Source organism: Phyllobates terribilis, unplaced genomic scaffold, assembly GCF_046119375.1.
Source record: "Phyllobates terribilis strain yellow unplaced genomic scaffold, ASM4611937v1 Scaffold_9__5_contigs__length_417890890, whole genome shotgun sequence".
NCBI lineage: Eukaryota > Metazoa > Chordata > Amphibia > Anura > Dendrobatidae > Phyllobates > Phyllobates terribilis.
In genome coordinates this window covers 302,449,117-302,593,295 of record NW_027362769.1, presented here as the reverse complement: position 1 = coordinate 302,593,295, position 144,179 = coordinate 302,449,117, and the positions used below count along the sequence as shown (strand labels likewise).

At 43.6% G+C, this 144,179-nt stretch overlaps 1 protein-coding gene across 1 annotated transcript; it reads right to left on the bottom strand.

The window, feature by feature from the left end:
• Positions 1-43,561: 43,561 nt before the first annotated feature.
• Positions 43,562-124,756, bottom strand: FOXK1 (forkhead box K1). The gene is made up of 10 exons (XM_073647912.1): positions 124,233-124,756; positions 105,848-106,036; positions 102,627-102,780; positions 64,837-64,983; positions 62,430-62,623; positions 55,757-55,902; positions 55,229-55,507; positions 52,400-52,618; positions 46,489-46,714; positions 43,562-46,099 (listed from the first exon to the last, which is right to left on the bottom strand). The coding sequence occupies exons 1-9, from the start codon at positions 124,739-124,741 to the stop codon at positions 46,524-46,526; spliced, it is 2,028 nt and encodes a 675-aa protein (XP_073504013.1). The 5' UTR covers positions 124,742-124,756; the 3' UTR covers positions 43,562-46,099; positions 46,489-46,523.
• Between the last annotated feature and the right edge of the window lie 19,423 nt (positions 124,757-144,179).

The following is a 144,179-nucleotide window of genomic DNA, read 5'->3' as shown; positions in this document are numbered from 1 at the left end:
ATTGAAAATGCTGTGCTGGGAGACAGTCTCTGTGCGGCAATGCAGCGCTGCTGTCGGCGGCTCCTCCTGGACCAGGTCGGGATCGTCAAGGGGTCGGACTCTGTGGTGCCTGCGGGCCACATCTGCAGGAAGGCCGCCGAGGGAACGGAGGACAGGTGAGAATCATCTTTTTTTTTCTATTTTATGTGTGTGAAGAACAGCACAGGGGGCACATAGCCACAAGAGGGGACCTGGATGGGGCACATAGCCACAAGAGGGGACCTGGATGGGGCACATAGCCACAAGAGGGGACCTGGATGGGGCACATAGCCACAAGACGGTACCTGGATGGGGCACATAGCCACAAGAGGGGACCTGGATGGGGCACATAGCCACAAGAGGGTACCTGGATGGGGCACATAGCCACAAGAGGGGACCTGGATGGGGCACATAGCCACAAGAGGGGACCTGGATGGGGCACATAGCCACAAGAGGGGACCTGGATGGGGCACATAGCCACAAGATGGGGACCTGGATGGGGCACATAGCCTCAAGATGTGGACCTGGATGGGGCACATAGCCTCAAGATGTGGACCTGGATGGGGCACATAGCCACAAGATGGGGACCTGGATGGGGCACATAGCCACAAGATGGGGACCTGGATGGGGCACATAGCCACAAGATGGGGACCTGGATGGGGCACATAGCCACAAGATGGGGACCTGGATGGGGCACATAGCCACAAGATGGGGACCTGGATGGGGCACATAGCCACAAGATGGGGACCTGGATGGGGCACATAGCCTCAAGATGGGGACCTGGATGGGGCACATAGCCTCAAGATGTGGACCTGGATGGGGCACATAGCCACAAGATGGGGACCTGGATGGGGCACAGAGCCACAAGATGGGGACCAGAGCCACAACATGGGGACCTGGATGGGGCACATAGCCACAAGATGGGGACCTGGATGGGGAACATTGCCACAGGATGGGGACCTGGATGGGGCACATAGCCACAAGATGGGGATCTGGATGGGGCAAATAGCCACAGGATGGGGACCTGGATGGGGTACATAGCCACAGGATGGGGACCTGGATGGGGTACATAGCCACAAGATGGGGATCTGGATGGGACACATAGCCACAGGATGGGGACCTGGATGGGGCACATAGCCACAGGATGGGGACCTGGATGGGGTACATAACCACAAGATGGAGACCTGGATGGGGCACATAGCCACAAGATGGGGACCTGGATGGGGCACATAGCCACAGGATGGGGACCTGGATGGGGCACATAGCCACAGGATGGGGACCTGGATGGGGCACATTAGTACAAGATGGGGACTTGGATGGGGAACATTACTACAAGATGTTTTCCATTATTACTATATGATGCTAATTGTAAGACAATATTACTGTATGTGGCCAATTGGGGGAAATAAAATTGTAAAAAAAATAAAAAATAAAATAAAGCATGAAAAAATATTGGGCACTAAAAATGCTGTTTTATATGTAAACTAAAGTAAACACAAAAAAGTGCACGTTTATTATCGCCACATCCATAACGACCCAAGCCATAAAAAAATAAACACGGCAAAAATGTTCAAAAGGTGTATACAAAAAAAATGGTATCACTAAAAATGTCACATTGAACAAAGAATGCGGCCCCCCAAATTCAAATTTTTTCCATGTGCGGCCCATATACCCAGCCGAGTTTGAGACCCCTGCTCTAGAAGGTCACCCAATAAGCCTTGATACTCTTATGGCTTCCTTCAACCCAAAGTAAACAAGTTATAAATCTTAGAATGTTCCATTCACTTAAATTTTGGCACTCTGTAAAATAGTCCTCTGCCCTCATCTCTCCCATTTTACCATTAGTACCCAATTTCCTCCAGGTGCAGAATCACCCTTAGCGTTTCACAAGTGGATCACAACAAGCATCACTAGGCTTCATCGCTTATTTAATGTAGATGGAGTTATCCTTTTTCCTACTCTCCAGGAAAAATGTAATCTTCCCTCTAAAGAAGTGTTTAGATACCTACAACTCAAACAATTTCTCTAGTGAGAAATACAATACACTATATTCTTTTACCCCATTTGAACAGAGATGCCATCCAAACCTACATGCTCCAGGTAGTCGCACTCATCAATACCCATGTAAACGATACCACTTAAAAATAAAAGAAAATTGATAAAACACCTGTAGGAGAAAAATGCTAAATACACCCCTACATGAATTGCATTATGGGTATAGTTTCCAATTCAGTGTCACATTGGGGTTTTTCTACTGTTCGCCTCAGAGGCTCTACAAATGGTGCCGACAAACTATTACTGTCAAATTTGTGCTCCAAAACCAAATAGTGATTCCTCATTTTCGAGCCTAATAGAATTCACAAAAAATAGTTTCTGAACACATATTGGGTATTGCCGCATTCAGGAGAAACAGAAACTGCTGGGCTACATATCATCTCATTATCCCTTGTAAATATGAAAAACATGGGGCTAAAACATATTAGTGGAAAAAAAGTTGTTTTTTTTTTTCGTTTCCATGACCCAGCATTATACAATTATGGGAAGCACCTGTGAGTTCAAAATGCTCACCATACCCCTAAATGAAGTTGTGGAGGAGTGCAGTTTAATAAAATGGGGTCACTTTTGAGGGTTTCTTCTGATTTGTCAATTTGAGGACTCCATAAATGCAACACGTTGTTCACATTCAATTCCAGCCCAAATTGGGCTTCAAAAGTAAAATGGTGCTCCTTCCTTTCCAAGCCCTGCCGCGCGTCCAAACAGTAGTCTCCGATCACATATGGGGTATCAGCCTACCCTTGAGAAAAGCAAAAATGTTTGGATAAAACAATATTTTTGTGGAAAACACATAATTTTTAATTTTTTAGTCTCAATGTGAAGCACACGTAGGTCCAAAAAGGTCACTACTAGTGTTGAGCGAGTATGTTCTGTACCGAGTATGCTCGGGCCGAGCTCCGAGTATTTACAGCTGCTCGGTGATATGGTTGAATCGCTCCCGTGTGCATGATTTGAAAGTGTTTGACAGCTTTACTACACTCCCTGACAGAAGTTATGTCGCTTATCCATGTTATGTAAATAAAAGCTTATAACCGGACATTAAATTCATCCATTAGTTTTATAAATTACTCTTTTGAAAGCAGAAACCCTCCCAAATTTGGTTTAGGTAAAGAAAATAAATTGGCATCAATGCTGAAATATTGATCATTTAATGAACGCAGAATAGTCAGATTTTGCCAAGACAAAAGTTTTGTCACCTGGTCATATAATGCAACCAATCCTAGTTTACATCCTCACCAATGCTCAGTAAATGTTTGGTTAATTAGTGGGTGTGTATAAAAAGAAACCCAGCACCCCAGACCTTCACTTGAACTGCAACTTGAGCTCTGACAACATGTTAAACAACCACCCTGCGACCAAAGCCTTCATTATCAAGAGGCTGAAGACCAGATCCACTGCAGAGGTGGCTGGCACCTTTAATGTGTCTCAGCGTCAAGAACAAAGAATTAAAAAAAGATTTGAAGAGAGTGGAGATGTGTTTGATAAGCCCAGGTCCGGCAGACCCCGCAAGACATCTGCTCAGGAGGAACGTTTGTTGGTTAGAAAATCCAAAGCAAGCCCCTCTTCCACTGCAGCAGAGCTCCAACAGACCTGGTCACCTCAAGTCCCTGTGTCAACTAGAACAGTTTGTAGGATTCTGTCTCGAAATGGCCTCCATGGTCGAATCAGTGCCCAGAAGCCAGCACTAAACAAAAGGCAAATAAAAAAACTGTGTGGCATTTGCAAAGTCCCACAGCCTGTTAAAAAGATGGACGCTGGAAAAGTGGCAGAAGGTGGATTTCTCTGAATCTTCAGTAGAATTACACCACAGCCGCCGCAAATACAGCAGGAGACCTACTGGAGCCCGTATGGATCCAAAATACACCCAGAAAAGAGTTACATTTGGTTGTGGAAAGATCATGGTCTGGGGTTACATTCAGTATGGGGTGTGCGAAACATTTGCAAGGTGAAAGGCAATATCAATAGCCTAAAATAACAAGAAGTATTAGCTACCTCTTACATTCCAAACCATAAAAGGGGTCAAATTCTGCAGCAGGATGGTGCTCCATCTCATACATCCATCTCTACAACAAAGTTCCTCCAGGCAAAAAAAATCAAGGTGCTCAAAGACTGGCCAGCCCAGTCACCAGACATGAACATCATTGAGCATGTTTGGGGTAGGATGAAAGAGGAAGCGTGGAAGACAAAACAAAAGAATCTAGATGAACTCTGGGAGGCATGTAAGACTGCATTCTTTGCTATTCCTGATGACTTCATTAATAAATTGTATGAATCATTGTTGAACCGCATGGATGCAGTCCTTCAAGCTCATGGAAGTCGCAAAAAATATTAAATATGATTTTAATAGCACCACAACTCCATTCACCAATGTTATGCCACATATATTTGTATTTTAAGATAATTATTTGTTTGAATATCACATTACTTTCTGTGGGTGACAAAACTTTTGTCTTGCCAAAATCGGACCATTCTGTGTTCATTAAATGATCAATATTTCAGCATTGATGGCAATTTATTTTCTTAACCTAAACCAAATTTGGGAGGGTTTCAGCTTTCAAAAGAGTAATTTATAAAAACAATGGATGAATTTAACGTCCGGTTATAAGCTTTCATTTACATAACATGGATAAGCGACATAACTTCTGTCAGGGAGTGTACATGTGAGGAATGTGTAAGAAATAGACATTCCTCACATGTAATAAAACTGTCAAACAGTTTCAAATCATGCACACGGGAGTGATTCAACCATATCACCGAGCAGCTGTAAATACTCGGAGCTCGCCTGAGCATACTCGGCGAAAGGGTTAATAGAACATACTCGCTCAACACTTGTCACTACACCACTTGATTAATTCCTAGAGGATTGTAGGATCCTAAATGTGGTAATTTTTGGGCTGGAATTTGGCACCTGCGGGCTCTGCAAATGTAACATTGTGTCTGTAATCAATTTCAGCCAAAATTGTGCTCCAAATGTCAATTAGCTCATCTTCTCTTCTTGTCGTGTGCCCAAAAAGTAGATTCCGAACACAAAAAGGGTATCCATGCGTTCAGTAGAAGTTGCTTACATTTTTTGTTTATTTTCTTTAATTATATCTTGAGAAAATGAAAAACTTGGGGCTAAAGCTACATTTTAGTTGAAAAGACGTAGTTACTTACCGGTAACGGGATTTCTCAGAGCCCATGACGGCACCACGGAGAGAGGGGATCCGCCCTTCAAGGACAGGAAACCTACAGATAAAAAGGGCGGTGCCTCTCTCCCGCATCAGTTGTTTACAGAGCATGAGAGGACCACCAGGTTAGTAACAAAAATGTTTACAATTTAAGACCTCATCAGACACACCACGTGGCTACAATAATTAACTAATAAGTGTGTGCACCCACACGTGAAGGGAGGGAATGTACGGGTGCCGTCATGGGCTCTGAGAAATCCCGTTACCGGTAAGTAACTACGTCTTTCTCCTTCCCCCATGATGGCACCACGGAGAGAATTACAGAGAAGTGACTCATTAGGGGGGGCCACAGCTTCCAGAACCCTTCTCCCGAAAGTAAGGTCCGAAAAAGAGGTTAAGACTAGCCGGCAGAGGTTAAAGAAGGTAGAGGGGGAAGACCAGGTTGCCGCTCTACATATCTGCTCTATCGTACCCCCGGCCTTCTCCACCCAGGAGGTTTCTTATTGTTCTGCCATGGATTCCCTGGATTAGCACAGAAAGTAGGGTGCATAATTTCCTGACTTCTATGGAAATTGGAAGCCATCTTCAGAAGATCAGGTAGCTCCGGAACCGACCCATCTTCTAGGATCTGTATAAACAAAGGATTAACCAAAAAAGCTTGAATGTCATAACTTACCATGCTGAAGTCAGGGCCACCGGGATAATAGTCTTTATTGTGAAGACCCTGAATCTATGGGTTCAAGCAAAGGCTTGTTACAGCCGTAAGCACTGGATTCACATCCCAGGGTGCCATCTTTGGACTGAAAATGGGCCTAGATCCAAACTCACTTTCACATTCCTTGCTTATTCAATGAAGGTTGGACACTGTTCCAGTAGTTCACGGCTAAAAAGGTCCACTTGCAATTCTCTTTCTCTTTATATGAGGTGCTGTTAAAGAAAAAAGGTGAGACTTCGCCATCTGAACTGATTAGACATAAGTGTCATTAGGGATCTTGGCAGAGTTCCTCCATAATGGTTTATGTAAGATAAAGCTACTCTATTGTATGACAAGACCTTTACATGGTGACCATGTCCTACTGGAATATAAGAGATTACTTATTAACAGCAATATTGCCTTGTTCACAGTTGTGGCCAGACTGCTTTTAATTTTTACATATGGCAGGACTCCTTATTCTACCTTGGGAGACTACGGCTCTTACTCACTGCCCAGTGAGTTTTGCAGCACTCAATGGGTCTGCCGATCATCTTGAAATAGTTGAGGTAAACTATTGTCAATGCCTCTTCCTTCGATATGAGAGTTGTCCTAACTACTATAATCCTCCATAAAGCCTTAAGGCTCATTAACATCTGAATGGAAGGACACAAACTGAAAGCCTAAATCTTCATTTATACCAAGAACTATTATCAGGAATTTGATGTTTCATGTGAATTGGAACCTGATTGTATACCTCCTTAAATGCGTATACTACTATATTGCAATCTGGAACTGCAGATTCACTAGCAGTTCTTCTAGAGTCCATTTCCAATGGTCTGACTCTCAGGAATCTCAGTAGCCCCTTCGGGTTGAAGCAAACCCAGGTAGGACTGGGTTAAATAATAGCTTTACCAGTCTTGATTAGGGCCCCTGGAGAGCTAAGCACCAGAGCAGGCTAAGCATTCACCTTAGTCAGACTGCTGGAGAGCAGAGCAGATGGTATGTGTCTTGGAGCTAATCAGAGACACAGGCCAGACTCCACAAGTATCAGTGGTTACCTTGGATAAATATTGTTTTGTTTGATCAAGCTGGGTTAGCTGAGCAGTATATGAGTAGTCAGGGTCTGTCCTATTTAGTCAGTACTTGGACAAGACCAGAAATATTAAAGTTTACGACTTCTGTGCAACATGTAAAAAGCAAGAAAACTGCACTTGATTGGACCAAACCCACAATGGCTGTATGAGCACTACATGATGCCTCTTACCTTTAAGGGTGAAAACGTACAAGGTTTATTATTAGCTTGCAAAACTAAGGAAGCGCTCTTGTTACCTGCCTCCAATCGGCATTTCACCGAGCCAGCTGAGCACCAGCCAGGAATACTGCTACCCTCAGTCTCAAAACAGAGGCTAGGATATTTTTTTACAGTCGCTGACCTGGTTTTGTTAGACATAAACTTAGTTGTGGAACCAGTACCCTTGCGAAGAGGGACTATGAGGCACAGACACCCTATAAAAGCACTACAAGGCACAGGGGCGCCCTGAAGCACTGAGAGACACTATGAGGTCCCATTAGGTACTAAAAAGGCACTGACAAGAGGCACCGCACCATAATGTGCCAAGAGGCACCGCGCCATAATGTGCCAAGAGGCACCGCGCCATAATGTGCCAAAAAGCATCGCGCCATAATGTGCCCGCGCCATGATGTGCCGAGAGGCACCGCGCCATGATGTGCCATGAGGCACCGCGCCATGATGTGCCATGAGGCACCACGCCATGATGTGCCAAGAGGCACCGCGCCATGATGTGCCATGAGGCACCACGCCATGATGTGCCATGAGGCACCACGCCATGATGTGCCAAGAGGCACCACGCTATGATGTGCCAAGAGGCACCACGCTATGATGTGCCAAGAGGCACCACGCTATGATGTGCCATGAGGCACCACGCTATGATGTGATATAAAGAGCTATGATGTGCTCTTTGTGAGCGCAAAGAGGCTTATAAGGCACTGTGAGGCACTGCGCTCAGATAAAGGTTTAAAAAAAAAAAAAAAAAAAAAAGAAATCCATCTGAATGAAGGATAAACCTTTCCTTTGGGTGGTAAATCTCAATTGTCAGACTAGCCCCACCCGAAGGAGCCAACTGATGAGACGCAGCTGGACAGCAGACCTTCACAGAGACCATGTGCTGTATTAACACCATGTGCCGTCCTATGGATGGATTAAACAGACTGGAGGACAACAGTAAAAAAAAAACCCTCAGTGTTAGTTTAACATTTACTGAGCAGATTGAGGCTTTATTTTTTTGGTAAATTCTGAAGGCTAATCATGAGGCTCCGTGCGACCCAGACATGCGGCCAACTTTAGCCTAGAGGTCTAAGGTCCAGCCGATTTTTAAAGCCCTTAGCCCAGATGGGGTCTTACAAAGCGCACCCACACCCAATTTTGAGTTTTGCGCTAACATCCTTCAGCCTTCCCTAGTCCAAACAAGGAAAGGGCCCCATAACAAGGTAAACATTCACGACGATCACTCACCACCAGCTGTACGGATTCGGGGGCTGGAACGAGTCACAGGCCTGTTCCTCCCTCCGTCCATGCCTGAGCAATACTGCTCCCACTGATGTGCAGAGCTGGAGCTGCGCAGTTCCACAGCAGCTTCTCCACTGATGCACGGAGCTGGAGCTGCCGACCCCAGACAGGGGCGTAGGTCCACAGCTGCTCTCTCACGGACGTGCAGAGCTCCACAGAAGCTTATCCACTGATGCACGGAGCTGGAGCTGCCGACCCCAGACAGGGGCGCTGGTCCACAGCTGCTCTCTCACGGACGTGCAGAGCTGGAGCCACCCACGGCAGCCTCTCCCACCAGAAAACGTGCATCAGGAGAGTTCATAGCTCTAAGGTGAGGTCATGATCCACTCCTCGTCTGGACCTCCCTTCGCACACCCTAAAGGCCCACTGACCATAGCGGTGGCGCCTCAGGACACCGCACCAGCCGAGGCAGGGGGACTCCCGCTGCCTGTATCGGACTGGCCGGGCCTGGCATCCCACGACGTCCACTTCTGTCTTCTGGCACCCCGCAGGTATGTCGGACTGTAGGATCCCATCAAGGACAGGAAACCAACTGATGCGGGAGAGAGGCACCGCCCTTTTTATCTGTAGGTTTCCTGTCCTTGAAGGGCGGATCCCCTCTCTCCGTGGTGCCGTCATGGGGGAAGGAGAAAAATATATTTCTTCATTCCACTTTTCAATAATTCCTGTGATGCACAACTCCAGCATTTTTTTTTATTTCAGCCCTGGAGTGGTGCTACTAATCTAAGTTCCCTGACCCTAGTAATATACTTAGCTGCTGCCATCTTCAGCTATTCCTGGTGCAGCGCTGGTTTGTGCCGCCATCTTGTTACCGCAACTTCTGACTGACCAGAAGTTAGGGTTAATGTTCCCAAGCTCTCAATGCAAGTCTACGAGAGGCTCGTTTGGGCTCCAATAGACTTATATTTAGTTGTGACCTCCGAATCACCCAGCAAACATTGGAGCGATCTGGCAGGTCACAAACTTCTGGAGACTGACCGGAGCCAATATAAGATGAAGACGGTGGCTAGTAAGTATGAGACTAGGTGCAGGGAACTTAGATTAAAATAAACCGCTGTAGCGGTGCTTTAAAGATTAACAAACTTCCTGAATGCAGTTTTGAATACTCAGAGATGCAGTATTTAAAATGGCATCACTATTGGGATGTTTTCTGACATATAAGCAATTTCAAAATTGAATAGGTCTAAAAAAAATAGATTTTGTAAATGTTGAATATGCAAATTGCCTCTTTAGAGAAAAAGAGGACTTGTACTCTATAGCGCCACCTATTGGAAGTATCAATCCTACAAGTCACAATCAACCCTTTAACGAGTCGTGCAGTATGAATTAGGATAAAAGCCAAATCAGAATCTCAATTTGCAGACATGGTGTTTCGGGCTGTTGGCCCACGTCAGTGCAAAGTATGAGAACTGATTTGGGTAGGTGAGAGGCTCTGGACTGAGGTCTAAGGGGTAGCGTTTGTTGAAAAAATTTAAATTGGTAGTAAACTTTTAAACTATAATTTTAACCTTTCCAACATCCTAACAAAAAACAGTTTTTCAAAAATGATGCTGATTTAAAGAAGACAAATGGGAAATATATTTTTTCAACTATCTTGTATGGTATGATTATCTGCTATAAGGGCATAAAAATTATAAGGTTGAAAATTGGAAATTTAGAAAAAAATTCAAATTTCCAATATTTACACAAGTACATGTAAATTTTATCAACTTAATTTTACCACTATCGTAAAGTACAATATATTTTGTAAAAAACAAACAAACAATCTCAGAATCACTGGGATTGGAAATAGCATTTCAAAGTTTTTATCACAAAGTGACTCATGTCAAATTTGAAAAATGGGGCTCTGTCAGGAAGGCGAAAACAGGCTTTGCCGTTTGGCTGATGAGAGTGATCATAAAATCATAATTTAAAGGAGTTGTCCGAAATTTCATCATACTGTATGTACTTTATTTAATTCAATAAACTAACAAATTTAGTAATGTACTGTAATTAGAAATTCCCAACCATTCCATCTTTTTCGATCTGCGTTTTTTTCTTTTTCTTCCGATTAGTTTGTGTGGTGGCATGAGATAAGCTGCATTCACTTGTCTTTCATTGCTACTGAAACAGAATTTCATCAAGGGATGGCAGTGATGAAAGTTGTGGTAAGTGACCACATTGCTGCACCCTTATGACGCTTTGTTTCAGTGCACAAAAGAAAGCAGTGGGAGTGACAGCAGCCCCAGTCCCTTGATGATGATCCGTTTGCTAATTCCCAGCATAGAACAAGTGAATTTCCTAATTCTTTCAGAAAGAGTCTTTGTTATGCAGTTTATTGGCATTCCGTTCCATAAAACAAAGGCATGGTAGGTAGATACATCAAGAATGGTTGTGCGTATGCTAGTACGTAGCTATTAGCTGATCTAGAGTATCAACTGCCCCTTTGGTGGAATTATCTAATATCATCTGCGGCCTTTTATCATCTCGACTAACTGCATTGTCTTGGTGCATTGTGCTCCTCAGAACGACCTGTTTGTTTTTTTGTGGAAAAATCACCGATCTAGAGTATCAACTGCCCCTTTGGTGGAGTTATAATCTAATATCATCTGCAGCGTTTTATCATCTTGACTACTAACTGCATTGTCATGGTTCATTGGGCTCATCAGAGTGACCTGTTTTTTTGGGGGGGAATGTAAGAAACCACAGTCTTATCTCCAGTAAAGTAAAACGTTGAGCTATGAACATCTTTTACCAAGGCTACATTGCGGCAGTTCAGGCTTGCTTTTTCTTACTGTGCCCAGCATTATAAATTTTCATTTTAGCAACAGCTGCCCCAGTTAGTGCAATGTAAAAAAGTTGTCATTTTGTCCTCTTAGTCCATACGTCAAATCTGAAATGACTCGTATATCCTGATTCTTTTCAGGTGTTTCTCCAGGGTTTTTTCCTGTATATACCTGAGCGATTAGAGTGTATCAACTGCTGCTGTAACAGGTGTCCATATCTTGATGCCGTACTTTGCTGGCTTACTCGGTATGTATTGTTTGAACGTGCACCTACTGTACCTCAGAAAGCCACAATTTGTTCACTTACAGTGACATTCTCACCAGTATTGTATAATTTTGGAAGAATCTCCATTCATTTATCCCAAATTTCTCTAATAGCGGCGAGTTATTAGAGAATTATCTGCTGTTAGTAGAAGACAATTTTCCGCCTGGGCAGAAGGCTGCAAGCTCCAAATTACTTTTTTGTTTTTAGACTGAATTGCTTGCATCGGACTACTTGTCTGGGTATCGTGCGTCATCAGATACAACTTCAGAATCAGAATTCTAATAATCACTTTTCCCGACACTTATGTGGTCCTCATCTTCGGACACTTTCTCCAGTTGCATACCTTCTTCAGAATCTGACGCGTTGGCAAGCTTTTACAATTCAGCTTCACTCAATGGATGTCTTCACCACATTTTTATCCAACTTTCCAAATAATGGACACGCAGTACTTTCATGGGGTATAATCAGCGTTGTAGAATAAAATAGCACTACATAAATTAACAATAGTAATAATAATAAAATCGCAACAAATATTAACCAGTTTAGCAACAATAAGAGCTTATATACTACAGCGAAACAGACCTGTACTCAAAGCCCATCCATCGGCAGTAACGTGCAAATGTATCGAGCGCACGGACGGTCAGGAACTTGAGAAATCGATAAACAATAGTAGATGCAATAAATAATCTACAATGATACTATAAATCATTTATGTGACTGAAAATATGGCGGAAGATCTGTATAAAACACTTTCGGGTCTTATTGACCCGAACAGTACATATGTAACAATCATTATTTCATACAGAAAGAGTTAAAAATAAAAAAACAACACCACTCATAATAACAACACCTATCCATAAACAAACTTGCCTAACCACGATTTGTAGATCCTCATAATAATCTGCAGCTTCACAATTTTTTTTTCTGGTCAAATAGACCAGAACAGCAACCCCTTTACGTCTAGTGTAGCTAATGGCGGTGGCATTGAGTCTAATAGATCAGATGAAGACATAAGACTGGATGTGATTTCTGGACACAATATCTGTGTGGTGTCTGTAAATTCGAACCCTGTCAAAGTGCAAGGCACAGAGGTGTTTCTAGATGAGCAAATTGGTAGAGCTGAGGTGCCTGGGGCATGTAGAGTAGATGGAGCAGCAACATCCTGATTCATCCATTATAGGTTAAGTAAAGCCAACATGCTATAAAAGGTGCTTAAAAATGTTCTCTGGGAATAGAAAAAAAATAGGTAATTAAAAGGAAATATTTTAAATTGCTAAATACTTTAATTTAAAGAGGACCTTTCACCAAATTTTTCATGTTGAACTGGACACAGGAAGTAATACTGCATAGAAAGTGGAATAAAACTCTTTGCTGCTGTAACCAGGAGATACAGTGTCTTGCAAAAGTATTCATCTCCTTGGCTTTTTACATATTTTATTACATTACTGTGTTTAAATATGTTTGTAATCCAATTTCTGTGTGATGCATCAGCACTAAATAGTCTAAGTTGGTGAATTGGAGTGAGAAAAATATAGGCATAAATTCAATTTATGGTGTTAAATAATTAAAAATTGGCATATGCATAAAAATTTCTGGTGCAAGCAATTACCTTCATAAATCACATGCTTAGTGATAGGAAGTCCACCTGTGTGCAATCTAAGTGTCACATGGTCTGTCAGTATATACACAACTTTTCAGAAAGGCCAAAGAGACTGCAACACCATTAAGCAAGAGGCACCACTAACCAAACACCACCATAAAAACCAAGGAGATCGCCAAACAAAGGTAACACCGAAGGAGCTGCAAAGTTCCCAAGCATAGACTGGAGTATCTTTCTACACGACCACAATAAGCCGTACACTCCATAGAGGTGTCCTTTATGGAAGAGAAGGCAGAAAAAAGCCTTTATTTACACACAAGAATTGTAAGGCTCATTTTAAGTTTGTCAGAGACTCTCCAAATGTACAGTGGGTATGGAAAGTATTCAGATCTCTTTACATTTTTCACTCTTTGTTTCATTGCAGTCATTTGATAAACACCAATAAATCATTTGGGCCAAATATACAATCAGAAACACCGAGATACCTAAGGCAAAAAACAACTGCATAGCCCAAGTTGAAAGTTGCCAAAACTTTAATGAGAACATATAAAACATAAGTACACAAAACAATTGTTAAAAAGGCACACCACAGATGAAAAAGGTGAAGTGCCTGGATCCCAATGATATATAAGATAACAAGTGTATCATTCATATAGCTCCCACAGGTAAGTATAAAATAGCCAGTGTATGGTATGATAGAACTTTACACATTAAATTCATAAAGCAGCAAGAGGGATTACATGGACGGCAAATTACATATATCAAAATAAAATCCACATATACAAAAAGATAAATAAGTATAAATACATAAGTGCATAGAGTAATTCCACCTGAATATAAATATATAAATGTTTATAATTTCCTTTAAGTTCTTTTTTTTATTGTATGTATATGTATATATTTTATGTGTCGGGTGGTTATCCTATTGGGTCTCTGTTTTTTTGATACCTGCGTTTGTATATCTTGGCGATGGTTTCTTCACCTGCGGTCTATTTTAGTCAGAGCTATGGCTATCGCGCACGAGCTGAATGCTGTAAACACTAATCACGTGATTTAGTCCCGATCATGTGACCACTTGGGGTCACATGACGGGAAGTACTTTTTTCAATTGTTCCGGAAAATGGCGGCCTGCATGCTCGTAGCGTTTTACTGCGGTGGCAAGATATTATACAGGTACCCATGGTAACGCTGATTGAAGGTCAGGTTTTGCGCTAAGGTAACAGCGCGGCTGTATGCGATAATTAATTAGAGCGTCATTGGCCAGGATCCTTTTAAATAAGTATTCCTTCCAGCATTCCATCACCCCTGGACGAAGCATTTCCTGTGCGAAATGCGCGTCGGGTGTGTGGTGGGTGCCTGGACCATTGATCTACGCTCTCTGGTAATTATGGTTACTTTTTCTGGTTATGTTTGGTAGTCTTTATGGGTATTGCTTATCTATATATGCAGCTATATTGGGATATTGTACTTATTAAAGTTATTTATTCATATATTTATATTCAGGTGGAATTACTCTATGCACTTATGTATTTATACTTATTTATCTTTTTGTATATGTGGATTTTATTTTTATATATGTAATTTGCCGTCCATGTAATCCCTCTTGCTGCTTTATGAATTTAATGTGTAAAGTTCTATCATACCATACACTGGCTATTTTATACTTACCTGTGGGAGCTATATGAATGATACACTTGTTATCTTATATATCATTGGGATCCAGGCACTTCACCTTTTTCATCCGTGGTGTGCCTTTTTAACAATTGTTTTGTGTACTTATGTTTTATATGTTCTCATTAAAGTTTTGGCAACTTTCAACTTGGTCTATGTAGTTGTTTTTTGACTTAGGTATTGCAGTCATTTGGTAAATTCTAAGAAGTTAATTTTTTTTTCTCATTAATGTACACTCTGCACCCCACCTTGACTGAAAAAAAACAGAAATGTAGAAATTTTTGCAAATTTATTAAAATATTGAAATATCACATGGTCATAAGTATTCAGACCCTTTGCTCAGACACTCATATTTAAGTCACATGCTGTCCATTTCCTTGTGATCCTCCTTGAGATGGTTCTACTCCTTCATTGGAGTCCAGCTGTGTTTAATTAAACTGATAGGACTTGATTTGGAACGGCACACACCTGTCTATATAAGACCTCACAGCTCACAGTGCATGTCAGATCAAATGAGAATCATGAGCTCAAAGGAACTGCCCAAGGAGCTCAGAGACAGAATTGTGGCAAGGCACAGATCTGGACAAGGTTATAAAAGAATTTCTGCATTACTCAAGGTTCCTAAGAGCACAGTGGCCTCCATAATCCTTAAATGGAAGAAGTTTGGGACCACCAGAAGTCTTCCTAGACCTGACTGTCCAGCCAAACTGAGCAATCATGGGAGAAGAGCCATGGTGAGAGAGGTAAAGAAGAACCCCAAGATCACTGTGGCTGAGCTCCAGAGATGCAGTAGGGAGATGGGAGAAAGTTCCACAAAGTCAACTATCACTGCAGCCCTCCACTAATCGGGCGTTTATGGCAGAGTGGCCCAATGGAAGCCTCTCCTGAGTGCAAGACATATGAAAGTCCGCATAGAGTTTGCTCAAAAACACATGGAGGACTCCCAGACTATGAGAAATAAGATTATCTGGTCTGATGAGACGAAAATAGAACTTTTTGGTGATAATTCTAAGCGGTATGTGTGGAGAAAACCAGGCACTGCTTATCACCTGCCCAATACAATCCCAACAGTGAAACATGGTGGTGGCAGCATTATGCTATGGGGGTGTTTTTCAGCTGCAGGGACAGAACGACTGGTTGCAATTGAAGAAAACATGAATGCGGCCAAGTACAGAGATATCCTGGATGAAAACCTCTTCCAGAGTGCTCTGGACCTCAGACTTGGCCAAAGGTTCACCTTCCAACAAGACAATGACCCTAAGCACACAGCTAAAATAACAAAGGAGTGGCTTCAGAACAACTCTGTGACCATTCTTGACTGGCCCAGCCAGAGCCCTGACCTAAAACCAATTGAGTATCTCTGGAGAGACCTGAAAATGGCTGTCCACCAACGTTCACCATCTAACCTGACAGAACTGGAGAGGATCTGCAAGGAAAAATGGCAAAGGATCCCCAAATTCAGGTGTGAAAAACTTGTTGCATCATTCCCAAGAAGACTCATGGCTATACTAGCTCAAAAGGGTGCTTCTACTCAATACTGAGCAAAGGGTCTGAATACTTATGACTATGTGATATCAGTTTTTCTTTTTTAATAAATTTGCAAAAATTTCTACATTTCTACTTTTTTTCAGTCAAGATGGGGTGCAGAGTGTACATTAATGAGAAAAAAAATGTACTTTTTAGAATTTACCAAATGGCTGCAATGAGACAAGGAGTGAAAAATTTAAAGGGGTCTGAATACTTTTCCGTACGCACTGTATGGAGGAAGGTGCTGTGGTCAGATCAGACCAAAATTGAACTTTTTGGCCACCAAGGTAATCGCTATGTCTGGTGCCATCCCCACAGTGAAACATAGTGGTGGCAGTAGGGACAGGGAAAATGGTCTGAGTTGAGGGGAATATGAATGGTGAGAAATATAGGGATATTCTTGAGCAAAACCTGCTTCAGCCTGTCAGTAATTTGAGACTGGGACGGAGGTTCACCTTCCAACAATACAAAGATCAAAAGCATACCGCTAAAGCAACACTCAAGTGGTTTAAGTGGGAAAAGTGTAAATGTTTTGGAGTGGCCTAGTCAAAGGCCAGACCTTAATACAATTGAGAATCTGTGGTCAGACCTGAAGATTGCCATTCACCAGAGGAAACCATCTAACTTGGAGCTGGAACAGTTTTGCCTTGAGGAATGGGCAAAAATCCCAGTGGCAAAATGTGGAAAGGTCATAGAGACTTATTCAAAGCGATTTTCAGCAGTAATTGCCACAAAAGGAGACTTTACAAAGTACTGACTTTAGGGGGGTGAATAGTTATGCACATTGAAGTTTTCAGTTATTTTGTCTTATTCGTTGTTTGCTTCAAAATAAAAGGAAAACCAAATGTTCACAGTTGTAGGCATGTTCTTTACTGATGCAAACCCTAAAAAAAAAAAACAGCAACATTCCAGGTTGTGAGGTGGCAAAACATGAAAAATGCCAAGGGGGTGAATACTTTTGCAAGTCACTGTACTTATACCATGCATTGTCATTCAGAAAAACATTGTGGACAGCAGTGTGAGTAGCCACCTCTTCCTTTAGCATCTCTGGTTTCTCAAGTATTAGATCAGATAGATAGGGTGAACAGCAGTGTGAGCAGCCTCTTCTAACTTCAGCACCCCTGGTATCTCCAGTATTCGATCAGAAAGACAGTGTGGACTGTAGTGTTAGCAAACCCTTATCTAACCTCTAAGTGGTCATTTTAATACTATAGTGATTGCTTTCATAGATAAAATGATTTGAATTTGCTAATAAATGCCATTTAGGAATTTATGACATTTAATTCGCAATTTTTTTTTCTACTCTCGGACAACCCCTTCAATGCATTAAAAGTGCAGCCTCAACAAGAATCGGGTCAGCTGCATTTCACAATGGAGCAGGAGAAACAGCAGCACTAGGTTTTCTTGCAATCAGCTGGGTTATGGAGGGATCAGGAACTTGAAATTCACCTGAAGTAGCTGGGGACAATGCGTTTTGGGCAGATGAAGAATAGCACTACTGCCCCATGACATGTGCCACTGCACTACACATCTCCCTGAAGTCAAAAGCAACCAAAGTAAAGATTGAAGCTCGGGATTGAAGCTCGAAGAGGACAATTTGCATATTCCAGGTGCCTTCTGGGAAAAGCGAAGAGTCTCCCTCAGCTAGAAGATCGTTGGGTACAGCCGGGACCAGCTGCTTGGAAAGCATCGCCAAACCAGGGATTGAAGCTCGAAGAGGACAATTTGCATATTCCAGGTGCCTTCTGGGAAAAGCGAAGAGTTTCCCTCAGCTAGAAGATCGTTGGGTACAGCCGGGACCAGCTGCTTGGAAAGCATCGCCAAACCGCGCGCCTGATGGCGCGCAAATTTGTTTGTCCTAGGGTATCACAAGAAAGAAGACAGACATCAAGTCAGCAGGGACAAGGAGCAGCATGGCAGATGTGACAACCTACATGGTGAGCTGCAACATGTGCTACATGTTCACAGATCGACCAGAAGATGAAACCAACTTCACCTGCCAGAAGTGTAGACTACTGGCTCTTTTAGAAGAAAAGGTGCGGGGACTGGAAGAAAGAATTGCGACATTAAAACTCATCAAGGAAAATGAAGACTTCCTGGACAGAACAGAAGCGTCACTACTGGTCACGGAAAGTGAAGGAAGCGTCAGAGAACCTCCAGAGGCAGACAAGTGGAGGCAAGTGACTAAAAGAAGCAAGAAGACCATGGAGACACCACCAACCACACAACTGAGAAACAGATTCCAAGGACTTGTGGAGGACGAAGATGGCACACCTAAGGATAAGGCACTACCAGCAAGCAAAGAAGAAAAGAGCACCCAGAAACACCCAGAAGCGACAAGAAAAAGGACAGCCAAGAAAGGAAGAAGAGTGGTGGTGGTGGGAGACTCACTACTGAGAGGAACAGAAGCAGCTATCTGCAGACTGGACATAACTGCAAGAGAAGTATGCTGCCTCCCAGGTGCGAAGATCAAGGATGTTACCGATAGGATGCCGAAGCACATCAGATCCAAGGATGTCCACCCATTTCTTCTGATACATGTTGGCACCAATGACACGGCAAAGAAGGACCTACCGACAATCTGCAAGGACTTTGAAGCATTGGGGAAGAAAGTAAAAGAACTGGATGCGCAGGTAGTTTTTTCTTCTATCCTTCCAGTAGACGGGCATGGCGTCAGGAGATGGAACAGGATCCTTGATGTGAACAACTGGCTGAGACGATGGTGCAGACAACAAGGATTTGGATTCCTGGACCATGGTGTGAATTACCTCTATGACGGACTCCTTGCCAGAGACGGACTACACCTCAACAAACCCGGGAAACACACATTCGCCAGGAGACTCGCAACACTCATCAGGAGGGCGTTAAACTAGAAGAAGAGGGGATGGGAAGAAAAACGCCGGACACGAACATGCAACCAGAGAACATACTAATGAAAGATATGAAGTGCAACAAAGAAGGTCCAAGACAAGATACTTGGAAGGGAGGTAAGAAAATTTCTAATACAATCCACAGGGAGAAGATTGGAACAAAACAAAATCGTGTAAACTGCGTGCTAGCAAATGCCAGGAGCCTGACAAACAAGATGGATGAACTGGAAGCAGAAATATCTACAGGTAACTATGACATAGTAGGAATAACCGAGACATGGTTAGATGAAAGCTATGACTGGGCAGTTAACTTACAGGGTTACAGTCTGTTTAGAAGGGATCGAAGAAATCGGAAAGGGGGTGGAGTCTGTCTATATGTAAAGACGTGTCTAAAGCCTACAATACGGGAGGATGTATGGGAGGGAAATGAGGAGGTCGAGTCCTTATGGGTGGAGATACATGGGGCAAAAAACAATAATAAAATTATCATAGGAGTCTGTTATAAACCACCAAATATAGCAGAAGCCGCGGAAAGTCTATTAATGAGACAAATAGATGAAGTAGCAAAAAATAACGAGGTGATTATTATGGGGGACTTCAACTACCCTGATATAGACTGGGAAACCGAAAGCTGTAGATCTCAGAAAGGAAACAGGTTTCTGTCAATTATCAAAGACAATTATTTGTCACAACTTGTGCAGGAACCAACTAGAGGGACAGCCCTTTTAGACTTAATATTAACTAACAGGCCAGACAGAATAACTGAGGTGCAGGTCGGGGTGCACCTGGGAAATAGTGACCACAACATTATACAATTCCACGTGTGCTTCAGTAGGGTGCCCAGCAAGGGAGTCACAAAAACACTGAACTTCAGCAGGGCAAAGTTTGATCAGCTAAGATATGCTCTTCATCTTATAGACTGTGATAGTATCTTCAGTAATAGGAGCACGGATAGAAAATGGGAAATTTTCAAAACAGTCCTACATAGTCACTGTAGAAGGTACATACCTTATGTGAATAAAAGGGCTAGGAATAGGAGGAAGCCAATGTGGCTAAATAAGGAAGTCAAGAGGGCAATGAAAAACAAAAAAAGGGCTTTCGGTAAACTTAAACAAGAAGGCAGCGAGGAAGCGCTAATATCTTAAAGGGAAAAAAAAAAAATCTGTAAGAAACAAATAAGAATAGCAAAAGAGGAGACAGAGAGACTAATTGCCAAGGAAAGTAAAACGAATCCCAAACTGTTCTTTAACTATATAAACAGTAAAAGGATTAAAACTGATGGAGTTGGCCCATTGAAAAATAACCAGGGTAAAATCATAGAGGGCGATGAGGGTAAAGCAAACCTACTCAATAGCTTCTTCTCCACTGTTTTCACAAAAGAAAACAATTTATCGGAGGAAATGCAGAGTGATAAAGTAAACCCTCCGCTAAATATCACCCACCTAACCCAGGAGGAAGTTCAGAAACGCCTAAATAATATCAAAATAGACAAGTCACCAGGCCCAGATGGCATACACCCCCGGGTACTAAAAGAATTAAGTAATGTGATAGACAGACCACTGTATCTTATATTCAAGTACTCTTTATGGACAGGGACTGTCCCACTAGACTGGCGCCAAGCAAATGTGGTACCAATATTCAAAAAGGGGTCTAAAAGTGACCCTGGGAACTATAGACCAGTAAGCTTAACGTCTGTTGTGGGCAAATTGTTTGAAGGATTTCTTAGAGATGCTATTGTAGAATATCTTAATGATAATAACTGTCTAACTCCATATCAATATGGATTCATGAGGGATCGCTCCTGACAAACAAACCTGATCGCCTTCTACGAGGAGGTGAGCTCACAGCTGGACCGGGGAGAGTCAGTGGATGTTGTATACCTTGACTTCTCCAAAGCGTTTGATACCGTGCCACACAAAAGGTTGGTATATAAAATGAGAATGCTTGGTCTGGGGGATAATGTGTGCAAGTGGGTAAATAGCTGGCTGAGTGATAGAAAGCAGAGGGTGGTTATCAATGGAGTAAGCTCAGGGCGTGTCAGGGTTACTAGCCAGGTGCCTCAAGGGTCTGTCTTGGGCCCTATATTATTTAATATATTTATTAATGATCTAGTGGAAGGGTTGCATAGTAAAATAGCAATATTTGCAGATGATACTAAACTTTGTAAAGTAGTTAATACAGATGAGGATAGGGCACAGCTACAGGAGGATTTAGATAAATTGGGGAGTTGGGCTAAAAAATGGCAAATGGGGTTCAATGCCGATAAATGTAAGGTCATGCACATGGGAAAGAAAAACAGCAGTCACCCATACATATTAAATGGGAAACCGTTGGGGAAATCTGACATGGAGAAGGACCTGGGCGTCTTGGTTAACAGCAAATTAAATTGGAGTGCCCAGTGTCAGGCAGCAGCTGCGAAGGCCAATAGAGTCATGGCATGCATCAGAAGAGGAATAGGGGCATATGATGAGAACATTGTTCTTCCTCTGTATAAAGCACTGGTAAGGCCGCACTTAGAATATTGTGCACAGTTCTGGGCTCCGGTGCTCAGGAAACACATATTGGAGCTAGAGAGGGTACAAAGGAGGGCGACTAAGGAAATAAAGGGAATGGAGGGACTAGAATATCCAGAGAGGTTGTCAAAATTAGGCCTATTTACGTTGGAAAAGAGAAGGCTTAGGGGAGACCTCATAAACATGTATAAATACATCAGGGGGCAGTACAGAGATCTCTCCCATGACCTGTTTATACCAAGGATGGTGACAAAGACGAGGGGGCACACTATGCGTCTGGAGGAAAGGAGGTTCCTGCACCAGCATAGAAGGGGATTCTTTACGGTCAGAGCCGTGAGACTCTGGAACTCTCTGGGAGAGGAAGTGGTGATGTCCAACTCACTTAATGAGTTCAAGAGAGGCCTGGACGCCTTTCTTGAGAACAATAAAATTACATATTATGCTTAGTGATAGTTAATTAATCCAGGGATTTAATCTGACTGCCAGATTGGAGTCGGGAAGTGAATTTTTCCTCAATGATGTAAATTGGCCTATACCGCATGGGTTTTTTTTTGCCTTCCCCTGGATCAACGCTGCGGAATAGCTGCAGTGCACAAGAAATAGGCTGAACTGGATGGACGCTTGTCTTTTTTCGGCCTTATAAACTATGTAATGGAAGTAAGGACTGTGGCACCATTAAGTGTTTATTTTTTTTCTCATCTGCGCTTCTGGGATAGCTAATGCTAAGTTAGCACAAGCATCCTAGAACATTGATTATAGGAGGCAACCCCTGATTGAGCTTCTTTAATTCCTGACTAATGATGAGCGAGCACTAAAATGCTCGGGTCGAGCAAATTGGAATGCTAGAGTGCGCGGTCCGAGTAATGAGCCCAATGTAAGTCTATGGGAAACTCATGCATTCTTCCGGCGCCCCCCTTCCCCGGCGGTCTGCAGAGGGCCTAAAAATTGTCCAAATTGATGGGAACAGTGCTTAAATGACATGGGAACAGCATGGGGAAGACCCTTGGAAGCATCTCTGACTCCCAGGTCACTGCTGTCAACAATGTTGTCTGAGGTATTACGCCACTTTTACGGACTCACAATAAAACATACAAAAACGAAACCAAAATGGATTTTCCTGGGAAAAATGTTAAGGAACGTCCTTTCCAGGGTAATGACTTGTATATAACGCAAAATAAATAACCAAAAACAAAAATGCTCCTCCGCACCTTGGGCTATGTTCACACGCAGAGTTTTTGCATTGCTTTCAACTGTGAAAAATGCATTCACCAGGACATGTCATTTTAACATTTTACTACCTTATCTGGCCATGTGGTTTGTGAGACATCATCAGACACATCCTGTTTCATTTATGAAAGAGGGACTCTGAAAGTCACAAACACTATTTTTACAGGGCCATATACTATTCTTAAAGGGCCAGCAGTCTGCTATGCTTTTTTGCTCCTATTATTAAAGAGTGGGTCTCCTATACTGTTATTGCGCATGCAGTGACTGCAAGGGCTGCCAAAAATTTGGACGCACCCCAATACCCCTTTGAAGAGACATAAAGGAGGGTTGCAGTAAAAAAAAATATTCCCATTATAAAGGAGTGGGTCTCCTATAGTTGTAATGCCCATGCAGTGACTGCAAGGGCTGCCAAAACTTGGGAAAAACCTTAATAAATTTAAAGACACATAGAACTGGGCCACAGTAACAACATGTTCCCGTTAGAAAAGAGCGGGTCTGCTATACAATTATAGGGTATGCAGTGAGTCCAATGGCTGCCAAAATTTAAGAAATACCCCAATAACAATTTAAAGACACATAGAGCTGGGCCACAGTAATGACATGTTTCCATTAGAAAGGAGTGGGTCTCCCATACTGTTTGCCTATAAAGTGTTGCAACAGCTGCCAAAAATTTGGAGGAACTCCAATGTCCCTTGCAAGAGATGTAGAGGTCGGAGGGCCTCCTGAAAATAATGTTCCCACTTTTAGGAAGTGGGTCTCCCATACTGTTTGCCTATGCAGTGAATGCAACGGCTGCCAAAAATTTGGAGGAACTCCAATGCCCTTTGCAAGAGACGTAGATATGGTGATATGGTAGATATTGTGGTGATATGGTGGTGGAGGATGAGGAGAAGGAGGAGGACAAGAGCAAATAGACAAAATCAGAAAGCTTATACCCATGTCTGGGTGTGAAGACAGAGGTGTATGCGAATAGAGTTAGACCTCCAAAAAAAAGACACCGCATTTGAGTTTATGATGCGCTGCTATCATTCGGTAGTGTTAAGAAGTCTGGCCTAATCCAGCCCTTGTTCATTTTTATAAAAGTCAGCCTGTCAGCATTTTCAGTTGACAGTTGGATGCGCCTATCAGTTATAATTCCACCAGCGGCACTAAAAACCCGCTCTGACAAAACGCAGGCCAGGACCTCCAAGGCGTAGAGAGCCAGTTCATGCCACGTGTCCAGCTTGGATACTCAATAATTATAAGGCACAGAGGAATCAAGGAGGATGTTGTTACGGTTGGCAAGGTACTCCCTCACCATCTTCTGAAACTTTTCCCTCCTTGTGAAAGTACCCCGCGCCTCAGGGCCTGTGCGATGGGAGGGTCTGAGAAAACTGTCCCAGAACTTTGACAGTGTTCCCCTGCCTCTGCTGGATTGCATTTCTGTCTCTCTCGTCTGTACTCCTTGGTTGTCCAAAAAACTGATCTCTGCCGCCAGCATTTTCAGATGGGATTTTTTTTAATAATTCCGCAACAAGGGCCTTCTCATACTGCCCCATTTTATTAGGCCTGTCCCGCATGGGAATAAGAGACAGAAAGTTCTCCTTGTAGCGTGGGTCTAGAAGTGTCACCAACCAGTAATAACTGTCACCCAAAATTTGTACAACGCAAGGGTCACAGGAAAGGCAGCGTAACAAACTCAACCATGTGTGCCAGACTGCAAAGAGGCAAAACTTCCATGTCCTCACCAAAAGGATGACTGACCACACTCTCCTCCTCATCCTCCCTGCCCTCAGGCCATCCACGCTGAACAGACGGTATGACAGTTGTACAGGTAGTACCGTCTATAGCGCAGGAAACTAGCCACTGTTCTTCCTCCTCCTCGTTGTCACCCAATCCACGTTGGGATGAGATGAGGCTGGGCTGTGTGGAATCATACTGTATGGTTCCTTGCTACATCTCATCGTGTTCCGCCTGCAGTGCATCCTCTTTAATTGTGAGCAGAGAGCGTTTCAGAAGACAGAAGCGGGATGGTGATTGCCGCTCACCATCTTGGTGGACTCAGAGTTTTGGAGTATGGTACAGATGTCTGACATCCATGTCCACTCCTGAGGTCTTGTGTGGAATCTGCCCTGAATACCGATGGCAGTGTTGATGTTGGTAGTCAACAACTGCCCTCTTCTGCTCACAAATCCTTCCCAACATCTGCAGTGTAGAGTTCCAACACGTGGGGACATCGCATACAAGTAGGTGAGCTGGAAGCTGCAAACACTGCTGAAGCATTACAAGGGCAGCAGAAGCTGTAGCTGACTTTCTAAAATGGGCACACATGCGGCGTACTTTGACAAACAGATGCGAAAGATCTGGGTAGGTTTTGAGAAATCGCTGAACCATGAGGTTGACCACATGGGCCAGGCATAGCACATGTGAGCTCGCCTCAGAGCCAACAGGTTCCGGCCATTGTCACACACGACCATGCCTGGCTGTAGGTTCAGCGGTGTCAGCCACAGATCTGCTTGCTCTTTCAGAGCTGTCCATAACTCTTCAGCGGTGTGCGGTTTGTCGCCTAAGCATATTAGCTTCAGCACAGCCTGTTGCCGCTTGGCCGAGGCAGTGCTTCCAGCTTCTGACTGATGTGGTCATTTCGGAGATGGAGGTTGAAGAGGAGGAGGTGCAGCAGCTGTAGACTGTGGGGGCAACCCTGTTTGACCCAGGGCCGGCAATCCTCGGCATCAGGAGAACGTGTTCCGTCCCAAGGTCCGACTGGGTCCCGGCTTCCTCTATATTAACCCAGTGTGCCTTCAGCAAGATGTACCGTCCCTGCCCACAAGCACTTGTCCACGTGTCCGTGGTTAGGTGGACTTTCCCAGTAATTGCGTTGTTGAGGGCACAGCTAATGTTGTGGGACACGTGCTCGTGTAATGTGGAGATGGCACACCGGGAGAAATAGTGGTGGATGGGGACAGAGTACCAAGGGATGGCCGCTGCCATCAGGTTGCGGAAAGCTTCAGTCTCCACGAGCCTACAAGGCAACATTTCGAGCGCAAGCAGTAGTGTGGCCTGTGGGGCGTTGACTGCGTATTTGCGCTTGCGTTCCAAGGACTGGGATATGGACAATTGAACGCTGCAGTGGGACGTTGACGTTGATGCTGCTTCTTGAGAAACTGGGACAAGGACGTGCCAGCTGATGGTGCTAGTTGAGAGTGTGCAACGACACATGCAGGGCGGGAGGCATCTTCGCATGCGCCATGGACAGGGGATTGGCGTACACACACAACAGTAGAAGAACCAGTGGTGTCACCCACAGACACTGTTTCTGGACCCTGGGGTTCGGCCCACTTAGTAGGGTGCTTTGCCATCACGTGCCTGATCATGCTGGTGGTGGTCAGGCTGCTAGTTTTGCTACCCCAGCTGATGCTGGCCTGGCAGGTGGTGCAAATTACCTTTTTGGGGCTATCTGCAGAGTCGTTAAAAAACAACCAGACTAGGGAAGAACTAACAGTTGTACTGGAAACTTCCGTCGTGCTGATGTTACGGGGAATGCTTTCCCGCCTTGTGTCTGTGGCCACCACATTACTTCTTCCTGCCTGTTGTGATGCTATGCCTCTCTCCCCCTGTGTGCTGCTGTCCTCGCTCTGCATGTGCCCCTTCCAGGTTGGGTCAGTTTCTGTATCATCCACTACCTCGTATTCCACTTCCGCTCCCTGGTCCTCCTCCTGACTTTCTGGCAATTGTGTCTCATCATCATCATCCACCTCTTGCGACAGTAATTGCACTTTCCCACCGTTGCCTTCATGAGACTGTGGCTGCTCAAATATTTGGGCATCGGTACACGCGTTCTCCTCTTGACTCACTTGAAGTTGGCCAGGCAAGAGGCCCGAATCTACAAATGGAAAAGTGAACAGCTCTTCTGAGTGTCCAAGTGTGGGATCAGTTGTCTCCGGGCAGTTGGCATGGTGGGAGGAAGGAGGATCAGGTTGAGGAATATGCGTTCCAGACTCACGGCTACTGAAACTTGACCACGTGGAAGACAGGGTGGTAGTGGTGTTGCCAAAGTGACTGGAAGCATTATCTGCTATCCAATCAACAACCTTTTGACATTGCTCTGGGTTCAATAGTGGTGTGCTGCGGTCCCCTAGCAATTGGGACAGGAAGGTCGGGTGACAAGATGTGGGTGTGTGTTGTGGCACAATTTCAGCTTGCCCACGGCCTTGATCTTTGCATGCACCATCACGTCCACTTCCCCGTCCCTTGCCCATTTTAAATGGAGGACAATGTTTTCCACGTTCACTAGAAATGGCTGATTTTAGAACGCAGTTATGTGACACGTCTGACAGAGAGCCACAGTTTTAAATAGCAGGCCTGTAATTCACTAATACTATTCTTCACAGAGACCTAGTGTGAATAGCTTGACCGACACACTGCAACAAAATGAAAATTTAAGCCAATATTTTCCACGTTTAATTCAAATTTCTGGATTTTTTTCGCTGGAATATGGAAAAGATCTGGCTGTATTCTGCAGTGCTTATAAGCAAATGGAGCAGAAAAAAAATGTGTACTCTGGCTTGCTTTTTAAGCAAATAATTAAGATTTAGAAAAAATAGGCCCTGGCCCCGGATATATGGGGCTCTGTCTACAGATATCTGTAAGAACAGAGGCAGCAGCAGCAGGAACGTGCTATGGACCCTCTTGCAGTATATGCACTGCAGTCTGCCACATACACTGCCTGCCTCCTGCTATCACCTCCACCACTGAAAATATGCACCTGGATTAGTCCTCAGAAGGACTGTTAGTTCTGGATATATAGACAGATGTTGTGGAATACCTATACTAACTCTAAACAAGAAAATCTCTCCGACTCAGCATCAGCTCTCCCTAATTCCGGGGTAGACTGTGGAGAGCATAGCGGCACCAGGTCTTGTGTAGACCTGATGACGCTGTGCAGCCAGCCAATCACTGTAATACCCACAACCAACATGGTTAAGGCATAACAGTGCGTGACAAGCAATCCCTGCATGTTCATTTGCTCTCTAAAGAGCGCCAAACATGCAGGGTGGGAACCCGAGTTCCTGCCCAAGCAACCCGGAAATACTCGCCGAGCTTGTTGAGGCGAGTACCGAGCACGTTCGCTCATCACTATTCCTGACCTTTCACCAAGTTGCAATAATAGCAAAAATATTAGCACTAGCACATATAGTTATATTCTGTTCTATTGGCATTGTACATTAGAAAATTATAATTTTTCTCATCCATTTTAAATTAAAAATAGTATTACTAATTTTAAAAAAGGTTTCTTTCTAATGAATCTAGAATGGTTATATGTACAGTACAGACCAAAAGTTTGGACACACCTTCTCATTTAAAGATTTTTCTGTATTTTCATGACTTTGAAAATTGTACGTTCACACTGAAGGCATCAAAACTATGAATTAACACATGTGGAATTATATTCTTAACAAAAAAGTGTGAAACAACTGAAAATATGTCTTATATTCTAGGTTCTTCAAAGTAGCCACCTTTTGCTTTGATGACTGCTTTGCACACTCTTGGCAATCTCTTGATGAGCTTGAACAGGTAGTCACCAGAAATGGTCTTCCAACAATCTTGAAAGAGTTCACAGAGATGCTTAGCACTTGTTGGCCCTTTTGCCTTCACTCTGCGGTCCAGCTCACCCCAAACCATCTTGATTGGGTTCAGGTCTGGTGACTGTGGAGGCCAGGTCATCTGGCGTAGCACCCCATCACTCTCCTTCTTGGTCAAATAGCCCTTACACAGCCTGGAGTTTGGGGTCAATGTCCTGTTGAAAATTAAATGATGGTCCAACTAAACGCAAACTGGATGGAATAGCATGCCGCTGCAAGATGCTGTGGTAGCCATGCTGGTTCAGTATGTCTTCAATTTTGAATAAATCCCCAACAGTGTCACCAACAAAGCACCCCCACACCATCACACCTCCTCCTCCATGATTCATGGTGGGAACCAGGCATGTAGAGTCCATTCGTTCACCTTTTCTGCATCGCACAAAGTCACGGTGGTTGGAACTCAAATTTGGACTCATCAGACCAAAGCACAGATTTCCACTGGTCTAATGTCCATTCCTTGTGTTCTTTAGCCCAAACAAGTCTCTTCTGCTTGTTGCCTGTCCTTAGCAGTGGTTTCCTAGCAGTTATTTTACCATGAAGGCCTGCTGCACAAAGTCTCCTCTTAACAGTTGTTGTAGAGATGTGTCTGCTGCTAGAACTCTGTGTGGCATTGACCTGGTCTCTAATCTGAGCTGCTGTTAACCTGCGATTTCTGAGGCTGGTGACTCGGATAAACTTATCCTCAGAAGCAGAGGTGACTCTTGGTCTTCCTTTCCTGGGGCGGTCCTCATGTGAGCCAGTTTCTTTGTAGTGCTTGATGGTTTTTGCAACTGCACTTGGGGATACATTCAAAGTTTTCCCAATTTTTCGGACTAGATGACCTTCATTTCTTAAAGTAATGATGGCCACTCGTTTTTCTTTACTTAGAATTTGTATTATGGCAAGAAAAAATCAGCTAACAGTCTATTCAGTAGGACTATCAGCTGTGTATCCACCTGACTTCTGCACAACACAACTGATGGTCCCAACCCCATTTATAAGGCAAGAAATCCCACTTATTAAACCTGACAGGGCACAACTGTGAAGTGAAAACCATTTCCGGTGACTACCTCTTGAAGCTCATCAAGAGAATGCCAAGAGTGTGCAAAGCAGTCATCAAAGCAAAAGGTGGCTACTTTGAAGAACATGGAATATAAGACATATTTTCAGTTGTTTCACACTTTTTTGTTAAGTACATAATTCCACGTGTTAATTCATAGTTTTGATGCCTTCAGTGTGAATGTACAAATTTTCATAGTCATGAAAATACAGAAAAATCTTTAAATGAGGTGTGTCCAAACTTTTGGTCTGTACTGTATGTAAATTTTAGTTTTGAGAGGTTATATAGTAAAAAGTTTGGGTAATTTTTTTTATATATACTATATATAGTAAAATCTTATTTATAAAATATTTTATTCTATAATAAAAGGTTTGACATTGATGTTGTAATTCTTATTTTCATATAAACACATGTTCTCAATACAGCCAAAAAGTTGTTCTTAGGCAGTGTTCATATTGTGTTTCTGCTCTTCTTTAAATGTAAACAGCAGGAATTTCTCATGACTCTGACCCTGTTTTTTTTTTCATCCTCTTCGTCCAAGAGACATAACTATTTTCTTTTTATTGCCAAACATAAAATAACTTATTTTCTGGAGGCCTAATTACAGACTTGAATGGCACTATTTATTTTAACATACAATGCACTGGAAAATGGGAGAAAAATTCCAAGTGCGGTGAAATGAAAAATAAAACAAAAACATAATTGGTTTTATGGCTTTCATTTTGTGGTAAAAAACACAATTACATAAGAAAACAAACTTGTAAAGTTTTTTTTTTAATGTTAATAGACAAAACATTTTCAGAATTGTGAAGAAAAAAATTGTTTTTTTTTGCAGCCATTTCCTGAGACCTGTAACATTTTCATTTTTCTGTCAATAGAGCTTACTTTTAGCATGGCAAGGTGCCATTTTTATTGGCACCATTTTAGAGTACATAGGACACTTTACTCACTTACCGTATTTTTCCGACTATAAGACACACTTTTTTCCTCCAAAATTTTGGAGGAAAGTGAGTGGTGCGTCTTATAGTCCGGATGTACCGTATGGTTGTGGCTGTGGGGGAGCAGCAGCAGTGGAGGAGCGGGTCACAGAAGGCAAGAGAATATTCACTGCTCCCCACGCTCACAGTCCCGCCCACCTCTATGCACTGAAGCCACCGCCTAGAGGTGGGTGGTATTATGAGCATGGAGAGCAGTGAATATTAATTTTCCTTAATAGTGGGCACAGTGTTATCTGCAGCCGCTGGCTCCTGCAGCTGCTCGGCAATCGTGCGTGCTCGTTATTAAAGAGAATGAATATTCACTGCTCTCCACTCCCATGGGTGAAGTGAATATTCATTTTCTTTAACATTTTCCTGGCTCCATCTTCTTTCCTTTTTTGAAGATAGGGATATTTGCCCTTCTCCAATCTTTTGGGACTTCTCCTGTTCTCAATGAATTTTCAAGGATTCTGGCTAGAGGTTCAGCAATTTCCTCTGCTATCTCTTTCAGTACCCTAAGGTGTAATTCATCTGGACCAGGAAATTAAAATACATTTAAATTTGCTAAGTGTTCCCCCACCATCTCTCTGTTTATAGTTGGATTCTTTTATTCCTTCAATAGGACAGAAGATCAGGTGATGTTACATTTGCTTTCGTAGTTATTGCTGAGCAGCCGCAAGAGCCGTCGGCTGCGAGTAACAGTGTGCCGGCTATTAGAGAATGAATATTCACTGCTCCCCACACCTATAGGAGTGGGGAGCAGTGAATGTTCCGCCAGGTGATCTCGGCATGCTGGAGCGCATGGCAGGGACGTCATGCACTGCTTACACGCTGAGATCAGCTGCTGACAGCAGAACAGGACGCAGAGGGAAGGAAGGTGAGTAGAATAGTTTATTATTTTTATGTGTACAGCGTGATGGAAGCCATGCATACCAGGATGGGATGAGGGGGCCATGCATACCAAGATGGGGATGGAGGCCATGTATACCAGGATGGGGATAAGGGTGCCATGCATACCAGGATGGGATGAACCATGTATACCTGGATGGGATGAAGGCCATGTATACCAGTATGGGGATGAGGAGGCCATGCATACCAGGATGGGAATGGGGCCATCTATTCCGGGATGGGGATGAGGGGGCTATGTATACCAGGATGAGGGGGAAGGTATACCAAGAAGAGGAGCCTGAGTCCACTGATACCCCCATATGTGGGAGAAAACTATTGTTTGGGGGCATGACAGGGCTCGGAAGGGAAGGAGTTACATTTTGGAATGCAGACTTTGATGGAATGGTCTGCGGGCATCATATCGCGCTTGGAGAGCCCCTGGTGTGCCTGAACAGTAGAAACCCCACTAGTGACCCTATATTGGAATTAATATAGTGTTTTCCTGGTATGTGAATTTTATAATGTGTTGGCATAAGTAAATTGTGTAAAGTGCATCAGGTTGGCATACGTGAGTTGTGTAGTGCACATTAGGTTGGCATACGTGAGTTGTGTAGTGCACATCAGGTTGGTATATGTGAGTTGTGTAGTGTAAGTCAGGTTGGCATACACGAGTGGTGTAGAGTACATCAGGTTGGCATACGTGAGTTGTGTAGAGTGCATCAGGTTGGCATACGTGAGTTGTGCAAGTCAGAAATGAATTTAGTAATCCATGAATGTGTGGTACAGTTGGAAGCATCCTTTTATACACAGGCCAGGTTTGTCGGGGCAGGTGTCGCATTGTCAAATGGTGTCCTTGCGTATCCCCCTTCTGTAGCACACTCGACACCTCTTTTGCGACATTCCTTTCTTTGAGGTTTGAGGGACCTCACCAGGGAAATTTTGGCCAGGTACGATACGAGGACCTTCAGTTTCGGAAGTAGTTGGGCCAGCTCCTTCCTGACGGCCAAAAATTAGGGTCTTAAATCACTACCTCCTGGAACTGAAGGTACGACGTACCAGTCTGGCATGCGCATCGTTATATCATGAAAGCGCTGTACATTGCCATCTATATGATGTGCACAGCCATCTTCCTGTACCACACCTTAGCTTATCTCATGGCACTGTACGGCTGGAGGACTTGATTAGAGAGATAAACTCCCCCTATGATCTTGTTGTATTCCAGTAGTGTGATTTGTGGACCTGTGTAGAGGTGCCTCCTACAGTGGTGGGGGGTGCTGCCATCACCATATATGGTGGTCAAGAAAAGGACATCCTTCTTGTCCTTGACCACCAGCATGTTGTTGCTACATGGTGGTCTGCTCTCACTCTTTCTGATTTTTGCGGACTTCAAAAGTAGGATACTGCTATAAAAGTTATCTACGTAAAGGTGATAAACTTGATCCAGCAGTGGGTGTACCAAATCCCACACAATTTTCCCACTCACTTTCAGGACAGGGGTGCATTCAGGGGGTTGAATCTGGGAGTTCTTCCCTACATAAACTCTAAACCTGCGGGTGTACCCTGAGGTATTCTCACACAACTTGTGTAGACTTTAATTCCGTACCTGGCCCTCTTACTGGCACTTATTGTTGGAATTTGAGCCTACCCTTTAAATGTATTAGGGACTCATCCACGCAGATGTCCCTTTGGGGAACGTACACCTCAGCAAACTTGTTGCTGAAGTGCTCAATGACTGGTCGAACTGTGAAAAAACTGTTAAAGTTGGGGTCATCTCAGAGAGAACACCATGCATTATTGTTGTAGTGCAAAAATTTGTGGATGGCCTCAAAACGGTTACTGGACAGAGCCATGCAGAACAGTGGAGTGTTGTGTAAAATATCCAACACTCCAATATTGCCGAAGTTCTGGCTTCTTCACTGACCCCATGTGAAGGACAAGGCCCCAAAACGTCAATTCTTCTGCGTCCAGTTAGAAAATGAAGTAGTGGTGTTTTGGGCCAAAAATTTGCCACTATGAGGTTTAAAAAATCCTTAGAGAAAAAGTGAGGCCGGTGGTGTCAAATTGGATTCCTGATTGCGCCACAAAGTCAGGAATCTGTGGTTTACAATCTTCAGGGGGTTTGGTCCATATGGGGTAACGGTGGGAGCTGGTTCATTTTCTGTCCTGGGGCATCTGCATGGCTATTCTGTATCACTTGCGGAAGAGTAGGATGAAAAATAGCACTGGAGTACTTTGATGGAGCATTGTCCTGCATAAAAATCATGGTTTCCTGTGTCACTGCTTGAAGAAAGTGTTTTATAAAAACTGGCAGTGTTTGGGAGTAAATTTTGAGTGCATCTTCAACCTGAAAAGGTCCAACTAGCTTATCTTTAATAATACCAGCACATAGCAGTTCCCCACCCTGTTACTGAACCAACCACAGGTCTATCCATCTGGTCCACCAAGAGTCACTCATCTTATCAGTCCTTAAAACCTTTGAAAAATCTGTGGATATTTCTTGGCCCAGTCTTGACATCTCACAGTCTGAGTTTTGTTCAGTAATGATCAGGTTCAGCCTTTCTTACCTTGTCTCTGAGCACTGAACACCTTGTACTTCTGGGCACTTCAGGGAGGTTGCAGTTCTGAAATATGACACCACTGGAGGATAATGGGTTTCTGGTTGCTTCACGTTTGATTCTTCTCAATTCTTTGGCAGTTAATGAGTAGTGTTGAGCCACCCCCGTAGTGTTCGGGTTCGGTTCGGTTCGTCGAACACCGGGATGTTCGAGGAACTGTTCGTCGAACACCTTAGAACACCGTCGAACACCGTTAAAACCAATGGCAGGCAAACAAAAACACATAGGAACACATAGAAAACACCTTCAAAGGTGTCCAAAAGCTGACAAACTGCTCAGAAGACGCTTTCTTTAAAAAAGCCGGCCGGCAATTCAGCAGCGGCATACACCGGTACCCGACAATTTAGACATGAAGGAATAGAGCATCACACATAGATTAGATAGATAGAAACATGTCAGTCACATATATATGAAGTACAGTGACAGTGTTGCTTACTATACTTGTCATTTAGTGTAAAGGATTTATTAAAAAATATAATAGTGTTTTCGTGCACCGTCTCTTTAAAAAAGCCGGCCGGCAATTCAGCAGCGGTACCCGACAATTTATAACAGACAGAATAGAGCTTCACACATAGATTAGATAGATAGAAACATGTCAGTCAAATATATATGAAGTACAGTGACAGTGTTGCTTACTGTACTTGTCATTTACTGCAAAGGATTTATTAAAAAAAATAATAGTGTTTTCATGCACCGTCTCTTTAAAAAAGCCGGCCGGCAATTCAGCATCTGTACCCGACAATTTAGAATAGAAGGAATAGAGAATCACACATAGATTAGATAGATAGAAACATGTCAGTCACATATATATGAAGTACAGTGACAGTGTTGCTTACTGTACTTGTCATTTAGTATTAAAATAAAGGATTTATTATTAAAAAAAATTGGCGTGGGATTCCCCGTAATTTTAGTCTCTAGCGGAGGTTAAGCAGACGGCTGGGGCAGATGTTTGAAGCCTGGGAAGGGGGTAATACCCACGGAGCTTCCCAGGCTACTAATATCAGCCCCCAGCTGAATACCTAGCCTTTACTAGCTATTAAAATGGAGGACCCCCCCCAAAAAATGACGTGGGGTCCCCCCTAATTTAATAGCTAGCAAAGGCTAGGCAGACAGCTGGGGGCTGATATTAATAGCCCAGGAAGGGAGCCATGAATATTGGCCCCCTCCCAGGCTAGAAACACCAGCCGTCAGCCGCCCCAGAAATGGCGCATCCATAGGATGCGCCAATTCTGGCACTTAGCCTCGCTCTTCCACGCTGCCCTGGTGCGGTGGCAGGGGGTAATAGTATTGGGGTTGATGTCAGCTTATAATGCCAGCTGACATCAAGCCCAGGTTAGTAATGGAGAGGCGTCTATAAGACACCCCCATTACTAACCCCATAGTCAAAGTTAAAAAAAAAACACAAACACCCAGAATAAAGTCCTTTAATTGAAATAAAGACACAATTCTTTATTGTTCTAAATTAAACCATACTTACCATCAAGCCCATTCCAGCTGAAGCCAACGATCTCCTGCAATAAAAGAAAAATAATAAAGCAACCTCATCCTTACCTTTCCATGGTTCCCAGGACAGCTCCAGCTCTGCTACATCGAGATGACAGGCTGGACCGCAGCAGAACGCTGCCATCCAGCCTGTCATCCCGCGGACACTGAGAAGCGCAGGCATGCTTGCGCTCCTCAGTGTCTGACTGTGACGGCATCCAGATGAGCCGACAATGAACTCGGCTCACCTCATGTACGTCACTGACAGCGTGGGAAAATTCTCCTGCACTCAGCGCTTCAGCGTGAGAATTTTCCCACGCTGTCAGTGACGTGCATGAGGTGAGCCGAGTTCATTGGACATGACCTCGGCTCATCTGGATGCCGTCACAGCCAGACACTGAGTAGCGCAAGCAAGCCTGCGCTTCTCAGTGTCTGCGGGATGACAGGCTGGATGGCAGCGTTCTGCTGCGGTCCAGCCTGTCATCTCGATGTAGCAGAGCTGAAGCTGTCGTGGGAGCCATGGAAAGGTAAGGATGATGTTGCTTTATTATTTTTCTTTTATTGCAGGAGATCGTTGGCTTCAGCTGGAATGGGCGTGATGGTAAGTATGGTTTAATTTAGAACAATAAAGAATTGTGTGTTTATTTCAATTAAAGGACTTTTTTCTGGGTGTTGTGTTTTTTTAAAATACTTTACTAGAAATTCATGGTGGTCATGTCTAATATTGGCGTGACCCCATGAATTTCGGGCTTAGGGCCAGCTGATAATGCCAAGCTGGCCTTAACCCCTTTATTACCCAGTGAGCCACCGCACCAGGGCCCTGGATGAGTTGGGTACAGCGCCAGAAGATGGCGCTTCTATGAACGCGCCATTTTCCGGGGCGGCTGCGGACTGCAATTTGCAGCGGGTGGGGCCCAGAAAGCTTGGGCCTCCCTGCGCTGCAGATTCCAGCCCCCAGCTGCCTAGTTGTACCTGGCTGGACACAAAAATAGGGCGTAGCTCCACGCATTTTTTTTTTAGATTCATGAAATTCATGGAATAATTAAGAAAAAAAGGGCTTCCCTATATTGTTGTGTCCGGCTAGGTACAAATAGGCAGCTGGTGGTTGGGAGCAGCCCGTTCCTGCCTGCTGTACCTGACTGGACACAAATATAGGGCGAAGCCCCACATCAATTTTTTTTTCATTATTTCATGAATTTCCTGAAATAATTTAAAAAAAATTGACGTGGGGCTTCGCCCTATATTTGTGTCCAGTCAGGTACAGCAGGCAGGAACGGGCTGCCCCCAACCACCAGCTGCCTATTTCTACCTGGCCAGACACAACAATATAGGGAAGCCCTTTTTTAAAAAAATTATTTCATGAAATAATTAAAAAAAAATTGACGTGGGGCTTCGCACTATATTTGTGTCCAGCCAGGTACAGCAGGCAGGGACGGGCTGCCCCCAACCACCAGCTGCCTATTTGTACCTGGTTGGACACAACAATATAGGGAAGCCCTTTTTTTCTTAATTATTCCATGAATTTCATGAAATAATTAAAAAAAAAAATGCGTGGGGCTTCGCCCTATTTTTGTGCCCAGCCAGGTACAACTAGGCAGCTGGGAGCTGGAATCCGCAGCGCAGGGAGGCCCAAGCTTTCTGGGCCCCACCCGCTGCAAATTGCAGTCCGCAGCCGCCCCAGAAAATGGCGCGTTCATAGAAGCGCCATCTTCTGGCGCTGTACCCAACTCATCCAGGGCCCTAGTGCGGTGGCTCACTGGGTAATAAAGGGGTTAAGGCCAGCTTGGCATTATCAGCTGGCCCTTATCCCGAAATTGATGGGGTCACGCCAATATTAGACATGACCACCATGAATTTCTAGTAAAGTATTTAAAAAAACACAAACACCCAGAATAAAGTCCTTTAATTGAAATAAACACACAATTCTTTATTGTTCTAAATTAAACCATACTTACCATCACGCCCATTCCAGCTGAAGCCAATGTCTTCTGCAATAAAAGTAAAATAATAAACCAACATCATCCTTACCTTTCCATGGTTCCCAGGACAGCTTCAGCTCTGCTACATCGAGATGACAGGCTGGACCGCAGCAGAAAGCTGCCATCCAGCCTGTCATCCCGCGGACACTGAGAAGCGCAGGCTTGCTTGCGCTCTGCAGTGTCTGGCTGTGACAGCATAAAGATGAGACAAGTTCATGTCCAATGAACTCGGCTCACCTCATGCACGTCACTGACAGCGTGGGAGAATTCTCCTGCACTCAGCACTTCAGCGTGAGAATTCTCCCACGCTGTCAGTGACGTACATGAGGTCAGCTGAGTTCATTGGACATGAATGAGCTCACCTCATGCACGTCACTGACAGCGTGGGAAAATTCTCACGCTGAAGCGCTGAGTGCAGGAGAATTTTCCCACGCTGTCAGTGACGTGCATGAGGTGAGCTCATTCATGTCCAATGATCTCAGCTCACCTCATGCACGTCACTGACAGCGTGGGAAAATTCTCCTGCACTCAGCGCTACAGCGTGAGAATTCTCCCACGCTGTCAGTGACGTGCATGAGGTGAGCTCATTCATGTCCAATGAACTCAGCTGACCTCATGTACGTCACTGACAGCGTGGGAGAATTCTCACGCTGAAGTGCTGAGTGCAGGAGAATTCTCCAAAGCTGTCAGTGACGTGCATGAGGTGCGCCGAGTTCATTGGACATGACCTCGGCTCATCTGGATGCCGTCACAGCCAGACACTGCAGAGCGCAAGAATGCCTGCGCTTCTCAGTGTCTGCGGGATGACAGGCTGGATGGCAGCGTTCTGCTGCGGTCCAGCCTGTTATCTCGATGTAGCAGAGCTGAAGCTGTCGTGGGAACCATGGAAAGGTAAGGATGAGGTTGCTTTATTATTTTTCTTTTATTGCAGGAGATCGTTGGCTTCAGCTGGAATGGGCGTGATGGTAAGTATGGTTTAATTTAGAACAATAAAGGAATGTGTCTTTATTTCAATTAAAGGACTTTATTCTGGGTGTTTGTGTTTTCTTTTAACTTTGACTATGGGGTTAGTAATGGGGGTGTCTTATAGACGCCTCTCCATTACTAACCTGGGCTTGATGTCAGCTGGCATTATAAGCTGACATCAACCCCAACCCTATTACCCCACTGCCACCGCTACAGGGCAGTGGGAAGAGCGAGGCTAAGTGTCAGAATTGGCTCATTCTAAGGATGCGCCATTTCTGGGGCGGCTGACGGCTGGTGTTTCTAGCCTGGGAGGGGGCCAATATTCATGGCACCCTTCCTGGGCTATTAATATCAGCCCCCAGCTGTCTGCCTAGCCTTTGCTAGCTATTAAAATAGGGGGGACCCCACGTCATTTTTTTGGGGGGTCCCCCATTTTAATAGCTAGTAAAGGCTAGGTATTCCGCTGGGGGCTGATATTAGTAGCCTGGGAAGCTCCGTGGGTATTACCCCCTTCCCAGGCTTCAAACATCTGCCCCAGCAGTCTGCTTAACCTCCGCTAGAGACTAAAATTAAGGGGAACCCCACGCCAATTTTTTTTTAAATAAATCCTTTATTTTAACACTAAATGACAAGTACAGTAATCAACACTGTCACTGTACTTCATATATATGTGACTGACATGTTTCTATCTATCTAATCTGTGTGTGATTCTCTATTCCTTCTATTCTAAATTGTCGGGTACAGATGCTGAATTGCCGGCCGGCTTTTTTAAAGAGACGGTGCATGAAAACACTATTATTTTTTTTTAATAAATCCTTTACACTAAATGACAAGTACAGTAAGCAACACTATCACTGTACTTCTTATATATGTGACTGATATGTTTCTATCTATCTAATCTATGTGTGATTCTCGATTTCTTCTATTCTAAATTGTTGGGTACAGATGCTGAATTGCCGGCCGGCTTTTTTAAAGAGACGGTGCATGAAAACACTATTATTTTTTTTAATAAATCCTTTACACTAAATGACAAGTACAGTAATCAACACTGTCACTGTACTTCATATATATGTGACTGACATGTTTCTATCTATCTAATCTATGTGTGAAGCTCTATTCTGTCTGTTATAAATTGTCGGGTACCGCTGCTGAATTGCCGGCCGGCTTTTTTAAAGAGACGGTGCATGAAAACACTATTATTTTTTTTGATAAATCCTTTACACTAAATGACAAGTACAGTAAGCAACACTGTCACTGTACTTCATATATATGTGACTGACATGTTTCTATCTATCTAATCTATGTGTGAAGCTCTATTCTTTCTGTTCTAAATTGTCGGGTACCGGTGTATGCCGCTGATGAATTGCCGGCTTTTCATGTTTCACTGTGAGCACTGTTCCCATCGATTTGGGCAATCACTGTAATGCCACAACCACCATGGCTGTGGCATTACAGTGAGTGGCAGACAATCCCTGCATGATTGGTGCTCTAAATAGCGCCAGACATGCAGGACACGCTTTTGGTGCACGAACAGTTATCGAACATAACCTCGAACAGCCGAATTTTTTGCAAATCGTTCGGGTTCGTCGAACAACTCGAACACCGCCCAAAACAGCTCGAATTTGAGATTGGCGAACAGTTCTAGTCGAACACCGCTCATCTCTATTAATGAGTGTCTTTTTTTTTCTCAACATGCTATTTGCAATAAAACTTGATGGTTCTGTGATCACACCCCAATATCTTAGCAATTTCAAGAGTGCTGCATCCCTCTGTAAGATCTTAATAATTTTTGACTTTTCAGTCAGTTAAATCTCTTTTTTGGCTAATTTTGACAGAGGAAAACAAGCTACCTAATAATTCTGCACACCTTGATAAAAGGTGTTGATATCCTTAGGCCAGAACCTCCCTCGTTACACAAATACACATCACCTGATCTGCTTCTTCCAATAAGAATTCAAATTTATACAGGTTGGAGGTGTAAAATCTGCACAAAAATGATGATATGGTCGAAATATTCACTTCTCTAATAATTGTGCACACAGTGTATTGTAGAGAGTGGAGAAGGATTATGCCTTCCATTGAGAATCTTTATGTTGCTTTAATTCCTGAAGACAAAAACTATATCACGAAATGGTTTTGTAAAACTTAACAATGGTTCTTGTGGATTTGTTAGTTTGAGGTCCCCTTCATTTGCTTGCAAGTTTATAACAGTTAGTGCATAAGACATGAAAAAGGAACACATTTGCACCTAATCCACTTAAAACAGTAAGGGCTGTCAGGATTGAAGCCATGACAGTAAAAATGTATTTAATCTGCAATTTAGGAGAAGAAACAAAAATAATCCCTGTTACATCATGCACCAGAACACAAACCTTCATCTTTCAAGAAGCGCTTTTCCATTTTTGTTTTACCTTGGCTCTTCAGAGAAAGGGTTATCTTAATGATCAAATAAACCAGACAACCATTGTTTGAATTTAGAAGCCAAATGTACAAGCTAAAGTGGTTTAAAAATATAATAAACAAAAAAAATAACATAGGACTCGTAACTATGTCAGCAGATTTATTTCAATAAAAAATACTGTTTATTTTTTATGTCCAATGTTACGTTCTTCACATTTAGTACATGGTTGTTGCAGCAGAGATGTCTACCATTTTGGATGCTTCCCAATCAGGATTCCAGAACTTTCTACAGAAAATTGGATTTCAGCAATTTGTTAGGCAACATATTATTTATACTACCCTAGGGCTACTTGGCAACCCTGGTCGCCTGACACAAATTCCATGAAGTCTTAGTTCAACATTGCAGCTAATGATTTACAATGGGTTCAGATTTTGACCTACAACTGTTACTAAAAAATTAAGGTAAGTCATAATGACACTTGTTTGAGGTTTTGTAGTTTATATCTTATGTAGTTTTTGGTTGCCTGACTTATCTGAAACCTGTTGTCGGCATATAGCCCCTTATCTTAAACACATTAATTTTTGCCCATAATGTGTGTCAATACTTCTATATACCACCCATTAGGCCATGCAGGTTTAACTGGTCACTACTCTGCACAACCCCTTCCATGCACATCATGAAAAGTGTGCAAGTCTTCTCAACATGGAAGTAAGCCACCGCCAGACACATCCAATAGCAGCTCTTCTTGCTAAAAAAAACAACAAAAGAATCGGCATGCTGAAATCCAAAACTTCTTTTCACTGACATCTGCCATGGGGAAAGAGTAGGGACACCATCATACAGATTGGCTGATGGGAGGCGCAGTCAAAAAGCTAGCTCGGACAATATTTATCTATGTATTGCCACCTTTAAAAACTCATATCATCTTTACTCAGTGTGTTTCTTTAAGTTCGTCAGGCAAATTAGGGCTATTTTTTTTCCCTGTGCAATTATTTTGTTTTCTCTCAGAACAAGACAATTATTTAGCTGACAGGTATCCCATTATCCATGTGCCCGATGTGGGCTGAAATCACACATGCCAGTTATTTGAGCCAGACCCAGTAGTGGATGCAACTTGATAGAAAAACCTTCTTTATATCCAATCTTCCTTTTGAGCCCATACTTGGCTTAAAAAACAGCATGTGCAACCCCAGCCATAGTCTTTCTAAACACACACACCCACCCCTTTCTGTGCAGCATTTAAAGAGAATCTGACAGCTAAAAGATGCTGCCCAATCTATGGTCAGCATGCATCAGACACTGGCTGTATTGATCAGCCAGGTACGTTTGACTCGGACACGCTGCCTCATTTCTGAGAAAAACATACTTTTAAAGCTGCCGGGGACTGAGCCACGCTGTAGACTGGTCGGACAGGCAGGTCCCCGGCAGCTTCTCCCTGCCCGCTGCCCTGGATTGACAGGTACCTGCGTGCGCGTATAGACAGCTCTGTCAATCCAGGGCAGAGGGCGGAGAGAAGCCGTCGGTGACCTGCCTGTCCGATTAGTCTACATCGCTTCTCGATTGTTCTCTGAAACGCCGCAGCATTTCAGAGTCAAACATATCTGGATGAGTTCATACAGCCAGTGCCTGATACATGCTGCCTGTGGATTGGGCAGCATGTTTCAGCTGTCAGGTTCACTTTAAAAACAAGCAAACAAAAAAAAACCAATGTTTGAATTATACACATTTGTGGTAGCAATTTTTTTTTTAAAGAACTGCTTCTGGTGTTTTCTTTATTTTTATTTTGTAACATCTTGTGTACGAGTTTTTCTTGGCATATTTAAGTCCTTTAAAAAAAAGTGTCTATGGAAAAAAACAAGGAAAAAAAATTCATACCCAGAGCATGCTGCATTTAGAATGAAAAAACACCACAAACAAAACTGCATTGAATGTAGTGTATTTTATATCTTAAAATAAGCCTTAATGTAAAACCCCACAAAAACAAAAAGTGTTGTTTTTCTGAAAAATGCTGTGTGTGACGCCAGCCTTAAATCTCCTACGTTACGCCTTTCCCATTTTAGCCAAGGAGTCTTAATCTAGCCTGTTTGCCCGTTTTAGGCTACGTTCCCACAATGAGATTTTTGGCGAGTTTTTGATGTTGCAGATTTCCTGTACTATTTTTGCACCCATTAAGTAAAATAGGTTACCTGCATTTTTTAAAAAATATGCAGCATAAAAAAAGTCATCAAAAGGTCATCGTGGCAACGTAGCCTTCTATACACTGAAATGCAGGAAAGCAAAAGCTCTTCTTGTGCTAGCAGCCATCGGAGATGCCCTGTATATGTCAGGACCATCCAAAAAGTTAAAACAGAAATGTCAAAAAATAAAACTTCAGCTAAAAAAATATATAATACTTTGCAATCAATATGGTCTAACATCTAGAGTATAGGCATGGCGTTCCTTTGAAAAACAGGAGTATATCTAAATTCATGGAGAACGAAAAAATGACTCCAGAAAGTCAAAAGCCAGTCATTTTGTGCACCCTGGCTTCCTGCAATGTATTTAATTACAATACCAGCCTCCCTTTATTGACCCCTATAAGAAAGAAAGCAGTTCAGGACAGAAATTCTTACAAGTAACCAAATCATGAGATTTCTGAAAAAGTCACATGTATTTTAGGTTCAACTTTTCATTAAAAAAAAAAACAAAAAACAACAAAACCCATAAACATAAAGCATCAGTAATGCATGTCAGTGGCAGGATTCCTTTAAAACGAAGGTCCTTTCATTCCTGGCCGTCCTATCATAGACCTAACACCCAGCAATGCAAGTACAATCATTTTAATCTACTGAAAAAAGAAATAAAATCAATGTTATGCTTCTTTCTCATTAAAGAACTCTACTCAACAATTAAATTAAATATATTTTACTTTCTTATATTAAAATGTAATCTAGAATCAAAATTGTGTGTCCACAAAAAGCACAAAATGATGACATGTTTTCTAGCGACCTGACCTAGTTCTGCTGCTGAGAACTTTTCTGGATGTGTACTCAGGCCACAGTTTGGTGAACAATTTCAACAGGATAGCTTCAGACCTCTAGGGCAATTTAAGTTCTGCTAACTAAATGCATGAAGGCAGATGACAACTTGGAGTGTGATGCGATAGCCTTACTGACAATGATCTGACTTGTGCAAAATTAATCTAAAAGATCAATGGTTTCCATGTGCGATACTAATTAAAAAGATTGAACTGTAATTTGCTTTAGAGTGCAGGAGGTTTAGCTGTTAAGGAAAGTTATTCCTAGAGTACTTGATCACATTAAAAGAGTTGTCCGGTCTTGTGGTGAAAGTCTGCAGTCACTCCATTTGTCTACAGACTTTTGAATCATTACAGCGTGCACACCGCACGCTGTCAGGATTCTCAGGTATCGCTGTTGAGACCAGTCAGTCACATGAAAAAAAGCATGCGATTTGCATACTTCAAGCCACGCTTCGACAAGATGTGTGTGGTCTCACTCAATTTGCTTGTCTGAGCGAAGCAGAGCAAGTCTAGTTGCCACGTGACCAAGTGAATGCAAATCGCACGTGGCCACCTGGTCTCTCCAGTCAAGCTGGAGAATCCTGATAGAATGCCGTGCGCATGCTGTTAGGATTCAGAAGTCTGCAGTCACATGGAGTGACCACAGACTTTCACCACAAGACCGGACGGACAAAAGGAGTTGTCCAGGTTTGACGCTAAAGACTGCAGTCACACTATGTGACTGCAGACTTGTGAATCCTCACATCGCGAACTGCCAGGATTCTTCAGTGATGATCGAAAGACTGGGAGGTAATGTGACAGCAATTAAGAGATATGCATGAGTATGCTCTTTGCCTGTTCCCGGCACCGGAGAATCCTGACAATGCGTGTAGTGGAGTGACAGTAGACTTTCGTCCCAAACCTGGACAGCCCCCTTAAGGGCAAGTCCAAATGCGTGGAATATGCTGTGGATTATCTGAACATAAAATAAGCAGTGTACTACAGCACTAGTATTGTGGATGAGATATTACAAGATCTCACCCACGTTGTGGTGAAAATCTTAAATCCACAGCTTTTCCAATGACGCTGGCAACTTTCACCGCAGATATTACTCTTTGTGATGCATTTCCAGAACCATGTCCACATGACTCGGTTCTTTGAATTTCCACCGTGGCATATCCGACCCATGTTGACTTACTCTAAAAATGAGAAGATATAAAAATAAAATTTAGCTGGACATAGACTGTTCGGGCTCCGTCAAGACAAACCGGTTAACGGGGCTGTCTATGTTCACGGTCATGAACAAAAATGGGGTTTTACAAGCAAGTCATTAAAGAATTGTATTAAGAATGAAGGATTCATTGGCACATACTAAGTGCATATAAGTGCTATAGTGACAGAGAACCCAAGAAAGCATCAGCTATACGAGTGCATTCAGATCCAGCAGTCATAGTCAGATCTTTCATCTCTGTCTTACATACAATGCAGTTTTCTGTGAATTTCTACATTACAAATGAAAAGTGGTCAGCCGAGGGAGAGGAAAACTCTTCAATGTAAGTTTGTATAGTTATTAAAATGTATCCAAGGCTAATGGAGCAATAAAAGGGCTTTATAAAATAGTTCTAAGAAGTGATGGAAAGGAACACTCATTGAATGAGTAATAACCATTAGTTATGATGCTGGAAGTGGAGTGACCGGCAGTGTTTTTTTTTCTTTTACAGCAACTAGTCAAATAAGCTTACCAGCAATGACTGATTTTTCCCTTTACTCGCTTACAATCCACTAAGAATTTTGCACACAATGGCCATATTAGACCAGGTTATTCTGCACAAAATTGCCTGCAATCTTGTACACTGCACTCCAGGGCCATGCTGCATACACGGATATTCCAGGACCAAGTTTACCCTATACACTACACTCACAATCGCGTGATCCCACAAACAGAGTACTTAAGAACTCTGGATCCTGCACACTAATCTAGATGCCAAATTATCTTGGACTGTGTAAAGGAGTCTTACAAAAGCTGCACCATTTTGTATATAGCTTATTTGAAAACATGCAGCACTTTGGCTACAGATCAGCTTTATGTTGTGGCTGGTGATGCATTGTCTATATATCCATCTGGGGAAAGGCACTTGATTACTGAGAATTCACCTCCAGTGCACCAAGACCTGCAAGATGACAATACAGCAATTAATGTCACATAAGGCAAATAAAACTATGTTTTGCTGCTATAAGGATATTAGAAGTCTAAGTGTACATTATGCTTGTCCATAGGATAGACGATAACTTGCCGATTGCTGGGGGTCCAACAGCTGGAACCCCCATGAATCTTGTGAATGGAGCGAACGCAGAGTACAGCGCTAGTCTATATACAGCAGTCCCATTGGCAATGAATAAAGCGGAGGCTGAGCATACGAATCTCTGTTCCATACAAGACGGGCTCTGGAGACCTACTCTCTGAACCTCATTGATCAGCAAGTTATTACCTATCTTATGAGAAAGGGATAAAATGCAAATTATTGCTACATTCTAACTGGTAAAGTATTATCAGAATTACCTGAACATTCATCTTTGCAAACATTTTATCTTGCCTCATTCTCCTGTCCCTTCTACTTGTGCTGACACAGATGTGATCACTTCAGCTTGGGGGACACAGCCCTCATCCAGACGAGCTCTTTTTGCCTCTGGCTCTTTTTGGGTCTCTTGACCAATAGCACTGGATACACACACAGGTAGAGAGGTGCTGGCCTGAGCAGCGAGGAGCTGAAGTGGGTTTGTAAGAGCTGCCAGAAAGCAAGATTGACAACAAGGTTACCATATATTCAGCAGTAGTAATAAGCTTATCACTTTAGTAATACACGATATTTAGGTGGCACTCGGATTCCCTTTTTCAGCTAATTCAGGAGCATACACCTATACAAGCAAAATACTATTTACTGTGGTGACACATCCAAAATAGATAAAATTACTTAACCACATATTGATGAACATCGAACAGAAAGATGAACATGTATTCATATTTTATTATGATTAATATAAAAACACAATAAAGGCAGAGACGTACTAGTAAAGAAAAAAAAAACAAACAGCTAGACAATGGACAGAGAGCAAGATATTATATTGTGCAAAACACCATTAATATGTGCTAGTGCGTAGAAAATGTATGTTATCTCCTGTAAAAATTTCTCCCCAATTGGTTCTCCTTTTTCTGGAAGCAGATGACCTCCCTAGAAAAATTAGACAAGGTTCTTTACATATTTTTTCTGTTATAAAAACTTGTATTGCGTCAAAATGGAAATCGATGGATATTCCCTCTATTTCCAACATAACTGATATTATGCTCTCCCATAACGCCTTTGAAATCTCCTTAGCTTTAAGGAATAACTCTCTACCTAAATATAATTCCAAATGGTCCTCTTGGAACGCAGTTTTTCCTCCAAGCAAGAGAAGCCTCTTTATATGATGCTTCATTACTTGCCAGAATTCTTTTATTCTATACTTCATTCTATGTTGTTTTTGCACTTGGTATGTTAACGTTGTGGTGCAATTATGTTGAGATGATCTTCTTCATTTCCTTTTTTTTTTTTCTCTCTCTCTCTTCTTCTCTATTCTTCCTCCCTAAACCATTTTCTCTTTTCCTTTATTTGGATGCCTTTCCTTTCCCTTCATCCCTTTACTGACCCCTTGTTCCCTATAGTGTAAAAATCTCCTAATAAAAAGAATTTTAAAGAAAATGTGAACCATTACTACATATATATATATAATATTGTGCAAAACTCCACTAGTAAGTGCTAGCGTGTATGAAATGCATGAGAACATATACATATAGTGGCAAATAAAAGTTTAGGCACCCCTGGTCAAAATTACTGTTATTGTGAACAATTAAGCAAGTTGAAGATGAAATGATCTCTAAAAGGCCTAAAGTTAAAGATGACATATTGCCTTTGTATTTTAGGCAAAAATATACATAGTGATTTTTTACATTTTGAAAATTACAAAAAGGAAAATGGGCCAATGCAAAGGTTTGGGCACACTGCATAGTTAGTACCTAGTAGCACCCCCTTTTGCAAGTATCACAGCTTGCAAATGCTTTTTGTAGCCAGACAAGAGTCTTTCAATTCTTGTTTGAGGGATTTTCATCCATTCTTCCTTGAAAAATTCTTCCAGTTCTGCGAGATTCCTGCATCAACTTGCATGCGCTGATATTTGGAGGGCTGGCCACAGATTTACAATGCTGTTCAGATCACGGGACTGTGAGGGCCATTGTAAAACCTACAGCTTGCGCCTTTTGAGGTAGTCTATTGTGGATTTTGACATGTGTTTAGGATCATTATCCATTTGTAGAAGTAATACTCTTTTCAACTTCAGATTTTTTACAGATGGTGTTATGTTTGCATCAAGAATTTGTTGAAATTTAATTGAATCCATTCTTCCCTCTACCCGTGAAATGTTCATGTTCCCTGTGCCATTGGCTGCAACACAACCCCAAAGCATGATTGATCAACCCCCATGCTTAATGGTTGGCGAGGTGTTCTTTTCCTGAAATTCTGTGCACTTTTCTCTCCACACATACCTTTGATTATTGTGGTCAAAAATTTCTATTTTAACCTCAACGGTCCACAGGATGTGTTTCCACAATGCATCGGGCTTGTTTAGATGTCTTTTGTATACTTCTGACGCTGAATATTATAGATAGGACGCAGGAGAGGTTTTCTTCTGATGACTCTTCCATGAAGGTCATATTTGTGCAGGTGTCTCTGAACAGTAGAACAATGTACCACAACTCCAGAGTCTGCTAAATCTTTCTATAGGTCTTTTGCAGTCAAGCGGGGGTTCTGATTTGCCTCACTAACAATCCTACGAACAGCTCTCACTGAAATTTTTGCTAGGTCCTCCAGACCTTATCTTGACCTACACTGTTCCTGTTAACTGCCATTTCTTAATTACATTTCAAACTGAAGAAAGGGTAACTTGAAAACGCTTTGCTATCTTCTTGTAGCCTTCTCCTGCTTTGTGGCCCTGCTTTTATGTTATCTAACATAACCGGGGACGTGTGTTTGTCTGAAGCCTCGATAGATTGCGCATGCGCGACGAGTAGTCTGGCTCCAGACAGAATCACGCATCCAGCCGTTACAGGTAAGAGGAGTGTGCATTGCACCAGAGATCGCGGTATGCGTAGGCACTGAACGCATACCGCGATCGCCGGTGCCATACTTACATACTTACCTGACCGGGAGGAGCGTTGCCGCAGCGCCTCTCTTCGCTGGAGACCGGGGCAGGAGTAAGGAGTCGGATCGGCGCATGCGCATAGCGCTATCCGGCGCCATTTTACTGAAGACACATTTACAGTGTGTCTTCAGCAAAATGGCGCCGGACAGCGCGGTGCTCCAGAGGGTGAGGGGACCATGCATACAAGGATTGGGGGGTGAGGGGTACAACACATACCAGGATTGGGGGGGGTGAGGGGACCATGCATACCAGAATGGGGGGTACCACACATGCCATTATTGGGGGATGAGGGGCCCATGCATACCAGGATTGGGGGTTGAGGGGCCCATGCATACCAGGATTGGGGGTTGAGGGGACCATGCATACCAGGATGAGGGGTACCATACATACCAGAATAGGGATGAGGGGTACCATGTATGCCAGGATTGGGGATGAGGGGCCCATGCATACCAGGATAGGGGATGAGGGGTGCCATGCATACCAGGATGAGGGGTACCATACATACCAGAATAGGGATGAGGGGTACCATGTATGCCAGGATTGGGGATGAGGGGCCCATGCATACCAGGATAGGGGATGAGGGGTGCCATGCATACCAGGATTGGGGATGAGGGGTGCCATGCATACCAGGATTGGGGATGTGGGATGCCATGCATACCAGGATGAGGGGTACCATGTATGCCAGGATTGGGGATGAGGGGTGCCATGCATACCGGGATGAGGGGTACCATACATACCAGAATAGGGATGAGGGGTACCATGTATGCCAGGATTGGGGATGAGGGGCCCATGCATACCAGGATAGGGGATGAGGGGTGCCATGCATACCAGGATTGGGGATGAGGGGTGCCATGCATACCAGGATTGGGGATGTGGGATGCCATGCATACCAGGATGAGGGGTACCATGTATGCCAGGATTGGGGATGAGGGGTGCCATGCATACCGGGATGAGGGGTACCATACATACCAGAATAGGGATGAGGGGTACCATGTATGCCAGGATTGGGGATGAGGGGTACCATACATACCAGAATAGGGATGAGGGGTACCATGTATGCCAGGATTGGGGATGAGGGGCCCATGCATACCAGGATAGGGGATGAGGGGTGCCATGCATACCAGGATAGGGGATGAGGGGTGCCATGCATACCAGGATGAGGGGTACCATGTATGCCAGGATTGGGGATGAGGGGTGCCATGCATACCGGGATGAGGGGTACCATACATACCAGAATAGGGATGAGGGGTACCATGTATGCCAGGATTGGGGATGAGGGGCCCATGCATACCAGGATAGGGGATGAGGGGTGCCATGCATACCAGGATAGGGGATTAGGGGTGCCATGCATACCAGGATTGGGGATTAGGGGTGCCATGCATACCAGGATTGGGGATTAGGGGTGCCATGCATACCAGGATTGGGGATGAGGGGTGCCATGCATACCAGGATTGGGGATGAGGGGTGCCATGCATACCAGGATTGGGGATGAGGGGTGCCATGCATACCAGGATTGGGGATGAGGGGTGCCATGCATACCAGGATTGGGGATGAGGGGTGCCATGCATACCGGGATTGGGGATGAGGGGTGCCATGCATACCGGGATTGGGGATGAGGGGTGCCATGCATGCCGGGATTGGAGATGGGGGGGGACCATGCATACCGGGATTGGGGATGAGGGGTGCCATGCATATCAGGATTCGGATGATGGGCCTTGCATACCAGGATAGGGATGAGGGATGGGGTACCATGCATACAAGGATAGGGATAAGGAGTACCACACATACCAGGACTGGGGATGAGGGGTGCCATGCATACCAGGATTGGGGATGAGGGGTGCCATGCATACCAGGATTGGGGGTGAGGGGTGTCACGCATACCAGGATTGGGGGTGAGGGGTGCCATGCATACCAGGATAGGATGGGGGGACAGGATGGGGGCAGCACAAATACCAGGAGGGGGGGCAGCACATACCAGCATGGGGGACCATATACCAATAAAAATGCTCGCCACCAGGACGTGGAATGGGTTCAATAGCTAATATATATATATAATGGTTAGCATATATTTTCTACACACTAGCACTTATTAATGGCATTTTGCACAGTATAACATGTGGGATTATACAATGGCACATTCTTACATATAGTAGATTCTGTTCTACCTTTATGTTTTGCGCACTGCACCAAGCACTTTGTGACAACCCAGTGTTTCACACACTAAAAGGGGTTATCTGGGACTTTGCTTTTTCTTTGGGGGTTGAAGGGCTAAGAACATACCGGCAGGTAGTTGCTAACTACCTGTCTGTTTTGCCCTGTGACAATCTCTTCCTGTTTAGAACAGTCACAAACAGCTCCTGCCAGTGATTCTCCTGCTTCCAGTGACATCACGTCGACAGAGCAGCTTCTTCTGTTTGCTTTGCTCTGTTGACAGGGAGTCACTGCTGATGTGATACTGACTGAAAGCTGGCTCCACGCTGCCTAATTAAGGGGAGCAGCTTGTCAATCAGCATATCGTCAGCAGTGACACGCCATCAACAGAGCAGACGGAAATGAAAGAGCTGCTCTGTTGACGCGAGATCAAATGAACCCTTAGAATTGCAGCCTAAGCCGGAACAGATCACAGCAGGACAGAATAGGCAGATAGTTATCATCTACTTGCCTTTAAGTCCTTAGTCTCATAAATAAAAGACCTAAAAGTCCCGGATAACCCCTTTAAGTTATTGTATTATACCAGATGACCTTGTATAGAAGTCTTATTTAGTATCATGTCTTTGTACATGTCTATAGCAATAGATGTTGTATAATCCCTTATATATGTAGCAACGGTCCTCATCCATTTTTTATGCACTAGCACTTATTGATGGAGTTTTGCCCAATATAATATCTTCTTCCCGATCCACTGTGTAGCTGTTTATTTCTTATTTGCTAGTATTTGACTGTTTTTATATTAACCATGTCACAGTAAAGTATGAATATATTTCAGCTTACTGTTGTTGGGTGACCATGAATTGTGTCTAGGTAATTTAAATAATTTAGGAGTTATCAATGTAAATTTTGCCAAGTAGCAATATTAACAAAAAATCTCCTGTAGATGTACATTAAGGCCGAGTTTGCATGTTGCTGATGCAGGACGATAGTATGCAGTTTAAAGTGCATTGTAGAAGCAGGTAAGGGTGAAGCACATAAAAACACTACAGTGTTTTGTACAAAATCTGTGATGTATGTGGTCTACGTACCATACATATTTGCAGGAAGGCTGGCAGTTGTCATAACCTCTTTTGTCACCACCGGAGAGTGCTGGGCTATACTGACTGGGGCAGCAGGCTGTAGAAGTGTAACTTTCTGTCCCTGAACAGTTTGGGGTAATGCACTTGCTACAGTCTGGATAACTCTGCTTGTGGTTGGCAGAGTAGGAATTGTAGCAAACGTGATTGTGCTCAGCTCATCTTTCATGCCTGCAAAATGATAAATGTCACATATAAGACACAATTACTAAAGAACTTTCAATTTACAAAGCCAACAAGGAATTAAAAAGCCATAAATGATTCAGCATTCATGCACTTATCAGTGCAAAGCATATGCAAACACATTCACTTATACATGTTGTCTATTGCTTTGTAATGATGAAAGTCATAAGTTGCACTTGGTCACCATTTCTCATGAAATGCCAGATGATAACAGAGGCAGGTCATGAGCAACCCCCATTGATTTCAATAAGAGTGTTTCTTAAATTGCTTAAAATGTAACTTCAGTGGTTCACATAAGTCACATATGAATCAAGCTGCAAATAAAGTACAATGATCTCGTCTACATCCATTTCCAGCCATAGCGTCTGCAGCTTATTAGTCCTGCTGTAGATTCCAGTACACTCAGACACTGCGGGAAAGATTTGTCATCTGACATAAGGTGCGAAAACGTTTCCTCCACTCAAAACAGTGTATTTAACAGCCACGACTCTTTATCCATGATATTTTTTAAACTGTTGAAGTAAGCTTTAGGTGCTGGGCTTCTTGAACTTTTTCTTCTGTGGTCTCTCCATCTCTAGTGGACGTCCATGCCAAAATTAGAAGTATATCCCAATTTACCTTGTAAAGCTGTGCAGCTTACAACTACTTTTGTGACTATGGCCTCCAAATCTTCACCTCACCAAAAACTACAGGGCACCTCAAAATTCTCTAAATCATACAATAAAATTGGTTCACATCATGTGTTTCTCTTTGACATCATTTTAAGAGAATTTTGGCATACTTTGCCACAATTTTCCCTAGTGGGTTTGCGAATATGGTTGGTAACACCACTCTAAAACACAGAGGGAACAAATAACACTACATAAAGACAAAAGGCCCGATTCATCAAAGCTTTTACGGCAGACTTCTGGGATAAAAAGCTTTTAAAAGTCGCAAAATGTTCTCGCAACTTGAGGCTGCACTAAAATGTTGAGACTTTTGAAGGATTCATTTTCGCCCAGCTCTGACTGCTGGGGTGGGGGCATGGTGATCGTCTTGACGAGCGGTGAAGTTTGCTAAGCTACAAAACAATCCAGCAGGGAATGGAGTAACATTTTTGGCAAGGCGCATGCCATTTCGCACCTGTTCCAACTCATTAATGACACAGGAGGTTCGCTCTCAACCCTTGTGAAACTGGGGCTATTGTGTAGCTGTCATTTTGGCCAATTTCTAATATTCCATAGACACGTCAGTCAAAGGTAACGGTGCATTCACACATCCGTCCATCGTGGTCCGTAATGCATGCACAAGCCTCGGGTATCCCAACATCAGCCCAACAGCCTCATAGGCATACATGAGGCTGACAATTTCAGGTCAGGAGACCAAGGCCTGCCCGTGCATTTAAGTACATACTCAGATCTGACAGCTGATTCATGCTGCTCGAATCACAAGCAGTATGAATCAGACACTGGCCACGGTACTGCAGACGTGTATGATTTACTCTGAAATGCATGGCTTGAAAGATTAGCCGTGGACCATGCATCTTCCTGCCCCACTCTCCTGGACTGACAGCGCTCTCCCTCGGTGTGTGTATAAGGAGAGATCTATTAGTCCGGGAAAGTGGGGTCGGGAGAAGCGGACAAGGACTTGCCTCAGATTAGTCATCCGAGAAGCATGGTCCTAGGCTGGCTTTTCAAAGTATGTTTTCTCAGAAATGCTGCATCATTTCATAGTAAAACATACACGGCTGCAATAACTGTCTGATTCATAATGTCAGAATGTCGGAATTGCGCCTTATTCACAATTTCACAGCACGAGGAATTTTTTTTCCTGCTTTCCAGTACATCACCTGATAAAATGAATGGTGTCATTCAAAAGTACTCATGCCGCAAAAAATAAGCCCTCACATGTAGATGGAAAAATAAAGAAGAAGGGTGAAGAGGTAAAAACAAAAATGCAAACACACAAGATAGCCGTGTCAGGAAGAGTGCCTATTTATATTTAATTTAATATCGAGCCGCTCTAAACATATGCAGCAAATTAGCCACGGTCTGTGGCCCTAACTCTCAACTGATAGCACACAGCAGTGTATGGGCTCAATAGAAAGTCGACGGAGCTGAACTTCACTCAGTCTACAGGCTCATCCACTTTCTATCCAGCCCATACACCGCTTTCTGTTTGCTCTCATGCAGGAGATTAGCACTTCTTGCTGAACAGCAAGCTACAGAGTGTTTTTTGAGCCATCAGTGGGGGTCTGTAGATCTGCAGCACTTTAAAAAGGAATATATATTAAATAAAACATAAAATAAGTACTCTTTAGACTGACATCTGTCATTTTTGACAGTCATTTTTCCAGGGACATAATGCCCAAAAATCAGTCTGATCAACTGGATCAAAGCAAAGCAGCACACGATTAGCAATAAGTCAAAGATCACGCAGGTCTTCAGCTCAAAGAAAGATGTTCTAAAAATAGAAGAGGACAGAAGACTTGATGGCAAACCTTAATCTTGCTGCTGAATTACAATATATACTATAGGTAAAGTCAAGGGTGATTGTATATAGAAATTATGTTTGGGACAGAGCAAACAGCATCTCTTAAAACAAGCAACATATTCTGACCTCTGACAGATGAGACACCATCCAGAACTGTTCCACGGATTTCATCTCTGGTGCAAGGTGGCCTCTGGTTTGCAAATATGTATCCATTTGCTGAATTGGTAGGTGTGCTCAGTACCTGCACCATGGTGACAGTGGGAGCCTGCTGCACCACGTGGATGGCATGACTGGTCGGCTGTGACGTCATGATGGAAGTAGGCATGTATGTCAAAGGTTTCGCCACAAAATTTGTTTGGGGTACAGGCTTGGCCATAATAACTGGCTGAGCACTCACCGGAGAACCTAACACAAAATAATAGAAATAAATACAGAAAGACTGAATAAATGCATTACTAAATAGATATTGGGTATAAAGAATGAATACATTAACTTAATACACGCAGAAAATCTGTGGGAAAACAATTAGTATTGTACTAAAATCAGCCAACATTTATCTCATGGCTGACTCCAGCTTTAATTCCATTATGTAACCAACATACTTATTTCCTAATTCTAGTTAGGTTTAGGATTTCGAGAATTCGCTCTAACTACCTGGTGCACTCTGGGAGTATCGATACTCTGGAACAGAGGCCATCTTAAAACCAAAATCATGTGGAACAGGGGATCCTTCTCGGGACATGCTGTCAGGGGTCTGCAAGCCACACGAATCCGGATACGTTGGGGAAGCAGGTGCACTCCTAGGAGAGAAATTATTATTTTAAGTGTCCTAGAATTGTTATCTCCAGATATAGAGACTAATATTGTACTTAAAACTACTGGAACCCTCCAACGTAAAACTATAAATACATGCTACCTGGATTACGTGACATGTTCCATTTAATGTTTCAAATAAGAAACAGTTTTGTGCCGCAGTAATTCACAAGTTTTAAAATGTTAACCCCTTTACCCCCAAGGGTGGTTTGCACGTTAATGACCAGGCTGATTTTTACAATTCTGACCACTGTCACTTTATGAGGTAATTACTCTGGAACGCTTCAACGGATCCCCCTGATTCTGAGATTGTTTTTTCGTGACATATTGTACTTCATGATTGTGGTAAAATTTCTTCGATACCACTTGCGTTTATTTGTGAAAAAAACGGAAATTTGGCGAAAATTTTGAAAATTTTGCAATTTTCAAAATTTGAATTTTTATGCCCTTAAATCAGAGATATGTCACACAAAATAGTTAATAAATAACATTTCCCACATGTCTACTTTACATCAGCGCAATTTTGGAACCAACATTTTTTTTTGTTATGGAGCTATAAGGGTTAAAAGTTCACCAGCGATTTCTCATTTTCCCAACAAAATTTACAAAACCATTTTTTTAGGGACCACATCACATTTGAAGTCACTTTGAGGGATCTTTATGACAGAAAATACCCAAAAGTGACACCATTCTAAAAACTGCACCCCTCAAGGTGCTCAAAACCACATTCAAGAACTTTATTAACCCTTCAGGTGTTTCACAGGAATTTTTGGAATGTGGAAGAAAAAAATGAACATTTAACTTTTTTCACAAAAATGTTACTTTAGACCCAATTTTTTTTTATTTTCGCAGGGGTAACAGGAAAAAATGGACCCCAAAATTTGTTGTGCAATTTCCCCTGGGCACGCAGATACCCCATATGTGGAGAAAAATCACTGATTGGGTGCACGGCAGGGCTCGGAAGGGAAGGAGCGCCATTTGAATTTTCGATTGTAAAATTTGCTTGAATAATTAGCGGACGCCATGTTGCAGTGATCGCTCGTGCATGGCAGGCAATCCCCGCAAAGTTTTTTGGCCGCGGAGCATATGGGGCGGAGACTCGAGCATGTCATTCAAATACCCACGATACTCAATGCATACCAGAGCACCCGATGCAAACTCAAGTAGCGAGCACTTGCGCTCAACACTAGTCGCCATATCATCATCTTTTTTTCTTACTTTTGAAAAAAAATCCCAACCCCAACCCTAACCCCAACCCCAGCCCTAACCCTAGCACAACCCTAACCCTAGCACAACCCTAACCCGAGAGTTTATTTTTTACGCCGTTCCTCGTGCGGTATAAGTGATTAGACGACTTTATTCTTCGGGTCGGTGCGATTACAGTGATACCAGAATCATATGGGGTTTTTATGATTGACAGCTGTCACACACTAAAAGACGCATTTTTTGTAAAATCTAGTTTTTGCATCGCCATATTTTGAGAGCTATAATTTTTCCATATTTTGGCAGACAGAGTCATGTGACGGCTTGTTTTTTGCGGGATGAGTTGACGTTTTTATTGGTGTCATTTTCAGGCACGTGACATTTTTTGATTGCTTTCTATTCCGATTTTTGGGAGGCAGAATAAACAAAAACCAACAATTCAGGAATTGTTTTTTTTGTTTTTTTTTTATTCTGTTCCGCGTGTGGTAAAATTGATAAGGTAGCTTTATTCTTCGGGTCAGTACGTTTACAACGGTACCACATTTATATTGTTTTTCTATGTTTTGCACTTTTACACAAAAGCAATTTTATAGAAAAAAATATTTTTTGCATTGCTTTATTCTGAGAGCTATAACTTTTTGATTTTTCGGATGATGTAGCTGTATGGCGGCTTGTTTTTTGCAGGACAAGATGACATTTTCAGCGGTGCCATTTTTTATTTATATTCGTCTTTTTGATCGTGTGTTATTCCATTTTTTGTTTGGCGGTATGATGATAAAGCATTGTTTTTTGCTTTGTTTTTTATTTTTATTTTTTACCGTGTTCACTGAAGGGGTTAACTAGTGGGACAGTTTTATAGGTCTGGTCATTCCGGACGCGGCGATACCAAATATGTGTACTTTTATTGTTTGTTTGCTTTTTTTTCATAATAATATTTATTGATGGGTACATTATATTTTTATTTTTGGTGGATTATTTTTTTTATTATTTTTTTTATATTTTTACAATTTTTTTTATTTTTTTTTTCACTTTCTGGGAGTTTTTACACTTTTTTACTTTGTCCCACTTTGGGACTTTAACCTTTTTTATTCTGATCGCCTGTTCAGCATAGGGATGGAGCACCATCCCTGTGCTATGCAGGCAGTCAGCGCTGCACAGTGAGAACATTGTGTGGTCGTGCACTGCGCATGACCAAAAAATGTTCCTGCTGCCTGGTGACCCGGATGTTGTCATCACGACATCGGGTCGTCATGGCAACACCCGGGAAGCCGCGTCAGACAGCGCTGGAGGCCGGAAGAGGAGGTGAGTATACCGATCACCTCCCCTTGCCACCGCAATGCTGCGATCGACTTCGATCGCAGCATTGCGGGCTTTAATGTGCCGGGAGCGGTGCGGGACCGCTCCCTGCACATGGTACCGGGTGTCAGCTGTGACAATCAGCTGACACCCGGCGGCGATCGCGCCCGCACAGCCTGTGTGCGCGCGCGATGACGTACTAATATGGGTCAGGCTCTTAAAGCCCAGGGCACTGACGCATATTAATACGTCATGGGCTGTAAAGGGGTTAATATTTTAATGATTTGCTCTCCTTAACTATTACTTATTCCCTGCAGTAGCAGTGCTGCCTCTCCACTACTCCCTGATGGTCTTTATTGATAAGACGCTGCAGTCAATTACAGGGCTGATTGATTTTGCACAAGCCACCTAGGCATCACCGCTGACCCGAGTGACTGCCTGCAGCAGTCATGCACTATGGTCATGAGGTCATCGCTGCAGTCGTGTGAATAAAGACTGTCAGGGAGGAGCAGAGAACCACTGCTGGAGGGGCACAAGGTGAGTAATAACATTTTTATTATTTTTTAAGGGGAGTAAGCCTATAAAGTATGAAAATATAAAATCAGCACCCCCTTCAAAGGGAACCTCTCATCAGATTTCTTGTTATTAAAGTACTGCCAGCACATTATGTCCCTACTAATTAGGATCCTAACACTTCGTTCCAAGCAACCGTCATCCCAGCATACAGCTAAAAATGATTTTTATTCACTGCTCTCCTGCTTGATACTCAGTGCTGTGCGATCCGATGGATGTGTACGAAGCCAACCACAGCACCTGCTGTGAGCTCCCAAACCCAGCCCCATCAGTCAAAGGCAGAGGGGCCAGGTTAGTGGGCTCTCAGCTGGTGCCGCGACTGCTCCGTACACACCCATCAGATCGCACAGCACTGAGTATCAAGCAGGAGAGCAGTGAATAAAGAAAATTTTTAGCTGTATGTCAGGATACATCGGCGCTTGGAACGGACAACTATGATCCTAAATTATGAGAGGCAGTGCACACCTAGTTTAACTTATGCTCATATTGATCACATGCAAACACTCAAGACAGACACACTAAATATGTGTATGTGCACACACGCAGTATACATCATATAGAAGAATTAACAAAATAGTAAAAAGGGTTGTATGGATATTTGTTTTTTAGTGTGGCCTTACAGACTTAAAAATAACAAACACTCCAATACGGACTCACTTCACCAGGTCCAGTGCTGCTGCTTTGCTGCAAATTCAGTCTTTGAGTCAGTTTACTGGCTGCAGCGTTCATGTCACAACTACATCTGCTAATACAGGCAGAATGACGCACGGAGTCCAGTGATTTGAGACATGTGCACTGTAGTCGTGGCGTCACCGCTGCAGCCTGTCAAAGATCAGAGGAGTGGCGGAGATGGAAGCTCTGCACCTGGGAAAGGCGAATATTGTTGTGTTGGTTATTTGTTTGAGTCTGCAAGAAAAAAATACATATACATACAGTACAGACCAAAAGTTTGGACACACCTTCTCATTTAAAGATTTTTCTGTATTTTCATGACTATGAAAACTGTACATTCACATGCCTTCATCAAAGCTATGAATTAACACATGTGGAATTATATACTTAACAAAAAAGTGTGAAACAACTGAAAATATGTCTTATATTCTAGGTTCTTCAAAGTAGCCACCTTTTGCTTTGATGACTGCTTTGCACACTCTTGGCATTCTCTTGATGAGCTTCAAGAGGTAGTCACCGGAAATGGTTTTCACTTCACAGGTGTGCCTGTCAGGTTTAATAAGTGGGATTTCTTGCCTTACAAATGGGGTTGGGACCATCAGTTGTGTTGTGCAGAAGTCAGGTGGATACACAGCTGATAGTCCTACTGAATAGACTGTTAGGCTGTGTGCCCACGATGCGTTTTTAATGCGTTTCCGCAGCGTTTTTGCAGCTGGGGAAACGCATTAAAAACGCATGGTAGAAGGGCAGCAATGTTCCCCAATGATAATGCGCATGTGCTGTGCACATGCTGCGGAAATTTCCGCTGCGGATTATCATTGCGGAAAAAAACGCAGCACTACCAATTATTTTGCGGAAGTGCTGCGTCTTCGCCGCCTTTGACTTGCATTAGAATGCATGGATTACGCATCACTGTATATGTAGATGCGCATTCCATGTGTTCCAATGTGCGGATGGTACCCGGGTGTAGATGAGAGGAGAGTCTCCTCCAGACCCAGGTACCATTAAAAAATCTGTAAAAAAAAGAATAAAATAAAAAATAAATGTATACTTACCTTCTGTCGGCCCGCGCACCGCTCCTACTTGCTTCCCGGCACTTTGCAGTGAATTGAAGGACCTGCGCTGACGTCAGAGTCATGTGACGGGTCACGCGACGCTGACGTCAGCAGGTCTTTCAATTCATTGCTGCCGGCAGCCGGGACGGAGCGAAACAAGACAGCGCGGGCCATCGGAGGGTAAGTATACATTTATTTTTACCACTCTCTCTGTTCACACTATATAAATCCATGCTGTTTGCATGGATTTATATAGTGTGACCTAGTTGTCACAACCACTTTCCAAGTGATGCTAATCGCTTGGAAAGCGCTTGTCAATCCACATGCGGAAATGTCAGTGGGTAACCGCTCCATTTCCGCAAGTCCCTGGCAGGAAAATGCATGTACAATCCGCATGCGTTTTTTTTCTGCCAGGGAGATGCAGAAACGCTCAGGAAAAAATAGCCTTAGAATTTGTATTATGGCAAGAAAAAAGGAGCCAAGTAAAGAAAAACGAGTGGCCATCATTACTTTAAGAAATGAAGGTCAGTCAGTCCGAAAAATTGGGAAAACTTTGAAAGTGTCCCCAAGTGCAGTTGCAAAAACCATCAAGCGCTACAAAGAAACTGGCTCACATGAGGACCGCCCCAGGAAAGGAAGACCAAGAGTCACCTCTGCTTCTGAGGATAAGTTTATCCGAGTCCCCAGCCTCAGAAATCGCAGGTTAACAGCAGCTCAGATTAGCGACCAGGTCAATGCCACACAGAGTTCTAGCAGCAGACACATCTCTACAACAACTGTTAAGAGGAGACTTTGTGCAGCAGGCCTTCATGGTAAAATAGCTGCTAGAAAACCACTGCTAAGGACAGGCAACAAGCAGAAGAGACTTGTTTGGGCTGAAGAACACAAGGAATGGACATTAGACCAGTGGAAATCTGGGCTTTGGTCTGATGAGTCCAAATTTGAGATCTTTGGCTCCAACAACCGTGTCTTTGTGCGACGCAGAAAAGGTGAACGGATGGACTCTACATGCCTGGTTCCCACTGTGAAGCATGGAGGAGGAGGTGTGATGGTGTGAGGGTGCTTTGCTGGTGACACTGATGGGGATTTATTCAAAATTGAAGGCATACTGAACCAGCATGGCTACCACAGCATCGTGCAGCGGCACGCTATTCCATCCAGCTTGCGTTTAGTTGGACCATCATTTATTTTTCAACAGGACAATGACCCCAAACACACCTCCAGGCTGTGTAAGGGCTATTTGACCAAGAAGGAGAGTGATGGGGTGCTACGCCAGATGACGTGGCCTCCACAGTCACCAGACCTGAACCCAATCAAGATGGTTTGGGGTGAGCTGGACCGCAGAGTGAAGGCAAAAGGGCCAACAAGTGCTAAGCATCTCTGGGAACTCCTTCAAGATTGTTGGAAGACCATTTCCGGTGACTACCTCTTGAAGCTCATCAAGAGAATGCCAAGAGTGTGCAAAGCAGTCATCAAAGCAAAAGGTGGCTACTTTGAAGAACCTAGAATAGAAGACATATTTTCAGTTGTTTCACACTTTTTTGTTAAGAATATAATTCCACATGTGTTAATTCATAGTTTTGATGCCTTCAGTGTGAATGTACAATTTTCATAGTTATGAAAATACAGAAAAATCTTTAAATGAGACGGTGTGTCCAAACTTTTGGTCTGTACCGTATATATTCCAAACAACCGTTTTGATTATAAACCAATACCTGGAAGAAAGAGGACCAAAAGGAGTACGAAACGATGAAACTCCCCTCTGCCTTCGTTTTCGAAATGCCTGCTCTACCAGCTTGGCTTCAGATGTAGGATCAATCCTCCAAAACGAACCTTTTCCAGGCTCCTCCTGCGATCGTGGTACTTTTATAAAATACCGATTTAGTGACAGATTGTGACGTATAGAGTTCTAGAGAGAAAAAATATTACAAATATTAAAATAACCAAAGGCTAATAGTAGAATTAACATACAGGTGCATCTCACTAAATTAGAACATCATCAAAAAGTTTATGTATTTCAGTTCTTCAATACAAAAAGTGAAACTCATATTATATAGAGTCATTACAAACAGAGTGATCTATTTCAAGTGTTTATTTCTGTTAATGTTGATGATTATGGCTTACAGCCAATGAAAACACAAAAGTCATTATCTCAGTAAATTAAAATAATTAACAAAAAACACCTTAAAAGGCTTCCTAAGCGTTTAAAAAGGTCCCTTAGTCTGTTTCAGTAGGTGCCACAATCATGGGGAAGACTGCTGACTTGACAGATGTCCAGAAGGCAGTCATTGACACTAAGTAAATGCAAAGTAAATTTTGCATTTCATTTAGAAATCAAGGTCCCAGAGTCGGGAGGAAGAGTGGAGAGGCCACAATCCAAGCTGCTTGAGGTCTAGTGTGAAGTTTCCACAATCAGTGATGGTTGGGGGAGCCATGTCATCTGCTGGTGTAGGTCCACTGTGTTTTAAGTCAGCGCAGCCGTCTACCAGGAAATTTTAGAGCACTTCATGCTTTCCTCTGCCGACAAGCTTTTTGGAGATGGAAATTTCATTCTTCAGCAGGACTTGGCACCTGTTCACACTGCCAAAAGTACCAATACCTGGTTTACAAACAACAGTATCACTGTGCTTGATTGGCCAGAAAACTCGCCTGACCTTAACCCCATAGAGAATCTATTATAGAGAATCTATGGGGTATTGTCAAGAGGAAGATGAGAGACACCAGACCCAACAATGCAGACGAGCTGAAGGCCGCTATCAAAGAAACCTGGGCTTCCATAACACCTCAGCAGTGCCACAGGCTGATCGCCTCCATGCCACGCCTCATTGATGCAGAAATTGATGCCAAAGGAGCCCCGACCAAGTATTGAATGCATTTACTGAACATACATTTCAGTAGGCCAACATTTCGGATTTTAAAAATATTTTTCAAACTGTTGTTATAAAGTATTCTAATTTACTGAGATAATGACTTTTGTGTTTTCATTGGCTGTAAGCCATAATCATCAACATTAACAGAAATAAACACTTGAAATAGATCACTCTGTTTGTAATGACTCTATATAATATGCGTTTCACTTTTGTATTGAAGAACTGAAATACATAAACTTTTTGATGATATTCTAATTTAGTGAGATGCACCTGTATATAATAAGTAGAGCACTTGACTAGGTATACAGTACACATTTATAACATTATTTCAGCATAGGAACATTTTATTTAACACATCCAATTGTAGAACTTATTATTGTTCCAAGATCTGTTGATTAAAATCTACTTTTTTCATGGAACAACCTTTTTAAACAAATATCTGATTACAGCAGGAATCCCCAAACTGTGGCTTGCAGGCTCATTGTGGGGGAGGGGAGGGGGCTTGCTGTATGTGGCTCGTGGGCTCATTGTGGGTGGCTCGCGGGCTCATTGTGGGGGGCACGCAGGCTCATTGTGGGGGGCCCGCAGGCTCACTGTGGGGGGCCCGCAGGCTCACTGTGGGGGGCCCGCAGGCTCATTGTGGGGGGCTCGAGGCTGTCCGACAGCTTGGTGCATTAGAACCAGCAAAAAGTTATGAAAACAAAGTCTCCAAGTGGAGACTTTTGTGAGTAGCCCTGCACAGAAGAGCAGATGCGAATGTGCGTAACCTGGCAGGGGGAGGCAAGATAAATATGATAAGCTAGAGATAGTAGAAAATTGCCAGTCAGAGTAGGTGCTTGAAGTTGGATGCAATAGTGTGGCGAGTGTGCTTCAGTATATCGAATGGGGGTAATGTGGGTGTCACTGTGGGGGGGATGCAGGTACTGAATGTGGCTCATGACCGGAGTATTCTCAGCTCACAATATCACATCCCATTCTTGCATCCTGATATAAGGCTTTTTAACTTTTATGACATGATGGAATGCTTTTGTCCTATACAACTTTAAATCACAGATGTACCATGTGTAGGGGAAACTTATCATACTTTGGTTAAATTCATTTAAAAATAAAATAAAAATCAGTAATGATCATTTAAGCAAAATTCAGACACCATCAATCAAGGTAGAATGTATGGATTTCTCTAACCCATCAACACTTGGCATTATTCTAATTAGCCATGTAACCCATCAATAGCTCTTATAGCAATACGTACCTGCCAGCCTTTATCTGCAGACCTATAGTAAGGATAATGCTTAGTAATATGAGAATAAATTCCACTCAATGTGAGTTGTCGATCTTTTGCACAGGAGATTGCTTGAACGATGAGTTGTGCATATGAATATGGGGGTTTGGAGTCATCCTGAGGAAAATAAATCAAAAGAAATAACATTTACTGAGGCCTACTGCACAAGCATTGAATTAATTCAACTAAATAAAGACATTTGTCTAGTGAAGATGAAAACTGTAGGAACAAATGGTGATAAGTGGGCTCAGCTGTGGTCGGGACTCCAATAGCATATGTGGCCACCTCTGCTGTCCCTTGTATGGCGAATTTAGGGAATCCAGTTCCAGATAGAGATGCAGAGCAGAGAGATGTGACCAATATCCATTATAAGTTCCTGCCATATCTGATGCCATAAATGTATTTTTGTGAGACAACCCCTTTATCACCTTACACTTATGTTGGCCGTGTGATATAACTCTACTGAGTGGGATCAGGAGGTGAGCCTACACCATGCAGTGCGGGCATCGGCTGTGTTACATAACTAGCACCCAACAGTAACTGATGCGATCTAAGGTAGCATGGCAACCATCACTTCTGACAGCCATCGGCCTCAGCGGAGTGCCGACTGGTTGCCATGGTAGTCAGAGGGGCCTTCTGAAGGCCCCCCATGTTGGCTATGTGAGATCTCCTGGGAAACCTAGCCTGCAGCTGGCCTTCACAGTAGATCATCACATTCACAATACACAGTACTGCATAGGTGATCAGTCCCCTTGAGGGGACTAAAACATTACTAAATGTACATTTAATTTACATTTACTAAATGTAAAACACATTAAAAAATATGTTTAAAAATGCTCCCTTTTCCCCAAATGTAAGTAATGAAATGCAAAACAAACAAAAAAAAAAAGAGTATGCTGAAATGTGTAATTGCCTAAACTCATCAAATATAAAAATATTTATACCATATGGTGAACACAAACAGGAAAACAGGAAAAAAAAATCAAAAGCCAGAATTGGCATTTTTGGTTGCTGGAATCAACCCGAAATGCAATGAAAAGAGATTAAAACTTTGCATGTACCCCCCAAAGTAGTTTCAATGGAAACATCAGCTCAACGTGCAAAAGGCAATCCCACATACAGGTCCATCGATTGAAAAATAAAAAAAAGTTATAGGTCTCAGAAAAGGTGACAATTCTTTTTACAAAAGTTGAGCATGTTTTTAGCCACTAAAATATATAAAAAAAAATAAGTTGGGTATCACCATAATCATACGGACCTGGAAAATCATGCTACATTTTTAGAACCTATAATAAAATTGAATGGTATCATTCAAGACTACAACTTGTCCCACAAAAACAAGCTCTCATACATTTATGTCACAAGAAAAAGAAAGTAAAAATTATGACTCTGGGAAGTAGTTTCAGTTAGTCGCCGTTGGTATAGAACAGGGGTCTCAAACTCGGCTGGGTATATGGGCCGCACATGGAAAAAATTTGAATTTGGGGGGCCGCATTCTTTGTTCAATGTGACGTTTTTAGTGATACCATTTTTTTTGTATACACCTTTTGAACATTTTTGTCGTGTTTATTTTTTTATAGCTTGGGTCGTTATGGATGTGGCGATAATAAACGTGCACTTTTTTGTGTTTACTTTAGTTTACATATAAAATAGCATTTTTAGTGCCCAATATTTTTTCATGCTTTATTTTTGTTTTTTTGATTTTTACAATTTTGTTTCCCCCAATTGGCCACATACAGTAATATTGTCTTACAATTAGCATCATATAGTAATAATGGCAAACCTCTTGTGGCTATGTGCCCCATCCAGGTCCCCATCTTGTGGCTATGTGCCCCATCCAGGTCCCCATCTTGTGGCTATGTGCCCCATCCAGGTCCCCATCTTGTGGCTATGTGCCCCATCCAGGTCCCCATCCTGTGGCTATTTGCCCCATCCAGTTTCCCATCCTGTGGCTATGTGCCCCATCCAGGTCCCCATCCTGTGGCTATGTGCCCCATCCAGGTCCCCATCCTGTGGCTATGTGCCCCATCCAGGTCCCCATCCTGTGGCTGTGTGCCCCATCCAGGTCCCCATCCTGTGGCTATGTGCCCCATCCAGGTCCCCATCCTGTGGCTATGTGCCCCATCCAGGTCCCCATCTTGTGGCTATGTGCCCCATCCAGGTCCCCATCTTGTGGCTATGTGCCCCATCCAGGTCCCCATCCTGTGGCTATGTGCCCCATCCAGGTCCCCATCCTGTGGCTATGTGCCCCATCCAGGTCCCCATCTTGTGGCTATGTGCCCCATCCAGGTCCCCATCTTGTGGCTATGTGCCCCATCCAGGTCACCATCTTGTGGCTATGTGCCCCATCCAGGTTCCCATCTTGTGGCTATTTGCCTCCTGTGCTGTTCTTCACACACATAAAATAGAAAAAAAAAAGATGATTCTCACCTGTCCTCCGTTCCCTCGGATTCCTTCCTGCAGATGTGGCCCGCAGGCACCACAGAGTCAGACCCCTTGACGATCCCGACCTGGTCCAGGAGGAGCTGCCGACAGCAGCGCTGCATTGCCGCACAGAGACTGTCTCCCAGCACAGCATTTCCAATGCCAGCCGCCGACCAATCAGAGGCCAGCAGCTGACATCTGCGTATGGCAATGATGTCATACTCGCTGCGCCGACACGCAGATATCAGCTGCTGGCTTCTGATTGGCCAGCGGCAGGCATTGGAAATGCTGTGCTGGGAGACAGTCTCTGTGTGGCAATTCAGCGCTGCTGTCGGCGGCTCCTCCTGGACCTGGTCGGGATCATCAAGGGGTCTGTGCCTGCGGGCCGCATAAAGCAGCCTCAGGGGCCGCATGCGGCCCGCGTGTTTGAGACCCCTGGTATAGAATATAACAAAGGAATCTGAATAAGTAACAGATGAGGTATTAGCTGGATATTGGTTATTGATAGTCATGCCCGACATCAATAACTAATAGACGGAATACCGCTCTAACATGAGGAAAAGCAAAAGTACAAAAAAAAAATAAAACACCCAGTCCATAAAGAGTTATTCCCATAATATCAATCCCAACCCAGTGGCTTAAAATCCTAAAATAAATACACTCAGTATCAATTTCCAAAAGTTCCTGCTGCTCCACATATCATCCCCTGAAAATTTGCATGTCAATGGCTTTTGCTCACCTGGTTGACCATGGATACATCCTATAGTTATTGCATGAAGGGTCATGCTCAGTAGGTTAGTTGCTAATCCAGCAGTCTTAAAGTGCAGTGAGACAATCTTGCGCCATCTTCACTGCACATAGTTGACATGGGCACTCTGCACTTGCGGCTACTGAAGGTGAAACATCTATCCTCCTCTCCGACTCATAGTGGACGGGAGGTATGTATCACAGAGATGGCTGTCCTCTGTGATGTAACCCGGATTGTTGCTCTAGTGTACGTAAGCACTAAGAGGACTGAATGGAGCATCTGGGACCGAGTTACGGGTAGTTTGGAGAGTTGGGAGGGTCCAGCTACCCACATACCTCACCTCTGGGTGTGGTTATCAACCTAGAAAATGGAGGCTGCTTAGCACATGGTCTGTGTGTTTGGAGGGAGAAGGCCTCCTGTGTGTTGTTGTCTGCAGACCGAGCCAGGATATTGGACACTACCCAGCCTGTGTGCGCACAGGACTGGTTAAGCAGAGATTTGCTTAAAGGACACTTTACTTTGTTTGCCTGAACTTAAGCCCGTTTGTTTTCCTTTTTGCTTTGTTTAGTAATAAACCGACATGGACTTTTAAAGGAACACACTTCCTGTTTGCCTCCTGTCACACCCAAGTGAGTAAAAACCCTACAAAATATATAAAACTGTCACACTATTCAACCCCTTCATTAACACATTAACACGGTGAAAACAAAATTGTGACAAGAAAATCTAAGCATTTTCATCATCCCTGCCGAAAAAAGTGAAATAAAATGCGATTAAAAAACAAAAACACAATTCCTGAACAGCTGTTGTTTTTTGGCCATTCTGCCTCCCAAAAGTCAGAATAGAAAGTGATCAAAAAATATTATGTGCCCGAAAATCGTACTAATAAAAACTTCAACTCATTTAGCAAAAAAGAAGCCCTCACTTGACTGTCGGCAGAAATCTAAAAAAATTATAGCTCTCAAAATATGGTGATGCAAAAACTTTTATTTGTAAAAGAAGCATTTTTAAGCGTCTGATCGCAAACAAACATTAAAAAAACGCTATAAATCTGGTATAGCTGTAATCACACTGACTTGAAGAATAAAGTCGTCTAATCACTTATACCACAAAATGAACAGCATAAAAAATAAATAAAACCAATTCTTCACCTGCTGTTGATTTGTTCATTCTGCCTCCCAAAGATCGCAGTAAGGCTCGGCTCACATTTATCCTGAGCTCTATGCTGAGCGCTTACACTGTGGTTTCTGTGTAAATCTCTGAAATACGTGATTCAGACGGAACCCTGGGTGGAAGATTCCTTACAATGAGGCAGATGGAGGCACTGTGGACACCGTCTGACCTATGATCAAGCAGTGTCCTTCTTTTTAGGTGTGCAGAGACCACAAAGGTAGTGTACTGCTGAAATGAAGGACCCCACTGAACAGAGGCCAGACAGAGTCCAGAGTAGCTCTGCTGCCTCATTATAGTGAATGGATCCCTCAGGGGTTTCATCTGAATCACATCATTTGGAGATTTAGATGGAAACCCGATATAAGTGCTCAGCATAGAGCGCAGGATAAATGTAATCCAAAAGGTTATCTAAAATGTTCCCAACAAAATCATCTTCAACTCAATCCACAAAAAAAGCCTCACTCAGGTCCATCATCCATCTATGGAAATATAGGGAGCTTCCACGTTACTGGTAGTACAAAGGCACTGGAAAAGGGCTATGTCTCCTCACCCCCCAAAAGAAATCCAGTGAATTCTGGGCTCCCAAATCCAAATGTCCCTCTCCCTTCTGAGCCCCACAGTGTGCCTAAACCACATTTAGGATCCACATGTTTGGAATTTCTGTAGCGATGAGAAACCGCTAAATTTACGGGTGCATGTCTCCAGAACCATAAGCTGGGCACAATATATGGGCACTACAACGTCAGATTTGTAATTTTCACTCAGCAACATCCATTGCTGCTGGTTTGTGGGAAACACCAATGAAGTCAACATAGTCACTACACTTTTAGATAAATCCCCAAAGGGGTGTAATTTCCAACATGGGGTCACTTGAGGGGGAGGGATACTGCTCTTCTTGCACTTAGGCTCTGTGTATGGAGTCCGCAAACTATTCGACGATAATTTGTCCTCCAAGACTCAAATATCGCTCCGTCCCTCCCAAGTCTCCACGTGTGGCTAAGCAGTACTGTACAGCCACATATGGGGTTTTGCAGCAATCAGCAGAAATTATGGGATAAATTTTGGTGCCATTTTTGGCCATTTCCTTGTGTGAAAATGTAAAACCTGAGGCTAAAACAATTTTTTTTTTGCAATAATATACTTATTTTTGTTTACTGTCCAAAGGTATAAAAACTCTATGACACATCTATGGTGTCAATATAATCACTGCACTCTTAGATTAATTTATTCAGAGGTGTAGTTTGTAAAATTGTGTCACTTATGGAGGGGTTCTGCTCTTCTGGCACCTCTAGGGCTCTGCCAATGGGTCACTGCAAACCATAACAGCAAATCTCCACTATAATATGGCTCTTCTTCCCTTCTGAGCTTTCCAATGTGCCTGAAAAGAAGTTCCCAATTACATGTATTATTGGCACACACAGGAGAAAATGCACAAACTGTGAGGTCTATTTTTTTCTATTAGCCCTTATAAAAATTAAAAACTTGGGGCAAAAACAACATTTTAGTGGTAAAAATGTAATTATTCTTTCTTCGTCACACAATGGTATAAAATTCTGTAAGGCACACATGGTGTCAACATGCTCACTGCACCCCTAGATGAATTTATTGAGAGGTATATTTTGTAAAATGGGGTCACTTATGGAGGTGTTATACAGTTATGGCACCTGAGGGGCTCTGCCAATATGACAGGGCACCCTGAAACCATTCCAGCTAAATCTGAACTCCAATATGATGTTTCTTCCTTTCTGAGCTTTGGCCTCCTATTTTCTCCTATTATCACTTTTGGTCATTTTTCATTGACTCGGCCAAATGTTACACAATTTTATGAATTGCTTGAGGGTTAAAAATGCTCACTACACCCCTAGAATAATTCCTTGAGAGGTGTAGTTTCCAAAATTCAGTCACTTGTGAGGGATCCTGCTACTTTGGCATGTCAGGGGTTCTTCAAATGTGACATGGTATCGGCAAACTATTCCAGCCAAAATTGTGCTCCTGAATTCAAATGGCGCTCCTTTACTTTGGAGCCCTGTCGTGCGCCCAAACAGTAGTTTTCCACCACATATGGGGTATCTGTGTACTCTAGAAAAATTGGACAAGAAATTGTATGGTCCATTTTCGCCTGTTATACTTATGAAAATGAAAAAAAAAAATGGAGCAAAAGCAACATTTTTGTGGTAACAATATATATTTAATTTTTTTTAACGGCTCAAGGTTATAAAATTCTGTGAAAAACCTGTGGGTTCAAGGTGGTCACCACACATCTAGATACATTTCCAAAATGATGTCACTTGTAGGGGGGGGTTCCACTGTTTAGGCACATCAGGGGCTCTGCAAACAAGACATTGCGTCCACTATCCCAGCCAATTTTGCACTCCTAAAGTCAAATGGTGCTCCTTCCCTTCCGTGCCTTATCTTGCACCCAAACAGTAGTTTTCCCCCACATATGGGGAGAAATTGCAAAACAAATTATGCGGTCTATTTTCTCCTGTTATCCTTTTGAAAATGAAAAACTGGGGCTAAAGCAATATTTTTGTAGGAAAAATTAAAATGTTCATTGTTTTCCTTCCACATTGCTTTAATTCCCATCAAGCACCTAAAGGTTTAATAAACTCCTTGAATGTGGTTTTGAGCACTTTGAGGGGTGCAGTTTTTAAAATGGTGTCATTTTGGGGTATTTTCTGTCATATAGGCCCATCAAAGTCACTTCAAATGTAATGTGGTCCCTAGAAAAATTGGTTTTGTAAATTTTGTTGGAAAAAATGAAAAACTTAAAAAAAAAAAAAAAATGTTTCAAAATGATAATGTTGTAAAGAACACATGTGGTAAATGTTATTTATTATCTATATTATCTATTTTTTGTGGTATAAATATCTGGTTTAACCCTTTAAGGACCGAGCCACTTAGTAAGTTAACGACAGAGACTCCGTTTAAAATCTGACATGCATCACTTTATGTGGTAATAACTCTGGAATGATTCAACATATCCCAGTGATACAGAGACTGTTTTTTCGTGATATGTTGTACTTCATTTTAGCTGTCATTTTTTTTTCATTATGATTTGGGTTTCTTTAAGAAAATATCAAAACTTGGAAAAAAAAATTGAAAATTTTGCAATTTGCAAACTTTTCATTTATATGCTCTTAAATCAGATATATCCCAAAGAGGTAGAAGACCAGAATCCCCCTCAATTGACCCCAATTCGGAAATTACGCCCCTCTGGGAATTTATCTACAGGTGTAGTCACGATTTTGCTTGCAATGGACGTTGCTAAGGCTATGTGCCCACGTTGCATTTATGAAGCAGAAAATTTCTGCTGCATAAATGCAAGTCCTCTCCCGGAAAAACGCATGCGGAATTCCGCACGCGTTTATCGCGCTTTTTTCGCGCGTTTATTACGCGTTTTCCACATGCGGAATTGCCTTGCGTTTTTTATGCATTGGACAAAGGCAATTCTGCATGCGGAAACGCAAAATTAAATGACATGCTGCGGATTTTTGAACGCGGCATAAACGCTGCGGAAAAATCCGCAGCATGTGCATAGAAGTTGCGGAAACCCATTGGGGATCATGGGGTGCGGGTTACCAAGCATTTTACAAGCGTTTCCGCTGCGGAAATTCCGCATCAAAAACGCTTGTAAAACGCTACGTGGGCACACAGCCTAAGTGAAAATGCAAATATGCCATTGCAATGCCTAGTACGTTTTAGTGCCAAGTACACTGTACCCAGATCGTGCTTCTGGAACCCCGCACGCTGTAAATGCAGTGGGCTCTTCTCGCTACAGTAATGCCAAACATGTGCACGCTAAGTGAGGTTTAGGCACACTGTGGGGCTCAGGAGGAGGGGGGCATTTGGATTTAGTAGGCTAGATTTTGCTGGATTTCTTCTGGTGGGAGCCACGTCACCTTTCCAGAGCCTTTGTGCTACCAGTAATGTGGAAGCCCCCTATATTTCTGTTAACGGATCAAGAACCTGAGTGAGGACATGTTTAATGTGGGTTGAGTAGAAGCTTTTATTACTGACATTTTGGGGTACAGAACATTTTGGATCACATTTATCCTGTGCTCTACGCTAAGCACTTACATCGGGGTTTCCTTCTAAATCTACAAAATACGTGATTCGCATGAAACCCCCGAGGGATCCATTCACTAATGAGGCAGCAGAGATACTGTGGATTCTGTGTAGCTTTTATTCAGCCTAAGAGTTCCACAAAACTGTGGTGAACTGCGCTTTAATGCGAGCCTAAAAAGATGGGCACGGTGGGATCATAGGCCAGGCAGTCCACAGTGTCTCCATCTGCCTCAAAATAAGGAATCTTCCGCCGGAGGTTCCGTCTGAATCACGTACTTCAGACATTTACACGGAAACCCCGGTGTAAGCGCTCAGCATAAAGCGCAGGATAAATGTGAGCAGAGTCTTAGGCTATGTGCCCATGATGCAGAAATGCTCAGGATTTTTCTTGAGCGTTTCTTCATCTCCCTGGCAAGCGTTTTTCCTGCCAGGGACAAGCGGAAGTGAAGCGTTCTCCACATACATTTCCGCATGCGGGTTGACAAGCGCTTTCCAAGCGATTTTAGCATCACTTGGAAAGTGCTTGTCAACTTGGTCACACTATATAAATCCATGCAAACGGCATGGATTTATATAGTGTGACCCCAAAGAATGGTTAAAAATAAAAAATAAATCTATACTTACCTTCCGATGGCCCCCGCAGTCTTGCTTCGCTCCATCCTGGCTGCCGGCAGATCGCAGTACACCTGCCGAAGTCAGCATCGCGTGACCTGTCACATGACTATGACGTCAGCGCAGGTCCTTCAGTCCATCGCGATCTGCCGGCATGGGAGGACGAGAGCAGCGGGGGCCATCAGAAGGTAAATATAACATTTATTTTATTCTTTTTTTCACAGGTTCTATGGTACCCGGGTCCGGAGGAGAGTCTCCTGTCCTCCACACTCGGGTACCATCCGCACATTGGAACGCATGGAATGCTCATCTACATACAGTACAGACCAAAAGTTTGGACACACCTTCTCATTTAAAGATTTTTCTTTATTTTCATGACTATGAAAATTGTACATTCACCCTGAAGGCATCAAAACTATGAATTAACACATGTGGAATGATATACTTAACAATAAAGTGTGAAACAACTGAAACTAAGTCTTATATTCTAGATTCTTCAAAGTAGCCACCTTTTGCTTTGATGACTGCTTTGCACACTCTTGGCATTGTCTTGATGAGCTTCAAGAGGTAGTCACCGGAAATGGTCTTCCAACAATCTTGAAGGTGTTCCCAGAGATGCTTAGCACTTGTTGGCCCTTTTGCCTTCACTCTGCGGTCCAGCTCACCCCAAACCATCTCGATTGGGGCCAGGTCTGGTGACTGTGGAGGCCAGGTAAGCCATGCTGGTTCAGTATGCCTTCAATTTTGAATAAATCCCCAACAGTGTCACCAGCAAAGCACCCCCACACCATCACACCTCCTCCTCCATGTTTCACGGTAGGAACCAGGCATTTAGAGTCCATCTGTTCACCTTTTCTGAGTCGCACAAAGACACGGTGGTTGGAACCAAAGATCTCAAATTTGGACTCATCAGACCAAAGCCCAGATTTCCACTTTTCTAATGTCCATCCCTTGTGTTCTTTAGCCCAAACAAGTCTCTTCTGCTTGTTGCCTGTCCTTAGCAGTGGTTTCCTAGCAGCTATTTTACCATAAAGGCCTGCTTCACAAAGTCTCCTTTTAACAGTTGTTGAAGAGATGTGTCTGCTGCTAGATCTCTGTGTGACATTGACCTGGTCTCTAATCTGAGCTGCTGTTAACCTGTCATTTCTGAGGATGGTGACTCAGATAAACTTATCCTCAGAAGCAGAGGCGACTCTTGATCGGCCTTTCCTGGGGCGGTCCTCATGTGAGCCAGTTTCTTTGTAGCGATTGATGGTTTTTGCAACTGCACTTGGGGACACTTTCAAAGTTTGCCCAATTTTTCGGACTGACTGACCTTCATTTCTTAAAGTAACGATGGCCACTCGTTTTTCTTTACTTAGCTGCTTTTTTCAGCTGTGTATCCACCAGACTTCTGCACAACACAACTGATGGTCCCAACCCCATTTATAAGGCAAGAAATCCCACTTATTAAACCTGACAAGGCACACCTGTGAAGTGAAAAACCATTTCCAGTGACTACCTCTTGAAGCTCATCAAGAGAATGCCAAGAGTGTGCAAAGCAGTCATCAAAGCAAAAGGTGGCTACTTTGAAGAACCTAGAATACAAGACATAGTTTCAGTTGTTTCACACTTTTTTGTTAAGTATATAATTCCACATGTGTTAATTCATAGTTTTGATGCCTTCAGTGTGAATGTACAATTTTCATAGTCATGAAAATACAGAAAAATCTTTAAATAAGAAGGTGTGTCCAAACTTTTGGTCTGTACTGTATACAGTGATGCGGAATCCATGCGTTTCAATGCAAGTCAATGGTGGCAAAAACGCAGCGCTTCCGCAAAATAATTGGTAGTGCTGCGGTTTTTTTTGGGGAACATGGCAGGCCTTCTACCATGTGTTTTTTAAGTGTTTCTGCAGCGTTTTTGCAGCTGCGGAAACGCTTAACAAACGCATCGTGGGCACACAGCCTTACTGCGATCTTTGGAAGGCAGAATAAACAAATCAACAACAGGTCAATAATTGGTTTCATTTATTTTTTATGCCGTTCCTCGTGTGATTAGACAACTTTATTCTTCGGGTCGGTGCGATTACAGCAATACCAAATTTGTATAGTTTTTTTCATATTTGGCAGATATCACACACTAAAAACCCTTTTTTTCTCACAAAAACAAGTTTTTACATCACCATATTTTGACAGCTATATTTTTTTTCTATATTTCTACCAACAGTAAGGGCTTGCCTTTTGTGGGATGAGTTGACGTTTTTCATTGGTACAATTTTTGGGCACATTTTATGATCGCTTTCTATTGCAGAATGAACAAAATCCAGCAATTCAGAAATTGCTTTTTGGGCTTTTTTTATGCCATTCACAGAGTGGCAAAAGTGATAGGGCGGCTTTATTCTTCGGGTCAGAATGATTACACCAATACCCAATTTATATATTTTTTTTATGTTTGGTCACTTCTACACAAAAATAATTTTACAGAAAAAATATTTTTGCATTGCTGTATTCTGAGAGCTATAACTATTTTATTTTTCCACTGATGGAGCTATATGGAGGCTTTTTTGCAGGACAAGATGGCCTTTTCAGCACTACCATTCTTATTTACATATGTCTTTTTGATCGGGTTTTATCTCACTTTTTTCCACCTTTTATGATGTTTTTTGGCACTTTTTTTTTTTTTTACGGTGTTCACTGTAGGTTAACTAGTGTGCCAGTTTTATAGATCGGGTCGTTCTGGACACGGCGATACCAAATACGTGTACTTTTATTGTTTATTTTTGTATAAATGTGTGTATTTATTGGTGTAATATTTTTTGTACTTTATTTTGTGTTTTGTTTTTTTTTTTAAATAACTTTTTCAATCATCTTGTCCATCAGGTGGTCTGTATGTAGGGGAGACAGGGCATAAACTTAGGACAAGGATGAATCATCATCGCCACACAATAAAAAAGAAAAAATAGATCTACCTGTAGCCAAGCATTTTTGTTTACCTGATCAGAACATCACAGACATGAAATTATTGGTATTAAAAAAAGGTAACTTCAAATCTCAGAGAGAGACAGAAAGGTTTGGGAATATAAACGGATTATGACCTTTGACACCTTCAGAGCAGGAATGAATGTGTCGCATGGATTTATGTCATTCTACATCAACTAAGGAATGTGCTCCTCAGAGCTTTGGGGTCATCATAACAGTCCTTATCTATGAACCAATCCAATATTTACAGCCAGAACTGTTTATCTTTCTCCCACAGTAATTGCTCTGCTTAACGTTACCGGTCTCATCTATTGCATTATTTCTGTGTCCTAATGTGTATAAATATGTGGCTCTTCAGATATTGGGTTATACTAGCCTGATGAAGAGGCCTGAGTAGCCTCGAAAGCTTGCTGCTCATCTCTGTCACAGGAAGGTAACTAATGCTAATACTGTAGGTGATTATTATGTGCTCTCTGTACAATGTGTGAACTATATGTGCGATATGTGCAATGTACTATTTGCTGTCTGTAGCTGTCATCTGTCTATCACACTCTATCTGTCCATCCATCCATCCATGTATTCATCTATATATCTATCCCTCCCTTTATCCTTTCATTTATCCCTCTATCTATCCATCCATCCCTCTATCTATCCATCCTTTCATCTATAGTTCCAGCTATCCATTCATATGGCTATCTATCATCTATCCATCCCTGTATCTATCTCTCCATCCCTCTATTTATCTATCTATTCCTCCATCTATGACTTTACCTATCTATCTATACATCTATCCATATCTTATCTGTACCAAAAAGAATGAAAGCCGGGTAGCACACAGACTAACACTCCTTTTTTTTCAGCACCAGTCAGGTACACCTCATAGCTGCCCAAAAGGACGCCCAGGACAGGCATTGCTCGTCTTCAGTAACACATCAACATCAATTGATAGTTGGAATAAATAGACTGCATTCACCACATCTTCTTAAGGTGCAGGCTTTTATTTTCAATTGTAGGGGTGTGCAGTATGAAGTTCTGCAGCAGCTGAGGTGTGCAGTATGAGGTTGTGCGGTACAACATGAGGTTCTGCCCTCCCCCTAGTTTTGATTCTGGCTACGCCTATGGTGTGAATGTAGCCAGAGGATCTAGGCTTTGTCTTAGCCTTAGATAAGTCAGTGCTGCACTCCAGCACCAGTGAAGCTCCTCCTCTACAGACAAGGGTAAAATAAACACACTCAGAAAGAAGGAAGGTCTGCACTCATCTCAGAAGAATTGCTAGAGTGAACAGGATAACAAGATTAAGGTAATTACTTCTTAAAGCATATTTAAACTTTCAATAAACAAGTATTTGGATGACATGGAGCAGGCAAAGCGTTGCCGCAAGGAAAAAGATTTCACTCCATCTCCTATAGCAAGCAGATTGACCATATTTCAGCAAAATGTTTCACTTGCTCTCAAAGAAATAGAAAAATTCAACCGTTCACCAAAACTGACTGTGCATGAGGCAATTCCTTTATACCTGGAAATTGTTAGAGATGTTACCCATGTGGTTACGGCTTTGCCTCCAACCCAAGTTAGTGTAGAGAGGTTGTTCTCTAGCCTTAAAATTATTAGGTCAGATTTGAGGTCATCTATGAAGGAGGATCTGGCGGAGGCAATTCTATTTCTTAGAACAAATTCATAGACTGCAAATGTTATTTAGTATGTTTTTGTTGAAAACTGTTTTTTGCCACTTACATAGTTTATTACATAGTGTTATTTTTTTTATATTTATATATATATACATATATATATATATATACATATATATATATATATATATATACATATATATATATATATATATATATATATATATATATATACACACACACACACACACACACATATACACACACACTATATATATATATATGTAATCGCTATTACATATTTACAATTCATTACAGTTTTGTGTTCTAAAGTTGTATTCCAATAAATATATATTATGTTCTATCTAAATATCTTGATTATTGTATCATAAAAATGATTAAATATCTGATGTTCACATTGTACTACAATACATTTTTCACTTAAATATAAGCAATATATGTGGAGTCTGAGTCGGTGTAAGGGAAATTGAGAAGTCGGAGTCGCAGGTTTGGCTTACAGACTCCATAGCCCTGGTAATAAATGGCGCTATACAAGTGAGTAAAGTAAATAAAATAAAATAAAAAGTGTTTCAGAGTTATTACCTCATAAATTGACGCTGGCCAGAATTGTTACATTTGGTCTGATCAAGGTGAAAACAGACTTGGGGGTGAAGGGGTTAAAGAATATTAATAATTAAACAAATAATAATTGTCTCCTCCTGTCAGCTCAGTACAATAGCAGATAACAGAGTAGGTGGGAGGAGAAGCTAATGTCAACTGGGAGCCTGGAGAAGAAGCAGGTGCTTGTGGGAAATGTAAACACAGTGGTCACATGGTCAGCACAGAAGGACCGCCCACCTGACACTGAGCAGAGAGAAGCAGTTATGAAGAAGCTGGAGCAAGAGAGAGGAGTAAGAATTTAGCTAATGAGTATTTGAAGGCATGGTTGTGTTACTTTAGAGAGATTATTCGACTACAGGGAGTTTAAAAAAAAAAAAATAATAATAGATTCGGGGATAATCCCTTTAAGTGAAAGTCCCAGGATTGCTAATTTCAGGAACATTCCTCCTTCAGGATTTTCTTCAGTAGCTTTGGCAGAGGTAATAGGAGTGACATATCAAAATAAGTGCTAGAGAAAATTGAATATGCATGCAATCACACTGACAGTGTCTTACTAAATCTGCTTGACAGCATGGATCACCGCACACACAACTGCCATCATCATCCAGGTGATTATATCATTTTTGCTACAGAAAAAAACAAAACAGCGTTTTACAGTACCAGCAAAGTGAATGAGATGTCTGACATCTCATGCACATGTTGCTCATCTATTCCTTGCGGATTTGAACCATCACTTGCACCCATAGAAATGAATGGGGGAAAAAACTTAAGTAAAAACACAACAAAATGCACGATTTATACACAGCATTTTTCCTGCCAAAACGCTGCTTTTTGCTGCAGAAGTATCTATACTTGCGTGCACATACCCGAATAATGTGGACAGATATTTGGACCCAAATATATCATTATTTATCCCGCACTGGAAATGCAAAAGAATGTCCCAAAAAAAAAAAAAAACAATGAAAAAATTGCAGTCTTTTATTCATTCTCCCTACAAAAAACATGATTAGAAAGTGATCAAAAAGTTATATGTACTCAATCATAGTACCAGTGAATATCTACAGCTTGTCCTGCAAAAAAAATAAGCCCTCACACAACTCGGTCTACAGAAAAATAAAAAAGTTATGGGTCTCAGAAAATGCTGTAAATGTTTCATTTTTTTTTCTCTTAAATTAGGTTTAACTTTGTTTAGCAAAAGTAGTAAACCATATGCTACATTTATTTAGTTATTCTTTTTATTGTATTGACATGCAGAAAAAAATAAGCTTGTTAATTATACTGAATTGAGTGGCATTTAAAAAATAGAAACAAGAATTACTACTTTTTTTTACTCATTCCATCTTCCAAGAAGTGTATTAAAAAATGATCAAAAAGTGATATGTACCCCAAAATGGGATCAATGACTACATCCTGTCATGCAAAAAAATTGTTTATCACACAGATTCTTTCCAGGGAAAATATTACACTTATGATTCTCAGAATATGGCACTACAAAAGTAAATGATTTTTGTTTTCAAATAGCATATTTATTGTAGAAAAGTAATAAAACTACTATATATAAATTTGGTATGGCCATAATTCTGCTGAGCCACAGAATAAAGTTAAAACTCTACTCGTGTAGCACATCAAAGGCAAAAAAAAATTAAATGTATATATATATATAAAAAAAAAAAGCAGAATTGGAGCTTTTTTTTCCTATTTCTTACCATAATCTACTATATAATCAGCTTTTCCCGTCAGTCCGTGCAGGAAATCCCATGTCGCTGATTGGTCCGGCCGCGGCCAATCAGCGACGTGAGTTTTCAGAACAAGTCGGGAGATAGCAGGGCTGACTCTGCCCATGTGGTCATGTGACTCACCAACTGCCCATGACGTACTGAACATGTTTTGTCAGTCACAGTGTGTGATGTACTTCTGTCACGTTCAGTGAACACGTTCTGTCAGTCACAGTGTGACGTACAGTACTTCTGTCACATTTCATTCACTGTGGTGCGCGGAACAGGAGACCCCTGGCTGCAGCCGCAAATAGTCGTGATATAAACGGAAGCAAGATCCGGCTGCAGGCGGGAGAATTACGTGCTGGCTGTGCGTCGTCAGCGATGTTGTCACAAGCAGGATTGACAACATGACGTAATTACAAAATTCATTAGGGGCCCCAGGGGGATACATTGGGGGTTAATTTAAAGTAGTGCACAACCCATTTAAACACTGCTTCGCTGATTAGTCGCGCCTGGTCGGCCGCATACATATTGTGGGGGGCGCTCTGTCTGGTGCTCTGCTTACATATACATCTATATGATCTTATGACAGCTCACTGTGCCTTCACTGACCTGCCTCCTTTTTTACATAATGCATCTAGTAGTGCGGGGCTAGGTAAAATAGGAGGCAGGTCAGTGAAGGCACAGTGAGCTGTCATAAGATCATATAGATGAATATGTAAGCAGAGCACCAGACAGAGCGCCCCCCACAGGCCGCCCTGAAGCACGAGCATATCATTATCTCCAAACTGAAAGTAAAGATTACACAACAACCACAGGAAGGATTTTATCATCCAACGTATCATATTAATCAGTGTAATGTCGCCCACCTGACAGTGTATGTAGATTACTGAGCACAATCCTGCTGACAGGTGTGCTTTAAGGCAAAAATAAGTATTGTCCTTAAGGTTTTCAAGAGGTTTTCTGTTTTTTGGTAAATTATCACTGTATGTGTGCAGTTGAACGGCTGTATGAATTGGACAGAGATCAGAACGTAGTGCATAGACTGTTTGGCGGCTCTCACGACCCAAGTGTAACAGCTTCATGTATTTCTATGCAGCTTTCACGCTTGGGTTGGAGGAGCCGCCGGCCAGTCCGTACACTACATTACGATTTTGGTCCGATTTATACAGCCGTCTGACTGTGTCCTATAAGTGAAGATTAAAACAACAAGTTTGTATACTATGCTTAAGGCCGATTTACCAGTTTTCTGGCGTAAAACTGACAGAAAAATAGTTAAACAAAAAATCTTGCAATTTTTGACATTTTTATGCCTGCTCCACCATCTTTTTGAAAAGTGGGCGAGGTGGCACAGGGAGGTGTGTGGCCCAATTTAATGGCTGCTTCATCATAATTTCTGTCACAAAGATGGTGTAAATTATGACAGAAATGTACTCCAGTCTGTGACTGAAATACATTTCTTGCTTTGACGTACGGCAGCTGAACAATGACCAAATTTATTAAGAGTTGCACGCCTTGCAGAGCACGGTTTATCAAGAATGGCGTGAAAAATCGTGGCCTAGTGTTTCATTTCCTCCCCATTTTCAAGATCAGGGAATGAGGATGCTATTTATACAAATATAGAAGTCCTCAAAATCGCAATAAGGTTCCCGTCAACAACCAAACATGAAACCTACAAAGAATATTGAAGGAACATACAATCCACATAGTGCACTAAAACGTATAATTTTATTCAAAAAAATACTAAAATACATAGCGTACCGGTATATAGCAAGACATGATACAGAAAACACAAAGGCAGCCCTGTATCAGAATGATACAAAACTAAAACTGAAATATATAAGTAAAACCACAATATGTAGGTAGGTTAGGTATGGTTAGTTTTGGTATATCCACATGCTGATGGGCGTTTCTATTAAGTGTTTAATTAAGCCTTAGTACATAGCATACTTTGATGAATTTATTGTTTGATATTTTAGATACTATTGTTTCATATTCTGATACAGGGCTGCCTTTCTGTGTTTTCTGTATCATGTCTTGCTATATACCGGTACTCTATGTATTTTAGTATTTTTTTAATAAAATTATACGGATTTGTACACTATGTGGATTGTATGTTCTTTCAATATTCTTTGTAGGTTTCAAATGTTGTCTACACACATGTACATAGCTAGATTTTATTTTATGCAGTCTAGGCAACACTCACAGCTAAAGACACCCACATGAAATGCACAAATCTTTCCAGCTGTTTTCTACAGTGTATCATCCAGGAGTTAGGGTGGGTTAGCTCAATTGTAAGTATATACGCGTTTACTTTCTCTGTGAACAAGACTGTTCTCATTCACGGACTGCAAACAGTATCTTGGAACTACTCAAAAATTAATTATATGTTAGACAGCAACGATTGACAGAGGTGTACAGACAAAATAAAACTGTCCTCAAGGGACTGGATTTGGAAAAATAAACTCACTCATACTTCTCTTTGGGGACCCGCCTGGATCCATCGCAGGCTGCTCCATGCTTTGTGCAGAGACAGGAAGCGGTGACATCATTGTTCTATCTACCAGCAGACTGCTGCAGCCTGTGACTGTCTGCAGTAGTCCGGTGACTTGACCAGCGCGTTATCAAATGTTTTATTAAGAAGCATTGCTCAAAGTCACCTGATCGCTGCAGCCGATCACAAGGTACAGCGGTCCGGCAGCTGTTGAAGCAGTGACATAACTGCTGCCTGTATCAGTGCAGACCATGGAGTGGCATTACTGGATCCATGTGGCTGCCTGTAGGCGAGTGTGACCAAGTTTATTTTTTCCATAACTTGTCCCCTGCACAAAGTTTTTTTTTTTCTGGACAAAACCTTTATTGATGTAAATCCGGGAACAGTCTTTACCACTGATATTCTTCCTCCAACTGCAGTGTCTTTGCAGGCAGGAGAAAAAAAAAGGTTGCAACAAGTGTAGAGTCCCAATGATACATCAGACAGGGGGAGGGGTGTGGAGGTAAGAAGTATAAGGGTCCGTGCCCACGATGCGTTTTTCAAGCGTTTATGCTGCAGAATTTTTGCTGCGTAAACGCTTGGTAATCCGTCCCCCATGGTCCCCAATGAAATTCCGCAATATCAATGCCTATGCTGCGGAATTTTCCGCAGCGTTTTTGATGTGCAGAAAATTCCGCAGCATGTCCATTATTTGAGCATTTACGCATGCGGAATTGCCTTCTACAATGCATTAGAAAACGCAAGGCAATCCCGCATGTGCAAAACGCTTCAAAAACGCACGAAAAACGCGCGTCAAATTCCGCACGCGTTTTTCCGGGCAAGGAGATGCCGAAATGAAGCAGAAATTCTCTGCTTCATTTCTGCGTAGTGGGCACATAGCCTAAATGTTCACTACCACCTCAAGTGTCAGGAACCTGTGGCACAAATACATCAGATTTCTCGGACCAGTGGCAGAGTGTAATGATGGGGGGAGGGGATGTAGTTTAGGGTAAGATAAATATTTACACCTAATTTCTTCATTACCGTTTGACACCTGCAGTAACTTTTCACAATATGTTATACTGTAGAGAATAACATAGTACAGTTCCATAAAAAAATGGTCTGATTTTACTGATATGACACAGTCTGGCCACCTGTCTATAAGCATGTGTAAATGATCCTTCGTGAAATGGACTGCTGTCCTCTACACAAGCGTCTCTCTCCGTTCTGAATTGCATAGCCTGCAACACTGTCATTGATGTAAAAAAAAAAAAATTGGAAAGGCTACAACCGGACACATTATAAATAAATAGAATCAGCCGAGGTTCAATATCTGTTTTACAATGGATTCTAAACAGATGTCGTGGCTCAGCCCCTCCTAAATCACCACCATAACTTTATAGAAGCGTATTCCTGGGGAATAAGGAGGTCCGCTATGTGTCATGCACTTCTATCTTCTTCTATCTTAGAAATCAAGTTATAAATCTTGCAGTATGCAAATTAGCCAGGACTAGTCCAGCAAAGTGTTGATTGTTCCATAGTAGCCCTGCCTCCTGTAATCACAATCTGGGATCCTTACACATAAGCGTGACATTCTGCCGTCCCGGTCATGTGCAGTCAGGCAGAGGGTGTATGCTTCCCAGCTTCAGCAGTGCATTGCTCATGACCAAAGAGGCATTAGTCAGTGATCCAACTTTACAGCCAGCAGCAAAGAAGCCGGATTGGTGTCATTGAGTTAAATACATAAAAGGATGTCATGGAGTAATGATGTCCTTTGATGTACAGTATTTGGCAGCGGCTGCTGTACATTGAATGGAGTTTTGCATTGCGTCTTTGTCCAAGGCTACCATAGCTTATATCTGATTGATGGGGGTGTTGGGTGCTGGATCCCCACAATATGACATTAATGGCCTATACTAAAAATAGTTCATCAATATCATATGACCGGACAACCCATTTAAACTGTTGCTATAGAAGCTAGCTCTGATCGCAGGAGTTAAGCTCGGCTGTATTACACATACAGTAACTGATGCAGGGTTAGCATTGGTGGGAAGAGGGGCGAGGGAGAAGTGGGCACTTGCCTAGAGCACCCATCCACAGAAGGGACTCCATGTAGTGTCCCCTCCAGTCCATGAAAGGAGTGGGCAGGTGGCTTTCTGTAATGATTCTTCAGTATGGCTGATGCCAACACAGAAGAGGTAGAGCACAGGTGAGCAGTGCACTCCTGATCTCTGCTGCTGAGAAGGAGCTGTACACAACACTAGGCAGAGCAGCCCTGCCCCTGCCCAAGAGCCACACTGCCCAGTTAGAGGTAAGGAAGGCAGTGTGCACATGAGCGCCACCTCTTCTTCTGTCTAGGAGCTGGCCACACACACTGACGGATATACTGTGCTGTGACCACCACTATTCAGCATTAGGACATAAAGTACACAGAGCTGCAAGTGACAAATGACGTATTCCTGCCAATACAAAGCATCGCCTGTCAGGACACGGTATAGCACTCATGTTGCTTCCCATGAGAAACGTGCCCAGGAATACAGGACTGGTTACTGGCGTTTTATGCTGCACCCTGCCACCAGTCACACAGTAAAACATCACAGTATAGATAGCAACTCTTACCTCTAAGTAATATATGTGAAAACACCAAAAAGAAGAAAAAAAAAAGGAAATGTAAAAAACACTAAATTAATGACACCTGTTGTACCTGCTCTGTGGTCTGCACTGGCACCAGAGGTGATGAGGTCACTGTTCACTAGCCACAGGACCACTGGGGCCTACGATAGGCTGTAACAGTCAGGGACTCATTGATGTTTTCTGATGACGCACTGTTCAGTTCACTTGACCACTGCAATCTACTAAGGACGCCATGATCCTGTGGCTGGTGAGTGCGGTGAGCCATCACATCTGGCACCTGCACAGGCTACGGAGCGGCCTGCACTAGATCCAGGTGGGTGACAGCAGGTATCATTGACTTTGCTATTTTTAGTGAATCTGGGTCAGTGGACAATATTACAAATAGCCCGGACAACCCTTTGATGGGCCATCATCCATAACGTGGGAATATTTTAGTTGCTTTTCTGTTCTGACTGTGGATCTTATGATCCAAACATACAGCGTCGTATATGCCTATAATGCTGTGAATTAAGGCCTTGAGCTCCAAAGTCGTTTCAGAAATTGAAGCTAGAGGTCATCTGAATTAAGCAAGATTCACACAACCATATAGCAGCTGTGATTTACAGGTCGTGTTAAGGCCAAAAATACTGTCTGTCTCCTGACATGAACTAACACCACAGCCATATCTGCCCATCAGGTCAGGAGACTCATCATTGGGCTAGGAATTGCTGCCGCAACACTGACTATAACATATGGCTGATACACGGTCCTGTGTGAAGTGAGTGTTAAGGCCCCGTCACACTAAGCGACGCTACAGCGATCCCGACAAAGATACGACCTGTCAGGGATCGTTGCTGCGTCGCTATGTGGTCGCTGGTGAGATGTCAGTCAGATCTTCCCAACGACGCAGCAACGATGCGGCGACCCGTAACGATCTGTATAACGATGCACGCCTATGTGTTTCTGTGTCTGAGTCGTCAACAAGATCGTTGGTAAGGTGTCAAACACACCGATACATGCTACCCAGCGGGGCCTCAACGATCAAAGAAATGTCCAGACCATTCCGACACGACCAGCGATCTCACAGCAGGGGCCTGGTCGCTGCTAAGTGTCAAACGTAGCGAGATCGCTGCTGAGGTCGCTGTTGCGTCACAAAACTTGTGACTCAGCAGCGATCTCGCTTAGTGTGACGGGGCCTTTAGCCCTTAGGCCTGTTCAGCCAAATGCATTATGCTATAGACAAGTCCAAAGACCTGTCTGTCACTGACCTCGTTTGAATAACACTGCAAATGACAGGGGGGAGACTAACGTGCGCAGTGTAGTTCAATTATTTTTTGGATACAAGTTTCATTGCATTCACTATGCAATAAAGAAAACAAATAGATCACATATTACCTTTATTCTGTGGGTAAGTGTGGTTATGGCAAAACTGAAATGATCTAGAAATGTTTGTTTTTTTAATGTTTTACTACTTTAGCCATAAAACTTTATTTCTCCATTCAAGACGTTGTATGGACAGCTGTTTTTTGTGGGGTGAGTTGACCTTTTCATTGGTAGAATGTTTTAACACTTTTAATTGTGTGGTTTGTGAGCAATTGCTTTTTATTTATTTTCTTTGTTGGAATCATCATGCAGGTTACATAACATTGTTGTTATATACAGTCATGGCCGAAAGTGTTGGTACCCTTGTTCCAGAAAATTAAGTATTTCTCCTAGAAAATTATTGCAATTACACATGTTTTGGTTATACACAAGCATATTTCCTTTGTGTGTATTGGAACACCACAAAAAAACAGAGAAATAAAGGCAAATTAGACATAATTTCACACAAAACCCCAAAAATGGGCCTGACAAAATTGTTGGCACCTTTCCAAAAATGTGGGTAAACAACTTTGTTTCAAGCATGTGATGCTCATTCAAACTCACCTGTGGCAAGTAACAGGTGTGGGCAAAATGAAAATCACACCTGAAACCAAATAAAAAGGGGAGAAGTTGACTCAATCTTTGTATTGTGTGTCTGTGTGTGCCACACTAAGCATGGAGAACAGAAAGAGAAAAAGAGAACTGTCTGAGGACTTGAGAACCAAAATTATTAAAAAATATCAACAATCTCAAGGTTACTAGTCCATCTCCAGAGATCTTGATGTTCCCTTTTCCACGGTGCACAACACAATCAAGAAGTTTACAACCCATGACTCTGTAGTTTATCTCACTGAACGTGGACAGCAGAGAACAATTGATGAAAGGTTGCAACGCAGGATAGTCCGGATGGTGGATAAGAAACCCCAGTCACGCGGTGAAGAAATTCAAGCTGTCCTACAGGATCAGGGTGCATCAGTGTCAGCGCGAACTATTAATCGACATTTGAATGAAATGAAACGCTATGACAGGAGACCCAGGAGGACCCCACTGCTGACACAGAGACATAAAAGGCTAGACTGCAGTTTGCCAAAATGTTCGTGAGCAAGTCAAAGTACTTCTAGGAAAGCGACTAGTGTACAGATGAAACCAAGATAGAGCTTTTTGGTAAAACACATCATTCTACTAAGGATTTTGGGGGGCATGTAGTGCCCAGTGTCAGAAAGCTGTGTTAGCGTCCTAGGACATGGGTCTTCCAGCAGGACAATGACCCCAAACATACTTCAAGAAGCTCCAAGAAATGGATGGAAACAAAGCGCTGAAGAGTTCTGAAGTGGCAGCAATGAGTCTGGATCTAAATCCCATTGAACACCTGGGGAGAGAACTTAACATTGCTGTTGGGAGAAGGCACCCTTCAAATATGAGAGACCTGGAGCAGTTTGCAAAAGAAGAGTGGTCCAAAATTCCAGTTGAGAGGTGTAAGAAGTGATTGATTGCAGTAATTTATTCCAAAGGGTGGGCAACCAAATATTAAGTTGAGAGTGCCAACAATTTTGTCCGGCCCATTTTTGGGGTTGTGTAAGAAATTATCTCCAATTTGCCTTTTGTGATTTGTATTTTTGTATTGTTCCAATATACTCACAAAAGAAATAAACATGTGTATAACAAAACGTGTAATTACAATAATTTTCTGGGAGAAATACTTCAATTTCTGGAACAATTTCAAGGGTACCAACACTTTAGGCCATGACTATAGCTCTGGTTACACATGGGGAAATGCTACTTATGTTTTATTCTTATTTTAATACATTATTCTTCAGGCATATGAACGTAACTGTACGTCCATGCTGGGGTGATCATCCCCTTCATCCACATGTGAGCTCATGGCAGCTAAATAGGAGGCTATATTATACAATTATATTAAATAGCAGGCATTGGTTTTTAGCAACCGGCACCCTGGCGGAGCTCCGACCAGGGCTGTTAAACATGTACATGCTGCAGTCAATCTTGAACAGCGGCATTTAAATGACATGATAGCTACTGAGAGCGCGCAACGGCTCCCACCGACCCCCTGTGACTAAATCGCAGGGTGTAAATGGGTTTCTATGACAGCCGGGCACCTGCTGAAGGCCCGTGTCCTTGGCTCTCTTCTGAAGCAGAGTTTACACCACATCCTGCAATACTGTTGTACTGCAGTATAAAGTGCCACACTCCTTTTCCCCATTAAAAATAAGTAAAAAAAATAAAGTAATTTAGCATTGCAATGTCCGGAAAAGTCAGATCTATCAAAATACAAAATTAATTAACACAATCAGTAAAGGGCATAACGAGAAAAAAAAACAACAATGCCAAAGCTACACTTCTTTTGGTCACCACACCTAAAAAAAAAAATACAATAAAAGCGATCAACACGTGTGCACCTAAAATGGTATAGAAGAAAACGTCAGCTCGCCGCACAGAAACCAAAGCCCCCATATAGCTCCATTAATGGAAAAGTAAAAATGTTAGGAGTCTCAAAAAATGGAGAGACAGAAATTTTTTTCCAACAAATATCTAAAAAAACACAAAATGGCGGACTGGCTTATTTTTTACCATCTAACTTAGAATATTTTTACTGTTTTTCAGAATACTATATGGTTAATTGAATGGGGTTATTAAAAACCACAACTCATCATGCAAAAAACAAGCTTTCATGCAGCAGAAAAATAAAAAACGTATGGCTCTTGGAAAAGAGAAGGGAAAAAAAACAAAAGCGCAAAAACAAAAAAATTGCCTGGAGTGTAAGGGTTAAAGCAACGATCCTACATTCCATTTGCTTCATGATCATAGGTGGTGAATAAGGACACACGAGGAACAGGGTTTATAACTAGTTGTAGCCCACAAAGAACACAGCTGTGTGACAGGTTTCAATTTTTGGAGGGTGATTTTGCCCTTTAAGGCTGCGTCCCCACAAAGCATTTTCCAAGCGTTTATGCTGCGGAATTTAAGCAGCATAAACGCTTGGGAAACGCATGGTAATCCGCCCCCCATGGTCCCCAATGACAAGCCGCAATGTCAATGCCCATGCTGCAGATTTTTCTGCAGCATTTATGCTGCGCTCAAAAATCTGCAGCATGTCCATGTATTTTGCGGACACGCAGCGTATTCGCCGCCACTGACTTGCATTGGACCACGTGACATCCGCATCACTGCATCTGCACAAGCGGATATCACACGGTTCAATGTGCGGATGGTACCCAGGTCTGGAGGAGAAGAGACTCTCATCCAAACCTGGGTACCATAGAAACTGTAAATAAAATAATTTAAAATAAAAAATAAATATTATACTTACCTTCCGATGTCTCCCGGTGTTATCTCCCCTCCGTCTGGTCTGCTCTATGGGTCGCGGTGTTGTGAAGGACCTGCCATGACGTCATTGAGTCATGTGACCTGTCACATGACTCAATGACGTCACCGCAGGTCCTTCACACCACCGCGAGCAGTGCAAGAGACCGGACGTGGCAAAGAAAACACCGGGAGGACATCGGAAGGCGAGTATAATCTTTATTTTTTATCATTCTTATTCTTTTTTAACTAACTTGGTCACACTACTATAAATCTATGCCGGTTGCATGAATTTATATAGTGTGAACAAGTTGTCAAGCACTTTCCAAGTGATGCTAAAATCGCTCGGAAAAGTGCTTGATAACCCGCATGCAGAAATGCATGCAAAAACGCTTGACAAACGCTTCTACCTGGCGGGAAAAACGCATGTACAATCCGTATCCGTTTTTCCTGCCAGGGAGAAGCGGAAAAAATATGCAGCATTTCTGCATCGTGGGCACATAGCCTAATGCTTTGTCTCATTTATCTGTACACTTGCAGATTGTCACAAGCCAAAAACCCACTTCAAAAGTACTGATCTGACAGTAATGCTGTTGTTGGTGCAGTATCTGGGGCCATTTTAAATTTTGCCCAGGGTTGCAATTCGTCTAAACCAGCCCTGCTGGACAAACTGAGTCCAAAGCGCTCTTGTGGACATGTTTAGCATGTACATCGGAAGCCTTCCCGGCATACTATTTGAATTGAGATGTGAACACGTTTATACTACTTACAATTTCTATGGTCGCAGAACCTTACTGTAAAGAAATAATATACAACACTAACATCTGTAAACCCGTTCAGCAATCACTGAAAACATTACAGTGTTTATCCCCTTAAAGGGGTATGCTCAAGTCGATCATGCGCACTGCAATTCCATTCGGTCTAATGCGAGGGCCAAAAATAAGCCGAGTGCTGTGCACAGCAATCTCCGGTTCACCTGTTTTTACATAGTACAGGTGTACTTCGGGGAGATTAAAATGTATTTCCATCTACATATTATAAAAATCGATAAAATGGTCATATTGATATTACTGTTTCCAACTGTCATTTTATGTGCTTTCTTTAAACTACACACTGTGATGGAGATGCGGCTCTTGAGTGCAGCCTCTCCCTTCTGGGGTGCAGATTTCACTCCTTACGCAATCCAGCCCCTTGGTAAAGCCTCCTTCCCTCCAGTCCCAAGCCAGTCTCTTGACCATGTCTGGTGTGAGCCTGCTTAAACTCTCTACGCTCGCTTTCTGCTCTGCTTCTGCAGTCACATTGTGCTTCTGGTCGGCTTCTTCATAGCTTGCATGTGACAGGTCAAAGAAAAATGGAAACTATGAATGTTACATGCAACTAATATCTACTAATGTTACATACAAATAATACATACTTGATAAATAAAATAAAAACACCAGCGCTTCCCCTACAAAAAAAAGTTCTAAATCTGTAAAATAAAGCCGCACTGGCTAAAGGCACAATCTGCCCCTGTGCTTGTGATATTATAAAAATGCAAAGAGTTGTATAGCCTTGCTTGGATCTAGGTATCAATATTACAAAACTGACCTGGAGATATTTGGCAAAAACTATCCTGCTCCACTTTGAAGATAAGATGTATTTCTTTACAGTAAAGTTCTTGAATTCAATGGTGGTAATCATTAGTTCATAATAAATGTCCAGGAGCGCATGTTCAGATCACCTTTCTGTGCATAATGCCCCCCAGCAAGGGAGGTTTAATGAGTTGCTGTAGTTCTTCCTACTAAGTGAGAGATGCAAAGTCATAAAATTCCATTTTAATCTATACATGGAACAATCCCATGTGAGAGCGTGTTTATGATTAAAAATTATAATTATAGCCGCAGTTCACACCATGCTATCTGTATTAGTAAAAAACCTGCAAGATCGTGGTGCCAGAGTAAATTAGCGTGCCAGCCGGTCAGGCTAAGAAAACACCGCCCTATGCTGCAGTAACATCACCAGCTGTGTGCTTTCCAAAAAAAAAATGAAATAAAACACAAGCTGTCAGCAATCCTACGCATTTCGAAGGATGAATTGAATTCAAGAACTTTACTGCATAGAAATACATCTTATACTCAAAGTGGAGCAGGATCATTTTTTCCCACATATTTCCAGGTCAGTTTTGTAATATTGATACTTAGATCCATATTGGTATCATAGCGCAAGGTTATACAAGTTTTTGCATTCAAATAATACATACTAATATTTCTCCATGTTCTTATTCATCAGCTACAAGTAATCCCCAAATACTCTCCCAATCTAATACCCATTCACCTGACTCATGCTCTAAGGGCTCATACTCATTTGAGAGAGAAAAGGACGAGTGCAATCTGATAAAACATTGGATTGCACTCTGACCAATGTTAATCTATGAGTTACAGCTCATCTGCGATTTTTTTCCCAGCTGAAATCGGACTGAGAAAAAAAAAATTGCATCATACTGCGATTTGCCGCGTATATCGGACGAGACTTCACAATGCAAGTCAATGAGTGCGAGAAAAAAAAAAACAGCATACGGACCATGTGTATGTCATCCGATCTTCACGGATACATTACTACTCTGCAGCATAGAACATTGTAAATAGTCCTGTAAATGACTGTAGAATAATAGTTGCAGAGAAATAAAACGCCTTGCATACAGATGCTAGGTGTGAAAAATCGCATTGTCCTCTCATGAAAATCGCATGACACGCATCCGATTTTTCGGTCCAGATATCAGAACTTTTTTTTTTTTTTCACACATATGGGTATGAGCCCTAACTAACTCTCTCAGGAGCACTATGGAATGCCTGCAACAAACTCCATTTCATTCGTGACCTCTTTCTCTCTCCTTCCTGGCCCTCAAAGATACATGGCTGACACCCTCTGACACAGCCTCCTATGCTGTGCTGTTTTACGGTAGCCTTCACTTCACCCACACTCCTCGCCCTTGCAACAAGCATGGTGGAGGAGTTGGCAGCCATCTTTCTAACAACTGCACCTTCAACCCAATCTCACCTCTACCCTCCCTTCCTTTCAAGTGCGGTCTGTCCGTATCCACTCTCCCTCTAACCTCCAAGTTGCCGTCATACACAGACCTCCAAGCCCTCCCATTGCTCCATTTGGCTTCTGCACTTTCCCTCTGCTGACATTTCCACCATTATCATGGGAAATTTCAAAATACCCACCAGTCAGCAGCTGCCATACTTTCGTTATTTTCATCCAATAGCTACAACACCCCTGCACAAACTTCTTACATTTCGACATTCACACACTCTCTGGCTCTCTTCTACAACTATCCGCGATATCTTCACGCCACAAAACAGCCAAGATTTTCTGCAATGTTACCATCATGGCTCGGTTTGGGAATTCGATCCGGTGACCTGTTTCGTGGTCGGTTCTTCTGCCTGTTGAGCTATAACTCTTTTCTTTCCCTTTCCAAATGCTGATTGTTCTTTTATCCTTATTCTCCCTTCTTGGTTTGCTCCTTTCCAAGAGTTTTCTATTTTCCCATTTTGGTTTGTCCCATCATGTTCTGGGTGGGGCTTTATCCCTTCTCTGCATTTCCTTGCTAGCTATATTTCCTGGTAGATGTACATTTAGGAGTCCCAGCTCTTTATCTTAGGGGTTTACCTGGCTGAGTAAACTTCATTTGTATTCTTGAAGTAAGTTGGTTTGCTTTCCCTTCCAACACCTTTTCCTTTTATCACTGTTTGGTTCTTGGGAGGTCTTACTTGTTCTTTTTATTTTTGGTACTCCATAACCTTCACTCCATTACCTTATTTGAATGTGTCTTAGTTTCTCACCTTGGGTTCTCATATCTCTTCTCACACTTTCCTTTCCCCTTGTTGATAGTGTGTTGCGGTCTCCCCTATGGTTCCTCAGGAGTTACGAGAAACCCCTTGACAGTCTTTTAGGGAGCCAGGTCCGAGGTGGTGTTTTTTAGTTGTGCGGCTAGGGCATTTCTATTCTGTACAGAGACTAGTTGGGTGCAGCGTTTCCCTGGTGTGAGTGTGAACACAGTCTTAACAGTCACACTAGTATGAGCTACTGACTCAGTTGCCCCTTTCAAACACAGCAGAAGGTGACAAATCAATAGACAAGCCTGGCACACCAACCTCACAAAAAAGCTGTGGCAAGCATCCAGGGTTGCAGAGCGGTGCTGGAAGAAAACGCACTCACAGGAAGACTTTACCACATTCAAACAAGTAATTCTTACATTGAAGTCGGCCCTCACCTCTGATAGACATGAATATTTCATAGCTCTCATATCTTCTCTATCCCCACAATCATAAACAGTTATTCAACACTTTTAATTCAATCCTCCGACCGCCCTCAATTCTGCAGAAGACTTTCCAGCACACTTCAAAAACAAAGATTGACCACATCAGATAAAGCTTTAATTTACAACCACAACCCCTCCATAAAATAAACCAATGACCTTCCTCATAACCTTCTTTACCATCATAACTGAAGAAAAACGTGCACATTTTCTATCCAAATCACATCTCACAACTTGTGCACTCGATCCAATACCATACAAACTCCTCCCTAATCTCACCACCATACTTGTAATGATCCCTAAACATCTCTTCAACCTAACATTAACCTCTGGTATCTTCCCTTCTGCTTTCAATAACGCAACAATCGCACCTATCCTGAAGAAGCCATACCTTGTCGCAACCTCTAAGTAAAGCATTCGCTCCATATCGCTACTCCCATTCGCCTCCAAACTCCTGCAACAGTACATCCATACTGAACTTTCTTCCCATCTGTCAACAATTCGGCTTCAGTTCTCACTACCCCAATGAAAGAACCTTAACCAAAGTAACAAACTACGTACTAACCACCAAAGCTAACATTCAATATTTTATTCTCCTCCTTCTAAACCTGTCCTCTGCCTTCGACCCAGTTACATAGTAACATAGTTTTTAAGGTTGAAGGAAGACTAAGTCCATCTAGTTCAACCCATAGCCCAACATGTTGATCCACAGGAAGGCAAAAAAAAAAAACCATGTGGCAAACACTAAGCTCCACATTGGGGAAAAAAATCCTTCCCGACTCCATACGACAATCAGACTAGTTCCCTGGATCAACGCCCTATCAAGGAATCTAGTATATATGTTACTGTAAAAGTCAGAAGGCCGGTAAAATCTAGGATTTACCGGTCAATCTGGACATTTACAGAGGCCGTCGGTAAAAGCTCAAAATGAAAAGTAAAATTGGACTTTTACCGGTGAAGTCTTGGTAAATCTTAACATTTCTCAAGAGCATTGGTAAAAGTCAGATGTATTCCATATAAACGAACGATTTTGGACTTTTACCTGGGCGAATTGGTAAATCTTTACATTTACCAGCATGTGTTGGTAAAAGTAACTTTGAGTCACAGAATTCTGACTCTTACACCCTTCTCAGCTACATTTACCAAGAAGCTGTGGTAAATGTGCACATTTACCAACTGCGCTTGGTTAAAGTCAGATGTTCCATCTTCACACCTGATATTTCTGACTTTTACCACGCTCGACGGTAAATGTTAACATTTACCAAGACTTCACAGGTAAAAGTCCAATTTTACTTTTCATTTTGAGCTTTTACCGACGGCCTCGGTAAATGTCCAGATTGACCGATAAATCCTAGGTTTTACCGGCCTTCTGACTTTTACAGTAATATATATAACCTGTAATATTGTACTTTTCAAGAAAGGCATCCATGCCCTTCTTAAATTTTAGTAGTGAATCACTCATTACAACATCATGCGGCAAAGAGTTCCATAGTCTCACTGCTCTTACAGTAAAGAATCCGAGTCTGTGATTATGATTAAACCTTCTTTCCTCCAGACGTAGAAGATGCCCCCTTGTCCCCGTCTCAGAGTAAAAAGATCAGTAGACAGGTCTTTGTACTGTCCCCTCATATACTTGTACATAGTAATAAGATCACCCCTAAGCCTTCATTTTTCCACAGTAAATAACCCCAAGTGTAATAACCTGTTTTGGTATTGCAGACCCCCCAGTCCTCTAATAACCTTGGTCGCTCTTCTCTGCACCAGCTCTATAGTTCAGCTATGTTTTTCTTATACACCGGAGACCAGAACTGTACACAGTATTCTAAGTGTGGTTGCACTAGTGACTTGTATAGAGGTAAAATTATGTTCTCCTCATGAGCATCTATGCCTCTTTTAATGCATCCCATTATTTTATTTGCCTTTGCAGCAGCTGCCTGACACTGGCCACTAAACGTGAGCTTGTCGTCCACCAATACACCCAGGTCTTTTTCAGTTACAGTTTTGCCCAGTGTTTTACAATTAAGCATATAATTATACATTTTATTTCCTCTGCCCAAGTGCATTACCTTACTTTTATCCCCATTAAAGCTCATTTGCCATTTATCAGCCCAAGCTTCTAGTTTACATAGATCCTCCTGTAATATAAAATTGTCCTCCTCTGTATTGATTACCCTGCAGAGTTTAGGGTCATCTGCAAATATTGAAATACTGCTCTGTATGCCCCCTACAAGGTCATTAATAAATATGTTAAACAGAAGGGGGCCCAATACTGACCCCTGTGATACCCCACTGCTAACTGAGACCCAGTCTGAGTGTTTTCCATTAATAACCACCCTTTGTTTCCTATCACTGAGCCAATTCTTAACCCACTTACATATATTTTCCCCTATCCTCATTGTTCTCATTTTATGTATCAACCTTTTGTGTGGAACCGTATCAAAAGCTTTTGAAAAGTCCATATACACAACATCCACAGCATTTCCTTGGTCCAGTCCGGAACTTGCCTCCTCATAAAAACTGATCAAATTAGTTTGACAGGAACGGTCCCTCGTAAACCCATGTTGATATTGGGTCATGAGGTTATTCTACTTCAGATACTAGAGGTTAAGCTTACTGGCCTATAATTTCCAAGTTCGGTTTTTGTCCCTTTTTTGAATATTGGCACCACATTTGCTATACGCCAGTCCTGTGGTACAGACCCTGTTATTATGGAATCTTTAAAGATTAAAAATAATGGTCTATCTATGACATTACTTAATTCCTGCAGTACTCACGGGTGTATCCCATCTGGGCCCGGGGATTTGTCAACTTTAGTGATTTTTAGACGCCGCCGTACTTCCTGCTGGGTTAAGCGAGTGACATTTAATGCAGAATTTTTGTTATCACTAATCATGTTTTCTGTCATGCGATTTTATTGTGTAAATACGGTTGAAAAAAAATCATTTAGCATATTGGCTTTTTCCTCATCCACCATTTCACCCACACTATTTTTAAGGGGGCCAACACTATCATTTTTTAGCTTTTTACTATTTATATAGTTAAAGAATATTTTGGGATTATTTTTACTTGCTCTGGCAATAATTCTCTGTCCCAATCTTCGCTGCCTTGATTTGGTTTTTACAGAATTTATTTAATTTTCAGTATTTATTTAATGCCTCATCACTACCTACTTGCTTTAGTTCTCTAAATGCTTTCTTTTTGTCACTTATTGCACCCCTTACAGCTCTATTTAGCCATAGTGGTTTCCTCCTATTTCTAGCATGTTTATTCCCATAGGGCATGTATTGTGCACAGGTCCTATTCAGGATGCTAATAAATGTCTCCCATTTGCTTTGTGTAGCTTTATGTCTCAGGATATCGTCCCAGTTTATTGCACTAAGATCATCTCTCAACTGTTGGAAATTTGCCTTCCAGAAGTTTAGTGTCCTTGTAACCCCTCTACTACAGATCTTATTAAAGGATACATAAAAACTTATTATTTTGTGATCACTATTACCCAAGTGACCCCCAACTCGTATATTTGATATGCGGTCTGGCCTGTTGGTTAATATTAGGTCTAGCAGTGCCCCCCTTCTTGTTGGGTACTGAACCAGTTGTGAAAGGTAATTGTCTCTCATAGTTGTCAAAAACGTATTAGCTTTGCTTGAACTACAGGTTTCTGTCCCCCAATGTATTTCAGGGTAGTTGAAGTCCCCCATAATAATGACTTCGCTGCTTCATCTATTTGCTTTATGAGGATATTCTCCGCTGCTTCCATTGTTTTTGGAGACTTATAAAAAACCCCTATCAGTAATTTAGTATTTTTCCCCCTCCCCTTATCTCCACCCACAGGGACTCTACATTTTCATTAGATTCACATATATTCTCACGCAAGATGGGTTTTAAGGATGATTTTACATATAAACACCCCCCCCCCCCCTTCGCTTGTTTGTACGGTCATTTGTGAACAGACTATAGCCCGGTAAATTAACTGCCCTGTCATGGCTCTTGTCCAGCCATGTCTCAGATATCCCCACCATGTCATAATTATTTTCCAACAAAATTAATTCTAATTCCTCCATTTTGCTGGTGAGGCTTCTGGCATTAGTGTACATGCATTTTATGTATCTCTCTGTACCTCTATTCCTTCCAGTTCTATTCCAGTTGACCACTCCCTTTAACTACAGATCCTATCTTCACTTGGCACCATAGACTTTGTCCTTTCCTGAATCTCATCCTACCTCACTATCCGTAAATGTATCATCTTCCATTCCCATACTACCTCCCTACCCCACCCTCTCTCTGCTGGTATACCTCAAGGCTCTGTCCTATGACCCCTACTGTTCTCCCATCTATACTTTTGGCCTTGTGAAATTCAGAAAGTTTCATGGCTTCAAGTATCACCTGAAAGCTGATGACACTCAAATCTAATGTACAAAAACAAACTCATATTTCCACCATCTCAATCAACCCCCTTCCAGACCTATTAGTATAAAGGCATAATTGTTTCCCCTGTACCGCAAGTCCGCTGCTTCGGTGTAACCCTTGACTCTGCAGTGTCCGTCAAACCCAATATCCAAGCCATTATCACCTCCTGTCGCCTCCAACTCAAAAATATTTCCAGAATTCGTCTTTTCCTCAACCCTGAATCTACTAAAATGTTAGTGCATGCTGTTATCTCTCGCCTTGACTACTGCAATATCCTCCTCAGTGAACATCTTAATTAATAAGCGAGCAGCATTTCCATCAGTGAGTGGCAACCGAAAACAGTAATCTGGATATGAGCCCATATCGTCTTTGATGTTATGTCTATGTGAATTCATTTTTATCTCTAGAGTACTACTTTACCTTTATTCTGTTTCTTCGACTAGGGCAATACCCAATTTATGCTGTATATCATTTTTATTCACACAAAATATAAAAGAATCTTTTTTTTTTTTTTCTTTGCCATCTTTTGAGAGCCATAACATTTTTTTACTTTTCTGCTGATTGGGCTATAGAAGAGCTTATTATTTGTGGGGTGAGACAATTTTCATTGGTACAATTTTAGAAAGCATGCAACTTTTTATTTATTTTTATTCCATTTTTAAGAAACTGAATAAACTAAATCAGCAATTTTGGCATGCGTTTTTTTTTTATACCTTTAATATCGGAGAGCCAAACCAGAGGCCATTGTTAGGCCTCTGTTGGCCACAGCAATTAATTGTGATAATGGAGCAAGAGGTGGCAATGGAGTGGCTGAGAGACCCCCCTCCAACAAACTCCTTACATTCCAGAGTCTCCATTGACAGAGGCATGTAAGGAGTTAAGTGAGCTGCTTCAGTCCACCCACCACGCTGAATCTATGTTGTTGTGTAACTGCTTACAGCGGCAAAAGAGCGGGGCGAGAGAGTGGGAGTCCTGAGATTATGATCCTCGGGGAAACCTGAAGGGGTCTTTAAACGTTCTAACGGAAAGTGGCATATTACAATAGGAGAAGAAAAATCATAGCAGTGTCGAAGTTTATAAAAATCCATACACAGTGGGGAAAATAAGTATTTGATACACTGCCGATTTTGCAAGTTTTCCCACCTACAAAGAATTGGAGAAGTCTGTAATTTTTATCGTAGGTACACTTCAACTATGAGAGATAGAGTCTAAAAAGAAAAAAAATAGAAAATCACATTGTATGATTTATAAAAAATTTTTTTGCATTTTATTGTATGAAATAAGTATTTGATCACCTACCAACCAGCAAGAATTCTGTCTCTAACAAACCTGTTAGTTTTTCTTTAAGAAGCCCTCCTACTCTGCACTCATTACCTGCATTAATTGCACCTGTTTGAACTTGTTACCTGTATAAAAGACATCTGTCTACACACACAATCAATCACACACTAACCTCTCCACCATGGCCAAGACCAAAGAGCTTTCTAAGGACACCAGGGACAAAGTTGTAGACCTACACAAGGCTGGGATGGGCTACAGGACAATAGGCAAGCAGCTTGGTGAGAAGGCAACAACTGTTGGCACAATTATTAGAAAATGGAAGAAACATAAGATGACTGCCAATCTTCCTCGGTCTGGGGCTCCATGCAAGGTCTCGTCTCGTGGGGTAAGGATGATTCTGAGAAAGGTCAGGAATCAGTCCAGAACTACACGTAAGGACCTGGTCAATGACCTGAAGACAGCTGGGACCACAGTCTAAAACATTACAGTTAGCAACACACTGCGCCGTCATAGATTAAAATCCTGCAGGGCAAGCAAGGTCCCCCTGCTCATGCCAGCACATGTCCAGGCTCGTTTGAAGTTCACCAATGGCCATCTGGATGATACAGAGGAGGCAAACATCATACTTTGGAGGTGCTTTTCTGCAAAGGGGACAGGACGGCTGCATCTTATTGAAGGAAAGATGATTGGGGTCATGTACAGCGAGATTTTGGCCAACAAGAGCATTGAAGATGGGTCATGGCTGGATCTTCCAGCATGACAATGACCTGAAACACACAGCAAGGGCACTTTGGAGTGGGTCTGTAAGAAGCATTTCAAGGTCCTGGAGTGGCCTACGAGTCTCCAGACCTGAACCAAATAGAAAATCTTTGGAGGAAGCCGAAACTCAATGTTGCCCAGCGACAGCCCCGAAACCTGAAAGATCTGTAGATCTGTATGGAGGAGTGGGCCAAAATCCCTGCTGCAGTGTGTGCAAACTTGATCAAGAACTACAGGAAACGTCTGACCTCTGTAATTGCAAACAAAGGTTTCTGTACCAAATATTAAGTTCTGTTGCTCTATTGTATCAAATACTTATTTCATGCAATAAAATGCAAATTAATTACGTAAAAATCATACAATGTGATTTTCTGTTTTTTATTTTTAGATTCTCTCTCACAGGTGAAGTGTACCTACGATAAAAATTACAGACCTCTCCATTCTTTATAGGTTGGAAAACTTGCAAAATCAGAAGTATCAAATACTTATTTTCCCTACTGTATGTATAGTAATAATAAAATATGATAAACTATTACAAAAGTTCATAAAATTAAGCAGAAAAGTCTGAACATAGAAGAGTGCTACAGCCTCTAGCTGTCTGTGCAACTCTAAATATTACTCCCATCCCTTCATCTTGTGTTGCACCCTTCTCACATTTCTGCGTACTTCAGGACAGTCGTTCAGCACATGTTGTCACTTAGGTAACATTAGGCAAGTGTACAGTAATAAAACAAGTGTCAGAAGCGATTATGCAGAGTGAGAAGTATGAATCATGGGTAAATATCTAAAGCACACTTTTGAAAGAGCATTTTCACCAGCAATAAATAAATCACCAGTGCGCATCTTCCCATATTCACTCCCACAAAACTTTTCATTGCCTAAACTGGTGTAAATGAACAGGTAGCGTAGTATAAGTGTGGTAATATAGTCACTGATCACAGACTTCCCCGGTTTTCAGCGCTGCTCTCATCATCTTCTCGGTCACATGATTTCTAATCCGGATCACAATGGAGTTTGTGTGTGAGCCGGGGATCGCTATTACAATTTAAATCTATGGAACGTCAGAGTTGCATCTAATTAGATTGTAAAAGTTACTTTTGGCTCACACATAAAGCCTAGTGTGATCCAACAAGTCAGAATAATCGCCACAGTAGGTTACTGTATTTACACAGGTTTAGACAAAATGTTTTGTGAAAATGCTTCTTTATGTGGCAATTACTTATCAAAACCAGAGCCATGAAGCCTGTATGTCTGTGTTGTCACCTATGACTTTATTAATGATCGGTACATACTTTGGGACTGTCTCCTCCAGATGTTTCCGCTTGTTGGTCGGTTGCAGCTTTCGCACATTCCGCTACCAGCTTGAGCTCCGATGCAATGTTATGTATGAAATGTAAACCTGAAGATCCAGCCCCTCGAGGACTGACAGGACAGGAATTGGGAACACTAAAAATGGAAAATGTGTATTAACAAAAGATACTTTTGATCAGGAGGACATTCAACGCTCCATATCAATAACATGACTTCACAAGGTCATCCGGGCAATTATAATCCTATGTAGTATGGACTAGAACGTAACAAAGTGAGCATATACAGCGGGTGAAATAAGTATTGAAGACGTCACCAATTTTGTAAGTAAATATATTTCTAAAAGGTGCTATTGATATGAAATTCTCACCAGATGTCGGTAACAGATGTTGGTATCCAATCCACACAGACAAAGAAATCAAACCATAGATGTCCATAAATTAAGTTATGCATAACAATAAGAAATGACACAGGCAAAAAGTATTGAACACATGAAGAAAGAGGTGCAAAAAGCCATGGAAAGTCATGACACCAGCTGAAATCTATAAGTAATTAGAGATCAATCATGCCACTTGGCAAATAATAGTATCAGCTTGATCACCTGATGCCCTATAAAAAGGGGTCTCATTACCAAGGTGCCACACAAGAAACATCTCATGATGGGTAAAACCACTGAGCTGTCTCAAGATGTTCGCAACCTAAGAGCTCTTTCACACGTCAGTATCTCCGGTACGTGTGGTGACAGTTTCCACACGTACTGGAGACAGTGACACACGCAGACCCATTCAAATGAATGGGTCTGTGCACATTTCAGTGTGTTTTCACGGACCATGCGTCCGTGTGATCCTCACGGAGACATGTCCGTTTTTGGACGACAGCACAGATCACACGGACTCATTCAAGTCAAGGTGACCGTGAAAACATGTACCGCACACGGATGCCATCCGTGTGACACGCACCGGCGCTTGTGAATCAGTGTACAGTTGGCGCTGTTCGCAAGCGCCGATTCTGAACACTGCCCTCAGCATGGCTCCCTGCCGCCGCTGTGATCAGTACCAGCAGGGACAGTGATGAGGGTAGTAGTATCTGCTCTAGCAGTGTCCCCCTGCGTAAAATAATCCATACACTCACCTGTTCCGAGTGTCCCCCGCTATAATCCATGCGACCGAACAACAAAGGAGCCGGAGAAAATGAAGCGCTGCAGCGAGCGGCCCCGAACTTACGCTGAGCTCAGGAGCTGTGTCCTGTCACTCACTGAGCGCAGCTCCGGGGCCGTTCGCTGCAGCGCTTCATTCTCCCCAGCTCCTCTGCTTGCCCAAGAGCCAAGGACCACCTGTGGAGAGCTACAGAAAGACCTGGAATCAACAGGTACGATTGTTTCAAATTAAACAATAAGTAATGCACTCAACCTCGCACGATTCCACTGCTGAACAAAAAGCAAGTTCAAGCGCATTTAAAAAGTTTGCACAGCAACATTTAGACAAGCCTGTGAAATACTGGGAGAAAACAGTCTGGTCAGATGAGACCAAAATTAAACTCTTTTGGATGCCATAATACACACCATGTTTGGAGGCCAAAAGGCACTGCATAAACACCATACCAACAGTGAAGTTTGGAGGTGGGAACATGGTGTGGGGCTATTTTCAGCATATGGCACTGGCAAACTTCATATAATTGAAAGAAGGATGAATGGACAAATGTACTGAGACATTCTTGATAAAAATCTGCTGTCATCTACCAGGATGAAGATGAAAAGAGGGTGAACATTTCAGCAAGACAATGATCCCAAACACACAGCCAAGGAAACTCTCAATTGGTTTCAGAGAAAGAAAATAAAGCTGCTAGAATGACCCAGCCAATCACCTGACATGAATCCAACAGAAAATTTATGGAAGGAACTAAAGCTCAGACTTAATAGAAGGAGTCCACAGATCCTACAGAATTTGAAGTGTTTGTGTGGAAGAAAGGGCCAAAAATCCACGTGAGCAATGCATTTGACTAGTTTCTCTATACAGGAGGTGTCTTGAGGCTGTCCTCACCAACAAAGGCTTTTGTATGAGTTATTAAATACATTTCACTAAGCGTGTTTAATACTTTCTCCCTGTGTCATTTCTCATAACTTAATTTATGGACATCTATGGTGTGATTTCTTTATCTGTGTAGATTGGATGGGTTGTTACCGATAACTGGTGAGAATTTAATGTCAATTGCACCTTTAAAATTATATTTACTTACAAAATTGGTGACGTGTCAGGTACTTATTTCTCTGGCTGTAGATTTATAGATACATAAGTTCATGGAATCTATTTGCCAAAAAGCATAAAGAAACAAACAGGACAAGTGCAACCATTGTTACAACGCATCTAACAAGATATAACCAGTGTTATGCTGGCCATATACATAAGATAGCTGTCAGACGAATGATCGTTCAACTTCCCCATGTACAAGAATGCTCAGTTTGGCCGAGTATTATGTGTATTCAATGAAGGGAGAGGAGAAAGCAGCTGCCAGACTCTTCTGGTAGTGGCTTATCACCCCTGAAAACAAAAGGATCTGCCATTGAAATCCCAAGATGGCGTCGGGGAGAGATGGGGGACCCCCATACACATCGGATGTCGGCTGCTCCCATCGTAATTGGTGGATTCAGCCAACTTTCATGTAAAGTGTATAATAAATCTATCATTTAGTAAATCTTTAAATAATTCTCTTACCAGAACAAATATATGTTTTTAGGGCAGCAAACAGTATCTTTATACTTACTTACCGTACATACATTTGTTAAGTAAGCAATAATGGAAACATAGCACTCACTTAATGCTGACCAAACCATAGGCATCATGAACCAAAGCCTGGCTGCACGATTGCATCCAGATATGTTGGGTGCAGGACCACTGGCAGAAACCTAACTAGTCCAGCACTGATTCTCCTTGCACCGCTCTAGGTAATTCACAGGTCTTTCCCATGTGTATACATAAGGAGAGACATATCAGTCAATGGGAGCGGTGCAGGGAGAAGCCAGCCAGAGGTGACATCGGATGAGTCTCGCCTTGCCCTTTGGTCCCCAGCTTGCATTTGTGCAGCCATGCTCCGTTTCATGCTGCCTTTGGGTTGGGCATGAAGAGTGACAACACCATGACATCCATCTTTTAGCAGATCAGCTGCTATCAAAGATGAGAAAATCGGCTATATGTAACAGGAACCTCACCTGATGGTTCCCGTTGGTGAAGGTAAGGGACTGGCAAAGCTTCTCAGATCTGGTTCTGGTATGTGGATTTTCAGAGGTGAAATGTGATGATAAATTGGTGAAGGCGGCATGGGAGGTTTCACCTCCTTTTCTTGATAAAGAGCACAAAACTTTATCTTTATGACAGTGCTGGGGAATCGGAATGTGCACCTGTAAGAAATAAAGTCACGTAAATTAAAACTGAGACTACATGTTGTAATGCACTGGTAGTACTAGATTATTAGTACCAGCTCAAATGGTGACACGGTATTGTATGCACTCAACGCTGGGAGCTTCAAATGTACATGCTGAGGAAAACACCACCACATACTACAATAATCATAAATACAAGTACACTTAAAATATATGAACTGACAATAGATTCTACCAACACATATGCTCCAGTCGGTTATCAGAGTGACTGGATGTGAAGAAGTCATTAAACTCCATGAGCGCGGTGGATGATACGCAGACACGACCTATTTTCAGCTCAGATCCAGGCCTGTTATCTTGTAGTGGACACAGCAGAATGACATATGCTCTAGCATTGTCTTCAGTAGTTACCGTATATTCCGGCGTATAAGACGACTTTTGAAGACTGAAAAATCTTCTGTCTAGTCTGGGGTCGTCTTATACGCCGGTAATGCTTTTGAACTTTCAGAAATTGACATGCGGGGATACTCTGGGGGTGTTAATAAGCTGCCGTGGCCGTATCCCTGCCATGTCGGAGTTAATATAAGGTGGAGGGAGTTAAAATACGGCGGCGGTAGGTCCAGACAGTCAGCGCTTCTGTGCTGAAACGGACACATCGCTGCGTATTCCCAGCTCCGGACACAGCGCAGGGCTTCGTGCCGACAGCTTTCACTTGTCACAGAAGCGCTGCGCTGTGTCCGGAGCTGGGAAGTTCGCATTGCTTCTGTGACAATATATGAAAAGCCGGCAATTCAGCAGCGGCATAAGCCGGCACCCGACAATTTGTCATGTCAGTCACTTATATTAGAAGTACAGTGACAGTGTTGCTTACTGTACTTGTCATTTAGTGTAAAGGATTTATTAAAACAAATAATAGTGTTTTCAGGCACCGTCTCTTTAAAAAAGCCGGCCGGCAATTCAGCAGCGGTACCCGACAATTTATAACAGACAGAATAGAGCTTCACACATAGATTAGATAGATAGAAACATGTCAGTCACATATATATGAAGTACAGTGATAGTGTTGGTTACTGTACTTGTCATCTAGTGTTAAAATAAAGGATTTATTTTAAAAAAAATTGGCGTGGGGTTCCCCTTAATTTTAGGCTCTAGCGGAGGTTAAGCAGACAGCTGGGGCAGATGTTTGAAGCCTGGGAAGGGGGTAATACCCACGGAGCTTCCCAGGCTACTAATATCAGCCCCCAGCTGAATACCTAGCCTTTACTAGCTATTAAAATGGGGGACCCCCCAAAAAAAATGACGTGGGGTCCCCCCTAATTTAATAGCTAGCAAAGGCTAGGCAGACAGCTGGGGGCTGATATTAATAGCCCAGGAAGGGAGCCATGAATATTGGCCCCCTCCCAGGCTAGAAACACCAGCCGTCAGCCGCCCCAGAAATGGCGCATCCATAGGATGCGCCAATTCTGGCACTTAGCCTCGCTCTTCCACGCTGCCCTGGTGCGGTGGCAGGGGGTAATAGGGTTGGGGCTTATAATGCCAGCTGACATCAAGCCCAGGTTAGTAATGGAGAGGCGTCTATAAGACACCCCCATTACTAACCCCATAGTAAAAGTTAAAAAAAACACAAACACCCAGAATAAAGTCCTTTAATTGAAATAAAGACACAATTCTTTATTGTTCTAAATTAAACCATACTTACCATCACGCCCATTCCAGCTGAAGCCAACGATCTCCTGCAATAAAAGAAAAATAATAAAGCAACCTCATCCTTACCTTTCCATGGTTCCCACGACGGCTCCAGCTCTGCTACATCGAGATGACAGGCTGGACCGCAGCAGAACGCTGCCATCCAGCCTGTCATCCCGCAGACACTGAGAAGCGCAGGCTTGCTTGCGCTCTGCAGTGTCTGGCTGTGACGGCATCCAGATGAGCCGACAATGAACTCAGCTCACCTCCTGGACGTCCGTCACTGACAGCGTGGGAAACTTCTACTGCGCATGCGGGGAGCAGGAGAATTTTCCCACACTGTCAGTGACGTGCATGAGGTGAGCCGAGTTCATTGGACATGACCTCGGCTCATCTTTATGCCGTCACAGCCAGACACTGAGGAGCACAAGCAAGCCTGCGCTTCTCAGTGTCTGCGGGATGACAGGCTGGACGGCAGCGTTCTGCTGCGGTGCAGCCTGTCATGTGAATGTAGCAGAGCTGGACCGGTCCTGGGAACCATGGAAAGGTAAGGATGAGGTTGCTTTATTATTTTACTTTTATTGCAGGAGATCGTTGGCTTCAGCTGGAATGGGCGTGACGGTAAGTATGGTTTAATTTAGAACATTAAAAAATTGTGTCTTTATTTCAATTAAAGGACTTTATTCTGGGTGTTTGTGTTTTTTTTAATTACTTTACTAGAAATTCATGGTGGTCATGTCTAATATTGGCGTGACCCCATGAATTTCGGGCTTAGGGCCAGCTGATAATGCCAAGCTGGCCTTAACCCCTTTATTACCCAGTGAGCCACCACACCAGGGCCCTGGATGAGTTGGGTACAGCGCCAGAAGATGGCGCTTCTATGAACGCGCCATTTTCCGGGGTGGCTGCGGACTGCAATTTGCAGCGGGGGGGGCCCAGAAAGCTTGGGTCTCCCTGCGCTGCAGATTCCAGCCCCCAGCTGCCTAGTTGTACCTGGCTGGACACAAAAATAGGGCGAAGCCCCACGTCTTTTTTTTTTAATTATTTCATGAAATAATTTAAAAAAAAAAGGGCTTCCCTATATTGTTGTGTCCGGCCAGGTACAAATAGGCAGCTGGTGGTTGGGGGCAGCCCGTTCCTGCCTGCTGTACCTGGCTGGACACAAAAATATGGCGAAGCCCACGTCAACATTTTTGGGAAAAATTAATTACAAAATTAATAATAATTTAGGGACTGCATCTTTATTAACCCCTCAATTGTCATTTAGTGTTAAAATAAAGGATTTTTTAAAAAGAAAATTGGCGTGGGATCCACCATCATTATAGTCTCTAGCGGAGGTTAAGCAGACGGCTGGGGCAGATGTTTGAAGTCTGGGAAGGGGGTAATACCCACGGAGCTTCCCAGGCTACTAATATCAGCCCCCAGCTGAATACCTAGCCTTTACTAGCTATTAGAATGGGGGACCCCCCCAAAAAATGACGTGGGGTCCCCCCTATTTTAATATGTTTATGAGTGACAGTTTTCCTGCTATATACCTGCATGTCATAAGAATTTAAATTAAAAAAGGACCATGTTAAATTCAAATCTGTTTTTTTAAAATTTTTACCGGTGTTTGGTATGCGTTGGAAAAGGGGTAGTCTTATACGGTGAATATATCCTAAACTCTATATTTTAACAGGAAAGTAGGGGGGTCGTCTTATACACCGGAATATACGGTATATATACAGAGAAAGAAAAATCTACAGAAGACTTTTTGGTTCTATGTATCAACTGTTGCCCATCAAGGTCAAATTTTTGTTTTTGCACTTTTGCTTTTTCCTCCCAAGAGACATCATTTCTTTTTATTTTTCTATTGACATAGCCGTATGAGGGCTTGTTTTTTGCAGGACAAGCTGTAGTTTTTAAAAGCCATTCATTTTATAATACAAAGTACTGAAAAACAGGAAAAAAATTCTACAACTGTTGGCTGATTGATGGGCTTTACTTGACAAAAAAAAAAAAAAAAAAGCTGTATAATCCTTTTTGAAATTTTTCATAAAATAGAGCATTTTTCTTTAGTCCAGCCTTAGTTCATTTTAATATCAGGCGGGAAAACTTTGCAAAGGCATTTTACAGCCACCGTGCCATGAATTTTTGAAGTACACTAGCCTCATCAGGTCTAGGAGATCTATTTAGTAATGTATGCAGTATGCATTATGAAATCTAGTGAAGGATCAGCTTTAGGGCGGCAGCAGACGAGCGTATGAGAAATCATGCGAGATTCATCCAGAAAACTTGGACATTTCTTTTTCAAATTTTCATTCGTGTGTACGTTTTTAAATCTGTGTGACATTCCTGTGCGATCCGTTTTCATACTTCAACATTTAAAACATGTATATAATCAAATACAGTTTTGGAGGTTTATAAAATCAGTCCATAAAAAAATAAATCAGATACCACTGGATGTTTTGTGGGATCCGCTTTTTTTTTTCTTTAAAGGGAACCTGTCACCAAAAATAACGCTGTTAACCTGCAGATATGCGGTTAATCTGCAGGTTAACAGCGTTATTATGCTGCCCGGCTCCTGCATGCAGCCAAATGCAGCAGGGAGAACATGAACTTTATTCTCCCCACCAGCATTCAGTATTCAGCCATGGAGGCCAAGTTGGCGCAGTCATTGCTCTAAGAATTCAGAGCAGCCGCTCTGTATTCTACGAGCAGTGACTGAACCGGCGCTACCCCCGCCTCTATGACTGAATGTCAAATGTTGGCAGAGAGAATAAAGTTCATTTTCTCCCCGCTGCATTCGGCAGCGTGCAGGCGCCGGGCAGCATAATAACGCTATTAATCTGCAGATTAACCACATATCTGCAGGTTAATAGCGTTATTTCTGGTGACAGGTTCCCTTTAAGCACCAATACTCGAATGGACGAATCTCATCCACCACTCGGAAGAAAGTAGTGCATGCTGTGATTTCTATCTCACGATCAGACCAAGAAAAATATCGCACATCTGATCAGCCCTATTGAATTACATGGGTCAGTGTGCGGTCCATGTTCTATCCGATAAAAAAATCAGACAGCATACATCCAATTTATAGGCTCGTCTGCATAAGCCCTTAGGATATGTATTTTCGCAATTAAATAATGTTGCCAAAATATGAAAAATCTGTAAGGCTTTGTCCCCACTATGCGTTTTTCAAGCGTTTTTGCCGTGGAATTTCCACAGCGAAAACGCTTAAAAAACGCTTGGTAATACGTGCCCCATGGTCCCCAATGATAATCCGCATGTGCTGTGCACATGCTGCGGGAATTTCCGCTGCGGATTATCATTGCGGAAAAATATGCAGCATATCCATTAATTTTGCGGACACGCAGCGTAATTGCCGCCAATGACTTGCATTGAATCGCTTAATATCCGCATGAGTACATGTGCGAATGGTACCCGGGTCTGGAGAAGAGGAGACTCTCATCCAGACCTGGGTACCATAGAACCTGTTAAAAAAAAGAATTTAAAATAAAAAATAAAGATTATACTTACCTTCCGATGGCCCCCGGTCTCCTCAGCGATGCGTCCGGTCTCTTCTACGGCTAGCGATGGTCTAAAAGGACCTGCGGTGACGTCATTTAGTCATGTGACAGGTCACGCGACAGCCGACATCAGCAGTCGCGTGACCTGTCACATGACTAAATGACATCACCGCAGGTCCTTTTAGACCATCGCGAGCCGTACAAGAGACCGGACGCACCGGAGAAAAGATCGGGGGCCATCGGAAGGTAAGTATAATCTTTATTTTTTACTATTTTTATTCTTTTTTTTATCTATTAACTTGGTCACACTATATAAATACATGCCGGTTGCATGGATTTATATAGTGTGACCAAGTTGTCAAGCACTTTCCAAGTGATGCTAAAATCGCTTGGAAAAGCGCTTGATAACCCGCATGCAGAAATGCTTGCAAAAAAGCTTGACAAACGCTTCTACCTGGCAGGAAAAACGCATGTAAAATCCGCATGCGTTTTTCCTGCCAGGGAGATGCAGAAAAAATCTGCAGCATTTCTGCATCATGGGCACTTAGCCTAACAGCTGCATGCAGGGGATTGGTAAGTCCACAGGACGTCCTAACATCAACGTTAATTATTTTTACAGCATGTGAGTGGCAATTTTAAAACTGAATTCAGATGGACCTTCAATGTGGATTCTCATTGTAAATTCTCTGCCACAAATATGCATTATGTCAACTCAGTCTTAAAAAACACCTTTCACTGAATTATTTATTTTAATGCAAATTTTCCCTTCAACCAACTGGGCACAGACTTGTTTAAATGGGCCAGCAACAAAGAGGAAAAAAAGAAAATGTCCACTGGGAAGGGCACTGCTGCAGCCTGGGGCACGGGAAAGCGTCAGCAGCGCTGGAGAGCTGGGGCGCAGCAAAGCGGCAACGCTGGAGAGCTGGGGCGCAGCTAAGCGGCAACGCTGGAGAGCTGGGGCGCAGCTAAGCGGCAACGCTGGAGAGCTGGGGCGCAGCTAAGCGGCAACGCTGGAGAGCTGGGGCGCAGCTAAGCGGCAACGCTGGAGAGCTGGGGCGCAGCTAAGCGGCAACGCTGGAGAGCTGGGGCGCAGCTAAGCGGCAACGCTGGAGAGCTGGGGCGCAGCTAAGCGGCAACGCTGGAGAGCTGGGGCGCAGCTAAGCGGCAACGCTGGAGCGCAGCTAAGCGGCAACGCTGGAGAGCTGGGGCGCAGCTAAGCGGCAACGCTGGAGAGCTGGGGCGCAGCTAAGCGGCAACGCTGGAGAGCTGGGGCGCAGCTAAGCGGCAACGCTGGAGAGCTGGGGCGCAGCTAAGCGGCAACGCTGGAGAGCTGGGGCGCAGCTAAGCGGCAACGCTGGAGAGCTGGGGCGCAGCTAAGCGGCAACGCTGGAGAGCTGGGGCGCAGCTAAGCGGCAACGCTGGAGAGCTGGGGCGCAGCTAAGCGGCAACGCTGGAGAGCTGGGGCGCAGCTAAGCGGCAACGCTGGAGAGCTGGGGCGCAGCTAAGCGGCAACGCTGGAGAGCTGGGGCGCAGCTAAGCGGCAACGCTGGAGAGCTGGGGCGCAGCTAAGCGGCAACGCTGGAGAGCTGGGGCGCAGCTAAGCGGCAACGCTGGAGAGCTGGGGCGCAGCTAAGCGGCAACGCTGGAGAGCTGGGGCGCAGCTAAGCGGCAACGCTGGAGAGCTGGGGCGCAGCTAAGCGGCAACGCTGGAGAGCTGGGGCGCAGCTAAGCGGCAACGCTGGAGAGCTGGGGCGCAGCTAAGCGGCAACGCTGGAGAGCTGGGGCGCAGCTAAGCGGCAACGCTGGAGAGCTGGGGCGCAGCTAAGCGGCAACGCTGGAGAGCTGGGGCGCAGCTAAGCGGCAACGCTGGAGAGCTGGGGCGCAGCTAAGCGGCAACGCTGGAGAGCTGGGGCGCAGCTAAGCGGCAACGCTGGAGAGCTGGGGCGCAGCTAAGCGGCAACGCTGGAGAGCTGGGGCGCAGCTAAGCGGCAACGCTAGAGAGCTGGGGCGCAGCTAAGCGGCAACGCTGGAGAGCTGGGGCACAGCTAAGCGGCAACGCTGGAGAGCTGGGGCACAGCTAAGCGGCAACGCTGGAGAGCTGGGGCACAGCTAAGCGGCAACGCTGGAGAGCTGGGGCACAGCTAAGCGGCAACGCTGGAGAGCTGGGGCACAGCTAAGCGGCAACGCTGGAGAGCTGGGGCACAGCTAAGCGGCAACGTTGGAGAGCTGGGGCACAGCTAAGCGGCAACGCTGGAGAGCTGGGGCACAGCTAAGCGGCAACGCTGGAGAGCTGGGGCACAGCTAAGCGGCAACGCTGGAGAGCTGGGGCACAGCTAAGCGGCAACGCTGGAGAGCTGGGGCACAGCTAAGCGGCAACGCTGGAGAGCTGGGGCACAGCAAAGCGGCAGTGGCAACGCTGGAGAAATGGGGCACAGCAAAGCTTCAGCAGCGCTGGAGAGCTGGGGCACAGTAAAGCAGCAGCAGCGCTGGAGAGCCGAGGCACCGGTCCCGACTGTTACAGATGATGCTCTGCTTCTCTCCTGAACTCTGGTGCTACACTGGCATGGAAGGGAAATGGCAACTGCTGAGTTATCACAGTTCATGTGAGAAAAATCTCATCTGAGGAGAACACCACAGAACTTCTCTGTGGGTGTTTGCTTTTTCGCCCTCTATGACGCCGCCATGTTTTGATTAGCCAGCCTCATAGAGGAGAAAAAGCAAACACTCACAGAGAAGTTCTGTGGTATACACCCAGTTGGTTGAAGGAAAAATGTTCATATTGGGTGTTCTTTATTACCAGAGGGCATAACTTTTAGAATGGAGGGGCACAGAGAAAAAGAAAAACTGTTCCAGAATCGATGGAGCAGAGTCAATTGGAGGACGTACTAGTTTAAATTTAAAAATCCAGTAAACGGTCCTCTTTAAATCACTTGTCTGTACAGGAAAAAACAACTCTCAGCCAGACCTAGTCACAAACAATATGCTGGAGGGCCAAGACCACACATAAAAATGAAGCAATCACCAAATTTAACATGGCCTTAGACTTGAAGTGTTGTCATTCAAGAGCATATATGTTGCTAGTTATAGCATGGCTTTAGTATAAAAACTGTGTAACCCATTCTCCATTTTACTATCCCACCTGTCAGAGCAAGTCCCTTACTGGTTGCTGGCCCAGCATCTCCTTTATAGCAGCAGCACTGACTACATCCACAGTACTACACACAATGCCCTCAAATAATAAGAGCAGGCCATTGGCATCTTCCTTGGCAGTAACATTATCAAATAAGTCCTTTAGTGAGTAATAAAGTATATCTGTCCCACTATTCCCAATAATGACAACAACAGCCTCCTCAATAGTACAAGTGGCACTTCTTCCCAGGGTGGATCAGTAGGAGTTCTCCTGTCTGAGCAGAGGAACAGCGTTCCTCTTGGATGACAATGTGAGGGCTGCAGCTCATCAGCTGCTGCTGATTGGCGGCAGCAGATACGTGACACTGCTCATGTCAGGAGATCAGCGCAGGACTGGGAGGCAATTAGATTTTTTTTATTAATTATGCTGCAACTTGGGGCTTTTAATAAGGGATTTTCTAGCAGTGGCAACCCCTTTAATTTAACTTCCATAGGAATTTAGAAAAGTTTTGAAATGTTGAAAATATGTTATGTTGTATTAATCTAATCAAAAAAACTGTGATATCCGGGATGTAATAGTGGTGCCCCGTGATGACATTTCACTACAGTATAATTGTTATTACTAATGATTGGCCAAGGGGGTAAGTTTCTCCTTGTGGAGAGTGTCAAGCTGGCGTAAAGAGACTTGGGTAAGAGGCAGTCTTCACAATGAGAAATGTTACCGCTTTGACACTGTCAGAGGCCTCTCACCCAGCCAAACTAGACCACCTGCTATGCATTGATCATGTAGGCCAAAACCCCAAAACACGTATTCTGCAAATAGTTTCTGGTTTGGTTTCTTATCCTCAGTCATGTGGGTCGATATTGGCTTTTAAAGATTTCCACATCCATAGGTGGCACTAGAGTTTAAGACCTCTTTGAAGAGGCTTTTTGCATAATTATTGATATTTATGAAGAGGCAAAGTCGGAGCCGGAAAAAAAATGAGGACTTGGAGCAGAAACTTTGGCTTACTGATGATAAACCGGAAAAAGTCAGCTCACCCATATGAAGATGTAGCCAAGATGCACAAAAATCTTGTGGCACAGCACGTCTATAATGGCCAAAACAAAGCCAGCACCCAGGTCTTCTTCTAAAAATATTTATTTAAAATCTTTAAAAGCCACAATATCCAATACCAGTAAAAATAGCAAGTGCTTTGGCTTACCGACTCCATTGCCTTGGTTCCCTGATATTGCATTACTGATTACAGCAGGGCCATCCCTCTCATCCATCTCACTAGGTACTCACCCTGTTCTTCATCATTTTAGGAAAATTTCGGTATAAAATTTAAATTCACTTAGGCTGTGTGCACACGATGCGTTTTTAATGCGTTTCCGCGGCGTTTTTGCAGCTGCGGAAACGCCACGGAAACGCATTAAAAACGCATGGTAGAAGGGAAGCAATGTTCCCCAATGGAAATCCGCATGTGCTGTGCCCATGCTGCGGATTTTTCCGCAGCGTTTATGCTGCGCTCAAAAATCCGCAGCATGTCCATTAATTTTGCGGAAACGCGGCGTTTTCGCCGCCATTGACTTGCATTAGAACGCGCCAATACCGCAAGACTGCCTCTGTACTTGCGGTATTGGCGCGTTCTAATGTGCGGATGGTACCCGGGTGTGGAGGAGAGGAGAGTCTCATCCACACCCAGGTACCATTAAAAAGCTGTAAAAATAAGAATAAAATAAAAAATAAATGTATATTTACCTTCTGCCGACCCGCGCACCGCTCCTGCTTGGTTACCGGCACTTTGCAGTGAGTTGAAGGACCTGCGCTGACGTCAGAGTCATGTGACGGGTCACGTGACGCTGACGTCGGCAGGTCTTTCAATTCACTGTTGCGGCAGCCGGGAGAACGGAGTGACCGGGACACCGGGGGCCATCGGAGGGTAAGTATACAGTACATTTATTTTTTTATTTTTACCACTCTCTCGGGTCACACTATATAAATCCATGCTGTTTGCATGGATTTATATAGTGTGACCTAGTTGTCACAAGCACTTTCCAAGTGACGCTAATCGCTTGGGAAGCGCTTGTCAATCTGCATGCGGAAATGTCAGTGGGACCGCTTCATTTCCGCATGTCCCTGGCAGGAAAACGCATGTACAATCCACATGCGTTTTTTTCTGCCAGGGAGATGCAGAAACGCTCAGGAAAAAATCCTGAGCATTTCTGCATCGTGTGCAAATAGCCTTACACCCCCCCCACCTAAAAAAAAATGGATAGATGGATGGATGTATAGAAAAAAATACTGTATTTCTGATCTGTGTGCATGGAATAGGGGGAAGTTATTTTTTTCCACCTTATTGCACTATCCAGCAGTTTGAAAATCATTACTAGACAGCTTTCCATTCTCACAAGCTGGAAGCACATGGATTATCTAATTAGACAAAGGCTAGATCAGCACGTCCATTATGCCACTGGCTAGAAAGCACAGCACTGCTTCCAGTAACAGCCTGTGACTGAGCTCCAAGTGTTTGCATTGTAAACAGCTGCAATGTGTTATGTTCTGTGTGACAGGAGAATCTACATCCTGACAACAAGAACCTTCCCACTAATCACTCGGGAGGTAAAGCCCCCATACACATCACATAGCCGTCAGCTGAACCTTCATTCTCCCCCTATACCCACATACATAGGAATGGCAGGCTCGGCCGAGCACTTGTGTTCTCTAGAAGAGAGCCACTGCCAGACTCATCTTCTGGATAACACAAAGATGAGGCGTTGGAAATCCAACACACTGGGTCGGATCCTTCTTTTCCCTGACATAATCTGTCTGTGGAGAATCGGGAGGCCCCCATACACATTTGACAGTCAGCCAATCCCATAAATATTGTATGACTTAAGTTTAATATGTATGGGGACCTTAAAGGAGATGTCCACTACTTTAACATTGAGGACCTATCTATAGGATAGGGCATGCCCTATCTATAGGATAGGGCATCAATGTATGATCGGCCGGGGCGCCGATCAGCTGTTATTGGTGTCAGCGGCCAGACGAGCTTACCTGCGGTGCTTGGACGTCAAGTTGTAGTGGCCGGCGCTTGTTACTGCACATACGACTCCTATTCAATGGAATGGGAGGCGGATGTGCAGTACCCTGCGGCGGCCACTACAGACGGACAGCCAAGCACCGCAGGTAAGGACTTCCGGCTGGCAGCCGTCGGCACAGATAACAGCTGATCGCCAGAGGTGCCACCTGCGAGGCCCCGGCCGATCATACATTGATGCCCTATCCTAAATATAGGACATCAATGTCAAAGTAGTGGACAACTCCTTTAAAGAGGTTGTCAATGTCTGACTGGATGGGGTCCGACACCCACCCCCGCCGATCAGCTGTTATCAGTGTCAGTGACCGCTGGCCGAAAGTAGTCACTTGCTGAGCTTCTCCGTTTACTTGTAATGGCCGCCGCAGGGTACTACACATCTACCAACTATTGATATGAATAGGAGGCTGATGTGCAGTACCAAGCCTTGGCTTGGCATGACTACAAGTAGACAAAGCAGTTCGGCAAGTGATTACTTCCAGCCAGCGGCCACTGCCGCCGGCAAAGGTGCCAGACCCTGGCCAATCAGACATTGATGACCCATCTTAAGGATAGGTCATCAATGTAAAACAAGTGGACAATCTCTTTAAGTTTCAATAATGTTAGCCCAGCATGCTCTCCACTGCATTCTTAGTAGGACCGAAGCGACGACAGAGGGTGGGTGATCACTGACCCAACGAAGGGGATTAGGTGAATCAGGAACTTAGCTATTGACGAATACACTTGGTAACAGTAAAAACTTGGAAACCAGAAACATAGGAAGCAAAGAGGGCAGACAGCATGAAAATGATAGCAATTTTCAGAAACAAATACAATTCACTCTTCAAGTCCTTCCATGGAGGCCCTGGTTCATTAGGGCCGGCAATTTTCACACTGGTCTTGATGAGGAGGAATGCTGGAGTCAGAAGCTCCTGATTTATCAAGAGGAGCACACCTGTTAATGAATCAGGAGAGATTGATGAGTGGCTTAAGAAACGCCGCCGCTCGTCACGCACTAGTTCCAACCCCTTAGTCAGACCTGGGCGGAAATTTCGTGAGGGCTCTAAATGTCACAAAATGTTAGCCCAGCCTCGCATTACACCAATATGTTGCGACTTTTCAAAGCTTTCTACGCCAGAATTCTGGCATAAAAGCTTTGATGAATCGGGCCCTATGTACATGGCGCTGCTACTACATGACACCTTGGAACTGTACAACTGAAACAGACAGCAAAAATCCATATAATATCCACATCTAAATGAAGCCTTAGACCTACAGTACAGACCAAAAGTTTGGACACACCTTCTCATTTAAAGATTTTTCTGTATTTTCATGACTATGAAAATTGTACATTCACATGACTTCATCAAAGCTATGAATTAACACATGTGGAATTATATACTTAACAAAAAAGTGTGAAACAACTGAAAATATGTCTTATATTCTAGGTTCTTCAAAGTAGCCACCTTTTGCTTTGATGACTGCTTTGCACACTCTTGGCATTCTCTTGATGAGCTTCAAGAGGTAGTCACCGGAAATGGTTTTCACTTCACAGGTGTGCCCTGTCAGGTTTAATAAGTGGGATTTCTTGCCTTATAAATGGGGTTGGGACCATCAGTTGTGTTGTGCAGAACTCTGGTGGATACACAGCTGATAGTCCTACTGAATAGACTGTTAGAATTTGTATTATGGCAAGAAAAATGCAGCTAAGTAAAGAAAAACGAGTGGCCATCATTACTTTAAGAAATGAAGGTCAGTCAGTGCAAAAAATTGGGAAAACTTTGAAAGTGTCCCCAAGTGCAGTTGAAAAAACCATCAAGCGTTACAAAGAAACTTGCTCACATGAGGACTGCCCCAGGAAAGGAAGACCAAGAGTCACCTCTGCTTCTGAGGATAAGTTTATCCGAGTCACCAGCCTCAGAAATCGCAGGTTAACAGCAGCTCAGATTAGAGACCAGGTCAATGCCACACAGAGTTCTAGCAGCAGACACATCTCTTCAACAACTGTTAAGAGGAGACTTTGTGCAGCAGGCCTTCATGGTAAAATAGCTGCTAGGAAACCACTGCTAAGGACAGGCAACAAGCAGAACAGACTTGTTTGGGCTAAAGAACACAAGGAATGGACATTAGACCAGTGGAAATCTGTGCTTTGGTCTAATGAGTCCAAATTGGAGATATTTGGTTCCAACCACAGTGTCTTTGTGCGACGCAGAAAAGGTGAACAGATGGACTCTACATGCTTGGTTACCACCGTGACGTATGGAGGAGGAGGTGTGATGGTGTGAGGGTGCTTTGCTGGTGACACTGTTGGGGATTTATTCAAAATTAAAGGCATACTGAACCAGCATGGCTACCACAGCATCTTGCAGCGGCATGCTATTCCATCCGGTTTGCGTTTAGTTGGACCATCATTTATTTTTCAACAGGACAATGACCCCAAACACACCTCCAGGCTATGTATGGGCTATTTGACCAAGAGGGAGAGTGATGAGGTGCTACGCCAGATGACCTGGCCTCCACAGTCACCAGACCTGAACCCAATCGAGATGGTTTGGGGTGAGCTGGACCGCAGAGTGAAGGCAAAAGGGTCAACAAGTGCTAAGCATCTCTGGGAACTCCTTCAAGATTGTTGGAAGACCATTTCCGGTGACTACCTCTTGAAGCTCATCAAGAGAATGCCAAGAGTGTGCAAAGCAGTCATCAAAGCAAAAGGTGGCTACTTTGAAGAACCTAGAATATAAGACATTTTCAGTTGTTTCACACTTTTTTGTTAAGTATATAATTCCACATGTGTTAATTCATAGTTTTGATGCCTTCAGTGTGAATGTACAATTTTCATAATCATGAAAATACAGAAAAATCTTTAAATGAGAAGGTGTGTCCAAACTTTTGGTCTGTACTGTACATATACACATGTATCACTGGAAGGAGGACATAATGAGAACAGGCTGCTTGTGGGAGAGAACCCAATGCTTCCATTAGGGTGCTTTCACACTGCGTTCAGGTAGCTGTTCTGTGGCCCTGTTGAGGTTATGTCTGAACCCCCCCACAAAACGGGATTCAGGTGTATGCGCCGACGGGGCCATAGACTATAATGGTGCCGACAGAGCAAACATGGGCTCTGTCGTGCATCATTTTTGGGCGTGTACACCTACTGGAGGCGGACACCCAGATGCAGGCTACTACGTTTAAGTGTCCATCTCTAGGAGGTGTACCAATGCTGCAGGGCCACCGAGCATGTGCATGAATGCAGTTGTGAAAGCACACTTACAGTAATACAGGGGGCAGTGAGGGTCTGCTCCAGGAGACTGTTCTGATCAGCACAAATCTCAGGAGAAAGACACAGGTCCTGACCCTTTCACTGCCAGCATCAGTACTCCAGTACTCTTAAGGCAATCAAACTGGGAAAAAGCAGAAATTTGGAAGCCTCTTACATGTTATTTTTTACATCAATGAGATTTGTAAAGTTTCGTAACTTTCCATGCTGGACGAATTCATGTTCACATAAGCCTTCTTTCTTGATCATTGCTTAAAGTAAACCTCTCTGGTGACCTCAAATTGTTTGCGTGTCATTGATCACATCTTTGTCGAGGCATAAAAATTGTTGGTTAACAGCAGAACCCTGGGTGTAAACAGGGTATGTGCTATTAAGATATGAAGGGAACGATCAAAATAATAGTATGAACTTCCCTCTCAATCAGTACATGAAAAATCGTAGCCGATGAGCGTTGATCACTATGTGCAGTTTATCTCTCTGTGTATAAAACCCAAAGGCTGTCAGGTTTCCACAGCTTTGATGGAAAGAACAGCAGAGCACACAGTATTATTCTACAAACTGGTCAGGAGATGATCCTTCTCTTTTAATTGGGACCCAAACTCATCCCAAAGCAGATCAGTTTCCACTAGATCTATTTACAGGTGCATCTCACTAAATTAGAATATCATCAAAAAGTAAATTCATTTCAGTTCTTCAATATAAAAAGTGAAACTCATATATTACATAATCATTACAAACAGAGTGATCTATTTCAAGTGTTTATTTCTGTTAATGTTGATGATTATGGCTTCCAGCCAATAAAAACACAAAAGTCATTATCTCAGTAAATTAGAATAATTAACAAAAAACACCTGCAAAGGCTTCCTAAGTGTTTAAAAAGGTCTCTTAGTTTGTTTCAGTAGGCTCCACAATCATGGGGAAGACTGCTGACTTGACAGATGTTCAGAAGTCAGTCATTGACACTAAGTAAATGCAAACTAAATTTAGTATTTCATTTGGAAATCAAGGTCCCAGAGTCTGGAGGAAGAGTGGAGAAGCCACAATCCAAGCTGCTTGAGGTCTAGTGTGAAGTTTCCACAATCAGTGATGGTTTGGGGAGTCATGTCATCTGCTGGTGTAGGTCCACTGTGTTTTATCAACACCAAAGTCAGCGCAGCCGTCTACCAGGAAATTTTAGAGCACTTCATGCTGCCCTCTGCCGACAAGCTTTTTGGAGATGGAAATGTCATTCTCCATCAGGACTTGGCCCTGTCCACACTGCCAAAAGTACCAATACCTGGTTAAAAACAACAGTATCACTGTGCTTGATTGGCAGCAAACTCGCCTGACCTTAACCCCATAGAGAATCTAAGAAGAAGATGAGAGACACCAGACCCAACAATGCAGACGAGCTGAAGGCTGCTATCAAAGCAACCTGGGCTTCCATAACACCTCAGCAGTGCCACAGGCTGATCGCCTCCATGCCATGCCGCATTGATGCAGTAATTGATGCAAAAGGAGCCCCGATCAAGTACTGAGTGCATTTACTGAACATACATTTCAGTAGGTAAAACATTTCAGATTTTAAAAACATTTTCAAGCGGTTATAAAGTATTCTAATTTACTGAGATAATGACTTTTGTGTTTTCATTAGCTGTAAGCCATAATCATCAACATTAACAGAAATAAACACTTGAAATAGATCACTCTGTTTGTAATGACTCTATATAATATGAGTTTCACTTTTTGTATTGAAGATCTGAAATACATTAACTTTTTGATGATATTCTAATTTAGTGAGATGCACCTGTATCTCACAGGATCTGTCTTAAATCCTCACATCTACGAGTGACAGATGACAATGACATGAACCCATTTGTCAAAGTGAGTGTGCCCTACAAATCAGAAATAAAAAGGGGAAATGTTAAATCGCCAACACAGCTCTTCTGCTAGACGCGAGTGGGGAATATTAATGTTATTAGCAGTGAATGCAGACTGCTATGCCGTGCGGGTGCACTTTATGAATGGTCACCAGTCGGGATATGTTCACACTTCTTTTTCAGGTGAATTCTGCCTGAAAAAGTGGCCAAACTAATGAACATATGCACAGTAATACGGCTTTCTCTGAATAAGCCCAGTCTTGACACTTATTTTAACCGCTTGAGGCACCCAAAGCCCTGAGGCGGCTAAAAGAAGTGTCCGGTCCATTCTTCTGGCCGGAGGCGAAGACTCCGTAAAAGACATCCCAGGGGACATCACAAAAGACCCTTCAGGGAAAACTCAGCCGGTGTTCTACTGAAGCATCTTCTGCTTCAAAAACGAAGCAGATACGCCCTCAGGGTACGTGCACACAGCGTCGTTCAGACGGCGGTGTACCCACTGAGGTTTCCCACAGGATACGCCGAGGTCTTTTTTCCTGTAGAATCTTTTTCTGGTGTGTCTGTTTCTTTTCATTGACATTTTGATATAAACTACTGTCTGGCTTCGAAGCCGCCTGGAGAATGGCCAGGTCACCTCTTGTAGCCACATCACGGCTTTCGAAGCCTGTAGCAGTTCACAGCTCAATAAAGCCTGCACATAAGGCCACGAGGTGCTGACACTGTAAGGTACGCGGGCATTCTTTGTAGCATCTTATAAGGGCTTTCTAAGGGGATTTCACGTGGAATACGTCTGATAAGACCCCGTGTGTCAGACCCTGTGGATTCTGGAGCAGATTCTACTTCGAGATCCTCTTTGAAAACGGTTTTGAATACTCTTTAAATAAGGCTACGTTCACATTGATTTTTTCTATGAGGAACATGCATTATTTGATGCATTCTCTCAGCATGGTTTTTAGATTTTTTTTAATTACATAGGATGTGCTCTTTGACACACTTGTGCAGCAAAAACCTTAAAATCCTCACCAAAAAATGTGCATTTATATACCACATGTTGTAAACCGAAGGTAAAATGTGACGTGCACTATAGCGATAGGCGCATTTCCCAATTCAAATGATTATCTATGAAAAACAGTCTGATCACGAATATGGTGTGAATGCCATGTGCACAAAGAAGCAACATGTGAATTCTTGAGGCGTTTCTGCTTGAAAACGGCGTCAGAATTGCCTACTGAAGAAAAATACTCCCTCTTTAGAGAAAGAGCAGCAAATAGCACTTGTGCACAGAGCGGCCAATCAGAGGGCAGGTTGTATTTTCTCAGTGGCGCTCACAGAATGAGAAGCAGGCTCTGATTGGCTGCTGGCTACAAGTCACTTTCACCTCGACCGTTTACATGGCTGACATGTCGCAACTGTCAGAGAAGGCGCAGGGCAGGATAGCTCACATTACAGCACTGGTAGTGTCGCACAGACGTGTCGTTCGCTGTACAGCAGACTTCCCCATGAAGGCAGAAGCCGCTGTGTGGCTGCAGCCTGAGCTCCGCGCAGCGCCTGCACCACGTTTTCTCCCAGTGTTGACATAATCCTCGATAGAGAGCGCCAGGCGCCATAAAGTGAGAGCAGCCACGAGTGACGAGCGCACGAGGAAACTCGCCCCACGCGTCCCCTTCCCCCATAGTGTAGGCCTCTACTCACTGGCTGGAGAGCTGCAGAGGGGGCGCCCCCCGCCGCTGGAAGGCCCTGTCCACAAACACCCCGTTCTTGCCCAGGCAGCGCAGGTAGAAGTGCGGCTCCACGAAGTTGATCTGAAGGTGGCGGCGGGAGATGAAGCTGGAGCGGCCCATGTTCACATCCACAGACCCCTGGCTGGAGTCACGGCCGATGATCACTTGAGAAGTTCGCATGAAGAACTCAAAGTCTCGTCCCTCCAGACGGGCCAGTGCTGGGGGGGCTTCATGCGGCGGAGAGGCCAGGTCACAGGCTGCAGGGCGCCCCCCGGACTGCACGGGGCTGCAGGGGGCAGAGCGGAGCGCCAGCAGGGCCAGCACCCCCGAGTCTTCTCCAGGCTCCATGGCGGCCACGGCGCGGTGCCAGCTAGGATTGTTTTGGTTGTTGAAACTGAGTAACTGCAGGCGGGTAGACGGGCGGAGCGGAGGGAGATGGCCGGCCACAGGGGGAGGGACAGAGCTCAGGTACTGGGACATGCAGGGCGCATGGCGGGGGGCTCCTGCTGCTGCTACTGCAACACGGGGAGAACTGAGCACTGCTGTCCGCACACCCACCTCAGGAGAAGGGGAGAGAGGCCGCACAGTGTCCCCCACATAAGGAGCTGGCACATAGGGCACAACACAGCTTTTCACCTCAGATTCCGCCTGAACCACCTCTAAAAAAGCCCAAAACAGTGAACATTTGCATGGAGATGTCTAAACGACTTGTGCATGTGTTGTCTTTCATTGCTTCTTATTAAAGGGAATCTGTCAGTAGGACGAACCATCCTAGGCCGTCTATGCGGGCATGTAGGTCATAGGAAGCTGAATAATTTGATATCTCCGATCATATGTCTTATTCCAGAGAAATCCATGTTTCGTTTTGTTTTGTTTTTTTTATATGTAAATGAGCTGTTTGGATCTATGGGCAGGACACTGATCTGTATGAGAATCTGTCTCCAGAGATTATTGTAAATGAAAATAGGAGTTACCAGAGTGAGACATGTAGAGCCGGAGAGCAGACTGTCAGTCATTACATGTCTCACACTGGGAATGCCCTCTTTGATTTACAATAATCTCTGGAAGCAGACTCTCATACAGATCAGTGTCCGGCCCATAGATCCTGAACAGCTCATTTACATAACATGGATTTCTCTGGACTAAGAGATTGGATCTCAGATATCAAGGTGTCATTGTATTCAGCTTTCTATGACCCGCATGCCCTTACAGATGGCCTAGGAGGGTTGATCCTACTGACAGTTTCCATTTAATGCTTTAGGCTGTATCTGTGAAGCATCTAAAAGAAGTGACCAGCCCATTCTTTTACCACCACCATGTTATATATAGAATAAGATAAAAAATCCAGAGACACTGCAGAAATTTCCAAAAAGATGTAAAAGAAGAATCTTCAGGAAAAACACCCATTATCCTGGAGCATCTTCTGCTTCAAAAACAATGTGGGTACGCTGGCATCTAAAAGAAGCCATGTGCATGTATTCTTAGGGTTTTTACCACATTTTAGACACTTATTTTTTTGTCTCTAGTTGCTAAGTCATGTTTTAAATAAAGCTGGTTTGTTTTTGACACTTCCTGGTATTTGGCTTTGAAAAAACTTTATTGAGTCAGTCATGTGCGGATTACATGCATTTTTGATGTGTTTCCCCTGTGCAATCACACCACAAACAAATGTGTGTCTTATACCTGCACATTTTCCAGATCTAATACAAGTCTATGAGGAGAAATGAGGCCATAAAACTCAGCGTACCCACAAGAGAAATTGCCATGTTACTTGAATTTTTTTGAAACTATGCAACATAAAAAAAAAAATCACCAAAACTCATCGTAAGCACACCCGCTAAAGGGAATTTTGTTTGTCTTTTATTTAAAAAAAAACATTTTTTTTTTTCTAATCATTTGTGTTGTTTTTTCACTTGTCATGAAATATTTTGAATATTTTGAGTGATGTTTATTTTTTAATTTGCCATTAAATAAACGATTTTCATATTTCCCACTCTTGATCATCAGAGGGAACTAATGTGAAAAAATGATAGAGGCAAGCAACATGCAAATTTGTAGTTCCCTTATTCTCAACTGACATTACACCTCATCACATTAGCCAAGGCAGCCATAGTATGGCCTTTTAGTTTTTACCACAGACGTCACTTCACTTAAAGGGAGTCTGTTACCCTCGAAATGCAAGCTGAACTAATTAAACAGTTATGTAGGGGACTTAGCCCTTATAAGAATCATATGTAAATATTTCACAACTTTCAACCTTTCAGTAAGGCCCTGACAAAATTGGCTTCTGCGTGCCGGGTCATTCCATTTTGTATCAGTTGCCCATCTATGGAATTTAGAGCTATACGTCTCTACTGACCGATTTCCCTGCTGAAGGCGACGCGGCCTGGACTCAGCCAAGAAGATTCGGTAAGGGTTATCATAGATGAGGGCTAGAGCCCTGAAGAACCCCTCCACAGACTGGAGACAAACTGAACCCTGTGGCAAAGAGAAAGCCCAGGATTGAGGATCTCCTTGTAGTAGTGAGATCACAATTCCCACTCGCTGCTCCTCTCCAGAGGAGTAAGGACAAAGTTTAAAATACTGTTTGCAAGCTTCCTAGAACACAGAAAAACTTGTCCCTACCTCCTAAAAGTCTGTGCGGGAGGGCAACCTTGGGTTCAAGCTGGATCGGCCTACCCGCAGAGACTCCCAACATTAGAGACCTGCAGCCGCTGTTGCGGCTGCTGAACCTCATAACGCAGGTAAGTCACTCCTAGAGACAGCTTGCGCAGCTGCTCTGCCAGCTCTGTAACTGAATCCATGAAGCAAGGGAAAAGGAAAAACACAAAACCAAATGTCATTTTTTTCCCCCTTATTAATGTACTACCGGCGATAATGTCACACAAGGTATGGGAAAGACTAAGTGCAACATGAAGGAAAGGGGGAGGAAGCCCACACACTAGGGAAATTGAGAGTGGAGACCCCTAGGCAGATCTAATAACACCCTACCTACCCTACATTGGCTCCACACCCATTGCCGAGCAGGACCCTAAACACTGTATATCCCTAGAGCTTGGCCCTAGATAGGGAGGGGGTGGGGTGAGCACTGGTCAGGCCCCACTACAAACTAAAGACAAAAAGGTAGACAAACAAAGGGGATTAACTTAGCTTGAGCAGACACCAGAGAAGTAATGCCAACTGTCCTCCAAGGACACCAGAGAAGAAGCCAGCCAACAGCTAGTGCTCTAAGCATGCACAAAAGAACGTAGAAGTATCACCGGCAATTGCCTGGACCAAACTGAGAGTTTTTAACTCTCATGCAAGGGTGTGTCAATCAGCAGCAGGAGGAAGGTCGCCGCTGGGTCTTAAAGGAAGAAGGATTAAGAAGGTGTCTGCAATGCCAAGCACAGTGAACTTCTACAGTCAGATCCAGAGCGACTGTCTATTACACCTGACACACCTGTGACTCTTGAGTTTCACAGAACATTTTTTTAACCAATATCATAACTGTAATGTTAATAATATAACTTCCATTTCAAAATGTTCAGTTTGACATAAATTAGTTGATCCAAAGATGAATACACCTCACATAAAAAAAACTATTACACCTAGTATTTTGTATGACCTCAATGATTTTTAAGGACAGCACTAAGATGTCTAGGCACGGAATAAATAAGTTTGCAACATATTGCAAAATCTATTTTTTTCCATTCATCAAGAATGACCTCTTTTAGAGCCTGGATGCTGGATGGAGAGTAATACTCAACTTGTCTCTTAAAAAGTGTTTGATTGGGTTCAGATCAGCAGACATACTTGGCCACTGAATCACTTTCAGACTGTTATTTAGAATTCAACAGTGGCCTAAGATGTGTGTTTTGGATCATTGTCATGTTGGAAAAGTGCACGTCTATCAAGGACATAAAGTGATGGTAGCATCTTCTCTTTCATTATAGAGCAGTACATTTGTAAATTGATGATAACATCAGTTAATTGTAGCTCCCCCAACACCAGCAGCACTCATACAGCCCCACATAAGGACACTGCCACCACTTTGATGCACTGTAGGCACCATGCATTTCGAAAAATTAATTTACAAAAATAAAAGGAATGTAAATGCTTGCCTCAGGCTTGCATGCTGCTTGTTATTTCTAACTAAAGAATGTTAAATCTACCTATACACATGAAAAATTCCCCAAACCAAAGATATCAGTGCCATTCCTGGTTCCCAACAGCTCTACGTCAATTTTGTTTTTGACAAAACAGAGAGCTTCCTGTGTTTGCACATGACTGATGTCATGTATGAAGGGGGTTTACTGGCTAATTTGAATAACTAATCCTGCCCCTTTTAGGTTTATGCAATTGTGGGGTTAAAAACTTGCATAATTAACTTTTGCCCTTATTCTCACTACCAACATCACAAGCGTCTTACTAAAATGTATGTCAGAACTTGCTCTAACCAGTGTGCATCTCAGTTTGTGGTACACCTTTTGCTCAAGATGCACCAAATGTGCACACCTCTTATAAATTTGGAACATTTTACTCCAGCATTTTTTTTTTAAGTAAGGTCAGCATATTGACTGGTCTTTAGGTTTTATTTTTTACAAAGCACAGTAGCTGCTTGACTATTGTCAATACTCCAAAGACATACTGATAGGAAATGTAGGTTGCAAGTCCCATTGGACACAGTGATGATGATGATAGTGATGACCATGCCTGGCTGTACAGTAGGTTCAGGGGTGAAAGACACTGATCAGTCTGGTCTATTAGACCTTTCAACATCTCTGCGGCGGTGTGCGTTTTGTCACCTAAGCAGATTAGCTTTAGCAGAGCCTGTTGCCGCTTGGCCGAGACAGTGCTGCAGTGCTTCCAACTGATGTTGACATTTTGGAGATGGAGGCGAAGGAGGTGCAGGAACTGCTGTAGATTTTGGCGGAAACCCTGATTGAACCAGGGCCCGCAATCCTCGGCGTCGGTAGCATGTGTTCCATCCCAGGTTTTGACCGGCTTCCACAGTTTTCACGCAGTGTGCTGTCATGGAAATGTAGCGTCCCTGGCCACAAACACTTGTCCATGTGTCCATGGTTAAGTGGACCTTCCCAGTAACAGCATTAGTCAGGGCACGGCTGATGTTATGGGACACGTGCTTGTGTAAGGCGGGGATGGCACACCGGGAGTAATAGTGTCGGCTTAGAACAGAGTACCGAGGGACAACCGCCGCCATGAGGTTGCGGAAAGCTTCCGTCTCTACAAGCCTAAATGGCCACATTTCCAGTGCAAGCAGTCTGGAAATGTGGTCGTTGAGTATTGTTACCTGTGGGTGGGTGGCTGCGTATTTACACTAGCGTTCCAATGTGTCCCGGACTGACTGGCGTGAGCGTGATTAGTGATCCCACTGTACCATTAACCGAGGAGTGCCTGGAGGGGCGTAACTAATAGGGTTGAGCGAGTATGTTCTGTCCGAGTATACTCGGGCCGAGCTCCGAGTATTTACAGCTGCTCGGTGATATGGTTGAATCGCTCCCGTGTGCATGATTTGCAACTGTTTGACAGCTTTATTACATGTGAGGAATGTGTAAGAAATAGACATTCCTCACATGTAATAAAACTGTCAAACAGTTGCAAATAATGCACACGGGAGCGATTCAACCATATCACCGAGCAGCTATAAATACTCGGAGCTCGACCCGAGCGTACTCGTCGAAAGGGTTAATAGAACATACTCGCTCAACACTAGTAACTAAGTATCAACCTGATCCGACCAAGGTCGCACGGCGGCTCAGTCGACTCCGTGAACCAGGGAGGAACCGAGCAGAGGAACCAGGTGCTACTCCAGGTCAGATCTCGGTCACAGCTGTTGACCCACACCGAGGAATGCAGGAACAGGCGGGTTAGACTGGCATATTGACAGGTGGGTACTGGCAGGCACGGCTGGTATGCAGACAGGTGGATATTGACAGGCACAGCTGGTATGCAGACAGCTGGGCACTGGCAGGCACGGCTGACATGCAGACAGGCGGGCACAGGCAGGTAGGAACGTAGGCAGGATAGGGACCAGTACAGACTGGGATACAGGAACAGAGCCGCAGGTGCGGTAGACAAGCAGAGCGGAGCAAAACTCGCAGGTGCGGTAGACAAGCAGAGCAAAGCAAAACCCGCAAGTGTGGTAGACAAGCAGAGAAGAGCAAAACCCGCAAGTGTGGTAGACAAGCAGAGCAGAGCAAAACCAGCAGGTGCGGTGAACAAGCAGAGCAGAGCAATGCCGCAGGTGCGGTGAACAAGCAGAGCACAGCAAAACCACAGGCGCGGTAAACAAGCAGAGCAGAGCAAAACCTGCAGATGCAGTGAACAAGCAGAGGAGAGCAAAACCCGCAGATGCGGTGAATAAGCAAAGCAGAGCAAAACCGCAGATGCGGTGAACAAGCAATGCAGAGCAAAACCCGCAGGTGTGGTGAACAAGCAAAGCAGAGCAAAACCGCAGATGCGGTGAACAAGCAAAGCAGAGCAAAACCGCAGGTGCGGCAAACAAGCAGAGCAAAGCAAAAACCCGCAGATGCGGTAGACAGGACAGGGCTCTGTTCACATGGAACAGACTGGAAAACACAAGAAGATAGCTGGAACACAGGAGTTAGATACAGAGGCAGGGAAACAGAACGAGCAGAACCAGATACACACAAGGTACTTGCAATGAAGTAGCGAGTGGACACAAAACTCACAAACAGAAGTACAGAGACAATGAGTTGGAGTTAGGTGCAGGTTCAGATGCTGCAGGAAAAAGGGAAGATACAGCCATAGAGACAAACAGGTAACGGACTAGGACACTGTTCAGACAGGATCTGAACCAGGAACAAGATACAGGAACGAGCCTGGGAACTCAGCCCCCAGGGTGGCAGAAACTGACTAGAAGTCACAGGTACAGGTAGCGGCCCTGGGTACTCAGCCCCCAGGGTGGCGGAAACAGACTAGAAGTCAGAGATACAGGTAGCGGCCCTGGGTACTCAGCCCCCAGGGTGGCGGAAACAGACTAGAAGTCAGAGATACAGGTAGCAGCCCTGGGTACTCAGCCCCCAGGGTGGCGGAAAGACTAGAGTCAGGACAGGACCTGGCAACTCACAGTTGCACAGAACACACTGTAAGAAAGTGTTGCTCAGGCCCCTCCTACTGGGTTTAAGTATCCAGTGACTCACAGCAATAGGCTGGGGACGCATTAGGACTGCGCACACTGTAGCTTTAAGAATCAGGAAGCAACAGCGCCGACGCCCTAAGCCAGCAGACAAGAGACATACAAACAGCAGGCACTGGAGCAAAGTGTGCAGCCTGGCCTGATAGGTAAGATTGCGGTCTTGCATGGTGGGAGATGGAAAGCCATGCAAGCACGCCGCCAGAGATGTTACACAATGACTGTGATAGGAACAACTAAACGCTGCGCTGGGACAAGGATGTGGACATGGTTGCTGATGGTGGTTGCAAGTGTGCAACGACAGGTGCAGGGTGGGAGGCATCTTCACCTGCGTCATGGACAGGGGATTTTCGAGCACGCACAAGCAGTGGTGTCACCCACAGACACTGTTTCGGGACCCTGGCGTTCGGCCCAACTAGTCGGGTGCTTTGCTCTCATGTGCCTGAGCATGCTGGTGGTGGTCAGGCTGGTAGTTGTACTGGCCCTGCTGATGCTGGCATGGCAGATGTTGCAAATGGCCTTTTTTTGGGTTAGCTGGACAGTTTTTAAAAAGCGCCAGACTCGGGAACACCTAACCATTGGACTGGCAACTTCCCTCGTGTTTGTGTTCTGGGGAACAGTTGCTCGCTTTGTGTCTCTGGCCACCCCAATGCCTCTTCCTGCCTATTGTGATGCTTTGGATCTCTCCTCCTCTGCTCTGCTGTCCTAGCTCTGTATGTCACCTTCCCTGGTTGGGTCACTGTCTTCATCATCTACCACCTCGTCTGCCACTTCCGCACCCTGGTCCTCTTCCTGTCTTAACAACATCACTTGTTGGCAATTGTGTCTCATCATCATCATCCACCTCTGGCGACAGTAATTGCAGTTTCCCAAAGTTGCCTTCTTGTGTGCGTGGCTGCTCAAATATTTGGGCAACGCATCCTGCGACCTCCTTATGTCCCGCTTGAAAAGGGCAGGGCGAGAGGCCAGAATCTGTAAATGGAAAAGCGACCAGCTCTTCGGAGTGTCCAAATGTGGGATCACTTGTCTCCAGGTACTCGGTGGGAGGAAGGAGGATCAGGGTGAGGATTATGTGGACTCACGACTACTGAGACTGGTCCGTGTAGAAGACAGGGTGGTGCTGGCAAACTGACTGTAAGCTGTAACGGGTCTGGGGGCGGTCCTTGTAAGGAAGCGGGTGGCTCCCAGGGAAGACGGGCAGGTAGTCACGGCAAGTGACTGGGACAGTCTCTGGGTAGAAGGGCAGGTAGTCACGGCAAGTGACAGGGACAGTCTCTGGGTAGAAGGACAGCAGGCACGTGGCTGGTGAGAGCTCCCAGGAGAGCGGGCGAGAGTCTTTGGACAGGCAGGTGGTCACGGCAAGTGACGGCAGAGCCTCCAGGTAGGCTAGCAGGCAGGTAGCCGGTGAGCGCTCCCAGGTGAGCGGGCAAGAGTCTCTGGACGGGCAGGTGGTCACGGCAAGTGACGGCAGAGCCTCCAAGTAGGCTAGCAGACAGGTAGCAGGTGAGCGCTCCCAGGTGAGCAGGCAAGAGTCCCTGGACAGGCAGGTGGTCACGGCAAGTGACGGCAGAGCCTCCAGGTAGGCTAGCAGACAGGTAGCAGGTGAGCGCTCCCAGGTGAGCAGGCAAGAGTCTCTGGACAGGCAGGTGGTCACGGCAAGTGACGGCGGAGCCTCCAGGTAGGCTAGCAGGCAGGTAGCAGATGAGCGCTCCCAGGTGAGCGGGCAGGCTGGTCCATAGACAGACTGACAGGTGTCGGAAGGCAGACCGTCGGACCGCAGGCTTGCAAGCAGGTAAACGGATATCAGGCAGGAATCTGGCAGGTAACTGGTAACGGGACCTGAGGGCTGAAGCAAAGTGAAGGCTTTGCAACAACATTGCTCGGGCACCTCCATTTTGGAGGAGGTGCCTTATATATGGTGAAGTCCTCCGGCCATTGGCCGGGGACTCCTTAGGACGGCGCGCGCGGTCCCTATAAGAGAGGGAAGCGCGCGCGCCCTAAGCACCATGGCCGGGAAGCAGCGCACGCTGCCAGCAGGGCGGGAGGAAGACGCCGGGCACGAAGCGGAGAGGTGAGGGGAACAGCGTCCCTGCCTAGCAGGAGGCAGGGACGCCGACGCTACAGTACCCCCCCCTTTAGGCCCCCCCTTTTTTAGGCCAGAGAGAAATTTATCAAGGATGAGAGGGGCATGGATGTTCTCCCGAGGCTCCCATGTTCTCTCCTCAGGACCAAACCCCTTCCAATCTACCAGAAAAAAGGTTTTTCCTCTTACCCTTTTGGTGGCCAGAATGTTCTCTACCTCAAACTCGTTCTCAGCGGAAACCGGAGCAGGAGGCGTACCTGTAGACTTGGAAAAAGAGTTAAGTACCACGGGTTTGAGGAGAGATACATGGAAGGAGTTAGGGATCCGTAGGTTGGCCGGGAGTTTCAATTTATAGGCCACCAGATTGATCTGTTTGATAACTTCCAGTGGGCCGATGAACCGAGGCCCTAACTTGTAGGAAGGAACCTTGAGCCGGACATACTTGGACGAGAGCCAGACTTTATCTCCAGGACGGAATTGTGGAGGATCCAGGCGTTTTTTGTCAGCGTGTTTTTTCATCCGCTCGGACGACTGAAGGAGTGCGGATCGGGTACTCTCCCAAATGGAGGAGAATTCGCTAACGAGAGATTCCGCAGCCGGATTGTCCACCGAGGTGGAGACGGGAAACGGGATCCGAGGATGCTGACCGAAGACTACAAAAAACGGGGATTTGGAGGAAGATTCGCTCTCGTGATTTTTGTAAGAGAACTCGGCCCATGGTAGGAGATCCACCCAGTCCGAATGGTGAGCATTAACGAAGTGCCGGAGGTAACTGGTCAGGTTCTGATTGATCTGCTCCACTTGACCATTGGACTGTGGATGGTAAGCGGAGAAGTCCAGAGTGACGTCAAGCAACTTACATGTGGCTCTCCAGAAGCGTGAGGTAAACTGAACCCCACGATCTGACACGATGTGGAGGGGCAGGCCATGGAGACGGAAGATGTGGCGGATAAAGTCTTTAGCCAGTTCGGGTGCAGACGGGAGGCCCGGCAGGGGAATGAAGTGCGCCATCTTGGAAAAGCGATCAGCGACCACCCAAATGACCGTACAACCGGCAGAGACAGGGAGATCCGTTATAAAGTCCATAGCTATATGCTGCCACGGGGCAGCAGGTACTGGAAGAGGAAGGAGGCGACCGACTGGCAGGTGTCTCGGAACTTTGTTGCGGGCGCAAGACACACAGGCAGAAACAAAGTCTATTACATCCTTGTGCAGGGTAGGCCACCAGTAATGCCGGGTAATGAGCTGGAGGGTCTTTTTCTGACCCCAGTGTAGGACCCTCCTCCGATCAGGTACAGTTACGAACGTCTTACCGGGAGGGAGACGATTTAGATTCACGGGGGCCACTTGCATTACTCTGGCGGGATCAATGATGTGCTTAGGTTCCTCCTCTAGATCAGATACCAGGAAGGATCGGGACAAGGCGTGAGCTTTGATGTTTTTGTCTGCCGGGCGAAAATGAAGAACAAAATCAAAGCGGGCAAAAAACAAGGACCACGGGGCTTGGCGCGGGTTAAGTCTCTGGGCGCGCTGAAGGTAAGCCAAGTTCTTGTGATACGTGTAAATTATTACCGGGTGAAGAGCCCCCTCGAGCAGGTAACGCCACTCCTCCAGTGCCAGCTTAATGGCTAACAATTCTCGGTCTCCAATATTGCGCTCAGAAGAGGAGAAGAGTTTGGAGAAAAAACCGCAGGTTACCATTCTTCCGGAAGATGACTTTTGGGTAAGTACCGCCCCGACTCCGGAGGAGGAAGCGTCAACTTCTAGGAAGAATTGTTTGTTGCCGTCCGGACGATGCAGCACCGGGGCGGAGGAGAAAGCCTGTTTTAAGGAAAGAAAGGCCTCCTCAGCTTCGGGCGGCCATCTTCTGGGATTAGTGCCCTTACGGGTGAGCGCAGAGATAGGGGCAGTCCGGGAAGAGAAGTGCGGTATGAAGAGGCGGTAATAGTTGGCGAAGCCCAGGAACCGCTGAATAGCCTTCAACCCCTCCGGTCGGGGCCACTTTTGGATGGCAGACAGTTTCTCAGGATCCATTTGTAGGCCGGTCTGAGAGATTATGTAGCCCAGAAATGGAAGAGAGGTCTGTTCAAAGATGCACTTCTCATATTTAGCGTAGAGGTGATTCTGCCTGAGCCTGAGCAGGACCTGACGAACATCCCTCCGGATGTGAGTAGGAAGGTCCGGAGAGAAGACCAAGATGTCGTCCAGGTACACCACCACGCAGGAGTAGAGAAGGTCACGGAAGATGTCATTGACCAACTCTTGAAAGACGGCAGGAGCGTTACAGAGACCGAAGGGCATTACACTGACTGGTGTCGGAAGGCAGACCGTCGGACCGCAGGCTTGCAAGCAGGTAAACGGATATCAGGCAGGAATCTGGCAGGTGACTGGCAGGTAACTGGTAACGGGACCTGAGGGCTGAAGCAGAGTGAAGGCTTTGCAACAACATTGCTCGGGCACCTCCATTTTGAAGGAGGTGCCTTATATATGGTGAAGTCCTCCGGCCATTGGCCGGGGACTCCTTAGGACGGCGCGCGCGGCCCCTTTAAGAGAGGGGAAGCGTGCGCGCGCACGCGCCCTAAGCACCGTGGCCGGGAAGCAGCGCGCGCTGCCAGCAGGGCGGGAGGAAGACGCCGGGCACGAAGTGGAGAGGTGAGAGGAACAGCGTCCCTGCCTAGCAGGAGGCAGGGACGCCGATGCTACATAAGCATTATCTGCTATCCACCCAACAACCTTTTCACACTGGTTTGGCTTCTAAAGTTGTGTTCCGCACCCCCCTAAAAAGTGGGACAGGAAACTAGGTCAATATGATGTGTGTGTTTGTTGTGCTCCCGCAGCAGGCACAGTTTCACCTTGCCCACGGCCTCAGCCTCTGTGCTCGCTATCAGCATCAGGTCCACTTCCCCGTCCCTTACCACGCACATTGCCCATTTTAAATTACGTATGATATTTCCCTGCTGAAAAAACTTTGCAGTACTTTTATAGCAGTGAAATTTTCTTGCCTGGACTTGTTACTGTTATGATCTGCTACAGGGACTAAGGAAAGACAGGAGAACTGTCCCTACAATAGAACTAAACTAGATCCCTACGATGTAACGGGTAACCTGATCCTGCGATCAGACCCGCTAAAGTCCTCAGCTAGTCTGAACGAAGACCTATAGATGTGAGGGAGGGATCCCTACAAGAACTAGGGACTGGGATAAGTTGGACACCTCCTAGCAGAAATAGTAGCAGTCAAAGACAAACACACAACAAAAAGCATAGAGGTCAGAAGACCTAGCAAAACTAACAGAGAACGGCAACAGAGCACCAAGCTAGCTCAAGAGTAGTAAATACAATGAAGTCCAGCAAGACCAGGAGGGCGGAGCCGGATTAAATAGGCAAAAATGGTCATGTGACCAGCAAACTAAAAAAAACCTAACAGGAGAGTTCTAACAGTACCCCCTCTTCTAAGAGGATCCTCCGGATCCCCTAGGCCCAGGCTTACCAGGAAACCTCCTGTGAAACGCTCTGACAAGTCTGGAAGCAGAAACATCATCCGCCCTCACCCATGAGTTATCCTCAGGTCCGAAACCCTTCCAAGCGACGAGATACTGAAAACTCCCTCTATACCGTCTAGAATTTAGGATGCGGGAAATTTCATATTCCCCGTCCTCCACCACCGGAGGAACAGTGGCAGAGGCGTCACCATCAGACACATCAGCTTTTTTCAACAGAGAAACATGAAACACCGGGTTAATCTTCCAGGACGTAGGAACCTCCAACCTAACAGCAGATTGGTTAACTATCTGAAGCACCTTAAAGGGCCCTATGAACTTGGGACCCAATTTTTTAGAAGGAATCCTCAATCGCAGATTCTTAGAGGACAACCAAACCATGTCACCAACAGCAAACAAAACCTCTTGCCGTTTCCTATCAAAGTACCTCTTAGATTTTTTGTTAGCCTCCTGAAGATTACCACGCACATCCGTCCAAACTCTCTCCAAATCACCGGAAAAACTCTCCTCCTCAAGCACAGCCGAAACCAATTTGGAGAATGACCTAAAAGACGGATGTCTCCCAGAACAACAAAAAAAAGGCGAACACCCAGCAGAAGAGGATGTATGGTTGTTAAGAGCAAATTCAGCAAGTGGCAGAAACTCAGACCACCCCTCTTGATTGTCTGCCATAAAACAACGCAAGAACTGCTCAACATCCTGGTTCTTCCTTTCTGTCTGGCCATTAGACTCAGGATGATATCCAGATGAAAACGACAAATGAACTCCCAACCTGTCACAAAAGGCACGCCAAAAACGAGCCACGAACTGAGGTCCCCTATCAGAAACAATGTCAGTAGGAACACCATGTAGTCTGACAATTTCCTTGACAAAGGCCTTAGCGAGTGTCTTAGCGCAAGGCAGTTTGATGAAGGGAACCAAGTGACACATCTTGCTAAAACGGTCCACGACCACCCAGATGACCGTGAAACCTTCAGAGGGGGGAAGGTCAGTAATAAAGTCCATAGCCAGATGTGTCCAAGGTGCACTAGGAACCTCCAGAGGGCAAAGCAACCCCGCAGCAGGAGCATGCGAAGACTTGGATCTAGCACACACAGTACATTGGCGCACCCACTTAATGACTTCCTTCTGCCATCCAGGCCACCAAAACTGCGACCCACAAGTCTCTTGGTCTCAGAAATTCCTGGATGACCTGCCAACCGAGACTCATGACACTCAACAAACAAATCTCTCCTAAAGGTCCTAGGCACAAACAACCTCCCATGGGGAGTGTTAGATGGGACATTCTCCTGAACTTTAAGAATCTCATCCTCCAAAACGGAGTCCAAAGCAGCAATCACAACACCTTCTTGTAAAATGCTCTCCTCTTCCTCCTCAACACCGACCATGGGAGAAAAGCTGCGAGACAAAGCATCCGCTTTAACATTCTTGGTACCCGGGATGTAAGTAACGGAAAAATTAAACCGCGAGAAAAAAAGTGCCCACCTAGCCTGACGGGCATTCAAGCGCTTGGCAGCATCAAGATAGATCAGATTTTTATGATCAGTGAAAACCTGAATGGGAAATTCAGCACCTTCCAAGAGGTGACGCCAGTGTTCAAATGCGAGTTTAATCGCCAGCAATTCCCGATTACCAATATCGTAATTAAGTTTAGTCTCAGAAAATTTTTTTGAAAAAAAGGCACAGGGATGTACTCCATCCTTGTTTTCCTGAGACAACACCGCACCGACCCCCACCGAAGAAGCATCAACCTCAACCAAAAACGGCTTAGTCACATCAGGCTGCATAAGGATGGGAGCAGAGGTGAACCTCTCCTTTAGAAACACAAAAGCTTCAATGGCCTCAGAAGTCCACTGAACCACATTAGCACCTTTCCTGGTGAGATCGGTCAGCGGTTTGACAATAATAGAAAATTTTTTTATGAATTTTCTGTAATAATTGGCGAAACCCAAAAACCTCTGTATCGATTTCAAACCAATAGGCCTAGGCCATTCCTGCACAGCTTGAACTTTAACCGGGTCCATCTCAAAACCTTCACTGGAGATAATGTAGCCCAAAAAACTAATTCTCTGTACAGCGAACTCACATTTCTCCAGCTTAGCAAAAAGCGAATTGTCCATTAATAACTGTAATACCTCACGTACGCTCCGCCAATGAGACTCCAGATCAGGCGAATAAATCAGAATGTCATCCAAATACACAACCACATTTTTGCCGATTAAAGGTCTAAGGATGTCATTAATAAGATTCTGAAAAAATGCTGGAGCATTGGTAAGACCAAAAGGCATAACCAGATTCTCAAAATGACCCACAGGAGTGTTAAAAGCAGTCTTCCATTCATCACCCTCCTTCATGCACAACAAATTGTATGCCCCCCGGAGATCAATTTTAGAGAACCACTTGGCCCCCACTAACTGGTTAAATAAATCAGGAATCAATGGCAGTGGGTAAGGATTGCGTACAGTAATTTTATTAATCTGACGAAAGTCCAGACAAGGACGTAAACCGCCATCTTTTTTTTCTACAAAAAAAAATCCAACAGCCACAGGAGACTTGGAAGGCCTAATGTGACCGGCGGCCAAGCTTGTCTGTATGTATTCCTCCAAAGCCTTTCTCTCAGGAATAGTAAGATTAAATAAACGACTTTTAGGAAGAGTCGCTCCAGGGACAAATTCAATGGTACAATCATAGTCTCTATGGGGAGGCAAAATTTGTGACTCCTCCTCAGAAAAAACTCTCCAAAAATCCTGAATAGGTACAGGCAATTCCCCTTTATCCACAGTAGCAATACGTCCGTTACAACACTTGTCATAACACTTAGGGCTCCAGGACTTAATTTCATTGGTAGACCAATCCAGTACAGGATTGTGCAATTTTAACCAGGGTAACCCCAATATTACTGGAGAAGGCAAATTATCCAATACCACCAAATCCAAATTTTCTTGGTGAATACCATTAATAGTGAGGGGAAATTCACAGACCTTATGAGTAACACTCTTCAAGGGAGAGCCATCAACAGAAACCACAGCAATAGGGGATGACAAAGTTTTAGGTTCTAATCTAAGTTTTTCCAAGAATCCCCCATTAATCACATTCAGAGTAGAACCACAATCCACAAATACCCGAAATTCAATTAATTCATCCCGAGCAGCAGTAGTGGCAGATAGGAATACTCCCTTAGAATTTAAACAGGCAATACGGGCATAACTGACCATTTTTTTTTCTTTCTTCATACGAAGCACACAATTCTTAATAAAATGACCAGAATTTCCGCAATAGAAGCACAAGCCTTCAGAAAGCCTGCGATCTTTTTCCTGAGAGCGGGGTGCCATCGCCCCAATCTCCATCGGCTCTCCATTGTCAGCACAGACCCTCTCAAGACTCGGAGCTGACATAGCAGAGGATTTGCTCTCATTAACCCTTGCACGCAGTCTCCTGTCCACCCGTATAGCTAATTGCATAGCCTTCTGCAAGTTTCCAGGTGTGGGATAAGCAATCAGTAAATCCTTAACCCTTTCACCTAGTCCTGCAAGAAACAAGCTTTTCAAAGCTGAATCGTTCCACCCCACCTGGGCAGACCACCGACGGAAGTGAGAACAATATTTTTCCACATTACCTGATCCCTGCCTCAAACGTCTCAATTCAGACTCAGCAGATGAGACACGATCAGGATCATCATACAACAAACCCAAAGCAGAAAAAAAACTATCCACTGATCTAAAGCACGGATCACTAGGTTGGAGAGAGAAGGCCCATCCCTGAGGATCTTTGCGCAAAAGTGACATTATGAACCCTATGCGCTGTGATTCATCACCAGAGGATCCGGGTCTCAAACGAAAATACAATAAACAAGCATTTTTTAAAAAAAAAAAAAAATCTTGTTGTTCGCCAAAAAATAAATCAGGAAGACGTACCTTTGGTTCCACAAAATCTGCTCCAGAACAGCTACTCACGTGTTGTTGGAGCTTGGCCACCTCCACAGAGAGTCCCTGCAAGCGTTGAGCCAAATCTTGAACCGAGACCATGATGGAAAACTGGAGGTCTTTCCTTAGAAAATTTTTTTTTTTTTTTCTTTTAGGGCTGGACTTACTGTTATGATCTGCTACAGGGACTAAGGAAAGACAGGAGAACTGTCCCTACAATAGAACTAAACTAGATCCCTACGATGTAACGGGTAACCTGATCCTGCGATCAGACCCGCTAAAGTCCTCGGCTAGTCTGAACGAAGACCTATAGATGTGAGGGAGGGATCCCTACAAGAACTAGGGACTGGGATAAGTTGGACACCTCCTAGCAGAAATAGTAGCAGTCAAAGACAAACACACAACAAAAAGCATAGAGGTCAGAAGACCTAGCAAAACTAACAGAGAACGGCAACAGAGCACCAAGCTAGCTCAAGAGTAGTAAATACAATGAAGTCCAGCAAGACCAGGAGGGCGGAGCCGGATTAAATAGGCAAAAATGGTCATGTGACCAGCAAACTAAAAAAAAACTAACAGGAGAGTTCTAACAGTTACACTGCAATAGCAATATTGCGATGTCTGGATTTATGTTTTCAACACACAACTGGCGCAGTTTAAATAGCGTAGAATTTTTTGATGCTGAGAAAACTTTGCAGTATTTGTATAGCAGCAAATTTAGCACACCTCAGATGGAACTTTTTCACTGCTTGCACTATATAGCGATGCTATTGCAACCAACCAAGTGTGCCTGTATGCTTTTAACGCACAAATGGAGCAATATAAATGGCGTATAATATCTGTCTTCACAACAGTTGCAGGATTAAGAGCAAAAAGAATATTTGTAGCCCTGAGAAGGGCTATTGATATGAGTTCCAACAGCAGAAATGACGTGCAATGAACCGTATCCTGTCCTACACTATTATTCCACAATCTCTCCCTAACTACTGCTAACAGCAGTGTATTAATATTCATTAGAATGAGCCCTAATAAGGGCTGTTGTTGCAGATTACAGAAATAAAAGTGGTGTGGAATCCTTGTCTATATGCAGCTAAAATTCTCTCCCTCGCTCAGCAGCAGCAGCTCTCCCTATTCTGCCTGTTTCCAGACTGTGATGAGCATAGGGTCCCGGGTCTTATATAGACATGATGATGCTATGCGGCCAGCCGATCACAGTATTGCCACTACCAGCATGGCTACCGTATTACAGTGAATGGCTGGCAATCCCTTCATATTTATTGGCTGTTTAAAAAGCGCTAAACATGTGGGGCAGGGACTTGAGCTTCCGGCCAAGCTGTAATAAAATACTCGCCAAGTAACGAGAATCTCGAGCACAGTGATGCTCAGACGAGTAAGGAGTAGTGACGAGCACGCTCGCTCATCACTAATATTTGCCCATAGTGAACCAAGAGAATATTTTACGTCAAATTCTAGACAATGGTTGTAGATGTGTAGCCAGAAGAGGCATGTCACTAGGTAATAAGCCATCTTCCAGTATGGTTAAATCGTCTCAATCCCCGCATTCATGGATTTCAAGTAAAGGTTGTTATAAATGTGCCTGTTATCGTTGCAATGTCTGCGTGTTTTCCTCAAATAAGAAAAAAACTTTTTATTACCCACAAGGCAAAGCACACGCTATTAATTAGTTCATCAATTGTGATTCTGATCACATTGTCTATTGCATAGAATGTCGTTCTTGCAACCTTAGGTATATTGCTTGTACAATTAGGAAACTTAAAAAAAAGGATTGCTTAACACATTGCCAATATAAAAAATAATAACAGCACATATTCTGGGGCAGTCAAGCATTTCACTTCTGTACACAAAGGAGACTTATCTCAATTCTCCTTCTTTGGGGTGGAAAAGGTTAAGTGTCCAATCCATGGTGGAAATTGGCAAAGACAATTGACTTTGAAATCCTCCACTTGGACACAAAACACCCCAAAGGTATGAACTACAGGAATGATTTATTCTATGTTTATTAATTATCATGGATTGATCAGTCATTACCCAGTATATTTGATTGGAGAATATTTTGTTTTTTCCTTCATTTGATGTCAGCAGACACACGGCACAGCTTTTGTCTGCATAATGTAATTAGTGTTTGATCTTCAACTATTGGTTCCCCTTGTATATATACAGTAATCATGTCATTTATTCTTTGCAACTTATCGTATGACTAAGGGCACATTGCGTGCCAGAAACGGGTCAGGTGTTGTTTTTAATCGATCTTCAATAAAGCACAATTTTTACTATCTGCATAGTCGTGCTGGATCGAATTATGCCCCTCTCCCTCCACTTTTCTACACAGCTGCTTTCATCAGTGGAATTGTCACCCTCCAGAGTATTCCAACCACAAACAACGATTACAACGTCGTGGTGAGCTATACCAAACTTTACTAATTTCTGCTCATGACGTGCTATGCCCGTCATTGGACGTAAAGGGGTCAACAACACAAATAAAACTGACTTACATGTAGTGGAAAGTTAAGTTATTAAAAATTACATCTACAATCTATCTAATTTACAAGGGCTCATAAAATAGAGGGGAATATTGTAGCCAGGAGGGGTATAGTTTGGCCTAGGCCATTTTACACCTCCGGTTATAGTTTGGCCTAGGACAGTTTATCCCCCAGTGTATACTCTGGCCTGGGCCAAACTATAATAATAATAATTTTTATTTATATAGCGCCAACATATTCCGCAGCACTTTACAATTAAACGGGGACATGTACAGACAATAAATTCAATACAAGGTGAGACAGTTTAAACAGTTACATCAGGAGTGAGGTCCCTGCTCGCAAGCTTACATTCTACAAGGAAATGGGGAGACACAATCGGTGGAAAGGGCTGGTTATTTCAGGTCTGGCAATTATAATAAGTCGGGATTATCATACAAAGCTGTATGATCCGGTCATCAGCCTGTATGTTCAAGTGCAATACTCAATTACCGAGTGCAGTTATCGTGTGCATGGAGGGTGTAGAGACAGATGAACAGTATGGAGCAGATTCTGAATAGTATTTAGGAGGGAACAGGGGAAAGTTAGTTTACTGGGTATTTGAGGTGGTAGACTTATTTAAAGAGATGGGTTTTTAAAGCGCGCTTGAAGACATCGGGGCTAGGCATCAATCGGATCGTCTGGGGTAGAGCATTCAAGAGAACTGGCGCAGCACGAGAGAAGTCTTGGAGACGGAGGTGCGAGGTTCGGATTATGGGGGA

Coding starts and splice junctions, on each gene's coding strand:
- FOXK1 (XM_073647912.1), bottom strand. CDS start 124,741: ATGTCCCAGTACCTGAGCTCTGTCCCTCCCCCTGTGGCCGGCCATCTC. Junction 55,903..62,429: donor TTTGGTCCTCTTTCTTCCAG/GTATTGGTTTAT, acceptor TTTCTCTCCTAG/GAGTGCACCTGCTTCCCCAA. Junction 55,508..55,756: donor ATACTCCCAGAGTGCACCAG/GTAGTTAGAGCG, acceptor ATTTTGTGTTAG/GTTCTCCGGTGAGTGCTCAG.